This window comes from Zootoca vivipara, chromosome 9, assembly GCF_965207765.1.
Source record: "Zootoca vivipara chromosome 9, rZooViv2.hap1.1, whole genome shotgun sequence".
NCBI classification, from domain to species: Eukaryota; Metazoa; Chordata; class Lepidosauria; order Squamata; family Lacertidae; genus Zootoca; species Zootoca vivipara.
This window is the reverse complement of record NC_142592.1, coordinates 59,659,205-59,802,491: the sequence shown is the minus strand read 5'-3', so window position 1 is coordinate 59,802,491 and position 143,287 is coordinate 59,659,205. Positions and strand designations below refer to the sequence as shown.

The 143,287-nt window shown below is 44.6% G+C and overlaps 4 protein-coding genes across 15 annotated transcripts; 1 reads left to right on the top strand and 3 right to left on the bottom strand.

Moving 5' to 3' along the window:
* Window positions 1-38,988: 38,988 nt before the first annotated feature.
* Window positions 38,989-92,192, bottom strand: BCAT1 (branched chain amino acid transaminase 1). 3 transcript variants are annotated; one of them, XM_060279168.2, is made up of 12 exons: window positions 82,813-82,968; window positions 75,722-75,790; window positions 68,125-68,325; window positions 63,231-63,287; window positions 54,764-54,874; window positions 53,671-53,790; window positions 51,295-51,458; window positions 48,479-48,621; window positions 42,994-43,079; window positions 42,148-42,288; window positions 40,995-41,069; window positions 38,989-39,422 (listed from the first exon to the last, which is right to left on the bottom strand). In XM_060279168.2, exons 1-12 carry the CDS (start codon window positions 82,888-82,890, stop codon window positions 39,381-39,383), a joined length of 1,287 nt encoding a protein of 428 aa, XP_060135151.1. In that variant the 5' UTR covers window positions 82,891-82,968; the 3' UTR covers window positions 38,989-39,380. The 3 variants fall into 3 exon arrangements, with proteins under 3 accessions (XP_060135151.1, XP_088508595.1, XP_060135152.1); XM_088652469.1 differs by lacking the exons at window positions 63,231-63,287; window positions 82,813-82,968 and adding an exon at window positions 91,903-92,192; XM_060279169.2 differs by lacking the exon at window positions 63,231-63,287 and having other exon boundaries at window positions 82,813-82,964.
* Window positions 92,193-100,921: 8,729 nt separating this feature from the next.
* Window positions 100,922-113,904, bottom strand: GOLT1B (golgi transport 1B). Its single transcript, XM_035128163.3, has 5 exons — window positions 113,624-113,904; window positions 108,908-108,999; window positions 106,939-107,117; window positions 105,802-105,883; window positions 100,922-104,385 (listed from the first exon to the last, which is right to left on the bottom strand). Exons 1-5 carry the CDS (start codon window positions 113,646-113,648, stop codon window positions 104,347-104,349), a joined length of 417 nt encoding a protein of 138 aa, XP_034984054.1. The 5' UTR covers window positions 113,649-113,904; the 3' UTR covers window positions 100,922-104,346.
* Window positions 113,905-114,184: 280 nt separating this feature from the next.
* RECQL (RecQ like helicase) lies at window positions 114,185-128,396 on the top strand. 7 transcript variants are annotated; one of them, XM_088652465.1, is made up of 16 exons: window positions 114,185-114,235; window positions 116,115-116,316; window positions 117,054-117,139; window positions 117,608-117,802; window positions 118,440-118,619; window positions 119,023-119,129; window positions 120,517-120,715; window positions 121,375-121,541; window positions 122,352-122,433; window positions 122,602-122,750; window positions 122,836-122,953; window positions 123,052-123,190; window positions 124,437-124,528; window positions 125,411-125,627; window positions 126,053-126,182; window positions 127,760-128,396. In XM_088652465.1, the coding sequence occupies exons 3-16, from the start codon at window positions 117,121-117,123 to the stop codon at window positions 127,940-127,942; spliced, it is 1,977 nt and encodes a 658-aa protein (XP_088508591.1). In that variant the 5' UTR covers window positions 114,185-114,235; window positions 116,115-116,316; window positions 117,054-117,120; the 3' UTR covers window positions 127,943-128,396. The 7 variants fall into 7 exon arrangements, with proteins under 7 accessions (XP_088508591.1, XP_034983484.1, XP_088508589.1 ...); XM_035127593.3 differs by lacking the exon at window positions 116,115-116,316 and adding an exon at window positions 114,749-114,852; XM_088652463.1 differs by having other exon boundaries at window positions 114,185-114,239.
* A 933-nt stretch (window positions 128,397-129,329) lies between these two features.
* Window positions 129,330-141,689, bottom strand: PYROXD1 (pyridine nucleotide-disulphide oxidoreductase domain 1). Of its 4 annotated transcripts, none has more exons than XM_035127598.3 (12): window positions 141,512-141,689; window positions 140,866-140,946; window positions 139,980-140,099; window positions 138,674-138,802; window positions 137,881-137,954; window positions 136,695-136,867; window positions 136,062-136,162; window positions 134,862-135,000; window positions 134,028-134,140; window positions 132,827-132,949; window positions 131,700-131,837; window positions 129,330-130,562 (listed from the first exon to the last, which is right to left on the bottom strand). In XM_035127598.3, the coding sequence occupies exons 1-12, from the start codon at window positions 141,599-141,601 to the stop codon at window positions 130,314-130,316; spliced, it is 1,530 nt and encodes a 509-aa protein (XP_034983489.2). In that variant the 5' UTR covers window positions 141,602-141,689; the 3' UTR covers window positions 129,330-130,313. The 4 variants fall into 4 exon arrangements, with proteins under 4 accessions (XP_034983489.2, XP_034983490.2, XP_060135150.1 ...); XM_035127599.3 differs by having other exon boundaries at window positions 136,707-136,867; XM_060279167.2 differs by lacking the exon at window positions 138,674-138,802.
* Between the last annotated feature and the right edge of the window lie 1,598 nt (window positions 141,690-143,287).

Sequence of the window (143,287 nt, the reverse complement as noted above, 5' to 3'; positions counted from 1 at the left end):
GGCCTTCTCGGTGGTGGCGCCCACCCTGTGGAACACCCTCCCGTCAGATGTCAAGGAAATAAACAACTATCTGACTTTTAGAAGACATCTGAAGGCAGCCCTGTTTAGGGAAATTTTTAATGTTTGATGTTTTATTGTGCTTTTTAATATCCTGTTGGGAACCGGGCAGAGTGGCTGGGGAGGCCGAACCACATGGGTGGGGTATAAGTAATACATTTATTATTATTATTATTATTATTATTATTATTATTATTATTATTAGAATGTCAGGCCTAATGAGCAGAGCAGCTCATTCCCAGTGGTCTTCCTCCAGGAAAATCAGTTGCTGAGACAGAAAATCCCTGCCTCCTTACCAGGGTTTTTCCTAGCAATCAGAGACTGCGCCTGTGTGCAGCCAACCTCTCCCCCGTCGCTTTCATGCCTCTTCTGGTTCTGGGAGACAAGCAGGGAGAGGAACTTGTCGCAGCAGGAGGGGGCGACACCTGTGACTCTTCATCTGCCTAACTTACCTCTTCCTCTTGGGCTCCTGCTTCAGCTTCTGCCTCTGATTCTGCAGTCTTCTCTGCCACAGGCTCTTGTAGCTCACTAAGCCCCGTTACCCTGTTACCTACTGAACTGTCCCTATAGATCCACCATTTGCTTTGTAAAGGAGTTTTCAATGAAGGTGGGGGAGAAATTTGATTCAGTTTGCATTTACAGGTGAGCATACCTAATTCACACTTTCCAAAACAATATGTGAACCGAACATCAGCCTCCCTCGAAATTTGCAGTGCCCTGACTTTTGCAATGCAGTTCTGTAGTCAAGTGATGGACACAAGCATGGATATACTGGAGCCAAATGTCCAAAAAAATGCATATATTTCCAAAAAATGGTATACAAAAATGCATTATATTGCGGAAGATTGCTTTGAAGAAATGTGAATATTATGCAAAAATTGTTGAAAAATGCTGGTGAATATTCACTTTTTAATTTTTTTAAAATGTCTAATTGTTGTGGAAACATGGAGATCTGAATAAAAGACTGGGGGGGTGGCTGTGAAATGAAGAGAACCAAAATTGACATATTCCCTTCCTTAAAGCGGGGTTCACTTTCTCTGGATTGTGGGGGGGGGTGTGGCAAGCCTTTTCAAGTATTTCTATTTTACAAAAGCAGCTAATGTTCATCAAAAGTGAAGTGAAGTGAAAATGCACACATACACACACACATTTATGGAAGGCGTAAAGTGGACTGTGTCACCTACCCCGAAATTTACCCACATGTGTAAATATCAAGAGCCAGCTAATTCCTTCTTTTCCCTCTGGCACCTCTTTCTCCCACGCAGTTTAATCTGAGTCAGCTGCAATCACCAGCGCCAGCTTGTCAACTCACTGGCACCGTTTCCCTCCTGGCACTCCCAGGCAAGCGAAGCAGATGCATTGTTTATTGCCGGTGTGTTGTCCATTCCAGGAGAGGCTGCCCAGAGGCCTCCTCTCTTTCTGCAAACAGGACTTGTCACTGAAAAAGTCACACACCCCACACACCCCCACCTCTGCGGCACTGAGGCAAGTCCTGGAGGCTTTAATAGACTTTGTCATCTCCGATTCCCTCCCCCTACGCACACATCAGTGCATTGCTTTCGAGAGTTTCGTAATTAGGAATGACACTCCATACAGTGTGAAATCCGCATGCCCTTCTCTCCATCATATTTCTTGGACACAGCGGCAGTGTGGCCATCCGCGTGCGGTTGGGAGCAGCGTTGCAAGGTGTTGGCATTTCTCCATGAAAGTAGGAAAGGAAGAGAGAGGGTGCTGGAAGGTGCTAAGGAACAATTGGTGCCCGCGATTGAAAATAGGTGCTCCAATTGAAAAATAGATGCACAAGGATCTTGCAATGCTGTTTCCGTGATCACGAATACCGTAGCAAAGAGAAATCCATTTTGCATTTAGGGATTTTTATACTCCTCTCACGGGGACCCAGGTGGCGTTGTGGTTAAACCACTGAGCCTAGGGCTTGCTGATCAGAAGGTCGGCGGTTCGAATCCCTGTGACGGGGTGAGCTCCCGTTGCTTGGTCCCAGCTCCTGCCAACCTAGCAGTTCGAAGGCACGTCAAAATGCAAATAGATAAATAGGAACCGCTACAGCGGGAAGGTAAACGGCGTTTCCATGTGCTGCTCTGGTTCGCCAGAAACAGCTTTGTCATGCTGGCCACATGAGCTGGAAGCTATACGCCGGCTCCCTCGGCCAATAATGCGAGATGAGCGCGCAACCCCAGAGTCAGTCACGACTGGATCTAATGGTCAGGGGTCCCTTTACCCTTTACCTTTATACTCCTCTCACAAAGAAACCTGCTGTGCAATGGGATGCCCATCTCATGCCACTTTCAGCATAATGCTTTTTTATGACACTGGAGTCGATGATAAGTAGCAGATCTCAGCCACGACAATAGATGGGGATAAACTGAGAATGGTTTTATGTGGCGATCTTCCAGCGATCAGGGTTGAGGAATCAGGAAAAACAAATGGGAAGCCACCAGTCCCAGGGAAGAGATCTCCAGGTACACAGGAAAAACTTTTACCCCTCTTCAAAGGCATGTTTGAATGACATTTCTCACTAGGGAAATGTGTGGTGTTTTACTATGTTTTATATATGCTGTATACTGCCCAGAGTGGCTGGGAAAACTCAGCCAGATGGGTGGGGTATAATTATTATTATTATTATTATTATTATTATTATTATTATTATTATTGGGATGAGGAAGAAATCGAGCAGAGTTCTATCTGAAATATCCCTAGATTCTGTTATTTTGTTGTATATGGGTTTTCATAGGGATGGGGCCAAAATTTGATTCAGTTTGCATTTAATGGTGAGCCCACCTAATTTGCAATTTCCAAAACAATGCAGGAACCGAAATATAGCCGTCGTACAAATTTTCCACTTCTCTGAATTTTCCGATGCAGTTCTCTGGTTAACTAATGCCTCCGTAAATGTACATTGAGAGTCCCCATGGACTGCAAGAAGATCAAACCTCTCCATTCTGAAGGAAATCAGCCCTGAGTGCTCACTGGAAGGACAGATCGTGAAGCTGAGGCTCCAATACTTTGGCCACCTCATGAGAAGAGAAGACTCCCTGGAAAAGACCCTGGTGTTGGGAAAGATTGAGGGCACTAGGAGAAGGGGACGACAGAGGACGAGATGGTTGGACAGTGTTCTCGAAGCTACGAACATGAGTTTGACCAAACTGCGGGAGGCAGTGGAAGACAGGAGTGCCTGGTGTGCTCTGGTCCATGGGGTCACGAAGAGTCGGACACGACTAAATGACTAAACAAACAAAATGTATATGCATTGTTGTTACGTGTGCATGGAAATGCCTATATTAGTGAAGCTGATATACAAAACTGTTATAGTACGAAAAATTGCATTGTAAAATTGTGTATGTTGGGCAAAATTGCATGCAAATAAAAACATTGAAAGGCAAATGAAAGCAAACAAGAGGCCGTTGTTGTTTTATCAGAGGGAGATTCTGGAGCACTGGCTCTGGCTAACACATAGTTTACTAAGTTAACTAATATAGATAGCACATAGTTAAACTATTTGCTTCCACAAGGGGCAGTGACAGCCACCGGCTTGGGTGGTTTTAAAAGAGAACTAAACAAATACGGTACCTGGAGGAGAAGACTATCAGAGGCTACTGGTACTGTCTTCTACTCTATTGACCCTGCTGGCTCTGTTCTCCTGAGTTCTACTTCCACTGTCATAGGCATAAATGCTTCTGAATCCCAGTTGCTGGAAACCGAGAGAGGGAGCAATGTTCAGGTCCTACTTGTGGGTATTCCACAGGCATCTAGTTGGCCACTTTGAGAACAAAATTCTGGACTAGATATGCCACTGGCCTGATCCAGTAGGCTCTTCTTATGATCTAACCTTGGGGTTCAACTAACAACAAAGTAGTTTTTTTTAAGCCAGGAATCTCCCAGTCCCTGCATCATTTTCACATCCCACAATTGTGCCCCACAAAACAGGACATCCTGTTTTCCCCTGCAAGAGCACAGCGGCCCTTTTGGGAACCGTGCTTTCAGGTAATTTCCATATGTGATCTCGCCCTGACAAAAGTGCTTTTTCGGGGCCACGGCCATGCCTCCGAAAGGCCCCTTTTCAGGGCTGCGATCTCACATATTTCACGTGAGTTGAGCAGGGGGGTTGGCCCCAGAAGATGACATCCTGGTTTTCCCTCATGTCACATTGGAGGTTATGCGTTTTATATAACTTCTAAGTCCCCCCACCTCAAGAGTCCGACTTATTAAAGAGGCCCAAATGCTTTAGTCATCCTCACAGGGAAAGTACGGCCGTACTTTGGTTTTCAAACGGCTTAGTTCCCGAACGTTTTGGTTCCCAACATCGCAAACCTGGAAGTGACTGTTCCGGTTTGTGAACTATTTTTGGAAGCCATCCGACAGGGCGTCCACAGCTTCCAATTGGCAGCAGGAGCTTCCTGCAGCCAATCAAAAGCTGCAATTTGGTTTTTGAACGTTTTGGAAGTTGAACGGACTTCCGGAACGGATTCCATTCGCCTTCCAAGGTACGATTGTATACCATTGGAGACGATCTGCCCAAGTTCTTCCTGCATCACCCTTTGAAGGAAGAATATCTGAACCGCCTAGAACATCAGTTTGTCCCTTTTCTTCTTTATCCTCCACGGAGCCTTAAAACTACCCCCATTTTCAAAACTAAATTGGTTGATTTCTGATGGAATGTATTTGTTCCATAAGCTGTATATGCTTTAATATTCTGGACGTGATGTGTACATTTGAAGAAAGCTCACTGAGCTTGTCTCGCACTCCCCCCGTCCTTTAGAAGTGCTTTGGGATACAAAGAGCTACAGAAAACAGCCCAGTAGCTCTGAAAGGGTCCATTGTCTTCCATTTTGTTTGGATAGGAAATGGTTGCTTTTTAGGTCTCCAAGTGGGAATACAAAACTATGCTCACCTCATCAAAGGTGCCCATTCGCATGAAAAGATTCAGATTCCATAATTCACATGGGAGAGCTGAGGGAGAGAATTCTCCAACAAATGAATCATTTTAAAGACACCATAAATATTGTACCTTAGGCCAGTGTTCCCCAAACTTCAGACAGCTAAGGTATGCTTTCCCCCACCCCAACCCTTTCCAGAGTTAAAACTAGAGGTATGCTTCACCATTGGGTCCAAAAAAAAAGAGGTTTACTTGTAGAGCACATAAGAATATGTGTTGTACACCTTCGAGGGAGTACATCATCTGCATTCCTGTATGAATCCCTGATCTGCAAGGAGGCAAGGCCAGAATGGTAACTCATGGAGAGAAGCAGCAAGCTGCCTCTTCTGAATGGAGATGCTGTAACTCAGGCATCCCCAAACTGCGGCCCTCCAGATGTTTTGGCCTACAAATCCCATGATCCTTAGCTAACAGGACCAGTAGTCAGGAATGATGGGAATTGTAGTCCAAAACATCTGGAGGGCCGAAGTTTGGGGATGCCTGCTGTAACTTGTATGATTTGTTTTGTGTTATTTATTTCTTTAATAAATTTTATTAAGGTTTATAGAAAAAAAAATCAAAACTTAATATCTCCCTCCCCCCCTTTTTAATCCAAACTAAGACTTTGATTTACATACAATAAAAACATAAAAAGCGGGGATGGGGGGGAGGAGGAATAGAAATAGAAATAGAATAAGAATAAGAAATATAATAGTCCTTCAGATATTAAAAGCATAGCTGCCAAGTTCTCCCCTTTTTTAAGGGAAATTCCCTTATGCTGAATAGGCTTCCTCGTGAGAAAAGGGAAAACTTGGCAGCTATGATTAAAAGCTTCCCTAAACAGGGCTGCCTTCAAATGTCTCCTAAAAGTCTGGTAGTTTTTTTTCCTTTGACATCTGGTGGGAGGGTGTTCCACAAGGCATAGAAAAGAGGTTAAAAGAGAAAGATAGAAAAATAAAATTCAGAAAGTAAAGAACTTCAGATTCTTCATCTGTCCACCATGTAAAAACAATACTGACTTCATCCAATCCGATATAACACCCCAAAAAACACATTTTCTATAAACAAACATTACCAAAGGATTCTCAAAGTTGTCTGGTTGACCACTGTGAGTAACAGGACACTGGGCTAGACCGTTATCTGATTAAACAGCTCTTATGGTTTTGGGGATTTTTTTTTAGTGCTAACCCAAACATACCCTCTTCCTTTTCTCCACCTCTTTCTATATTTGTCTCCTGTCCTTGTATCTTAGGGTTGCCATACGTCCAGATTTTTCTCTACATGTCCTCTTTTTCAAAGGTAAAATCACAATCTGGACAGATTTTAAATATTTTGCAAAATGTCCAGTTTTGTATTTTTATTTTTTGTACCATTTGTACCGGGGCCGCTCTAGGACTCACAGCAGTGAGGCCTTCTGGGAGCCGACCTAAGCCTTGTGATGAATCTGGTGGCCACCAGGCCTGGCACAGACTCCTTGGGGCCGCTCTAGGCTTTCTGCTCTCTCCAGCAGCTGCCTGGCCTTCCCATCATCTGGAGATGCTGCGCCTCGTGAGTAGGAGGCCAAAGAAAGCAAAGGGAAGGGAGGGGAGGGAAGGAGGGGGCGAGCAGGCGGCTGAGGAAGGGGTCAGCAGTGCGAGCGACAGAGATGCAGGATGGTGGGGGAAGTGCCCCAAATTTTTCTCACAAAATGTTGAAGGGTATGTCATTTTCATTTTTAATTACCATTATTAATTTCAATACACCTTTTTATCTTTTACTGTACACACACTATTACTACTATTGCCCCCCCTCCCAGGCCTACCTACAAATGTGTCCTCTCTTTTGCTCCTTGGAATATGTCTATCTCCCCTGTCAGGGTTTGTTGTAACTACTCTTGAGTAACGACCGTCCCCATGCTTGTCTTTCAGACGTTTTTATTGGTGCACATTATTTACAGTGTAACAGATTGCTCATTTCATGTCTACCCGCTCGAGTCAGATTCCTGCACTAAATCCTTCCGCGTTCTCGACCAGCAGAAAAGCCTCGGAACTGAGAAGCGCCTCCCTTTCCTCCTTTTTCTCAGTTCCGGCGTCGGAGGGACGGGTCTTCTGTCTGCCCTATTCCTGTCCACTCTTTCCGCCTCCCTCTCTTCCTGCCTATGGAGCAGGGGCTCTTTAGTGTTGCCAGAGCCCTGGCACTCCCTCTCTGTTTCCTGACTCACCCCTTCAGACCCCTCGCTCTCATGACTGCTTGGAGACAGGCTGCTTCTGATGAGGGGGGGGGGTTCTCTGTAATCCCTCCCCCTTACATCCCCTGTATTACCTTTGTTAATAGCCTGGGTGATGAGCCATTAAAGGGGATGAAGGGGCTGGGTGTGAGATGGCAAATGGGTGGGAGCCCCTCTCCCAACAGATAAGGCCAGAATTTAGAGCAGAAAGTTTTGGGGGCAGTGATGTGACCAAGAAGCAAAGCAGCAATCAGAGAATACAACAACAACAACAACAACAACAACAACAACAACAACAATTTATTTATACCCCACCCATCTGGGCGGCTCCCAACAAAATATTTAAAATATGCTAAAACATCAAACATTAAAAGATTCTCCAAACCGGGCTGCCTTCAGATGTCTTTTAGAAGATAGTCAGATAGTTGTTTATTTCCTTGACATCTGATGGGAGGGTGTTCCACAGGGCGGGTGCCACTACTGAGAAGGCCCTCTGCCTGGTTCCCTGTAACCTCACTTCTCGCAATGAGAAAGACAGAGAGAGCCATGTCATATCTCTGCTTGAATCCAAGGCTGTGGCTATGGGAAAAACGAGACCCTTTTGGAGTGTTAATGCTATGAACCCCGCTACCGTAGGCTTAGGTTCCATATAACTGTAGATAAACCCTATATCCTAAAGACACCACAGTCTCCTCTGTGCCTCATTCCCAAAAGAAACTCGGAGCTTGGGCACATGCCTGGAACCCCTAGAATTTCACACCGCTTGGAGATTGAAGTGGCGTGCAACAAGGTCTTAACCAAGTTACCTTGAACAAGTTCAACTACCACTTGAGAACAAAAGAGCAAAAAATGAGTACAGTGGAAAAACAAGAATGCCTCCACTTGCCCCTTGAAAACGCGTCACAATGGTTCTTCAAAAGAAGGAGCAAAGGGAAACCTTTCTCCGTTTGACAACAATGGAAACAGAAGATAAATGTGGTTAGATTTATGCTTCCTGCTGGCTAGAACAATGAGTGTCCTTGCAACAGAACCAATTAGCAGAGTCACTTTCTTGAAGTCAGAGCCATCCAAGATAACAACTGGAGCAATATTATCATCATCGTTATTATTAAAATTTCTTATACTGCTCTATATCTGCAGGTCTCTGAATGGTTCACAATATAAAAGCAAAAAATAAAAACACAAAATACATAATAAAAACACAAAATAAAAACAAGAGCAACGCAATATTCCCCCCCCCCAACTCTTTTTAAAAGGGCCTAGCATGTCAGTCAGCCCAAGGCCTGGTTAAAGAGGAATATTTTTGCCTGGCGCCTAAAGGTGTATAATGAAGGAGCCAGCCAAACCTCCCTGAGGGGAGCATTTCACCAATGGGGAGCCACTGCAGGAAAGGCCCTTTCTCATGTTGCCACCCTCCGGACCTAGGGTTGCCAGACTCAATAGAGGACGGGACTTCTGTGCCTTTAATTGCCCTGCTCTCTTTTGAGTCTGGAAACCTTAAAGAGAAACCAGCAGACCCTTTGTTTAATTTCCAAGCAAAGGGTCTGCTGGTTTCTCTTTAGAAGATGATCTCAGGGTCTGGGTAGGTTCCTATGAGGTATTGAGGTCCTGAGTCGCTTAAGGCTTTATAAGTCATAACCAGCACTTTGAGCAAGCAACAAACTGTCTCTACATAGTTGTTATGTTGTTGTCATTGTCACCGCCAATGATGTCTGCCCACTTGCGCAACAAAAATTATCCTGTTCAATAGGGCCATTTTTCTTCTCTTCCTCCCAGTAGCTCCCCACATGCCCTACAGGAAGGTTTTCCAAGGCTCAGGAAGGTTTTCCAATCCTCAGGAGCAGATCTATGAGGAAAAGAAGGTTCCAGGGGGGAAGAGAAGACAGAGAAGCACTATTGCATCAACAGGTGCCTTTTTGCACTCTGATGGATCTGATCCACTAATCAGTATTGATATTCATAAGGTGCCCTGTAGCATCAAGCCCTCCAAAGCCCCATGCCAAAAATACATAATCCACAATAATAATAAAAAGAACCAGAAGAGTGCAATAATAAAATTTGGTTATTATAACTATGATAACTATTTTTGTTTTATTTTATCGAGGTTCCTGCATTACAGGGGGTTGGACTAGATGACCCACAGGGTCCCTTCCAACACTACGATTCTATGAGATGCCAGCCTTCCCCTTGAAGTAGCCCAGGGTGGAACACAAGATAAAATCTATGCTCAATAATTAAAACACCGAAAAATAACAACCCCAAAGAGCAGCCATGGCAAAGCAGCTTCGTAACAGAGCTGTTGAACCTCAGACCCAGTTAAAACAAACGCGTCTTTACTGATGTCTTAATAATAACAGTGGGGCACGGGGAGAGCACATGTCTGTGGAAAGTGAGCTTCACAGTCAGGGTGCCAGTGGGATCATCTCAGAGCATGAGATGGTAGGTATCGTGGGAGACATTCATTTAAGTACTTGGGTATTATTATTATTATTAATTATTATTATTATTATTATTATCCCGCCCATCTGGCTGGGTTTCTCCAGCCACTCTGCCCGGTTCCCAACAGAATATTAAAAACATGATAAAACATCAAACATTAAAACTTCCCTAAACAGGGCTGCCTTCAGATGTCTTCTAAAAGTCGGATCTTGTTTATTTCCTTGACATCTGATGGGAGGGTGTTCCACAGGGCACCACCACTGAGAAGGCCCTCTGCCCGGTTCCCTGTAACTTCGCTTCTCGCAAGGAGGGAACCGCCAGAAGGCCCTCGGAGCTGGACCTCAGCGTCCAGGCTGAACAATGGGGGTGGAGACGCTCCTTCAGGTATACCGAGCCAAGGCCGTTTAGGGCTTTAAAGGTCAGCACCAACACTTTGAACTGTGCATAAACCATTTAGTGCATCAGATGTCAATGGGATAAATAACTATACAACTTTTAGAAGACACCTGAAGGCAGCCCTGTATAGGGAAGTTTTATGTTTTTTTACGTTTTTATAATTTGCTGGAAGCAGCCCAGAGTGCCTGACTGGGCAACCCAGTCAGATGGGTAGGGTATAAATAATAAAATTATTATTATTTAATACTAAAGGATTCCATCTAAGTCTCTACGACATCTAGCTGCTGCAGATGTAACAGGGACAAGGCTTCTTTAAAGCATATGTTCGTACAATGTCTTACACTGGTAAATTTTTTGGCAGATGGTAATACAGACGATCAATGTAAATGTACGGAAAAATCATAAATTATATACCCAATATATGGAACTTAACAAAGGGACAATATGAATGGACTCTCTGCACCCGAACTACGCCAAAAGACAGGTATTGATGAACTGGAAAAATAAAAATGCAGTTCCCTTCAACAAATGGATAAGAGAAATGTATAAACTCACAAAACAGCCATGCAGAAAGATAGACTTGCAATGGACAAATTTAGCAATATTTGGAATTCATTTTTTTAAAAAACACTAAATTGTGCTAAGTTTAGATTAACTACAATAACAATAAAGTGTTTTTTAAACATGGATGTCCCGTCCCCCCCCCCATTTTACCTTGTCCATCAATACTTTTGATTTTTAATCATAGGAAAAAAGTAGTAGTAATAGTAGTAGTAGTAGTAATACTAGACCCAGGTGGCGCTGTGGGTTAAACCACTGAGCCTAGGGCTTGCTGATCAGAAGGTCGGCGGTCCGAATCCCTGTGACGGGGTGAGCTCCCATTGCTCAGTCCCAGCTCCTGCCAACCTAGCAGTTCGAAAGCACGTCAACATGCAAGTAGATAAATAGGAACCGCTACAGCGGGAAGGTAAACCAGAAAGAAAGAAAGAAAGAAAGAAAGAAAGAAAGAAAGAAAGAAAGAAAGAAAGAAAGAAAGAAAGAAAGAAAGAAAGAAAGAAAGAAAGAAAGAAAGAAAGAAATGTTGTTTAGATTGCAGAAATTGTTCATGTAAGAAACTTCCTTACATCAGTCCATCTCCATATATATATTCCAAATCCGGCACAAGGTAGCTCTGTGCATTAGCCCTGTGTACTCCTGAATTACGTCCTAGGGACGCGGGTGGCGCTGTGGGTTAAACCACAGAGCCTAGGGCTTGCCGATCAGAAGGTCGGCGGTTCGAATCCCTGCGATGGGGTGAGCTCCCGTTACTCAGTCCCAGCTCCTGCCAACCTAGCAGTTTGAAAGCACGTCAAAGTGCAAGTAGATAAATAGGTACCACTTTGGTGGGAAGGTAAACGGCATTTCCGTGTGCTGCTCTGGTTTGCCAGAAGCAGCTTTGTCATGCTGGCAACATGACCTGGAAGCTGTACGCCAGCTCCCTCGGCCAATAATGTGAGATGAGCGCGCAACCCCAGAGTCGGTCACGACTGGGCCTAATGGTCAGGGGTCCCTTTACCTTTACCTAGTAGTAGTTAGTAACCAGCAATAACACTGAAACAGCACAGTACTGTTGCTCTAGACTACTATGGAAGCTGCTACACATTTAAGCTAGAAATTTCAAGGTGAGTGTGGATGTCTTTGCTTAGATATAACATTTGAGGGGTCTTGAATAAAGTTTCCTATAACTGTGACATTTCTTAGCAGGGCAGTTGGAGGGTATGCAGTGTTACCTTTGATATTCTGTGTGATGCTGCTGCCGCTGCCGCAGCTTAACTCATCCTAGGACGGTTCAGTGACATTGGAAGTCTGAGGCCATGTCTGTGGGGAGATCTCAAGCACTTCAACTCCTATCAGCCCTAGCCAGAATGGCCAATGGTCAGGGATGATGGGGGTTGTAGTTCAGCAGCATCTAGAGGGCCCCCAATCACTCGCCCTGCCCCGAAGAATAATCCCGTGAAGGGCTGCCAAATGTTCACTCACAGAGAGTGACCATCTTGATCAGGCAATGGTGTTTTTTTGGGGGTGGGGAACACATTAGTATCCTGCTCAAACGCTTCAAGGTTAAACCTTGGCTTTGAAAACAAATTCCACAGCAGAATCTTGGCTCAAATTAAAGCCCTGAAAATGGCCCAAGGCCTCTCTCCAAACTGCACGATGCTTAAAAAAATAAAATACAGTCTAGGCCGTAGATGAAGCTTCTTTAATGGCTCCACTGTATACAATTATCTAGTCTCCAGCAGCATCCCTAAAGCAGATGTAATTAGGGATCTTCGGAGCCAAGCTGTGCATGGTCTTAATTACAGAACCAACATGGGATACTTATTTGTTCCAACAGTTTAAAAGAGAAGAGAAGAGAAGAGAAAATAATCTTTGGGGACACATCTAATTGAACAGAAAAGTTATTTTTACACGCGGCTTGACTCGAGAAGCGCGCAGCTGGTGGGGCTGCCTCGAAACGCAATGTTGGGCCTGCCGTTTGGGCGGGCAGCTTCAGGGTTTGTTTCCCAAAACAAAGAGGGAGGTCTGACGCGAACCGACCTGAGGGACGCGTAGGGACTTTTGGCAAAGAGTTGCGGCATCGAGTGCTCCTGCTCGCCAGGGCCAGTTCTGGGCTCCACATTTTAAGAAGGATGTTGACAAGGTGGGACGTTGGCAGAGGAGGGCAACCAAGATGACCAAGGGTCTGGAAACTAAGCCTTACGAGGAACAGTTGAAGGAGCTGGTATGTTTAGCCTGGAGAATAGGAGATGGAGAGGAGAGATGATAGGCATCTTCAAATATCTTCCGGGCTGTCACATGGAAGATGGAACAATCTTGTTTTTTCTCCTGTTCTGGAGGGTAGGACGCGAACCAATGGCTTCAAGTCACAAGAAAGGAGATCACAAGGAAGAACTTACTGGCACTTAAAGTTTGACTGTGGAGCGGTCTCCCTCGGGAGGTTGTGGACTCTCCTTCCTTGGGGGTTTTTAAGCAGAGGTTGGATGGCCATCTGTCATGGATGCTTTAGTTGAAATTCCTGCATTGCAAGGGGTTGGACTAGATGACCCTTGGGGTCCCTTCCAACTCTACGATACTATGGTTCTAATTTAACCAAAATACCTTTCGAATTCCCAAGTCATGTTACAATTTTTAAAGCACTCCCCATTTGGGGAATTTGAAAGTTGAAAAGTTCAACACAACGCGACAAGCAGTAATGCTTCTGGATATCAGTTGCTGGAAACCTCAAGAGGGGAGAATAGTCTGGAGCTCGAATCCTGCTTGCAGGCTTCCCATAGGCATCTGGTTGGCCAAAGGGGGATACAGAATGCTGGACTAGATGGGCCATTGGCCTGATCCAGCAAAACTCTTCTAATCTTCTTATATTCTTGACATGGTTATTTTGTATATCCGTCACAATAGCCATTGAGAGGTCCCTTCCCTCCATGAATTAAGGGGCCAGTTCACCGTTCATTCACTGTGCCCATATTCAGTCTGAGATACTAGGGCAGGCATCCCCAAACTGAGGCCCTCCAGATGTTTTGGCCTACAACTCCCATGATCCCTAGCTAACAGGACCAGTGGTCGGGGAAGGTGGGAATTGTAGTCCAAAACATCTGGAGGGCCGAAGTTTGGGGGTGCCTGTACTAGGGGCTGAAATACAGCTTGAAAGACCTTCGTGTGTGCACAGACCACAACCCTCGAAACTTAATTTGGTCAATTGGTTCCCTTGCTCCAGAAATTAAATGAAGGGCAGGATCCAAAGATTTGGGCATCCAAGCTCTCTTTGCACCCAGAGGAGCATTGGGCTAGTTCTCAAATAGCACGGCAACCTGCTTTTGAAACCCAGGATGCTTGCCAAACCATTTTGTGATATGGCATGGTGGAATATATAGTGTTACCCAAGTTGTGTGCCACCCCAACTCTCTGCAAGATCCCTGGAGGCTACAGGCACTCTCCCAGGGTCTGTGTTCCTTTGGAAAATTGAAACACACAGAGAGACTGTCGTAGCCTTAAGAAATATGGTTTATTCACCTATTTATACTTTCAGTCTGCATGGAGGGAGTCCAGATCTTACAGCATGGTCATTTCAAGAGGGGCTTGTACCCCACAGCAGTGCAGCCAGCCTTCAGCCAACCTGCCCAAGATGGACCCCAGACTTCTTCTCTCCCACTTCTTCTTCCCAGAACCCCTTGCTAAAAGAAAAATCTTTCTTTTCCTGTCAGTTCAAACACACACCCCATCACCTTGGCAACATCTGTCTCCCCAGGCCAAAGGATTCTTCTCAGATGACCCATCGACCCCCTTTGTTATGCTAACCAATTTGCTCTTTCCTAGGCCAGCCAGGCTGGTTTGCATAAGCCAGCCCAGGAATTCCTTGTTTGGCACAGTTTTGCAACTTGCACTTTCACCCATATCCCAATTAATCAAAACCCTACCATTTATTAATTTCTAGTCGTCCCAATCTACGACGACCACAACAAAACTTTTGGAGGGGGGAATTGCCCACAGTAGTTCAGCTTTTTTTGGGGGGGGGAGATTGCCTAGAGTTATTGAGCTTCTTTTGGGGGAGGCGCCAATCGCTCTACAGCCTGCACGCCAAGGCAAATCACACGCAATGCCACAGCCACCAATTGCCTGCAGGCTCACCACATAAGCCGCACCCGCACACTCAACGCAACCACAGCAGATTGCACGCACGGGCCTCGCCACTGCCGTAAATAGACAGCCCAATTGCCGCAGCCAATCCTCAGCAGGCCTGGTCACAGCAACCAATCACATGCCCAATCACCACTGCCAATCTTCTGCTGGCTGCTGCCAACAATCGCCCGCCTCCCCTCTGCTATCCATGTATAAGACGACCCACAATTTCCCCCTATTATTTCTAAGGAAAAAATATCATCATATACATGGAAAAATATGGAAGACAAAGTTTGAACACCCTAGTAGGTGTCCTCAAACCTTGAGACATGCTGAAAGGATCTGTCTACATACCAGCTTCTCTTTATCAATTTGTGTTCCCTGTCCCATAATAATAAAAAGGTAAAGGGACCCCTGACCATTAGGATCAGTCGTGACCAACTCTGGGGTTGCGGCGCTCATTTCGCGTTATTGGCCGAGGGAGCCGGTGCACAGCTTCCAGGTCATGTGGCCAGCATGACAAAGCCGCTTCTGATGAACCAGAGCAGCGCCGTTTACCTTCCCGCCAGAGCGGTACCTATTTATCTACTTGTACTTTGATGTGCTTTCAAACTGCTAGGTTGGCAGGAGCAGGGACCGAGCAACGGAAGCTCACCCCATCGTGGGGATTCGAACTGCCGACCTTCTGATCGGCAAGCCCTAGGCTCTGTGGTTTAGACCACAGCGCCATCCGCGTCCCTCCCATAATAATATTTATGTGTAATTAACTGAGATGATATTTGCAAAGTGCTTTGAATGCTTTCGAGTACTCTAGAAATTCTAAGCAGCATTGTTGTTTAGTGGCTTGGGTGTGATGGGCCTGCTGCATGAAATTCAATATTTTTTCTTGTTTGCTTGGGAGTGCAGATGTTTTAAGTCTTCCCTGAGTACAGAGATGGCTAGGTAGGGCCCTGCTGGCCAAGCCAAGAAGCCTTTGGTCAATTTGCAGTGTACATTATGGGAAATCTATTTACTGGTGCGGTCGTCTTCTGCGGACCTTTCCAAATGTATCCGGAGAAACGAGCCCCGTCGCAGAGCAACGCAGCTGCCGTCACCATTCCAGGAGTTCCCTTGGATCCCATCACGCTCCGAAGTTAAATAACAACAGCAATTACATAGCACTTTCCGTTCTCAAAGTCCTGTACAAACAGTAATTAAGCGCTGCAGCTGCATTTTAACAAGGCCTGGATAATTTCGTGACAGATAGCGGGGATTGGAAAGGCTGCGACGTGGGAGTTTCCTCACGCTGCTGGGTGAACCGCTGCAATGAGCTATTGAATCAGACTCCTCTTTCCCTTCAGAGAAACGGGGGCTTTTCCAGCAATAGGCCAGATCAGAAGCCACAGGGAAGTGAAGGAGCAATTTTCAACGGGAACCGAGAGCGTTTAGCTATGTGCCCAGACTGCTGTTGCTCACTTGCCCAGCTGTTTTGTACATGCCTATGTGCCCTCCCCTACTTCCCCAAGAGGAGGCGAGGAGCCTTCAGTTCAGTTCTCCACATTTCCGCACCACATTTTGTTTTAAAGTCCTTGTGAAAATTCATCTGCATTCTAGCAGACATTTCCCCTAGCAGATGTACATTTCCTACATGGTTTAGCAAAAAAAATTTCCCCATCTCTAATGTATAAGAAGAATCAACTGGATCATTCCGACGGCCCATCTAATCCAGCACCCTGTTCGTAGAAGTCTAACTCGGTCACATTAATAGAATTGTAGAGTCGGAAGGGACCGCAAGGGTCATCTATTCCAACCTCCCTTCTGCCAAACATGGGTCTCGAACCCAGGACCCTGTAATTAAGAGTCTCATGCTCTACTGACTGAGCTATCCTGAGTTCTCACAGATGTCTCTGGGCTTGAGCACAATAGCACTCTCCTTTCCTATGGATTCCAGCAGCTGGTACCGAGAAGCATTACTGACTTCGGCTATGGAGGCAGAACATAATATTCATGGCTGGTAGGTATTGATAGCCCTCTCCTCCATGAATTTGTCTGATCGTCTTTCTAAGCCGTCCAACCTGGTGGTCATCATTGCCTCCCGTGGGAGCGAGTTCCCTAGTTTATACCATGCACTGAAGAAGTCCTTCTAAAAAATCTGAACCGAAGCTTCCAAAGTGGTGCACGAAGCAATGTAGATGCACAAAGTTTTGCTCCCGAGTAAAACGTTGGCTTTGCTCCGCTCTCCTAGTCAGCACACAGAGCTGGAGGATCTGCTCTGAATTTCTGACAAAGAGTTCTTTATTGGCAAGGAATCCTCACAGGCCTACTGTGTACGAGGCTCTGAAGATTGGTGGTGGAAATATTTTGTGTTTACCTTTCGACAGCCTATATATGGAGCAAAAGGGCTTGACTAAAGGCCCTCTCTTCTCCCCCGTATAATGGCATTTTTTGTGCCTGCTGTTCTGAATGCCTAGTGTGTGTAAGATTTCATAGAGAGCCTATGCCCTACTGTATTCTCAGAGCATAAGGACGGCTGTCTTAGAGCAACACCTTCTGGAGGTGGAATGGTACTAAAAACAGATGCACCGAAGTACTTAGCAGGGGTAGCTCTATCTCAGAGAAAAAGAGGGGGGAACCTGGGGCCAAATTTACCCCACATTCCAGACTGCAACATGGTGTTGCAGATCCCATTTCATCAGACAGGATCTGCAAAATGGGTCCTTCGCTTCTTTCATCACTTCCCATTTCTCTCACTCTCTGTGTGTGCAAAGAACATTTGCATTTCAAGAGGTGCAAAGATCTGGAGTTTGATCCACCAGGAAGGCCACTTGAGGCGTTCCAAAAGCCACAGAAGGGCTCCTGACAGTTGCTCAGTTCAACGCTCAGGCACTTAACCACCCAGAGAAGAAGGTGGTAGGCCAGGCAAGAGCAGCCGTGGCCCACGAGTGTCATTTCTAGAGGAAACAAATTGTGGCTGAAAAGTTCATTTCCACGGTGTGAGCTTAAATCATGTAGCGATAAGTGAGTGGCCTTACATAGTGACATCCCTTTTCACAGCACCAAGAGGTATGGAGAGGGTATCTCTGAACATCTTTAGCCATAGTAATGGCCTTTCATAAACATATATGCGCATATGAAACTGCCACGTATATTGGAACTCCCATATGAGGAAAGGTTAGAACATTTGGGACTTCTTAGTTCCTAGAAACGGCTGTTCAGGGAGGGGTGGCATGACAAGCATATATAAAATCATACCTAGTAAGGGGAAAGCAGATCAAGGAAAACTTTTCTCCCCTTCTCGTAATACTCAAACAAGGGTCACCTAGTGGAATCGAGGTATGTGGCAGACAAAACAAAGCACTTAGGCACACAGTTCTTTCAGATTCATTCTCCTGTGAGGTGTAAAACCCTAATTAAATGTTAGCTCTGCCCCCCAATTGCTTTGGGGTTGGATTTGGGGCTGTGCATAGCTCTACCTATTACTGTCTCCAAGCACTGGGTCTCCATCATGACAATTTCATCTCAGTAGTGTTACTGCCCTAAGAAATTTAGGGTTAGGAACCAGGAGAGGGCACTCTTTGTGGTACCCCAAGATACACAATTCCCTCCCCAGAAAGGTGCGCCTGGCACCTTCATTTCACAGCTTTTGGCACATGCCAAAGGCGTGCCACCTTTCCCTGGCATATGCCACCTGACATGTAGGATTCCCAATTCTTAAAGTAGCTTAACAATCAGTCAGAGGCAGTTTTAGAGTAGTGTGACCAGTTTGACCTCACTGGGTGCCATGCTGCAGCGGGCACAAATGGCAAGAGAACCAAATATTAGTGCAGTAGTACCTTGGTTTACAACCATAATCCATTCCGGAGGTCCATTTGTAAACCAAAACAGGTTGTAACCCAAGGCGTAGTTTTGCCAATGGGGCCCTCCATTTTTTAAATTTGTAATCCAAAAAAAAGGGGGGGTTATAATCCAAAAAAAAGGTTGCAAATCAGGACACGCACTTCCAGGTTTGACATGTTTGTAATCCAAAACATATGCAAACCAAGACGTATGCAAACCAAGGTACCACTGTGTTTGGTTCTTGCTTTTTTCCTTCTTGTTTTGCTTGCCCAGAGACCATCTAAAGTTGCCACCGCAGCCGTTTTTGAACAACAGTTTGTAATACCCAGACTCCATTTTCCGGGGCTGGCTCTTGCTTTTAAAAGACTCACCGTGTGTTTGTACAGCAAACTCCTCCAGCTGGTTGAAATGACTTGCTTTTACTGAGGCTCTCCCTTGATCAGCCCTCCTCTATTGCTGGACCATCAAGAAACCCGTATTTATCGGCCCCCATGTAATAATAATAATAATAATCCCAGTGACCTGCTAGCAGTGGAAACGTGGGAGCTAAGCGCCATCTACTGTTTCGTTCCTGAAACAGCTGTCAGTGGTTTGTGATCATAATAGGGAGCTATCCACCCTCCCAGGCTAAGACTGGCCATGCAGATTGGGGCTGATGGGAGTCGTAGTTCAATGCGCCTCACTAACTGAATGGGACTTACTTCTGGATATATGCACATTTGTAACCTGAAACAAAAAGACTGTGTGTCAGTGGAAATTATCTGAGTAAGTCAGTGGAAATCAAGTGAGGCTTGCCTTGTGTTGACGGAAGACTAGGATTCGTTGTCACTGCAGTGCAATTAGTAGCTAAGACCCTCAACAACTTGGGATCGGTTTACCCACATTGAGCAAAAAATCCCTGCATTGCAGGGGGTTGGGCTAGAACAGTGTTTCTCAACCTTTTTTGGGCCACGGCACACTTGTTCCGTGAAAAAAATCACGAGGCACACCACCATTAAAAAAGTTTATAAATTTAACTCTGTGCCGCCCTATATTATAATTATGACTGTAAGAAACACTTGCCAAATATTGCTTTCCGGCGGGTCAGCGTTGTGTATTGGCGGCCGCCAGGCTCGTTTGCACTGAGCTTTGGGAAAGAGGAGGAGAAATATTGCTTTCTGGCGGGTCAGTGCTGTATATTGGCGGCCGCCAGGCACGTGACAATGCAAATCGCCCTTCTCGTCGCCGCACGTCGCGGCACACCAGCCAGCGTCTCAACAGCGGTTGAGAAACGCTGGGCTAGAAGATCCTCTTGGTCCTTTCCAACTCCACGATTCTATGATTCTACCTAAGAGATCGCCTGCCCCCGTACACACCAACTCAACCACTTCAAACTGCAGAACTGGTACTATGACAGGTGCCACACAATAGCTGTTCCACCTTTGTAAGAAGAACTCAGTCTTTTAGAATGGCAGCACTATGGAACTCCCTGCCTATTGATACCAGGCAGGCTCATTCACTGTACTCTTTTTGGCACCTGTTGTAAGCATCTTTGTTTAGACAAACCTGCTCAGATGTTTAGAACTCTAATGCAAGTTGTAATCTGTTTTTTTGGGGGGTGGCACTTGAGGGGTGGAACGAGGGCACGGGTCAGCTGCCCTGTGCTAAAACTATTGTTTTAACAGGGGATTGAGTTTTAACTTGTGTGGGTGTTGTTCCTGGGGGTGGGAGGTTGAGTTTGTTTAAAATTCCTTGTTATATGTTATATGCTAATTTGGATTTTTGTATTTGTATTTGTGGGCTGGGGGATTGGTTATGAGCTTTTGTTGGAGAGTGCATTTTTTATTAGTTCATATGCATTGGTACTGTTAATTGTTTTAACTATTTTTATTATGTATTTTGTGCTTTTATATTGTGTCTTTGTGCTGTGAACTGTCCTGAGACTTACGAGTATAGGACAGTATGCAAATTTAATTAATAATACTAATAGCTTAGTGTTGAATTTGATTTTTGTTGTTGAACATTTTAAATTACCACGGGGCAGGTAAGGGTAGGGACTTAAAAGAAGGGATCAGAAGCTTAAAGCTCCCATTGTTCCTTTCATTGAGCAAGGTACCTCTTCCCAGGGATATCTGGGAATTATAGTTCCATGAGTGGAATAGGGCTGTCAAGGGTCCAAAAGCATAAATCAAATATTTGACCTCAGCAAAAGACTCAAGTGCGAGCAATGCAGCTAAGAGCTCTTTTCTGCGAGCCGACATACAATGGTACCTCGGAAGTCGAACATAATCCGTCCCGGAAGGACGTTTGACTTCCGTAACATTCGATTTCCGCGGCACAGCTTCTGATTGGCTCTTGCAATTGGAATAGCCAATCAGAAGCCACTTGTCTGCCGCGCCAGACGTTCGGCTTCTGAAAAGCTTTCAAAAACTGGAACACTTACTTCTGGGTTTTCGACGTTCAGGAGCCAAAACGTTTGGCAACGGAGATGATAGAAAACCGAGGTTTGACTATATTCACACATTTGCAGTGTCAAAGTTTGGATTTGTGTAATTTGAGAACCAGGCCAATATGTCACTTGAAAGGGAAAGGGAAAATTTGCCAGGGTGAGTTTAAATCTGTGGTAAACAGCCACAAGTCATTGTGCCCACGGGTATCTGTGTGGCTGCCATCTGATTATTGTGGACAAGGCAGGTTTACAGTACAAGCAAGATGATTCAAGATCAGGAAGTTTGATATTTCTTCTGCAGCTCAAGCACAGGGAGTTAGATTAACCTACAGAAACTGGAGCAAGAACAGGCTACAGAGCTGAGTATAATGTGCCCTGACTGGACAAAGTTTTTGGGAGAAATCCCTTAGGAAGGGGCATTACAAAATGGGAATCTTCATTTTTTTGTAATGTAATCTTACATTACAGCTCTTAGTTCTTCTTTAATGGACACAACCCAGCAAATAGTTGCAACTAAGGGTGGAACGGAATGCAACGTGGAAACTCCATGATTTGCTAACAGGAACTGAGAGGTTTTAAGTCAGGGAAACAGAAAGGTGGATAGAGTTAAGGCCAGGTTTTAAACAAAGAAAAAGATAGCACCTGGCCCCCTCCAACTGAAACCAATGGAATGGGTCTTAATTCCATCCTTTTCAACAGCATGTGCAGCCCGTTCCTATGCATTTTTACCCGTAAGAAAATCCTGCTGTGCTCGGTGGTGCTCACTACCAAGCAGGTGAGCATAATCCTTGACTCGTGACTTCTTTTTTTAAAGCCGGCTTTGGAATTAACAGTGAGACCCCCATTTCCTATCAATTTACCCTTCCTCCCATCCAAAGATGAAGAGATTTCCAAGTGGAAACCTATTTAGCTAGGTACAATTAGTTCACAATATGTTGTTGGCACTACAACCCCCATCCTCCTTGTGTCCAGCAACATCTGGAGTGCCACAGGCTCCCCATCACTGATGCAAATCCTCAAGATAGCGGTCCACACCTTTTTAGTGCAAGCTGTCAGTTCCCTGGGACCTGTCCAAGGTACTGAAGGGTCTCTCTTGGGCTGCTCTCACTTTCCATACTTGGATACTTGTAAGAACCTAAGAAGAATCCTGCTTGTTCAGAGCAAAGGGCTGCCTAGTTAAGCATCCTGTTCTCACAGTGGCCGGCCAGATGATTATGAAAAGCCCACAAGGACACCCTTCCTTCTACGGTGGAGGTAGAACATAACCGTTGTTGCTGTCAACAATTGATAGCCTTATTGTCCATGAATGTATTTAATCCTCTTTTAAAGCCATTCAGGTTGGAGGCCATCGCTACCTTTTGTGGAATTCCATACCTTGATTTCATAGAATCATAGAATCATAGAGTTGGAAGAGACCACAAGGGCCATCCAGTCCAACCCCCTAACAAGCAGGAAACACCTGCTTGTTTCCTGTGTGAAGAGATACTTTCCTTTCTCCACCCTGAACCTTCCAACATTCAGCTTCGATAGATGAGGCTACATTCTACATTCTAGTATCATGAGAGAAGACTTTTCTCTAGCAATGTAACTTCCTCATCTTTTCTCTGAACTACTGCTTGGAGGAATTGAGGTAGTGTCGTTCTGAGGCCACATGGCGAATTAACACAGCAGCTCCAATTGGACATTTGGGAAGATTATAAATGGTGACTTGATAATTTAAAAATAATAATTATATTATTTATGCATCACCCATCTGGCTGGGCTGCCCCAGCCACTCAGGGCGGCTTCCATATAACTCCAGTCCTGAAACACCTACAATGGCTCCCAGTATGTTTCCGAGCACAATTCAAATTGTTGGTGCTGACCTTGAAAGCCCTAAACGGCCTCGGCCCAGTATACCTGAACAAGGGTCTCCACCCCATCATTCAGTCTGGACACTGAGGTCCAGCTCTGAGGGCCTTCTGGCGGTTCCCTCACTGTGAGATGTGAGGTTACAGGGAGAGGGCCTTCTCAGTGGTGGCACCCGCCCTCTCATCAGATGTCAAGGAAATAAACAACTATCTGATTTTTGGAAGACATCTGAAGGCAGCCCTGTTTAGGGAAGTTTTTAATGTTTGATGTTTATTGTGTTTTTAATATTCTGTTGGGAGCCACCCAGTGGCTGGGGAAACCCAGCTAGATGGACAGGGTATAAATATATTATTATTATTATTATTCCAACACAAAAGTGCCTGCTACTGGTACTCATGGGAGAGGGGGCACTTATATAGGACTAGTTCACTGGACATCCATCCCATTGCTGAGGGCTTCTCAACCCTGGAGCCACCTCTGCTAGCGCTTAATTCTCTTGCATAAATTGGGAACATAGGAAGCTGCCTTACATCACTGATCCATCTAGCTCTGTATTGTCTACACTGACTGGCAGTGGCTCTCCGGGGTCCCAGACAGGAGACATGCCCAGTTCTATCTGGAGATGCTGGGAATGGAACTTGGGATCTTCTGTATATGCAAAGCAGCTGATCTGCGGCCTTCCCCTTGCTGGACCTTGGTGTAGGGCAGGGGTGTCAAACTCAAATTCATCGGGGGCCGCATCAGCAGTTTGGTCACCCTCAAAGGGCCGGTTGTATCTGTAGGACTATGTGTCCACTCTTTATTATCATAAATTATTGTCACTGCATTCAATTATTACTGTTTTTTGTAATAATGTAAGTAATAACTAGCTCTGAAAGCAGAAACATAGTCAGAATAATGGCAAGTAGATATTCAAATGTACAATTATTGTACAATTTATTGAAAAATGATTTTTGGTAACTGCACTGGGTGGTGGAGGCTCGCTAGGGTTTCATGCAGGACCTTTGCAGAGCTACTAGTACCTGGAGATGCTGGGGTCTTTCTGCATGCAGGACAGATGTTCTGCCAGTGAGCCACCACCCTTCACCAAAGGGACTGGCTGAGGTTGACTCACTGCAGCTGCTCTCCTGGTTCCAGGGTTTAAGGGCCAGAAGTATAAAGCAGCATCCTATGTTTCTGAGGAGAGGGAGAGGGAGGGGAGGGGAGGCGAGGGAGGGAGGAAGAAAAGAGGGAGTGGGAGGGAGAGAGGAAGGAAGGAAAGAGGGGAGAGAAAGAAGAGTAGGAAATAAGGTAGGGAATAAAGAAGGAAAGAAAAAGAAAGAGGGAGAGAAGACAGAAAGGGAGAAATAAGGAAGGAAGTAGAGGGAAAGAAAGAATAAGAATGAGGGAGAGGAAGAAAGATGGGAAGGACAGAAGGGAGAAAGGAAGGAAGTAAGGAAGTAAGGAAGAAAGAAAGAAAGAAAGAAAGAAAGAAAGAAAAGAGGGAGCAGGAGGGAGAGAGGAAGGAAAGAGGTGAGAGAAAGAAGAGTAGGAAAGAAGGAATAAAGAAGGAAAGAAAAAGAAAGAGGGAGAGAAGACAGAGATAAAGAAGGAAGGAAGGAGAGGGAAAGAAAGAATAAGAACGAGAGAGAGGAAGGAAGAAAGGGAAGGGGGGGTCGCCGCCTTGATTCAGCGCCAGAAAAGAGCGCGAAGGGACCCAGGAGCAAAAAGCATTTCCCGTGCAGCGTGAGGCAGCGGGTGTCCGTTTTAGGAGAAGTGCGTAAAGCCTCAGAGTTGCACGTTCATGAGACTGAGCCGCGGCAGGAGGAGGAGGAGGTGAGGCAAGAGGAGGAGGAGGAGGAGGTGGCGGCTTGCCGGGTCGGTGCCCGGCAGCGCCGTGCGGAGAGTCCCGATGCTCTGGGTGTTTTGTCTGTGCTTCAGCAGCAGCAGAAGCCGTTTCCAGGCGCCGAGCCGTGGCAGGAGGAGGATTCAAAGTGCTACAGAGCACGGGACTCTCCGTGCGGCGCTGCTCTGGCCGCCTTTCTACCCCCCCGCCCCAGCTGTTTGTCGGCGCTTTGTCGGCGCGGCGCTTCAGCAGCAAGGTCCCGCTGCTGGGTCCAGCTGGCTGGGGCGCTCGGCGGGCCACATGACAAGGTCTGGCGCGCCGGATTTGGCCCCCGGGCCTTGTGTTTGACACCCATGGTGTAGGGTTTCATACGCTGAAAAGTGCTTTTAGAAAGTATTAGTATACTACAATAATACATCGTAAATAACAAGCACATATTCCGCAATATTAAGGTCACGCCAAGCCACAAAACAGGTGTCCATTAAACTGCTTTATTGGAGAGAGACAACACTGCATAATTACAGATATTATTTGGAAAGTGCAAGCAGCACTGTGTGTTTCTGTTGCCAGCGAAACACAATTATTACAGCTCTTTTAGACGTACAAATATAAAAGGGTTTCTCTCTGTGCCAGATGGTTTGTGCGCAACGACCCTGTTAGGAATATTTAATTTTACTTCTCCAAAACTTTTAAAAAGAAGAATGAGGTAGAGTTTCCTTTCCTTTACCCAACCATTTCTCTCAACCATCTGCTTCTTATAGGTTTCATTTCTTTGTAAAAAACACTTCGTTAACTTAAACATTTATAAAAGCAGGGACCTTTCGAGAGAGCTGTGTTCCTCTGCCGGCTTTTCTTCTTCCTCGGGATGCCAAGAATGTCTGTGCTGCACTGGCAAGCAGAAGGAACGAAATGAACACTTCTCAAAAACTTTGGGGGTTTGTGGCATTGGTAGTCCATTGTTTCATCTCCGATACAGCAGGAAACCTATCCATTCTTAAGGAAATCAGCCCTGAGTGCTCCCTGGAAGGACAGATCCCTGGAAGGATAGATCGTGAAGCTGAGGCTCCAATACTTTGGCCACCTCATGAGAAGAGAAGAATCCTTGGAAAAGACCCTGATGTTGGGAAAGATGGAGGGCACTAGGAGAAGGGGACGACAGAGGACAAGATGGTTGGACAGTGTTCTCGAAGCTACGAACATGAGTTTGACCAAACTGCGGGAGGCATTGCAAGACAGGAGTGCCTGGCGTGCTATGGTCCATGGGGTCACGAAGAGTCGGACACGACTAAACGACTAAACAACAACACAGCAGGAAATAAGGGCTGTGCGGTACCCAGATCACTAGATGAAGGTGGACAACCTGTGGCCTGAAGGGAAGGGCTGTATCTCAGTGGTAGAGCATCAATTCCTGGCATCTTCAGGTAGGTTCAGCCCCTGGCAGATCTACAGGTAGGGCTGGGAGAGACCATTGTCTGAAATCCTGGATGGCTGCTTCCCATCAGTGTAGACAATATTGACCCAGATGGATCAACGGCAAGTTCTGATTTTCCGAAGTTGACACAGGTGGCAAGGGGGGAAATGAAGGGAAGGAGGTAACAGAGCGAGGGAGAGCGAGAGAGTGTCCATCTGACCACTAGCTCTAGCCTTCACCCATCCCTGGCTGCAGCTGTGTACCACCAGGATGCGACCCTCAAAAGAAAAACACTTTTCCACTTTAAAACTGAATAGAATTCCTCATTATGTCCAAACTTGAGGGAACCATGGTTAGTTCAAGCAAGCCAATCAGAAAACATGGTTAACAACCCTGGCTTGTTCACTATCCAGCTTTTAAGATGAACCAGAATTTCCCCCATGTGGATGGAAGAAGGAACTCCTTTAAAGCGAAAGTAGATGCTTCTGATCACAAACACCCAGAGGAGATAGCAGGGGTCGTCCTAAGCTTGGGACTTCTGAATGTAGCATTAAAACAATGGTTTACAGGGCAGCTGCTAGGTGGAGATCACATGTATAAGATCCCAGGTTGGATCCCTGGCATCTCCAAGTAGGGCTGGCCAAGACCACACCTGAAACCTTGGAGATCGCAGGATTCAGGGCAGACAATATCAAGTCAACGTCCTACATTATATCTGGACGGGGCTAATGTGAACCAGCTATGTGCAGCTGCTGCCCTCAGGCATAATCTTAAGGTAGGGATAGCCAACAGGTAGGGATGTCATCCAGATGTTGTGGACTACAACTCCCGCCAGCCCCGTCAACATGGCCAATGGTCAGGGTTGATGGGCGTTGGTGGTCCACAACATCTGGAAAGCACCACATTGGGATACTCCTGTCTTCCTGATGCTGTTTTGTACTAATTTGTTGGACAAAAACCTGAAGAAGAAGAAGAAGAAGAAGAAGAAGAAGAAGAAGAAGAAGAAGAAGAAGAAGAAGAAGAAGAAGAAGAAGAAGAAGAAGAAGAAGAAGAAGAAGAAGAGAGCAGGGAGAAAGGACACACACAAACAAAACTGGAATTGATCATCATTGTTTAAATTCCCACCACTTGCAAATCACGCACACACGTGAGAGGGCTGAATCACATCTGATCAACCCAATTAAACATTAAATAATTGCAGCCAATTATGCAAATACCACACAACAATATTAATTTGTTGATTCCTTCTTTGAACAGCCCCAAACGTTTCTAATGTTAGCCTATCTTATGTGTTAAACGACCAATTAGCACAACCATAACTAAGCGATGAAGAATGGGTAATTGCCTAGTTATGATGTACCATCCCCCTTGCTATGTTAATCCACCACAATTAAACAAACAGTGCACAAGGGAAGAAAAGACGCACAGATGTTCTTTTACAATCCATTATTAGCTTGGGGAATTGTGTAGCTTCTGCCTAAGCAGGAAGACGGAGTAGCAACGTGGGACAATGGGGCCTAGTATCTCAATGTTGTCATTTATGTGGAAATAGATTTATTTGTGGAATTAGTATCTGGAAACCCAATGCACTTCAAGCTATAGAAGAGTACTGAGAAGAAGAAATGGGAAGGAGGGCAATGGCTCAGTAGTGGAGCATCTACTTTTCATGCAGAAGGTCCGAGGTTTAATCCCCATCACCGCCAGGTAGGACTAGGAGAGAACCCCTTTCCTGAAACCCTGGAGAGCTTCTGCCCATCTATGTAGACAACCTTGAGCTAAATAGAGCTGTCTGACATGCTACAGGGCCACTTTCTATGTTACTAATGGTCTCCAGCAATTTACCAGGTTACTTGTGGAGTATAACAATACTAATACAATGGTACCTCGGTTTATGAACATAATTGGTTCCGGAAGTCTGTTCATAAACTGTAGCGTTCATAAACTGAAGCGAACTTTCCCATTGAAAGTAATGGAAAGTGGATTAATCTGTTCCAGACGGTCCGCGGAGTACTTAAATTGAAGCGTTCATAAACTGAAGCGAACTTTCCCATTGAAAGTAATGGAAAGTGGATTAATCTGTTCCAGATGGGTCTGTGGAGTACTCAACCTGAAGCGTACTTAACCCGAAGCATGGGTGTCATTGGTTCCAGAAGTCTGTTCATAAACTGAAGCGAACTTTCCCATTGAAAGTGATGGAAAGTGAATCAATCCGTTCCAGATGGGTCCGCGGCGTTCATAAACTGAAAATTCGTAAACTGAGGTGTTCATAAACCGAGGTTCTACTGTAATACTAATGATTTATTATTTATACCCTGCCCATCTGGCTGGGTTTCCCCAGCCACCATCTGATGGGAGGGTGTTCCACAGGGCGGGTGCCACTACTAAGAAGGCCCTCTGCCTGGTTCCCTGTAACTTCACTTCTCGCAGTGAGGGAACCACCAGAAGGCCCTCAGCACTGGACCTCAGTGTCGGGGCTGAATGATGGGCGTGGAGACACTCCTTCGGGTATACTGGGCCGAGGCCGTTTAGGGCTTTCAAGGTCAGCATCAACACTTTGAATTGTGCTCAGAAACATACTGGGAGCCAATGTATGAAAACTGGGCAATAGCATTTTTCAAGAGTTCAGAAGAAGCTCAGAGATCAAAATACTATCAGAGAATCGTTTGCTGAGAAATGTCAGTCCACTGCAGGGTGAATGAAACCCTCCTCTCAGTTCATATTGGTGGATGAACGAAACCATGGAGGAAGACTAGGAGGAGGGGTGCAAGCCCACAGTTTCCTTCAGCAATATTAAAATAATACTAAACTTTCTTAGTATTGCATCTTCAGCTGCCATCCCCTTCCCCCCCCCCAAAAAAATGCAGGTGGTGACGTATTGCCAAATATCCACTAGCAAAGGAAGGCTTGAAATTCTGTGAACAGTTCGAGGAAAACTCAAAGGAGAGAACTGGCAAATATGTGTCAGAAAATTATTTCCTGAGAAATTTCAAATCAGCCCTGCTAATACATTTCCTCCCCATGAAAGGCCCATACCAGTGGCATGCAGTGTGGTAGTGCTCACCTGATCTCCTAACAACTGAGTCACTGCTGCTGACTGGGAGGTAGAGGGCAGAAGGTGGCAGAGAGGTTGGTGTGGTGCGAAGCCAATCCAGCTCTCCTGCTGATGCATTTGCACCATGCAGCCTTACCTGCCATTGGGTTTCCATCTCCTTCCCAGTAAAAACAGTGACTCACCTGTGTCAGGAGGTCACACGAGCACCATTGCCCCAACACACTATCCACTACTGACCATAACTCAGCAGTAGAACATACTCTCCATGCGGAATGCTTCCTGTTCATTCCTTGGCAATTCCAATTAAGAGGAGTGCAGGTTGCAAGATTGCGCGAGACCTCTGATTAAGACCGTGCAGAGCTGCTTCCAATCCGGGGAGATAGCACTCAGCTGGTCTGCCTGGATCCTTCTCAGCTTGCATGAAGGGGCAACTTGGATACCCAAAAGAATTGCAGGACCCTGCATTGATCCCTACACAAGTTGCAATACTGGAAGATCAGAGTTCTAAACCACAAAGGGATCTGACACATATGTTACTAGTGGAGAGTGAGTGGTGCTACCTGGGAATTTTTAGAAACCAAAAAGATGCATTTTTTAATGGATAGTGTGATTTGGTAAGTTTGGACCTGTCGCACCAAAAATCAGGTGAAGTCACACAAAAGCCACATTTGGGTCCACTATCTTGATTCAAAATGGCACCCGGCACCCAATAATCAGTGAAGGCTGCCACCCAATCCCAGGAACCCTTGTACCGAGTTTGGTGGCAGTATGTTAACAGGTGACCCAACCTATGCTGGAAAATGGGAATCTTGAATCAAAATGGCACCCGGTGTGCAAAGATTGACAAAGACTGCCACCTCTACCTTGGGAAACCTCATGATGAGTTTGGCAACAATATCCTGAGAGGTGAACAAACCTATGGCAAAAAATGGGAGTAGAGCCAGACTAGGACCGGACCCAAAATTCCAGGGTTCAAATCCCCACTAAGAAAAGAAGCTCGCAGGATGACATTGAGCCAGTCGCACACATTCAGCCTACCTTGAAGGGTTGGTGAGAGGATAAAGTGGAAGGATAGAACCAAGTATGAGACTCTGAGCTCCTTGGAGGAAAGGTAGCGCTAAATGGAATGAATGCATTATTATCCCTGGAAAATAGTTTGGTATAATTCAAGACAATGGGATTCCAGTTACAGTGGTACCTCGGTTTATGAACACAATTGGTTCCGGACGTCTGTTCATAAACTGAAGCGTTCATAAACTGAAGCGAACTTTCCCATTGAAAGTAATGGAAAGTGGATTAATCTGTTCCAGACGGTCCGCGGAGTAACCGTTCATAAACTGAAGCGAACTTTCCCATTGAAAGTAATGGAAAGTGGATTAATCCGTTCCAGCCGGGTCCGCGAAGTACTTACACTGAAGCGTTCATAAACTGAAACATGGGTGTAATTGGTTCCGGAAGTCTGTTCATAAACTGAAGCGTTCATAAACTGAAGCGAACTTTCCCATTAAAAGTAATGGAAAGTGAATTAATCCGTTCCAGATGGGTCCGTGGCGTTCATAAACCGAAAATTCATAAACCGAGGTGTTCATAAACCGAGGTTCCACTGTATACTAATCTCCTGCCTTAAAAAAAAAAATTGTGCATCTTTCTGCTGTGACTCATGTGACATATTTATTTTCTTTTATTGTTCATGCTTTCGTGAAAACACTGAAAATACAGACGAGAGAAGGTATAGCTTTTGTTTTATTTATTTTTTATAGGATTGTCACGCAATATCAAAATACTCTGCTGGTTTGAGTGTGATCTGATAACCTCTTTTACATTTAAGAAAAGACCATTTAAAAACCAGGACCCTTCATCAATCACAGTCTAGAAAAACAACAACGGAAAACCTCGTACAGATTTTTTTAAAAAAAACCCGATTAACACAGATGATTCCAAGATATTCTAAACTCTCCTGTAAGTAAAAGGCTAAGACACAGCAGTGCACTCTGGTTAGACGCTGTGGGCAGAGAGCAAAGAGGTCAGTATCGCACGTGTACGCACTTAAATCTTCAGGAGCGTGTTAGCAGTACGTCAACTGCTTGTTTTTAAGAGTAGCTTGGGAAAGCTGAAGAGGCAACAGGCGAGAGGCCTTGGGTGCATGCCTGAGAATCGTGTCTAATGTCCTGGTTATGTTCAATACAGAGCTGTTATACTAGACAAATAGCTGTGTTATCTTAGCCATAGCTGAGCAAAACTAGCTTTTATTGGGTATAAAGGCTGCGTCTGATGACAGACACAGGTTTCTCTTGAGAGCTTCTCTTGCAAAACTTCCCTGGGAGTTTATTAGTGTTGCCCCCAATGAAAATGCACATTATTATATATTTAATAACAATATAATGCAACAAACACATAACAGACTTTGATTCTTTAACAACCATGTTGTTAAACGGTCCCTATTAAAGATCTGGAACAAATATAAGAGGTTGCTGGAACCTAAAACCCCCAGATGGGCGTCCCCCACAGAAATAATTACAGTAAAAAATATTAAACGCTGAGGAAAATAGGGGAAAATATATGGATCTGATAGAACAAAAGGAAGGGATTTTCAAATTAAAGGATTGTGAGACAATAAAACACCATCTAAATGGATGGATTCAATATCATCAAATTTACAGTAAATTTAATGAACATAAACAAACACAAGGAATTTCGGAAGAACCTTCTTTATTGGAAAAAAAATTACAACCTGAAAACAAATTAATATCTAAAATGTACAATACATCACTTGAATGGGAAACCAAAGACAAGATGGTGAAAGAGACGATGACGAAATGGGCCATAGACACGGGGGAAAACATTCAAATGGACCAATGGGAACATCTATGGAAACAAACCTGGAAATTCGCAGCCTCGGAGGGAATTAGGGAGAATATGGTTAAAATGTTTTATAGATGGCATTTAACTCCAGTTAAGATCCACAAAATGTATAGAGCTAAGGACAACCTGTGTTGGAAATGCCAAAAGGAGATGGGGACATTTATGCATGCGTGGTGGCACTGTGGGGAAATAAAGAAATTTTGGAACCAGGTATTCGAGGAAATAAAAAAAAATATTCAAATATAATATAAAAAAAAACCCAGAGTCCTTTCTATTAGTGATAGTGGATAACTCAATTAAAAAACAAGATGAGACATTGTTCTTGTATGCTGTGGCAGCGGCAAGAACTCTGACCGCATCACATTGGAAGTGCAAAGAAGTACCCAGAATTTCAGACTGGCAAGAGAAAGTATTTGGATATTTGGACCTGGATAATTTGACCAATTCAATTAGAGGGCATTCCAATAAGAAATTTCAGCACAATTGGGAAAAATTAGGAGAATACATGAAAGCACAGTGCCCCACGATAAAATCCTGGGTTTATTTCTAAAGGTCTCGTATAGATCTGATTTGACTTGATTTAATCTATGTTATCAAATTTGAATGATGATGAATTTTTATTTTTTCTTCTTGTATAGTATGATTATTTTCGGGAATCATAGGACATAGATTTTTGGAATTGAGAGGAAGCAGTACTGGAATATAGTCTCTGAAAAATCTGAGAGAGAGATGAGTGGAAGTCGGACAGGAGAGGAGGAGGTGTAGGGGGATAAGCTGAATCTGAAGAACATGTATTTGAAAGACATTGTTTTGATTATTTCGATTAAGGATATGAATGAGTATCTGAATATATGCATTTGACTGTTGATTCTTTTTAGTTAAATCTGTATTTGTTTTATGTTTAGGAGCATTATGATTTCAGTTTGATTTTACCTTATTACTATTATTATTTTTGGATGATATGCCTTTATTAATATCATTTAAATATGATTTCGCATGACAATATTTTTAATATGATTTATATGATAGTTCTGTTTTGTTTCCTTTTTCCTTTTTTGAGTGTGTATGTGAAGGTGTTTATATGATTGTATTTTAATTTGAAATTTAATAAAGTTTATTTTAAAATTTTAAAAAACAAAACAAAACAAAACAGACTTTGATTCTTTTCTCCATATATTTTGATTTTCAAAAACCTGCATGCAGTGAAGATGCAGATTATTAAATGAATTGTTATACATATATTTCTTCAGTGTAGCTGGAACATTGACTGATAAGACATGCTTTTTAAAAAAAAATTTTAAAAATACTCCTTCCCCTCCTAGTGGATATCTATTTATGACAATATATTGTATTAATTTATAAGCTTGCAGGTTGGGGAGGAAAAAAGAGAGAAAATCCACATTATAGTTGCTACTATTATGGAGCTTTAGATTCAAATGTAGTTCTCAAGGAGTAGTTCTGGGCCGTTCAATGCTATAGCTCTGCTTTTCAGTAGTAAGAATTTTATCTGATTAGCTATAGGCCATAAGGCAGATAAAAAAGGTTGAGAGTTAAGCCACAAATTTGGCTCTCTATTTCTATTAAATACAGAACCACACATGGTAATGTGATTTTCCTTGTTTAACTGCGAAAAGCTCACAAACTCGTTTGATGTAACAACATTCTTCCTGTGGCTAAACTCAAGACAGATGTTTTTCCCCCCAAATAGATCTTTGTACAGAGGATCACTGGGTGACACAGTGAACAATGTCCTCTACAGCTATTCTACAAAATACACAGAAACGCTCTTCTAATGTTAATTTATTATTGGGGGCCATTCTGAAACGCAGAGGACATAACACTGAACCTGCAAGCCATCATCCAGGATAAGCCATTCTATTTCCCACCTCCCTCTGGCTTTCCATCCCCTTCCTCCCACATGTCAGTCAGTACTCCAGGGCCAACTGACCACCCTCAGTCCTAGCTGTGCTGTTTTGGGTACCCCCCTCCCCCAGGTTTTCCATCTTTCTGCAACCCTTGGCAATCTCTTAAGCCTGCTGATTCCTCCTCTCTTGAGCTCGGGTGGCGCCATTCTGGCAACATACGTTAAAGGCACTCGCCTCTGAACTCTGGAAATAAAGAGGTGATGGTGAAGCAAAATTCTGAAGCAACTAAGTGGGGGGGGGACTTCTGACAACAAGCACAACCCCACTATATGAAAGGGTGCAACAACAAAGTGTTACGGTAATTCAAGGCACTCCATAATTGTTTTAAAAGAAGTAGGAGCAGAAACCAAAGATGATGTATCATGAGATGACTTCATTGTGCTTGCTTCTAACGGCAGGTGCTGGGCAAAGCCCACTGGGGGATATTTAGACTGGGAGGCAGGAGGAAATGAAATGCAAGGCTCCTCTCTCCTCCTGCCACTTCTGCGGAATGTGTTAAGCGGCCCAAATCTGAGCCACATTTCCATCAAAAATCTAGTATAACAGGAGTGCACTGAAGGTGTCTTTCGCCTTCCTACCAAGTAACAGTTCATCCTCTTCATAAACTTCCCCTGTTTGGTACGCCTTTTATTTCTATTTCTTATTATTACAGCAGTTTACACTATTTCTTCAGTCACCCTCAGAGGAGAGCTGGATACAGAAACAATTGCATCTAACACACATTTCATCAACATCAGTGTGGTGCTCCACAACCATTGTGGCAAAAATCAATGGTTTCTGTCTCCCGTGAACCTGAGATTGGCTCGTTTTAAAAAAAATCTTTTCTGGACACAGATTCATACCACCGTAGCTCAACCACTGTCTCTCGGGATAAGAGCAGCACCCCTTTATCCTTCCCACCAAGTAGCCAACTTCCTTTGCCTTCCAAAGTATTTAAAGTGGGCATATCTCCTACATACCAGAAGCGGCTAATGGGGTGGGATGGAACTGCAACACTGGCTTCTCGGCAGAGGAGTTGCTGATACTTATCAGGAGAGAGGGGTGAGGTGGCTGGGAAGCCAGGCCTCACGAGACCGACCAGTAAATACATGTCTCCAAAATCCAACTGGGAGGAGACATTCGAAACACTCGCGGACCGGTAAGCGAGAATTCACTCGCGTAAATTCTTGTTCAAAAATTCAGAAGGGGGGGCTCCTCAACACTGGCAAAGTCCCAGGTTTGCACGTCCGGCTCGCCTCAGGTAAACAGCATTTCCTTCAGGGTCGCATCCCAAGTGGAGCATTTTGTAAGCGTGATGGATTTCTGTAAGAGAACGGATCTTGGACTGGAGCTACACATTCAGTGGTACACAGTGTGAGTGTGTGTCTCTGGGGGCATGAACCGCCACATTACCCTTGCAAAGCAGCGGAGAAGATGACCCAGAAGAGAACAATGGGCAATGACAGTTGCTTCCAGCCCCTTGCAATCCCCTCTCCTCTTCCCAGCTGCTTTTCCCCAGAAAAGCAGTCCAGGGAGAAGAGACTGCAGAGGAATCTTCTCTCCGCATCTTCTCCACTGTAAATTACTTCCTGTCCTGCCACTTTGCAGGGGAATATGCAGCATCAACCAGGTTTCTCAGATCCCACTTCTGCCCAATATGTGAAACGGCAGAGTTTTGGTCTTGGTTAGCGAGGCTGAACTCGGACATGCTTTTCTCTAGTCAAAAGGCACTCTACAGTTATGATAGCGGCCTTGTTCAAGTTATTCCTCTGCTCAACATCAAAATTCCTGGTGCGCCCCATCAAATGCTGCTGCCATTGGTCAAACGAGAGAGGAACTGGGGACTCTCCACCCCAGTGGCTAGGAATACTTGGAATAAAACCGAACAATGATCAGAGCACAATACACACTCAGGTGTCAAGAAGAAGAAATACACTGTGCTACATCTACCACAGATGGCACAAGAGCTTGTGCTTAACATGTGTATTTTAAAGAGAACACGGTCTGGCACTATCAACTTCAACTGGTCTTCAATAAAGTGGCTTTTAAAAAAACCTTGCTGATAGAAAAACAGATAGGAAAAAACCCTCTACAGAAATAGGTAGTCCTTTGCTCACCAACATAGAGCAAAGTCAAACAAAATATTTTGTTCTCCGTTTGAGTGGCCCTGGGCCTCCCTTGGTTTGCACTTTTGCAGGGAAAAGTTAATGTATGCAAACTTATCACCCCAGATACAACAGGGCATTTTTACTTTAATTGAGATGCCAGGGGGACAGAGAGTCCCACTGCAGTCATGGGAATAACAGCTCAGTTGTAACTAGCAGCTGAACAACCTAATCCACTTATGGGATTTTACTTACAAACTGATTTAAACTTCTTTTAGAAGCACTTGGTATAGCGCTGCTCGAAGCGTATCACTTCAGGCTGCAAGCCCTGAATCCTCCCAGGCATTTAAAAAAAGAACAAATCTTGGACATAAACTAGCATGTCACGGAGAAGTCTGTGCTAGAACTCTTCTCACTTTTGGGTGGTGCTGGCCTGTTCAGGTAACTGCTGACAGTGGTGGGATTTAAGCAAGCCGTCTCCCTGCCACCACCTGTATTCCAAAGTGGTAGGGTCCGGGGAATACTGTGTCCTGTGCTTTTGCTGAATATTTTAGGCGGTGATAAGACCAGAAAGGGGAGAGATGCAGGGCGTATTTCTAGGTATTTATCAAATCACCAGTTAGAGGTAGGCTCTGTTAAAAAAGTGGCAGAGTTTAAAAGTTTTCCAAAATTTCACCCTTACCCTTTATAGGAAAATATACATATACATATATATACTTATTAGGCTGCAGTCCTATGTACACTTAGCAGGTATAGGATTGCAGAATTTAGTTTCCAAAGCACTACATTAGTGCAATAGTTCTCTGTACTATTTTATTGGCTATCTTACCTGCACCATTCGATTGCTGCCCTGTGAAACTATGCTAACGTTAACTCAACAGATAACTGGATGGCATAATTTGAGCATCTCTAACACTGTAGTAAGTAACCGATTTGGCAAGAGATGTCTTAAAGCTAGCTCAGGGAGGGGTGAGAAAGGAGGTGAAAAATCTCATTTTTCAGATGGAAAATTCATTGTGGGGGGTGCGGGGGTGGAAGGGGAAAAAGCAACCAAAGCTATTAAGGGCACCTCTATAAGGCAGTTTGCCGCAGACTTGGTGCTACTAGCTACATGATTTCATCCTCACCAAGATGCTGTCCCTTACTGTTTTCCCATTTAATCCTCATTGAAAGTTTGCATGGGAAATCTGCATGGGAAAAGCCCAACAAAAATGGAAAATGTGGATTGCGTTTGGATTGGGGTGGGCGGTGAGATGGAAGGGCATTTTAAGGAGGATGTCATTGTGTGGAGCTTGCACAAAGCTTGCATCACTGAGCAGCGCTGAGTCCGCCATGCACATTCCACATTTAGGTGGAAGCATCTGAATTTCAGAGCCATGAACATACGGACAGTACTGGAGAGATGCAGAAGGAGGAGAAGCAGAGAGGGGTGTAAAATGAGAGGAAGGGGTGGTGCAAAAGCAGAAGGTGAACCGCATCTCTTCCAGTCTCCTGCATTTCCCATCTCTAAAAGGCCTGTTAGATGTTAGAGATGAGGGCAGCATGGTCTCGATCAGGATGGTCAGAAAGCAGACTGGGATCTACAAGTGTTTCTGTCTCCCAATTCTTTTAAGAGAGGCAGGAACCAAATGGCTTTGCATCCCAAACTAGAATCCCTGACCTGTGGTAGATCAGACTTGGCTCACGGGGTACAGAAGATAGTGACCTGCTGAGCCCCCATTGTGCATCTGCCCCTACGTTGCAGTGACCTCTGGTCGGTGGACCTTGGGGTTCAAGTTTGGAGACTTTCCAACATCTCAGGATGCTTGAGACATCGCCTTGTTGTCTTTTCCAGTTGACTAAGGCTGTAGTCAGATGAGCAGCTTCGACCTTCAACTTGTCTGGCCTTGGCAGTGTTACAGGTGAGGAGGGGAGCCAGACGGTGGAACAAATTGTGGGACTCCGCAGCCACTTGCTTCCAAGGACAAGCTGCTGCAGAAGCTACACAGAACTGGAACGCCCAAAGGGATTTTAAAGTTTGTTGGGCTGTGTGATAGCCACATTATCTGGTAACTGGCTCAAAATGTAATGGATAGGGAAGCCATTGTGCAATGGAAACGCCCCCCCCCCCGCTCCACCCAACAGTTTAGTTCCGCACAATACTTCACAGAGCTGGCCCAAGAGATTTTGCTGCCTGAGGTGAAGGGCAAGATCCTACCCCCTTCCCTTGCAGACAAACAGCTGAATGTGACGTCCCTACTAGTAAGGAAACTGCACACAAAAACCATAGCTGCCAAGTCTCCCGTATTCCCCGGGAAACTCCCGTTTTTCCAGCTGTTCCCAGCCGAAAAAATGGATTTTTTTGGTTTTTCCCGGTTTATTCTGGCACAGCGGCCATTTTGGAACTGGGCGGAGCATGCTCAGAAGCGACTTTTGATGTTGCTTTGCCCAGTTCCAAAATGGCTGCAGCGCGACTTCTGGTGCGGTGGCCATTTTGGAACAGGGCAGAGCAGCATCAAAAGTAGCTTCTGAGCATGCTCCGCCCAGTTCCAAAATGGCGGCAGCGCTACTTCCGGTCCAGTCCCTTATTTCTCAGGCCGGAACTTGGCAGCTATGCAAAAACAACAGGCTAGCTTAGCATGCACAGCTCTGCCCTCTAACACTTTGCCAGCATCTGCAGCCTAATGGTAGGGCCGGTGACAATGACTGCGTAAATCTCTTTCAGTGAGGGAGAAAAAAAGAGGTCATCTGAACCCACTCAAGGGATTGGTATCATTGGGCACCGCAGGGAAATCTGATCCTATCCTTTCTTAGAAGGTTCCACAGCTATGAGACATGGCTTTGGTGACCAATACAAAGAAGTAAGAAACATACTAAAGGAGATCCCACTGAGTCCAGGAGAAATGTTTCACAACATCCCACCCCCCAAAATGAAGGCAAGATACATCTCTATCTTGAAGATCAATGCTGTGATCTTCCAAGGCTGGAAACAAAGAGAAGACTCCAGAGACAGCAAAGGGTTTCTCTGAGTAATTTGGCAATTGGGTTGCATGGAACAGCCTAGTCTGTGCTTTAGAAGTTAAGTAAAGTCGTATTTGGCTTGCACTGAAGAGCAGTTGAAGAACATTTTTGCTTGAAAACACACCTGTCGACTGTACCAGGGACACAAGCGAAACATAGCAAACCCTTCGGGTGGGAAAGTGTCTATTGCTTACACTAGCACCTCTACCAGAAGACAGGTTTCTACTCTAGAGCAAAAAATCACAGTAGAAAAATCAAAAAACGGTTTGTGTTCACACTCCCTGTCACGTGGAAATAATCACCCTCCCAGCCCAGGGACCAAGTGATAAACACACAGACTACTCTACACGGAGCTACGGTAAAACTGGTCATCGCTCAGGTGGTACTTCAGCCTGCCTTGTGGTGTGGACCGAAGGTCTGGGCCTTCACCGCTCTTCTCCGCTCACGACACGACGACCGCCCACTCGCTGTCTTCCCTTCCGTACTGAAACAGAAGCAAGGAGAGTTATGAGGATCAGCATGGCCCACAAGGGTTAAGTAGAGAGGGTCTCCAAACAGCAGGAAAACCACAGCCAGTGGGACATATCAATAGTGTTAACAGGCAACGAAGGTAATTAATACAACATGATGGAACAATGGCATGTAAGGACACGTGAAATAGACTCATGCTATTAAGCTCGCAGAACAGACTCACAGTGTGGCCAAGCTCCTAACCACCACCACCACGACTAAATAGACTGAAAATGCAAAATAAAATAAAATTTGTGGAACTGAATAGAAGAATAACGTATGGTGGAGTTGTTGAGGAGATCTCTGGATTGTATCTCGTTTCGTTTCTTCATGGGATAAACAACAACGTGGAAATGATGGTTGGTTGTTGATCGTAACCCTCTGGGCTGCTTACGTGCCTCTTTTAAAAAACAACAACAACACACATATGTTGTGTGATGCAAATGGTCAAGAGGAACTTAACCAGCAGGACTTGTCCAAATGGAGTTTGTTCTTCCACAGAAGCTCTTGACATAGAAGTCAAAGTTAAGACGCAGAATGGGGATGCTGCTCGTATAGCCCGGTTCAAATACCCACCAGTGCATGGCTTGTATCCTGGAAACTGGCATTAGGGGCTCTTAAAACTCTAGGCACTGGTGGGTGTTGAAGGCGTATGGGGTGACAGCGATTGTAGAAGCTCTCTGCCAGCCAGCTTGTTGCCTGGTTGAGCTCAGGGACGAAAACACCACCCCTCCAAAGAAAAAAATTGTGTTGGCAAGCACCAGGCGCTTAGAACACTGTTTGGGTTTTTGCTTGCGTGTTCACTATCACGTTTAAATATGGCCCTAATCTTGAAGCAGAGACAAGGAACCTGTCGCCTCCCCAGAGGTTGTTAAGACTCCAGCTCTGAACAGCCCCAGCGAACATGGATAGTGATCGCAGCAGGAAGTGACCTCTCCAGAACACGGAGCGACTCTTCTTTTCTTATCTATTTTTCGGCTGTGATCTCCTGGGTGATGCAGATGCCATTAGGCAGTTGAATGTGCATGCGTTCTCAGTCTGTTTCCCTCCCAGCGACCCACCCCTTCTGCACAGCCCCGGGCACTGACAACCCACGCTACGTCACTGACCTCAAAAGACCATACTCTTTCAGAAAGGGGGTGTGTGTGTGTGTGTGTGTGTGGAGGAGGGAGAGGAGAGAACGCTTTGTTTGAAGGAATATTTATATCAAAATCTTTCTGCACATGGAGAACTGTCACTCCCCGTGCAAGGAAAGCGATCACGTCAGGAAAGAGACCTCCTGCCATGCCATCTCTCTCACACGTTAGTTTTCCACGTGCAGATGATGAATGAGCCCTTAAAATGAAGAATCTTCCCGATACACATTCTGAGATGGTGTATTTCTGCAAGAAGACTGCACCACGTTGCAAATAGCATAGCTGAATCTGCTCCATGGATATTGCCGCACCTAACGTCCGCATTTTGCGACTGGGATGTTAGACATGAAAGGAACTACTCAGCCATCCCTCCTTGCATTGTTAATGTAGAATATAAACAGGACTCTTACTTGGATATCACTCAGCTGGTTCAAGAAACGCGAAGCTAGTTGAGGTCCGTTTTCCATGGTTGGAATGTGCAAATTCTACGGGGGAAAGAGAGACTTGTGAGTAGACGCTGGCCGACGTATGCACGTGATCTGTCCTCTCCTGCTGATATAGGGGGGAGGGTGCAGCTAGGGGAGGCAGAGAGAGGCTCAACGTATGACTGACAGCAGTTGACTTTGAAGGCAGGAGGACTCAGCAGGAGTGTACCAAACACACAAACCATCCCTGAAGAGGGAACTGATTGCAAGGCACGTGGGGAATTTATTGGCAAGAGGCGGGAAGTTAATTCCATAAACAAGAGGAAGGTGACTTGAAGGTGCATTTCCTACCTTTGGACACCAGGTGGAACCACAGCCCACGCAAAGGGCCATACTCCAGGGAGAATTTTTCGGATAGCAAGAGACTTATTTATTTATACGTCTATCGCATTTATATGCCACCTTTCTCCCAAGGTGCCCAAGGAGGTTTGTGTTAGGAGTCGTCCTACACACGAGTAGGACCTTGGCAAAGACACATGCCCGACTGGCATGTTCTCTCCCTCCTGGTCGATCATTCGGGAGCTTCAAAAGCTGTCTTTAGCTCAAACATCACAGCGACTGACACCAAGAAACATCAGCACACTCAGGGATCTGCAGAGTTTTCACAGTTGCATAACAGAACTCAGTAGCACAGCATTTTGGCTAACCTATGTTTATTTACATATAATACACTCGGAGCACTCCAACATGGCTCCCTCTCTCTCTAGCATCAAACAGCAAAAAAACACAAGAACAAAGGACAATAGTCCCACTTCACGGAACACAGTAATACAAACATCCTGTCTCCGTCACTCTGTGGAATATAAACATATACAGTGGACACTCAGGTTGCGAACGTGATCCGTGTGGGAGGCACGTTCGCAACTTGCAGTGTTCGCAACCCGCAGCGCTGCGTCTGCACAGGCGCGGGTCGCGATTCAGCACTTATGCGCAAAGCATGATTTTAGTGTTCCTCTGCATGCGCGAGCTGCTGAAACCCAGAAGTAACGTGTTCCTTTACAGATCTCCTTGGGAAATCTCTGACGCATGGTTAACAATCCCGCTTTGCGAACTGGAAAAAGAGAACGCTCGCCCTCACCTCGCCAAGGTATAATATTGTAGAAATGGGGCACACCACGCAAGCCGTCCCAGCACCAAACATCTCCTTCACTCGATTTTCCTTCAAAGCAGCTATCAGATCGCTCATGGTGACGTATCGCTCTGACACCTTGAATTCTCCCTGTGGCAAGGTAGAAAGGGGAGGAGCCAAAGAAAGCATTATTAAATTATGAAGATCCATTTCCTTTGCTTAAAAAGCGAATAGCTTACGTTTAGAAACACAGCACAGTGCTTCCAAATGGAAGCTTAATAAGGGTTATTTATAGAGAAGGGCTCCAAGATGCACCTGTTGGAAATTCCACAGGTACCCCTAATTAATTCCTTATCAAGGTGAGAAAACGCCCATGAAATCTTACAGGCCAGCTTGATAGGGATTGTGCTGTTGTAGTGTTTGGTTGCTCACTGGAGGCAAGAGTGTGATGCAGTCTCCCTTCTGCTCACCAAACGGATCACAGCTTATAGCTTGAGCAGCAGCTCTGAAGATGTTCCCTGAGTTTGCAGAATGGCTCAGAAGAGAGGTCACCACATTTGCAAACTGGGAAAAAGTGTTGTAGGTACCATGGACACACTGAAATTGCACACACATGCACACACACTGATTCCCCTCCTTCCCTCTGGCATCCAGACTTTGGGGGGGGGGTCTTTTTTGCTCCCACCCACCCACCCGCCTAATGCAAGGGGTGATCTTCTTGGAAATCATAGCTGGGGAGGCAGGATTCCCAAGCGTGATTTCAGCTTGGGGGAATGGGACCCTGGCTTAAGAGACTGAAAGCTACTACTAGATAGATGTCAAAACCTGGAAGCAAAAGACACAGCAGACACCTACCCACTTGCTCGCCAAGTCCAAAATGCTCTGTCTTGTCACGCCAGGAAGAATTATGCCGTCTAGGGGTGGGGTCGCCAGCTCCTCTTCTGCCAATACAAAACATGGTAGATCAGCACTGAAACAAAAAAAAAGACTGCCCAAACATGACTGGATAGCTGAGTTAGTCAGAGCGTGGTGCTAATAATGGCAAGGTTGCAGGTTTGATCCCTGTCGTCCTGCGTTGCAGAGGGCTGGACTAGATGATCCTCAGGGTCCCTTCCAACTCTATGCTGAGGGGTGTGTGTGGTGTTGTTTTAAAGACAATGGGAAAAGACATTGGGAAGGGGAAAACATTTTGACTTCTGGTATGGATGAGTGATACCATGAGATGACTCCAAACCAGTTCAGATCCATCGGCTGATTCCTTACAGCTAAACATAAATGACCATCTTACATACACTTGGCTCAGTCCCCTTTAAGCCCACCCCCCTTTGCCCAAGAGAGCATGTAGCAGCGGGGGAGAACCTCAGGCCCAGGGCCCAAATATGCCCCCCCCCCGCTTCTCTGTCCGGCCCTTGAGACTCTCTGTCCGGCCCTTGAGACTCTCCCCAGGCCTCGCCCCTCAGTGGCCTGGCTTCACTTAACTTCTTTGGCGTTTTCACCTGGCTGGAATTGTTCCCTGGACTGTGATGTTATCTGCTTGTCTGGATGGAGTACAGAGGGAGGTCATATGCATATGTGTAGAAACGAAGGACTCAGCTACATTAGTAAAGAAACAGAGATTTGAATGTGCTATAAACATGCAACACCAGACAGCGCCAGAGAGCAGGAAATTTGAAAATGTGATTTCCCAGAGATGTTTTTTCGTTTGTAATAACAATCTGATTTTTGACATATATAGCGTCCGTCCCCCCGTGTTTAGATCCACCCCAGAATGCTGTACAGAGATAGCATTCTCACCCATTGCTTAGCCCAATTCTGCCTAAGGCCCTGCTTGTTAGGATCTCTTACTCGCAAGTAGGACCCTGGCAGAGACACATGCCCAACTGGCATGTTCTCTCCCTCCTGGTCGATCGTTCGGGAGCTTCAAAAGCTTTCTCCAACTCGAACATCACAGCGACTGATGCCTTGGAGACATCAGCACACTTAGGGATCCGCAGTTTGCATGACAGACCTGAGCAACTCAGCATTTTGGCTAATCTACGTTTATTTACATATAATACACTCGGAGCACTGCAACATGGCTCCCTCTCCCTCTAGCATCAGACAGAAAAGAGAATGAACAAAGGACAATAGTCCCACTCCAGGAAACACAGTAACACAAACATCCTGTTTCCGTCACGTCCCACTCTGTGGAATGAAAAACATATACAGTCATGTGATAAACAACAATCCCATGAATGCAAACACGGGGAATGAATCTCCAACACTGCTGACCACTGCTACGTGGCCCCCAGAAGGCTGCCTCGAAGGCAATGCGGTCCTCTGTCTGAAAGAGGTGAACAAGTTGGAACCATGTGGTTGAGGGTGGTCACGAGGTCACTGAAATGAGTGAAGACACCGATTCCTTAGCTGCTGCGACGGACTAATACAAATGCCAGTTTCTGTCAGTGGTGCCTTCAAGTCACAAGCCCCTGAGTGCTCCCGCAGCCTGGAGGGGTGAGAAGCTTCTCACGTTGATGACTCTAGCAATTTTGCCAACCCCAAGAGAGGTTGGGAGATTGTTGTCGTTGGCATCCGTCTGTCTCGGGAGACAATGGAGGAGTGTGCCTTTGGGGGTGAAGTCAAACTGTTGGAAGGTTACAGCACCTGCTCTGGCTGTAGAGATCGATACGGGAGAGACATGTTTTGTTGCAGCTGGGGCAGCGGAAGGTGTCTGGGTGTGCTGCTGCAGATGCACCATGGCGTTACTTCTCTCTGCACTCCTCCCAGCGGCCATTCCTCCTCTGCTCACTGCTATGGATACAGGACCTGTCTGTCTGTCTCCAGGCACTGTGGTCATCTGAAAGGGATTCCTTGATGTTGCTGGCCTTCATGTCACTTTTCCAGACATCTTTGAAACGCAGAGTTGGTCTGCCAACGGGCCGGGTGCCTGAAGCCAGCTCCCCATAGAGCATGTCCTTGGGGATCTTGCCACCTTCCATTCTGTCGACATGACCAAGCCAGCGTAGATGCCGCTATTAAGTTAAGTTTGATAAGACTTGTTCCACCTCTTTTCTTGGCCAAGGAAGATTTGCTAGGTAGGGACCTTGTTTCCACCCTGTGATTCCCAGATCAAAAGCTTCCACGAACTTCCTTTATCATGCAATTTGTTCAGACAATCATGCGGAGAATCAAGACAACGAAGTGACTTGAAAGCCTTGGCTAAATAAGAAGCTCACTTATCTTTCATTAAAGGAGAGATCACTGGTGTCAGATTAAAGAGGAATAACATTAAAGTGCAGAGTCTTATTTTATCGCTTACGAAGTTGAAAACGTCTTTCTTTTTCCTTGTAAGCGAAGCTGTGGGCTGCGTTTTCACCTTGTCCTGATTAAAATTCATCATTGCGCAGATAAGCACTGCTCTGGAGGGGACAGTGCAGAAATCAGGTGGCCTAAAACAGCGGTGGAAAATATACATTTTCTGCAAGAGGGACGCATTCGCTTTATGAACAACTTGGGGGAGGGGGGCGCAAGCCAGCAGGTGGGGCCAGGTGTATAAATGGGCAGAGCAATGGATGTGACTCTTGCTTCTGTTGTTGTTTAGTCATTTTGTCGTGTCCGACTCTTCATGACCCCATGGACCAGAGCACGCCAGGCACTCCTGTCTTCCACTGCCTCCCGCAGTTTGGTCAAACTCATGTTCGTAGCTTCGAGAACACTGTCCAACCATCTCGTCCTCTGTCATTCCCTTCTCCTTGTGCCCTCCATCTTTCCCAGCATCAGGGTCTTTTCCAGGGAGTCTTCTCTTCTCATGAGGTGGCCAAAGTATTGGAGCCTCAACTTCAGGATCTGTCCTTCCAGTGAGCCCGCAGGGCTGATTTCCTTAAGAATTAGGTTTAGGTTAGGTTTGAACTTTTTGCAGTCCATGGGACTCTGAAGAGTCTTGCTACACCTGTGCAAAAGGCAGGTTTCTGCATAACAACATAATAAAAGCCTGCTGGATCAGGCAATGGAGTGTGAGCACAAGAGGCCTCTCTCCCAGAGGTGTCACAAGGTGGGTGCAGTCTCCCCTGGGTGCCACCTCCAAGGGGAGTGACAAAATGCTGTGATATATATGTGAGAGATATCACCTTGATTCTCAAACTTAATTCATTCCGGGAATCCGCTCGACTCCCGAAGCCGTTCGAAAACCAAGGGGCAGCTTCTGATTGACTGCAGGACCTTCCTGCACTCAGGCGGAAGCCATGGACGTTCGGCTTCTGAAAAATGTTTGCAAACCAGAACACTCACTTCCGGGTTTGCGGCATTCGGGAGCCGATTTGTTCAAGAGCCAAGCCGTTTGAGTACCAAGGTACTACTGTATATCATTTGAATCACCTCCACAATAGCTTTGTGGTTATAAATTATATTTTGTATTTCTTTTCCACACTTTTGATATCTTCCTTCTGTTTACTGCCATTGCTATCCTCGGGCTTGAAAACAATTTTTTTAAATGCACATGCATCTCTCCATACTCTATCCAAACAAGCAATCTTAAGATTTTTTTTTACTTGTCCATCACCAGCAAGTCCCAGGGAAGGTTACAGCAATTTAAAATTGAGAATAAAGGTAAAGGTACCCCTGACCGTTAGGTCCAGTCACGGACGACTTTGGGGTTGCGGCGCTCATCTCGCTCTATAGGCTGAGGGAGCCGTCGTTTGTCCGCAGACAGCTTCCGGATTATGTGGCCAGCATGACAAAGCTGCTTCTGGCGAACCAGAGCAGCGCACGGAAATTGAGAATAAAAATGGTTAAAAACACACTACAATCAAATGAATAGGGTGGGTCCTGAAAAGACAGACATCACACGTCAAAATCCAGGTTAAATTATCACCCTAAATCCTGACCTTAACCCTCAGGACATACTCCAGTTGAGGATGGAATGGAGCAGAGATATGGAGGGGTGTGTCCTGGGGAAATGAGTGTGGCCAGGGAAGGGGTGTGGCCTAGGAAGAATTCCAATAGCCAGGCAGAGAGGTCTGGAAAGCCCCATTGGGTCCTGGTCCTTCAGTTCCCAAACTGTTGCCTATGCGCTGTGAAAGTGATCTAGAAAGGGTGTGCGATGGAAATGGAAACACCTTGCAGAAAGTACTTAAAATCTCATAATAACATTTCTACAACAGATGCAGCCGCCGCCTGCGGAACACACACAGGGAGTCTCAAGCTCATTTGCTGCTTCCTTCCCCTCTCCTCCTCTGGTGTGGCTGCTTTCGCTTCCGATTTCCATTAACCGCTTTTAAGTGCTGCCCGAGCCTCAAACCAAATATCAACTATGGGTTGTTTGAAGAAGCACAAACCATAGTTAAGGTCAGGCGCTGCAATTAATGGAACTTAGGCACACGGAAAGTAATTCCTCACCGTGCTATGGTTTAGTGCTATGTCCAAACCGGGCCTTAGTGTACTCCAGGGGTAGGAAACTGTGGCCTTCCAGGTGATGCTGGACTCCCAGCTCCCATCAGCCCCAGCCAGCATGGCCAATGGTCATGAACGTTGGGAGTTGTAGTCCAAGAATACCTCAAAGACTATAGGTTTCCAATCTGTGGTGCATCCTCTCTCTTGAGAAAAAGAGGGCCTGGTTATCTTGCCTCCGTTGCTTGATGCCCACACCGAGATCCCCTGCTTTGCCATGCAGCCAAAGCTGCAAACGAGCTTTCAAGGGGCTTGTGCTATTTCGATGCCTCGCCAGGCCAGCTGCCAGAAAGCGGGGAGCCCGTGAACCGTTTAAAACCCCCTATGATAGGCAAATTCTCACTGACTGAGCAAACTATGCCCACCAGCCTAGCTCTGACTGGAGCAACATCTGCTTCCTTTGGTGCGTTGGCTGGTGAGCCAAATAGCACTCAGTTTCCCTGTGATCTGCAGCCAAGCCCTTCCCCATATGGCTTCGTTTGCTTGTTGCTGCTAAAATGTGGGCAGCAGCCCTTCACACCCCACATGTGCTTTGGGGAGCCAAAGGCGTTTGGTTCCACTTTTGCCAGTACAAACAACTCTGCACGGAAGCCCCCGGAAACCTATACAAAGAAAAGTGGCACAGGAGAGAATTCAGAATTTTTAACTTATTGTGCTTGCTGCGGCTGGTGAGCACTAATAGTTCAAAGTGTCAGGAGGCCAACAGGATAGGGAAGGCTGACCTATACTAAAACTGCTGCCCTCCTAAAACATTCGTGAAACTGCTCTGCTTTAGAGGAAACTTCATGGACCAAACAGGCAGATGACACGGCACTTGAGGCTCAAGCACCAGGCGGCCATTTTATTTGCCACAACTATGCCTGTCAGGGCTGAGGGAAAACATATGGTGTTGGTTAAACATGGCTGGCCACTGTACCTCCATCTTCATTTCGCCAGTACAGGAAGAGATTCATGGTCCCGACTTCCGTAATCTGATGGTCGTCTCCGTACAGCCAGAGAACCTGCTGGCAGCCTAATTCCATGGCTTCCCGCTGGGCATAGATAGAGGAGCCGTAGTTCCTTTTGGAAACAAGAGGGAAACGGGCAGGATAGGGTCAGGGTCTGAGGTGGGCACCAGTGCCATTATAAGAGAAAAGGAGAGGCCTTCATGCCTCAGCAGTTAAGATTAGGTTTGTTAAAGTTGCATATCGCTTCCCACTAAAAAGTTCCGAAGTGATTTGCAAGTAAAGAAATACAGAATTACAAAAACTGGTTTGACAATTTAATATACGGTAATCCTACAATTTACGAGGGGGTTACGGTCCGGGAATAGCAGCCAAAATAACGTATACTCAAAAGCCACTGGGTTCAACGACAGGTGTGACTGCTCAAGTCATTTTACCCAGGACCCCATCCCCTTTTAAATTTTAAACATTTTTTTTTGGCCATGTTCATAAAGCTGAATGTGCACAAGTTAAATGTGCTTACTGTACTATCATTGCTGCTGCCCCAAATCCCAACAAAATAAACATGTCTTTGCCAGTGCTGAAACAATGACTAGGTTGAGGTCCTTGGTCCCAGAGTAAAAAGGTAAAGGGTAAAGGGACCCCTGACCATTAGGTCCAGTCACGGATGACTCTGGGGTTTCACGCTCACCTCGCTCTATAGGCTGTGGGAGCCAGCGTTTGTCCGCAGACAGCTTCCGGGTCATGTGGCCAGCATGACTAAGCCGCTTCTGGCGAACCAGAGCAGCGCAGTTTACCTTCCCGCCGGAGTGGTACCTATTTATCTGCTTGCACTTTGACATGCTTTCGAACTGCTAGGAGCTGGGACCGAGCAACGGGGGCTCACTCCGTCGCAGGGAATCGAACTGCTGACCTTCTGATTGGCAAGCCCTAGGCTCTGTGGATTAACCCACAGCGCCACTCGTGTTCCAGAGTAGTTTAAGATTAAATCCGTCTTCCCATACTCAGCCCAGATATTGACAACCTTGTAACTGGAGAGGAACCTGGGACCTCTTGCATGCAATGATATGCTCTGCTATTGTCCCTCTTCTCCCACCCAAACTTAAGAAAATGGAATCTAGGACTTGCATGAATCACTTCCTCGTATCAGATTCACCGTCGCGAATTTCAGGAATGGCCAAGCCACCTTTCCCAGGACAAAAACTTCCTGTGTGCTCTAACAAGCAAGCTGTGCTGGCTAAATCAACAGCTGTGCCATCCTATAGCCCAGTTCTTCTGGCTGGAGCAACAGGCCGCTGTCAGGCATACTGCCAGCCGTGCCTCTGAAGCTATAAAACGCATTCCCGAAATGCCTGCATTTTGCTAGACGGCCACAGATGCCTTTGCCCTGAGCCAAGGAAGAGAGAGAGAGAGAGAGCATTTGCAGCCAGGCTTGTCCCCTCAACTTGGCAGCAGCTTGCCCATTCCGATGAAAGCAAAGTGTGTCGTTCCAGGGATGTCGCCAGCTTCCGGGGAACAATGCCGCCAAGCCATTACATGGCTGCTTCTCAGAGTCCCCGTACCCTGGGACGGGCCACACAAAGGACGCCTGCCAGAACCAGCTGCAAGATCAGCTTGTGATTAAATGTTAACTGAGAAAATAGGCGGCCCGCTTTGAGCCTAGGTCCTACCTGACAAGGACAGAGTTCCCAATTATGGCCCGGCACACAAACAGACCCTGAACAAACCAGTCCCATTGTGACATGACACAGATTTGGAGACTCTGTCCTGAATCCCCACCCAACTTTGACTCATAGGTTCAGGCTGGCTAGAACAGGTGTTGGGGGAGCCACACTAATGAGCTCATTGTGAAATTAATAATAAAAATGCACTTATGTTTTCATTTAGCGTGTGCAAAACACTTCACTTCCCAGTAATTCTTACAATGAAAGACGATGTTGTGGTCCTTTTGTTTATAGTTAGGAAATCTTTTATCTGCCAAAAGAAATGGCCAATATAGGGGATACTAGTGGGATCTTTGTTGTGGGGGTGTGTGGAAGATTAATACATAAGCCAAGGTGTGACTTGTCTCATAAGTAGGGAGAAGCCTGTGAACTGCTGTCAAATGCAATGTTTTCAGAGCAGTTAGGGAAGCCTGCAAGACACAATGACTATGGAAGAAGAAGCCATAGTTCACCGGTATAACCCATGTTTTGCATGCAAAAGGTGCTCGCTTATCTCTAGGGGATCAGATAGCAACTGATGCGGAGGAGCTCTTCCCAAGCCCTAGGAGAGCCACTGCCCATCAGAGCTAGCCACTGCCCATCAGACACTTCAGAGCTAGATGGATGGAACAATAATCTATTCCTTGGAAAATGCATGCAGCTTGGAGATCAAAAACTGGTTTTGGCCAACGGCAGTATACTGTGTCCCAGAGGATTCTGGGACATGTGTTTGATGCACTCTCAGATAAACAGCATGCTCATCACGTGATTTCCAGCCTAGTTCGCAATGTCCTCCTAGTCTAGCAATGTCCTCCTAGACTAGCAATGTCCTCCTAGTCCCAACGCTAACATCTCCTCCAACTGTCTGGTGACGACAGCTGGGAAATATCCCTGCCCAAGAAATGCAGAGAGCTGCAACCAGCCAGAATGGACAATGCAGGGCTAGGTGGACCAATGGCATGAACCCAAATGATCCACCCGCCATTTTGAAAATGAGAATCCAATGCTCTCATCCCTACAAGGAAGAAGTCAGGAATGCTAAGCATTAACGTCACATGAGTGTTACTACATCAGGATGATCTTACCCTCCCAGCTTGCAGTCCCCGGTTCCTCCTTTCCAGGCTCGGACATATTTTGGATCTGCCCATAAGGCTATGGGGTTGAAGCTGCCGCTCGAAAAGTACGGGCCTACAGGACTCAGTATGACATAGAGGAGGGCTTTCGACGGCTTCTTGACTCCAAGGGATGGCTGAATAGTGGAAAGAAAGGCAACGTTAAGAGCAGAAGATCAGACCAGAAGCCTTGTCTCTTCTCAGCAGTGAAACAGAGGATTATGGGAAACCCGCCAGCAAAGAGCAACAGGATTCTCCTGCATGGGATTCCTGAAACCGTTTTTCAGAGGCAAATACTGGAGGTAATACTGTACAACCGTCACGACTATAGCAGCCACTGATACCCTTTACTTTCATGAATGTCTCCAACTCCCTTTTTAAAATGACCCCCGTGCAAAATTTGGTTCTTTGGTGCCAACTTGGTTCAAAAGTGGGTTCATTTCTAGTTCATGCCATAATTTTTTTTAAAAAAAACAAAAGGTTCTGAGATAGCTCCGTTGGCAGAGCATGAGACTCTCAATTTCAGGGTAGGGGGTTTGAGCCCCACGTAGGGCAAAATATTCCTGCATTGCAGGGGGTTGGACTAGATGGCACTTGGGGTCCCTTCCAACTCTATGATTCTAGAGAGCCTGATAGGAATGAAAAGACTCGACGGGGCCAAAAACAAAGTAGGATGAGACCGAAACAATCCCAGATTGAATAATCTCAGGGGTCCTGGATGGCAGGCATGGCTCCCTTAGCTTAAGGTTCTGGACGGTGAAGGTTCCTTGCAGCCGACTTCCAAAGCCATCCATTTCCAATAGCAGTTTGATCTGCAGCAATGAGCAAATGACAATCTAAACTTAGCTCTTTGTCACTGAAGAGGAAGCCACTATTAAAGGAGGAAGAAGCAGGTCAGGCTTGGGGAAGGGGGAGCACCAGTTTATAATTGCCTCTGGTTTACATACTACTGTTACATGTTCCATATATTGATATAAAATCGGCTCACCTTCCATACTGATATAAAATCATATTGATCGTGGAAGGAGGGGATTTATTGGTTTGCTTTTGTTCTTATTTTTATTAAGCATTTTGCATTTTTTATAGTGAAATTGTATGTTGCAAACCACCCCGAGATCTGCAGATGCAAGGCGATATACGAATGTAGTAATATAAACAAACAAACAAACAAACAAATAAAAGAGCACTTCCTTTGCAACACAAGGGGGCATATATTCTCCGATGCCACACCTGAGCATGCACAACCAAACAGAAGGGAACCTGTGGCTCCTTCTGGAGAATATGCATGTTCAAATGAAAAAGAATGGACAAGTTGAAGCTATGCAATGAAATGAGAAAACACTTCCACTAGGTGGCACTATGGTTAAGGCTGCAACTTTACAAAAGAGAACATCACACTTGGTCTCTCCTCCTCTGAGCCGCACACAATGATTTTCCTACAAGAGTGCCATTTCGGCTACAGGAAAGAGTATGCATAGCTGCCAAGTTTTCGCTTTTCTCGCGAGGAAGCCTATTCAGCATAAGGGAAAATCCCTGTAAAAAAGGGATAACTTGGCAGCTATGAAGAGTATGTACGCTTCATTCTGTTTTTAGTGTTCTGTTGGGAGCCGCCCAGAGTGGCTAGGGGTTTTACTAGCGCCTCTTCCTTTTGGAGAGATCCATGAAAGCGCTTTTGCATGAAGTAGGACGTCTTCATTCACATAGTTAGGATTTCTCTGCCGGCAACTGAAAGTTGCAAGGTTAAAAGCAGAACCCTGCTCTTGCACAGAAATCCTCTGTGCTCAAGGAAAGTGCAGACATTACGCCTTCCCGGGACAAAAGAAAACACCAGCGCATGTCGGATGCTCTTTAGGCCATACAAAGGATCTGTGCATGTGAGCTTGGAGCTGTTAACTTCCGTTCGAACACACAACACCTAGGTGCATCAAGTGAGGACTGGGCTACAAATGCAACAGCAACGAGGAGGCAGAATTCTGGAGGTGACGAAATACACTGTCTCAGAATGCAGGAGGGGGTAGGAATAAATGAATCTTTGCAGGGTTTTCCTTTTTTTTTAATGACACAGCAAAAAATAGGCTGGATTGAATATTTCTCTTTGATGTGCTCCCCCCCTTTTTAAAAAAAACCCCCGCACAGAGTTATTTTCACAAGAGGGGAAATTCTGAAAACCACTCCCCAACCCTGCAGTTTTAATGTGGTACAACTCATTCTGCCGCCTCTAGATTATAATAATATAATAACAATAATTTATTATGTATACCCTGCCATGCTCAGATCAGGCCTCAGTTAGCATCCTGCCCAGTGCAAAAATGAAGAAAAACAAAGAACAAGGTTAGCTTTTCCCCATACCTCTGTCCCTATTAAAGTAGGGCGAATATACAAGCTAGCGGAGGTCGAGTACGGCACCCACTCCTTTTCGACTTCCACGAGTTTCCGGATGCACTCCAAAAGCTCTTCTTTGTCAAATCCCTGAAAGCAAAAGCAGAAGGCGGCAACACTTAAGAGTAACCTTAACTTGGTTGTGAGCACACTTCAGTGGTAATGTTTAATTAGCCTATTAAGCCAGAGGCCGTGACGTTCCAACTGCCGTTAGTGAATGAGATGCCAGGGGAAGTCATATGATTCTAAACACCCAACAAACAAAACAGTTTAATTGATTTCATAGCAATTGTGCAACACATTTCTAAAGCACGAGTTTAGGCTGGACATTTTAAATGCCTGCAGGGTTTTTTGGGAGGCGGGGGTATGGGGAAGGTTCTTTGATTCTCATATTTCTCCTTTTTCACGGATTTCCCCCTTCCCAACCAAGAGATGTATTAAAGCAGGCATCCCCAAACTCCAGCTGTTTTGGGACTACAACTCCTATCATCCCTAGCTAACAGGACAAGTGGTCCTGAAGTGTTGCCATTTTAGAGCCCCAGACTCTTAATCTCAGGTTTGTGGGTTTGAGCCCCGCACTGGGCAAAAGATTCCTGAATTGAATGGGGTTGGACTAGATCAGGCATGTCCAAAGTCCGTTTTGGGGGCCTAAATCCGGCCCCCCGGCTGGTCTAATCCGGTCCCTGTGGCAGTTTATTTCTTGGGATCAAATCCTAAAAAAAACCCTCAACAACTTGGGTCGGCCTTCACATATGTTCACTTCATCAAATCTGGCCCTCTTTGAAAAAAGTTTGGGCACCCCTGGACTAGATGATTCTCATAGTCCCTTCCAGCTCTACAATTATATGGTATTATAATGGTCACGTAGGAGCTCGTTCGACATTTTGTGAATACGGATAAACAGCTCCGTGTAACACAGGATCTTCCATCTCTGAGGAATCTCCTTGGCAGAAACGCTGCTTTTGATCTTGGAAAGGGTTTACCCATCGGCATGAAAACACTGTCCGAAGTCACAGCGGGGGAAAGAACAGGGGGAAGAAAAGTAAACGCTTGTATTACACACTGGCAAAGTCGCCCGCAGAGCTGACCGTAGCATCCTGTCCATGTTGAGTCCCGGACGGAACAAGCGGATTTTGCCATCCACCCCTCGGTACGCCTTCATGCCTTCGAAGAGCTAAAGGAACCAAGAAGGGAGGAATCGGAGAAGTTGAGCGGAAACGGCAGTCAGAGGTGACTATCGCACACACACGAACATGCACACACACAGGTAAAATAAAATACTGTAATAATAAACGCATGTACATTCAAAATGAGATTATTGATAGCTTTACACGTTCAGAATGTTAACATTAAATAATAACTGAGCAACTTCTGCATCATTCCACACATGAGGTTTGCTGCCTCTTATACCCACCTCTCACATTAGAAAAGAATTATCTAACGCATTATTAAAGGGCTGCAAAAATGTACCCAACTTTGGGGGGGGGGCAGACTTTCCAGTACTGGCACCCTGATTGGTATTCTGTTCCCTCTAGGGCTGTGAGCTTCAACTGGTTGATCAGTTACGGCAGTCACATGGTTAACCTGCCAATTTTCAATCAGTGCCTGCCGATTTTTAAACAGCGGGGCTGCTAAGTTTTCTCTTTTTTTAAAAAAAAGCCTTGTCCTGCACCCTCCTCAAGTGCTTTTGCCTTGCTGGAATTTGCCTAGCTGAATTGTGACAGTACCTCCTGCCTTGCTGGAAGGAGAGAGGAGGGAATGTGTAAGAACCTCTGCTTTTTTGAGAAGCTGGAATGTAGTCCAAGGTAAAATTCACATCCACTGCTCCCCTCAGTTTTGCCTTTGTCCACCCCTACGTTTGCTCCTGCAACCTCTCTGGAGTGTCACCCTCAAGGGAATGTGTGCCCCCACCCCGCTGTTGAAAAGGTTTCCCTGCCTCATGCCACCTCAAAATTAAATCGGGATTTCAAACTATGGATAGTGCAAGCAGTTTTGCCATGGGAAAAGTAAGCCAGGAAAGAAAATGGGAGAATGCGAGGGCAGGAGAGGGGCTGCTGTTTGTACACACATTTATGTTATGACCGAACTAAATATTGTGGTTTTATCCTGTGAACCGCCCTGAGGCCTGCGGGTATAGGGTGGCATTCAAATTTTAATAATAATAATAATAATAATAATAATAATAATAATAATAATAATAATTCTAGTTTGGTTCTGGTATGTTTGTGATATGGGAATAAAACAGCAAATATAGACTCATTTTTAGCAGCGAATGGCAGGTTTTCAGAGCGATCCTAGGTGCGTTTACTGAGAAGTAAGTCCCCACTGTGTTACAGGGACTTAACGCCTAATGTATTATATGTTTAGAAGTGCAGCTTTTGCTTATTGGAGTAGCAAATTCTCGTAATCCTTTTCATATCTCAGCTTCAAAACGCCAACGTATCTTCGCCCTTTTTTAAAACCTCCAGAGTTTCATATCTATCCTCGCAATCTACAGGGAGATAAGCTAAACTTTCAAGTGGAGAGCAGTCTGTACTACCCTGTTTCTCCGAAAATAAGATGTAGCCATAAAATAAGACCATAGCTGCCAAGTTATCCCTTTTTTTTAAGGGATTTTCCCTTATGCTGAATAGGCTTCCTCGCAAGAAAAGGGAAAACTTGGCAGCTATGAATAAGACGTAGCAGGATTTTTAAGCATTCAAGGAATATAAGCCATACCCCCAAAATAAGACATAGTGATTGGCACAGCAGCAATGCCGGCCGCGGCAGGAGGAGGAGGAGGAAAAAATAAGACATCCCCTGAAAATAAGCCATAGTGTGTTTTTTGGAGGAAAAATAAATATAAGACGGTGTCTTATTTTCGGAGAAACATGGTAGGACTGCTTTGGTGTCCCTGGTCTGAAACACTGCCTGCCTAGATTCTCACACAGACCCATAGAGCAGAACAGCTATTTTATTTTATTTTTTACCCTAGATGCACTGTTATGGAAGATGCCCCAGACTGCCCATTATTATTCTTAGTAGTAGTAGCTTTTGCTAAAATATTTCGCAGAGTTTGGAGGCAAACCAAGAATGAAATCATTGCACAAGGACAAAAAGGCCTTGCCAATGCCTTTTTTTGTCTGATCCTGGAAGGGCGGCAAACATCTCGAAAATCCTGCAGCGCCAAAGTCAGCCTTTTCAGTAGCTAAGGGGGAAAACCAGTGGGGAGTTCCGGGCAGAATGACTAAACTGGAAACAGCTGAGAGGGTTTTTTTTCCACCGCAACAAAATCAGAGCTGGGCATGGGAGCTGGTGTAGTGTCCTGGCCAGGTCATAGAAGTCCCACAGACAAATCAGAGAGGAACAGCTTGAACCTTTCCCTAGATTACGAGTTGTACATGTGAAAAGGATCTAGGGGTCTTAGTGGACCACATGCTCAACATGAGTCCACAGTGCGATGCGGTAGCGGAAAACCCCAGCTAATGCTATTCTAAGCTGCATCAACGGAAGTATATTGCCCAGGTCAAGGGAAGTAATAGAACCACTCTGTTCTGCCTTGGTCAGAACACACCTGTAGTACTGTGTCCGGTTCCGGCCACCACAATTTAAGAAGGATGCTGACAAGCTGCAATGTGTGCAGATGAGGGCAACCGAGATGATTAAGGCTTTGGAAACCAAGCTTTTTGAGGAACAGTTGAGTGGGGTATGTTTAGCCTGGAAAAGAGGAGACTGAGAGGAGATATGATAACCATCTTCAGAGATCTAAAGGGCTGTCACATGGGGGGGGGGGGATGGAGCAAACTCCTTTTCTCCTGCTCCAGGGGCTAGGACTTCCATTTGAAGGCACCTTCTATTGAAGGGCTGCCTGGTCCACCTCCAGTTTAAGGCAAAGAACTATAAGATGGAACACCAGCATGGGCCCTTGAGGTTGTCCATCAACAAGTAATAATAATAATAATTACAATAAGAGTTATTGGCCAGCTGATTGAGGAGCCACACAGTCAGCTGAGCACAGCTTTCCACAACTATGGTAAAATGTACTGTGTTTCTGGTTTGGTTTTGTTTTTCTCTAGGAGACTGAGAGGAGATATAGCTGAAGGACTGTCACATGGAAGATGGAGAAAGCTTTCTTCCTGTTGCTGCAGAGCAGGCACCCCCAAACTGCGGCCCTCCAGATGTTTTGGCCTACAATTCCCATGATCCCTAGCTAACAGGACCAGTGGTCAGGGATGATGGGAATTGTAGTCCAAAACATCTGGAGGGCCGAAGTTTGGGGGTGCCTGCTCCAGAGCGTAGGACCCAAACCAATGGTTTCAAGTTACAAGAAAGGAGATTCCCACTAAACATCAGGAAGAACTTTCTGACAGTAAGAGCTGTTCGACAGTGGAACAGACTCCCTTGGAAGGTGGTGGACTCTACCTTCATTGGAGATTTTAAGGAGAGGTAGGATGACCACCTGCCAGGGATTCCTGTATTATTATTATTATTATTATTATTATTATTATTATTATTATTATTATTATTATTATTAACATTTTTATACAGCCCTTCTTCATCTGGGGATTACAGGGTGGTTTATAGTACACAAACACAACAATACATAACATAGTAATGAACAAAAACACCCCCCCCAAAAAAAATGTTTAGAAGGGCACAGATTGTTTAATTAGTCAAAGGCTTGGGAGAAATGTTTTTGTCTGGCACATAAGCAAGGAAGGCATCAGGTGAGTCTCCCGGGGGAAAGCATTCCACCAATGAGGAGCTGCTCTCATGTTGCCACCCTCTGGGCCTCTCATTTGGAGGAGGGATGTGAAGAAGGGCCTCAGGTGATGATTACAAGGCCCAGGTCAGTTCACATGGGTGGAGGCCTTGCAGGGGTTGGGCTAGATGACCCCCCGGGGCATCTTCTGACTCTACAATTCTATGCATCTATTTCAAGCAGAGTAACTATTTCTAAATTATCATCATTATTAGATTTCTCCACCACAAAAGTCCCAGGCTGGATTACAACTTGCATTGTGAAAATTCTTAACAAAATCTTTTCTTAAAAGGGAGGGGTTACAACAATTTAAAAAATACAATATAAGTTAAAATGGGTTAGCATCAAAATAATAAGATGCATCCTCAAAATCTCTCTCTCTCTCTCTCTCTCTCTCTCTGAGGTGTCAAAGGCCAGGTTACAGAAGGGCGTCCCTGATCTTGATACCTGAGAGGGTCCGCAAGTGCAGATTCTCTTTTCCTCCATTTTGGAAATCTGCAAGCACCCTGCCTACCTGCAAGCAACCCATTCCATCTTTTTTTGGGGGGAGATTACAAAAAGAAATCCCCAAGGAAAGCTGTAGTTTTGTTATCAGACAAACCAGTTTGTGCAGACCCTGCTCCTGTGTAAACTAAGCAAGTGACCTTCTTAGCATACCTGCCAAGTTCCGGCCTGAGAAATAAGGGACTGGACCGGAAGTAGCAGACCGGAAGTAGCGCTGCCGCCATTTTGGAACTGGGCGGAGCATGCTCAGAAGTGGCTTTTGATGCTGCTCTGCCCTGTTCCAAAATGGCCGCCACACCAGGAGTCGCGCTACAGCCATTTTGGAACTGGGCAAAGCAGCATCAAAAGTCGCTTCTGAGAATGCTCCGCCCAGTTCCAATATGGCCACCGTGCCAGAATAAACCGGGGGGAAACAAAACAAAAAACGTTTTTTCGGCTGGAAAAACGGGGGTTTCCCGGGGAATACGGGAGACTTGGCAGCTATGCCTTCTTAGCTATGAAACCTGAATCAGGCCAGCCCTGCTATTGGGCAGAGTGAGGGGCAGCCCCAAGCAACTGATTTGGGTATCATTAAAAGGGAGCAACTTGCTATTCAATATACAGTGGTACCTTGGTTTACAAACTTAATCCGTTCCGGAAGTCCATTCTTAAACCGAAACCGTTCTTAAACTGAGGTGCGCTTTCCCTAATGAGGCCTCCCGCCGCCAGTGCCCTTCCACCCTTTGGATTCTGTTCTTAGACCGAGGTAAAGTTCGCACACTGGGACACTACTTCCGGTTTTGCAGAGTTCGTAAACCGAAACGTTCTCAAACTGGACTGTTCTTAAACCGAGGTACCACTGTACAGTGATACCTCCGCAAACGTCCGCCTTGTCTAGCGTCCATTCTGGTGAAAGTCTGCGGCAAACCCGGAAGTAACAGAACGGGTTACTTCCTGGTTTGTCGCTCGCGCAGGCGCAGAAGCGCTATATCACGCTTCACGCATGTGCAGAAGCGCAAACCACTCTGTGCACGTGCGCAGACTCGGCGCTTTGCCCTGCGTCCTTTTCGGCTAGCGGCAGGGGCTCCGGAATGGATCCCAGCTGCAAAACGAGGTACGACTGTATAATGTTCCTACTGTCTGGGAAGGGCAGAGTCTCCTGTGGGATTTCTGCTTCTGCTTATTGGCAGGCCTCGGGTATTATGTACTGGTATCTTGATTTATTTGTGGGTGGGTTTTTTTTGGAGGTGGTACAATTTAGTGCTATGTCTCAGGTAGCAATATGTCTCGGGCCAGCACTGACCCCAGTTGTGGAATCATCTCTCTAGGAACACCCATCTTGCTCCTACGGTAGAGCAGTCCTCACGTTACACTGGACCTGGGGACAAGCTGCCCCCTACACATCTCGAGTGTAGCATTTGTGTGTACCCTGTTCGCACAGCTCAGCTATTGTTTTCACAGGTACACCGGATGCACAGCTACAAATACACATGATAGTATTTGTGTACAGCTCAACTATTTGTGTACACAGATACATCAGTAATGTGCGACCAACCCTACTGTTTGCTTTTAGGTTCCCAGTGAAGACCATCCTATTCTCCAGGTTTTTCATATTCTTTCGTACTGTTTATTCACTTTGTTTTTACTAGGCTAGAAACGCTTTTAAAATAAAAATACCATTAAGGAGGTAACCCTGGTGTATCTCTCAAAAGACCCCGATGGGGAGGTGTTAGTCTTTAAAGCGTTATGTTAGGCCAAAGCCTGTTACGATCCTAGCTTATAAACAGCTACTTGCATAGTTGCCTAGGCAACAGGCCAGAAAAGCTCGGAGTTATTACTTTGATTTTACACAGGGCATGCATGTTTACTGGGAAGTCCCCCACTCAGGTCCTATTCAGGCATTCGCTCCTAAGTCTGTGGACTAAAAGTGGGGAGGGGGTATGTCCCACCTCAGCATCCATGGGCATGCCATCCCCATGTTCTAAGCAAGGTTCTAATACAGTCATACCTCGGTTTAAGTACGCTTCGGTTTGAGTACTTTCAGTTTAAGTACTCCGCGGACCCGTCTGGAACGGATTAATCCACTTTCCATTACCGTACATTCCATGGGAAAGTTCGCTTCAGGTTAAGTACGGACATCCGGAAGCAATTACACTAATACTTCCGGTTAAGTACGCTTCAGGTTGAGTACTCTGCGGACCGTCTGAAACGGATTCATCCACTTTCCATTACTTTCAATGGGAAAGTTCGCTTCAGGTTAAGTATGGACATCCGGAAGCACTTACACTCATACTTCAGGTTAAGTACGCTTCAGGTTGAGTACTCTGCAGACCCGTCTGGAACGGATTAATCCACTTTCCATTAGTTTCAATGGGAAAGTTCGCTTCAGGTTAAGTACGCTTCAGGATAAGTACTCCACGGACCGTCTGGAACGGATTAATCCACTTTCCATTACTTTCAATGGGAAAGTTCGCTTCGGGTTAAGTTCGCTTCAGTTTAAGTACTCCGTGGACCGTCTGGAATGGATTCATCCACTTTCCATTACTTTCAATAGGAAAGTTCACTTCAGGTTAAGTACAGACTTCCGGAACCAATTGTGTACTTAAACCGAAGTACCACTGTACACAGAAACTGCCTTCAGACCTTTGCTTTCAATTTCTAGCCTCCCATCCCCCATTCCTTAATTTTTAGTTAGGGGGAAAAAGTGAATCAGTGGGGCATGATAAAGGTGCAATAAAAGTATGTTGTGAAGAAAGTGGATAGAGATAAGGTTTACCCCCCTCCCTCCCTCCCAATCCTTCTTGCATAATACTAGAGCCTGTGGCCACCCAATGAAGGAAAGACAGAATGAAGTATGTCTTCATGAAGTCTACAGTTAAAGCGCATGGAGTTTACACCCGCGAGGTGCAGAGACGCCCACCAACTTGGACGGCTTTAAAAAGGGATAGGACAAATTCATGGAGGCTACTAGCCATGGCCGGCTATGCTCTTGTCTCCACGGTCGGAGGCATAAATGCTTCTGAATTTCAGCCGCTGGAAGCCACAGGAGAGGAGATCTCAGATCCTGCTTGCAGGTTTGACGCTAGACCAGGCACCCCCAAACTACGGCCCTCCAGCTGTTTTGGGAGTACAACTCCCATCCTCCCAAACTAACAGGACCAGTGGTCAGGGATGATGGGAATTGTAGTCCCAAAACAACTGGAGGGCCGAGTTTGGGAATGCCTGCGCTAGACCTTTAGCCTCAGGCAGCAGGGGTCTTTTTATGGGGCACCAGCACTGTTGGGGGGGGGTTGTGTCCATGCCCCAGCCCCACTTTGGGCTCATGTGCTTATAGGCAAATGCCTGAATAGGACTTTACTCATCGCATATGAGAAGCAGTCTAGTTGGGCCTGCTGGATGCTCCAAACACCTCATAAAAAATTAGCGCCTCAGCCCTTGCTTCCCCCCCCCCCAGGACTAATTGCAGTCATCAGCAGTCGTTAACAGCCATCTACAGGTTTACCACTCCCATCAGCCCATCACCCATTCCCACCCACCCCCACCAACCACCCTCTGTATATATATAAGGGTCTGACACTTCTGTTTCAAGTGCATCTGAAGAAGTGTGCATGCACACGAAAGCTCATACCAAAATAAAAACTTAGTTGGTCTTTAAGGTGCTACTGAAGGAATTTTTTTATTTTGCTAAAAAAATCAGTTGTTCACCAAGGTCTAAGTGGATGGTTGTGTGGCTTATCCTGTTCAGTTGCTGACTTTCCTTTAATACATGATGGGATTTTTTTTTTTACAGCATACTGATTTTATTCTGATCTTTATTTCTATCATCTTATTGTACTGCATTGGTTTGAATAAAGGCCATCGCTAAAATGGACCCCTAAAATGCGATCTCTTAAATTATGGCTTCTTCCATCTAAAACAGCACCATTATAGGCTGCTCTCAGGTCGCCAGACGTAGGGATACAGAGTTTACTGGATTTTGATTTTAAATGCTTAAGTGTTTTTGCCTCCCCCCCCCCAGTACCTCTTAAGCGGTACATCCATTTTTTAAATGAAGACAGTATTGGAAAGACTAGTTTAGGCTCATTCTTGATGGCCGCATCCATCCATACATTCATTCACACACACAAACAGTAATAATCTGACATCTGCTGTGCGTCTGCAACACATGAGCTAGACCACGTAGCCTGCAGAGCCAGGATTATCATGGGGGGGGGTTTCACGGATCACAAGAAATGCAGAGACGTGGGGGGGGGGTGAGATGGGGGGGAATGCTAAAAGCATCATTGTCATGTCATGTTATACCCACTGTATATTCATTGAGCCATAGCATTTGGAGCAGTTTCGCCTCTGTCAGTCCTCTTGGCTAGAGGAAACGTGGAGCAAGAAAGGTAAAAGGGGGGGGGGTAAATAAAAATAAAAATAAAAAATAGGGGGGAAATATGTATATATTAAAAAGTGCATATTGATTATTAGCAATGACTATTTAAGAGACAGCGTATTACAGCAATAACGCTACGGCGAGCCAGACAAACATCCAAGATCCCACCGTGGCTCCTTGCTAAAAACAGGGGAGCCATTATCGACCTGGTGACCTCCAGAACTTTTGGGTTCCAACTTCCAACAGCTCCAACTGCATGGCCGACAATCAGAGGTGATGGGAGCTTTAATCCAAAACATTTCGAGGACACCAGGTTGGGGGGAAACTGCCTTACTGCATCCAGATCTCCTCAGCTTAAAAAAATTCTTCCCACCCCACTCCAAAAAACCCCCCAAAAATAACCCCCACGGAGTTCTTCTTAGGGAGGCAAGAGGTTGAAAATTTTCAATTCAAAACAAAAAATGGATTTTAAAAATAGAGAGAGCCCAGTACTGTCTTCCTGAGAGCTTAGAGGTTTTTCAGGGGGAAGGGTTTGGGGCCAGATTCTCTTCCCCACCTAAATCATGAAGAAATGTACATTTTTAAACGTGTCCAAGAGGGAGAGGACTTTGCGGCCACATTTTCTCCACATGCTCCTTGGCAGCGGAAATTTGCACTTACTGAGGCTCTGACACCAATGGTGGTGGCATAACATGTTCCGTCTCGGCGGTCATAGAAATGGCAGCTTTTGGCGCCTCAACCGTTAACCACCCTGGCTTTTGGTAGTTAACAGTTCATTTTGCTGCGGGAAGCTTCAAGTTCTACAACTGTGCTACAACACTATAAGTTACTTAATTGTCCAGCAGAACGGCTGGCGTAGCTTGTTTTGCTTGCGAAGTCGAGGGGCTGATTAACAAATGCAATCAGCTGCCTTTTGCAGTATCGTATGATGAGTTGTGTGTGCAAATGAATCAGCATGGGCCAGACATCACAGCCAATACTTCCATAGTGTTTGAATATCACAAATAAACCACAGTTTATCATGATGCAAATGAGCCTATGCGAGCCTTCCATGCGGATGATACCCAGCTCTACCTCTCTTTCAAATCAGAACCAGTGAAGGAGGTGAAGGTCCCGTGTGAGTGTCTGGAGGCGGTTGGAGGATGGATGGTGGCTAACAGATTTGGTTGAATCCTGACAAGACAGAACTACTGTTTGTGGGAGACAGGAGGCGGGCAGGTGTGGAGGACTCCCTGGTCCTGAATGGGGTAACTGTGTCCCTGAAGAACCAGGTGCGCCGCCTGGGAGTCATTTTGGACTCACAGCTGTCCATGAAGGCGCAGGTCAATTCAGCTCCATTTGGTACACAGGCTGAGACCCTACCTGCCTGCAGACTGTCTTGCCAGAGTAGTGCATGCTCTAGTTATCTCCCGCTTGGACTACTGCAATGCGCTCTATGTGGGGCTACCTTTGAAGGTGACCTGGAAACTACAACTAATCCAGAATGCAGCAGCTAGACTGGTGACTGGGAGCGGCTGCCAAGACCATATAACACCGGCCCTGAAAGACCTACATTGGCTCCCAGTACGTTTCCGAGCACAATTCAAAGTGTTGGTGCTGACTTGTAAAGCCCTAAATGGCCTTGGTCCAGTATACCTGAAGGAGCGTCTCCACCCCCATTGTTCTGCCCGGACACTGAGGTCCAGCGCCAAGGGCCTTCTGGCAGTTCCCTTACTGTGAAAAGCCAAGTTACAAGGAACCAGGCTGAGGGCCTTCTTGGTAGTGGCACCCACCCTGTGGAATGCCCTCCCACCAGAGATCAAAGAGAACAACAATTACCAGACCTTTAGAAGGCATCTCAAGGCAGACCTGTTCAGGGAAACTTTTAATGTTTGATGGATTTCTGTATTTTAAAATTTTGTTGGAAGCCACCCAGAGTGGTTGGGGGAACCCAGCCAGATGGGCGGGGTATAAATTATTATTATTATTATTATTATTATTATTATTATTATTATTATTATTATTACATGTTCCCCCTTCTCACCTGGTATGGCTCACGAGGAGACTGGAAACTTCGCTTCTGTTTCATTATTATTATTATTATTATTATTATTATTATTATTATTATTACCTAAACTGTGGATATAATCTTAATTCGGAGTAACTGAAGTTGGCCAACTTCACAAACTATGGCTTGAAGTTGGCTTGTTTCTAACAAACCATAGTTAAGCTAACCACAGATTGTTGAGTTCAGGCAACACAGCAAGCCACCGTTAATCAATCTTCTAAATTTATCATGCCCATGCTGGGGAGAAGTCTGGTGATTTGGCAATCTCATCCCCATCATAATAAACCATGGCTTATTGTGATATCAAAATGTGCAGTCATAATCTAAAGTGCACTACTTTTCGCGGCAGTCAGTTCATTCATTCAGCAGCAAGTCATTCATTTTTTAATAACTGAGTGTTGTACATACAGGTCTAGATCTCCCTTAATATGTTTGCTTATTTATTTCACAGCATGCATTCTTAAAACCCCAACGTGCAGCACGGCTAGGAATGTAACCTGGTGCATCATGTGTCTGGGAGGCACTCACCATTTTGAGTATATCTCCAGAATAAATCTTATTTTTTTGCCTGCTTTATTAAAAAACACAACTTAGCTCAACTGCAGGAACAGTGGGCAGGGATGATGGGAAACGCGGGCAAGGCATGGCATGGCATGGGGTGGCTATTGCTACCAAATTAGAGAAGACAAGAGCTAAACCTAGAAATGTGGGTTTGTTCCACTGCCTTACGGATGAGAAGTGTTCTCATCTGCCTGGCTATTCTTGACATGACGTCTTTTCAGCGGCAAAGAACTGGCGGCTCCCAATCCCACCAAGAAAAATGGAGGGTGGGGGGCTTGGTACTTCACAACAGCTGCTCTCCACCTGTCCCCCCCTCCCAACTTTCACTGTGGCACTACACAAATGTTTAAAAATGGCAGAGGTAAGCTGCTAAGGTCTTAAAGAGTCCTCACAAATAAATGAATGGTGCCAGTGACACATCCCCAGGCTTCTGACAGAGTAAACATGATTGTCTGAAATCCTACTGAGTCGGTTCTCAGTGCCCTATGGTGAGATCATTGGTCTTCAACGGGAGGGTTGGGACTCACCGCAAGGTCATACCTCAATTGAGTCAGAACAGTAGAACTGCTACCATAAATATATGGAAAGATGAGGAAGTGGGTCCTCAAATGTATGTTTGGAACAAAAGGTGAGTCCCAGGTCAGTAAAGGTTGAAAGTTATTGAGCTAAAACTACATGTTCTGCGGAAGGGTACGGGTGCCTCCCCATAAGAGAATTCCTGTCAAGATATGACAGAGGCCCACTATCTACACTTTCTTCTTCTTCATTATTTCATTTATGATTTTCAATTTTATAGATTTCAATAATTTTACAATCATTTCAACATTTCAAAACTTGACTTCCTTCCCTCTCTTTCTGCGGTTCCTTAACTTTATTTTTAATATTTTCTGCATATCCAAATTAACTTAATTTACTCATTTATTCATCTACTTTAAATATAGCCTCTTATAAAACTGCAGGTCATTACAATAATCCTGCCAGTGTTCTTATCCATTTACAGTGTATTTGTAAATATTCAATAAACCATTTCCATTCTTTTATAAAAAGTTTGTTGTCTTGATTCCACCCCACCCCACCCCACCCCGGTAAGTTTTACCATTTCTGCATATTTCATAAGTTTTTGTATACATTCTTCTTCTTCTTCTTTCCATTTTTTGGGCAAGTAACATACCACTGTAGTCACATACATGAATAAATTTCTATACAGTTTAGGTAGTTCTGTCCCTTAATTCCCCAAAGGAAGGCTTCTGGGTTTTTTTGTTTGTTTTTTACAAACGTTATTTTAAACAACTTTTTCAATTCATTATATATCATTTCCCATCATTTCCTATCTACACTTTCCTGAAACAGTCGAATATATTTTTGTTCCAACAGTGGATATTTATCATGAGTGTCTACTTGTTAGTGTTTTAATCTTGTTTTAAATATATCTGTTTTGCATTTTTAACTGTTTCTAATTATTTTACATGTAAATCACTTTGGGTGATAAATAAATCAATTGTAATAATAATAATAATAATAATAATAATAATAATAATAATAATAATATCAGTGGCCAATGTTAAAGCATTAGAAAACTAGCGAAATGATGTAATCCTGTGGACATGTCCCTGTCTTGACTAAAATGGCAGCCAATGAAATGGGCTATATGTTGCTGGAAAAATGGGGTCAGCAATGTTGCCATCTCTCCCTCTTTGCATTCCTCTCCCTCTGTATCCGATTATTCTAGAGCTACCCTCAGTAATAAGAACAGGGTAGATTTTGGGCAGCTTGCGTTTTATCACTGAAAATATTTTATAAAGCACAAGAAGAAATATTTCGTTTCAAAACAAACCCACCCTCAAAACCAAAACCCATAGGGTGTGTGATACGTTTATTAGACCGAATATCACAAAATAGTGAGCAAAGAGTGGTTTTGGTTTTTTTAAGTTTTCCAAAAGTGTTCATCGAGCTGGATGTTAAGCAAAGCAGGGGATAGATATGAGGGAAGGAGAGAGAGAGAGAGAGAGAGAGAGAGAGAGAGAGGCAAGCTTGGTGTTAAAAAACCCCACCTGCATTATACATGTAAAGCAGTAGTCCTGCATGTAAACCGTCACGGCTTCCTGCAAATAATTTTAGCACACTAACACTTCCCGGGACTCTTTGCGGGAAGCCATGATGGGTTAAAGTGGTATTATACTGTTCTGCTGCTTCTCATACTGTCGCTGTACTCACTTCGACGGCATAGTGAAGAGCAGAGATGGCTGGGTGCAGCGAGAGGTTTTCCAGAGGTTTGATGTGAGGCTTCTCCCACCCGGAAGCCAGCGACCATTCGACAAAGAGCATGTTGTCGGTGAAGACAGTCCCAAACACCAGGCCATTTGGGTCTGGCTTCTCTTTGAAAGTTGCAGACGGGGTGATGATTAGATCAGCAGCCTGGGCAGACGAAAACAACAGCAGAACATGAAAACACATGTAAAGCTTTATTGAGGATGTCCAGCTGAAACTATCCTGAGACTAGATTTCAAAGATGGCGCCGCAAGAAACTAAATGCACTATGGTTTGGGGGCTCGCCCACACGGCCTGTTTATTTAGCATTTAGACAGATCTGCTTGTACAAAAATTCTTCTTCTTCTTTGGCGATCACTCATAGCAATTTTAAAACAGGAGTTCACAGCCTCTCGCCATGTGAAGCCCTAAAGGGCCTTGGTCCTGTATACCCTCATTGTTCAACCCGGACACTGAAGTCCAGCGCCAAGGGCCTTCTGGCGGTTCCCTCATTGCGAGAAGTGAAATTACAGGGAACCAGGCAGAGAGCCTTCTTGGTAGTGGCGCCTGCCCTGTGGAACGCCCTCCCATCAGATGTCAAGGAAATAAGCAGCTATCCTATTTTTAAAAGACATCTGAAGGCAGCCCTGTTTAGGGAAGTTTTTAATATTTAATGCTGTATTGTTTTTAACACTCAATTGGAAGACGCCCAGAGTGGCTGGGGAAACTCAGTCAGATGGGCGGGGTATAAATAATAAATTATCATCATCATCATCATCATTACCAGGGATTTTGATTTTTGGAAAACAAGATAACGGCACTGCAATCACATGGCACACACTGCCCTAAGTAAATGCAGGACTGCAAGCTGAAAAAAAGAATTAGCACTCATCCTGCACCAAGATACGTGCACGAAAAAACCCCCACGAGAGAACAGGATGAAAAACTGCAGGTTCATTTCCTCGATGCAAAACATCTGCATTGAGGAAACATTAACGCTGACTTGTCAGAATGTAAAATTGGCACCAAGGTCTTCTATGCAGGCAGCCGGGGAAAGCATTGCATGAAATGTTGTCCTTACAGAACTAGCAGTGGCTGCAAAAGGACAAAAGCAGCTGTGTGATTGTGCTGGCATTCAGAGCCACCCTGTGGGGACCCTGGTCTTTGTGGGGAGCCTCGGCAGGTGGCAACTTGGGAGGCTCAGAAAGCAAACACGATGGGACAATAAGTACATATGCAACAGCTATTTTAGTTTGTCGGTGCCTGTATCTAATCTGCAGGGGGCGGGGGAGGGACTGGGGAAAGGCGGTAGCTCAGTGGGAGAGAATCTGCCTTGTATGGAGAGGGTTCCAGGTTCAATCCCCAGCATTTCTAGATTTGGTGGGGAGAAGCCGCTGTCTTAAATTGTGGAGAGCTACTTAAAATCATGGGGTGGTAATCAGCGCTAAGCACAGGAATGCACTTTCCAGGTCTGTGCCCAAGTGCAATTTGTTGTTGTTGTTGTTGTTGTTGTTGTTGTTGTTGTTGTTGTTGTTGTTGTTGTTATTTTACACTAGTAGACAAAATTGTGGAAACCTTTTGGAAAAAGTGTATTTGAGGTTTGATGGCTCATGACACCACATTTTTTTTTAGTAATACCATAAAATTATACATCAATGGAAACATAATTTCATGAAGAATGTAATGCAACAAAGTTTGTTCAATTATCTGCATTCTATCAAAAGTTATAGCCAAATAACCAGAAAAAAGAAGTACAACTTGCTTAGGTTGATATGCAATAGCTTTCCTTCATTTGAATATAGCCAGTAAGCATGATTGCTTAGAGAGCCAATCAGGTGTTATGAGCCATCAAACCTCGGAAATACACTTTCCCCAAAAGGTTTCCACAATTTTGGCTACTAGTGTATTTACCCGATCTTTACTGCTGAATCGGAGCAAACAGCAATTCAGATTTTCTACAGGAGGCTACGATTCAGTGGTGAAGAGTTTGTTTCCACGGGGAAAGCAGGGGGTGGAGGGAGAGAAAAAGTGCTCGGACCTGTGCCTAGAAATGTGGAAGAAAGAAGAATGGATGAGCCCTCAGACCCATTGAAAATAATGGGCATGACCAACTTGGGCCAATTAATTTCAGTGGGAGGTGTTCAACGCCCTTTTTCTGGCCCTGTGCTCTCTCTTAAATCTACTCTGGGGGTTGTTCCCCTGGGGGCAGTTTTGGGAGGGCACAGGGACAGGGGCAGGGAGTTCCATTGCACAAGCGGAAATCCTTGTGCAAACTAAACAAGTGCGTTGGCTAATGCCATCTGGGGTTTACATATCCTCGGTATGTCAAATTTCTGTGCCCAGCATAAAATTCTGCGGGTTGCATTCCACTAACATTTACTCAGAATAGTCCTACACTGAAACCAATACACATGGCTAACTAAGACATTTTAATTTCTGTGGGTCTACTCTTGAGTAAAAGCTAAGCTGAATGTAGCCCCACCTGCACACAGTACTATCCCAGTAGCCCGCATGCACTAATAAAGAAAGTAAATTAATGGCGCGCGCACAAAACGTTCTCCTGATGTTAGTCATTTGGTAACATGAGCAGGCACAGCAAAACTGAAGTACAAGGGAGCCCCTTGAGGATGACCACAAACACCTGCGGAGGCTATAATTTGTGGTTTTCCGTTTAATCCGGAACTGTAACCATTTTCTTATTCGGTACTGGCCGTCGGAAGCCGCTGCCACAATTCAGGCAATTTTCCTCTGACTGCCAGAGGAAAGAGAAGAAAGCATTGGAGGCCAGTCCGTTAGGGCATATGGAGAACAACCCCCCACCCCCGCCTTACTGACTAAGTGATTTAAATCGTGATTTAAATCGATTTGATGTAAATCAAATCCACCCTGCCGTTCCTGCTTCTTCAAGCCCCTCCTGGTCCCTGGCCACAGGGGGAAGGGGATGCAGGGGAACAGACTCCCCCTCCTCTTGCGACGCATCCTGCACCTCCTGTCTCTGTCTGCTCCATTCCTGGCTCCTGCTTCGCAGGTGGCACAAAACCCCATAGATCGCTGACTGTTTCCCCTCTGCCCCCTTCCTGCCTCTGCTGCACACTCATCACAGCCCTGCCAGTCCCTGACAATCAGGATACGTTCCCCCCAAATGACCATGCGCCTTAAGTAAAAAAAAATATATTTTTTATAGGAAGCATGCAATCGTTGTTCTGTATTTTTAACTGCAGATACGTTTTCAGAGCTTAGTAGGGCATTGGTGAGTGGCGGAGTGATTGGGGGAAGAGCAGCAGTCATTCCCAGACTTGGCTCTAAGCTGCGAGGAATCTTTATGCTACAACATCGCTTGGAACGACAAGCTCTCGAAGGCAGCCGCTGCACGATGAGCCAAAATGCGTCTGTAGCCGGAGTCTGCGCTCCGTCCAAGTTAAGTAACAGAACCATAAGGCATGGCACTGTTTACTGCTAAGACTTTAGTGTGACCTGGGTTGTTTTTTCTTTTCTTTTTAGGGCTTGTTCCTGCAGGGCCATCTGCTCCATCTATTGGCATGCTTATCTCTCCCTCCGCCTCCCCCCCCACCCTCTAGCTCCCTTTCATTCAGGCAGATGGAAGACAGAGAGATGGGCCTTTTGAGGAACAGCTGAAGGAGTCGGATATGTTGAGCAGGAAGAAGAGAGGACTGAGCAGCGGTCATATACTGGATATCTCCAAACATCTAAGGAGTCTGAAGATGGAGCAAGCTTGTTTTCTGCTGCTCCAGAGGGTAGGAACTGAAATATCCAATTCCAATTACAAGGAAGGAGATTCCATCTTGATAGAATCGTGGAATTGCAGAGTTGAAAGGGACTAAGACTTAGGAAGAATTTTTTTCTGCTGGTAAGAGCTGTTCCACAGTGGAAGGGACTACCTTGGAAGGTGGTTCACTCTCCTTCATTGGAGGAGGTTGGACGGGTTATCTGTCGGGGATTTTTTAGCTGTGGTTCCTGCATTGCAGGGGGTCGGACTAGATTACCCTTGAAGATTACCCTTCCAACTCTACAATTCTATGATTCTATGTCCAGCAAAGAAACAGGGATTCTGGCTCCTGTAGACTACTGGCCTCGGTCCAGTATACCTGAAGGAGCGTCTCCACCTCCATCATTCTGCCCGGACACTGAGGTCCAGCACCGACGGCCTTCTGGCGGTTCCCTCGTTGCGAGAAGCCAAGTTGCAGGGAACTAGGCAGAGGGCCTTCTCGGTGGTGGCGCCTACCCTGTGGAACGCCCTCCCAACAGATGTCAAAAAGGAAAACAACTACCAGACTTTTAGAAGACATCTGAAGGCAGCCCTGTTCAGGGAGGCTTTTAATGTTTAATAGAGTATTGTGTTTTATTCTTCTGTTGGAAGCCGCCCAGAGTGGCTGGGGAGACCCGGCCAGATGGGCGGGGTATAAATAAAAATTATTATTATTATTATTATTATTATTATTATTATTATTATTATTATTATAGAGCATTTTAGAATGGCAATGCTCAACTTCATGGACTCAGTAGGCATAAATGAAACTATCGATATTCCACTTAAACACAGGCTTTGGTTCCAAAGAAATGCAGCCTTCCTCCATACACAACACTCCTTTATGTAAATGGTTCCAGAGTACCCTCCACATAGGGGTTTTTTTTGGGGGGGGGAGATGCAGAGGAACATCACTAACCCTCACTTATTATGGTTTGGGTCTTTGGAGCCAAGCTACAACAAATGAATAAAACAGGTAAAGAGTACGAGACTCTTAATCACAGGGTTGTGGTTTGAGCCCCACGCTGGGCGAACGATACCCGCATTGCAGGGGGTTGCACGAGATGACCCTCTTGGTCCCTTTCTATGATTGTAGCATAGGCTACAGGGAGGTGGAACTTTGGGTCCAGAGGCCGGATGTGGCCCTCCAGGTCTCCCTGTCTGGCCCTTAGACATTTGCTGGCACTGTGTGGCACTCAACTGCTTTTGCCTGGAATGTGTCCTGGATTTCTGATAACACCTCTTCCATATTTGGATGGGGGAGAGAAATGGGTGTGTGACAGTGTGTAGACACTAGCCTACTGGAGAAAGGTAACATTTGCATCTGTTGCTCCACCCACTTTTGCCTTTGACCCCGCCCACCCTAGAAGGCTATGTAACCCTTGTCTCTCTACCCACAACCCCCCAGCAAAACTGATTAAGAGTCATCTGTGCTACTTGATCCTGGCTCTATTTTTCCATTTCATGTTTGTTCCTGGACGAATCTAATAGGAAACAGACCACACACAGACACACAACGACCATGTGCACCGCAGTGACCTTGGATCCCTATCAAGTCCGATTCCAAGAAAACGTAAGCAGTTTCAGCAGAAACACAGTGCCCATCAAGACAACAGGAAGGGAGATTACTGTGGAAAAAACCAAGCTGCCTGTTCATATCTCTTGTGTGTCTGCGAAAACCAGCTCATTCATGGTTTTTAGAGCGAGCTTTCATAAGAACATATTAACTTGTGCCAGGGTAATTTTCCTTTCCCACCTAAGGCACTCTGAAAAGCACACATCCTTCTTCACAGTAGTATTCCTGCCATAAACATACTCCCAATTACGGTAGGGTTTTATTCCTTTCTTGCACATTTAGACCATTCGACAGCCACACTGGCTCCCCAAGCCTCTTACGACAAAATTATAACCCGTGCCTTCAGAGAAACAATTTAAAATCTGAAACAGAGCCACCAAAGCTTTTTTAAAAATCCACAGTAAGCAAGAGCGTAGATAAAATCTGCAGGGTTTAGACAAGGTTCACTGCAAGTATTAGAAAGCAGATGCTAACATGAGCCATATTCAGACTGTAGTCAGAGACTGTCCACTTTCAGACTTTTGATGAAGGCCTTTAAAAAAAATCCAGCTTTTTTATTTTTTTATTTGGGATGCTGGGTGCTTCCAGACTAAACTTTATTATGGGATTGGGCGCATGTGAGATTTTTTTGTGGCATCCACACTATGTCGTTATCGTGAGAATACCAGTCTGCATTTCCTCCCCATTTAATCCAGATTTACCCTTTCACCAGGGCAGGAGGTGGAGGAAATAAGCAACAAAGCAAAACTGAAAAAGCCCTGGTACTAAACAACCTGTTTGCGATATCTCAATAATGCATTTGCAAGTAAAGTCACCATCTGGGAGCTCCTTCTCTATTTTGTACTTAAAATTAAATTGAGGTTTGAGGAGGATGGCGGGCTTGATGCCTCTTGTCGACGGTCTGTTGTCAAAGATAATTATGTGGTGCTTAATGATAGCCAGGCCATAAGTCTTGGCTATCACATTCTCTTCTGGAAAACAGAGAGAACAGGGGTTTAACCTCCGATGCCTGGAAAAGGCTGCTTTTCACGCTGGGAGACCAATAAGTTTCGAGGGACCCAACCGGAAGATGAGTGACATAGAGCGGAGGAACCAAAATCGTGCCCAAACACCACATAATAGTCCTGACGGTCAGTCCTTAGGGCATAAGGTCAGCAAAACCACCCTGTTTAAAATTACTTTTCAGGCTGTTATTAATTACGACTGAGATGACCCATCTGTCAATTGAAATTTATATCTGGAATGTGAGCTGGCTGCCGGCTTAAGAGGAGGAGATCATTAAAAGGCTGAAAGCAAAACAAAATTTGCCAAAAGGAAATCAAAAATTGAAGCCATACACATCACAGCCTGGAAGGATACAAAGACACAGTTCAAAGGGATAATAAAGTGCAGTTTAGGACTCCTGTTTAAGGTTCCACGTCCCGTTCCAGGATCCTCCATTATAGTGGTACCTTGGTTCTCAAACTTAATCTGTTCCAGAAGTCCACTCCAAAACCAAAGCGCTCCAAAACCAAGGCACGCTTTTCCATAGAAAGTAATGCAAAATGGATTAATCCATTCCAGACTTTTAAAAACAACCCCTAAAACAGCCATTTAACATGAATTTTACTATCTAACGAGACCACTGATCCATAAAATGAAAGCAATAAACAATGTACTGCAGTCGCACAATCTATCAATCAATCAATCAGTAGCTGAACTGGGTTCCACACGGTCACACAAAAAAGAGAGCCACAAAAACACAAAACAAATAGCAAAAACAGACAGACCTAAGCGTAACACTCAAAACGGAAGTGTGGAACTCAAAACGGAAGTGTGGCACTCAAATTGGAAGCGCAACACTCAAAACAGAGCACGTTTCGACTTCCGAAAAAAGTTCGCAAACCGGAACACTTACTTCCGGGTTTGTGCAGTGTTTGGGTTCCAAGTTGTTTGAGTACCAAGGTACCACTGTATACCCGCTTCTGAGTTTTCGCTCACCAGCCCCACAACAATCTGTCAGGATTCTGAGGAAGGAACTGAAGCTGTTTTCTTCACCCCTGAAAGCTCTGAAGTTTAATTGCTCCAGGAGAAGAATTATTCACGTCACCCCCACCAAAACTGCAGTGTTCACACATGTCCACAGCGCTACAGGCTGACTCCATCTGCGTGCATCTTAAGGACAAGGCTTTGCACAGAGCAGAGAACTGCCACAGGCACTCCTGCTTCAGCAAGCGACATACCTTGAAAGATTCGATCGCATGCTTTGTGGCTGCCTCCATACATCCAGTGGCACAGTCATTTTGACAACCCTGCAAGAAACAAAAAGACAACATGGTTTTGAAGAATTTTAAGCATATGCTCTAGGGACTCAAAAATGGGGAAATGAAGTCAATTACCGCTTGGGGCAAGACTACCTGAGGGCTACAGTTTTTGCAGCTTGCCAGCGTACAAGACATCTTGGTCTGTGCCTTCGACTCTTTCTGGCTCACAAGAGGATTGGCTAAATCCTGCTTTGTGACCAGTGCTAGGGACCCTGAGACCCCGAGGAACAACAGCACAATTGTTTCAAAATTAAAACCTGAACTCGGACTTGGCAGCAGCCTGCAATTCTATCTGTTCAATCAATCATCCAAATATTTATTTATTTATCGACATTTTTTTAATGGCCCCAGCCCTCTCTCTAGGATGAAAATTCAAAACCAAATGCTAGTTGCCTTCCAAAGTGCAGCCCTGCACTCCTGGCAGCAGCCTAGAACAGCAACTCGCAACTGGGGACAGGAAAGACATTTGAGTCAGCTCGCATTTAAAGGAGAACCGACCTATTCCACACTTTCCAAAGCAATCTGCACATTTAAAACACAGCGCTTGCCTCTGAAATTCGCACTTGTGTGCAATTTTGCAATGCAGCTCTGCAGGGAAGCAGTGTACACATAAACTAGGGGAAGGTGTGCAGAAGAACACATATATTAATGGGGAGGAGATTGAACTGGACAGAAATGGCAAAGCTGACAGCAAAATTAAGAGATCCAAACGATGAAGAACGGAGGCCTTCCGTGGACTTTACATTTTTTAAAAAAATTACAGTCAAATGAAATCACGGGCAGGATTTGAGATCAAAGCGGCAGAAGAAGGAGGATAACATAATTGCAATAGAAAAAACTTTGTGCAATAGATAAAGATATAATGTCGTAGAAAATGTTTTGAGTAAACGGGGAAATGGGGGTGGGAAGTCAATTCATGAAATAATGTAACTATCTGATTCAAAGACCGTTGTGAAAATGTTTGAAAAAACTAATAAAAAAATTATACGGCAAAAGAATAAATGAATGAATCGCAAACGGATGTGTAAATCTGGAGAACTGAAGGTAAGACTGGGAAAATGAGAAACCAAGAGAGAAAAAATGGTCAGATTTACCCATTCCTACCTGCAAGAAAACTAGTGACTCTTTCTTTTCCTAAGGATGGAGTGAATGTTAATAGAACTGGCCTAGTCTCTGCATGTGTTACTAAAATCCTGTGTGCATTTACTGGCACTAACAGGATTGTCACGATTTGCATATTGCCTTTCAGGTCAACTTGAGGTCAGGATGATTCAGAGGTGAGCAACTCAGCTGAAGGATCCAGCAGTCCATCAATCTTCCTTTGATATTGCATCTATGCCATTCCTGGGTGACAACCAACCTTTCAAATGCAGCAGGAGATTAGGCAGGTTGGCAAAATGCCTGCAAGCAGAGTCCTCTGCAATGCAACAGATAGTACAGCTCTTACCCCTCTTTAAGCCCCAAAGGAAAGACAGCATCAGGGTGTGCCTGGGAATCCCACCTACCCACCCCCCTCCTTGTTTGTGCAGAAAGCAAAAAAGAAAAAGCTTCACTCAGGAGTCTTAAATATGGTTGGTGTGCTGTATCTTCTTTGGCGATCACTCGTAGCCAAGTAAGATTGTCTTCCATAAACACGATTTTAACAATGAGTCCGCAAGTGACTGTGGAGGCTAATTCTGGATCCACACGTCCTTCCACAGTGGGGACATAGGTTTCCGGGCGGGAGTTGATCACGGTCTGGATTTGCCAAGTGTGCCTTCCTCTTAGCACCTCCCTTGCGTCCTGAGATCGAATTTCTTCAAAGCCCATGACACCTTTGGTAAAGGATGTTCTCCAAGTGGAGCGCTCGCAGGCCAGTGTTTCCCAGTTGTCAGTGTTTATACTACATTTTTAAAGATTTGCCTTGAGACAGTCTTTAAACCTCTTTTGTTGACCACCAGCATTACGCTTTCCATATTTAAGTTCAGAATACAGTAGTTGCTTTGGAAGACGATCATCAGGCATCCGCACAACATGACCAGTCCAACAAAGTTGATGCTGAAGAATCATTGCTTCAACACTGGTGATCTTTGCTTCTTCCAGTACACTGGTATTAGTTTGCCTGTCTTCCCAAGTGATGTGTAAAATTTTTCGGAGACACCATTGATGGAATCTTTCGAGGAGTTGGAGATGGCGTTTATAAGTGGTCCATGTTTCACAAGCATATAGTAAGGTTGGTAGTACAATAGCTTTGTAAACAAGCATTTTGGTTTCCCTGCGAATGTCCCGGTCCTCAAACACGCTGCACTTCAATCGAGAGAAAGCCGCACTCGCAGAGCTCGGGCAATGCTGGATTTCGGCATCAGTGTTGACCCTTTTGGAAAGATAACTGCCTAGGTAGGAGAAGTGATCAACATTTTCCAACGTTACACCATTGAGTTGGATTTGTGGCGCTGCAGAGGGATTATTTTGTACTTGTTGGTGCAGCACTTTGGTTTTTCGGATGTTGAGCGACAGGCCAAGCTTTTCGTAAGCTTCTGCAAAGATATTTAGGATGGTTTAAAGCTGCCTAGGCTTGTTTCAGCCTTAGGTTTCTGGTGAAAGACCTTTGCCAGACAGCATGGCAGAATGTGCCCCATCGTGCAGGTGTGAGTTGGACACTGGTCTTTCAAAGCTCAAAGTGTTGGTGTTGACCTTTAAAGCCCTAAACACCCTTAGCCCAGTATACCTGAAGGAGCGTCTCCACCCACATCATTCTGCCCGGACACTGAAGTCCAGCGGCGAGTGCCTTCTGGCAGTTCCCTCACTGCTAGAAGCAAGGTTACAGGGAACCAGGCAGAGGGCCTTCCTGTTGGAAGCTGCACAGAGTGGCTGGGGAAACCCAGCCAGATGGACGGGGCATAAATAAATTTCTTTTTCTTCTGTGCAACAGAGAACTTTCCAACTTCCATCCATTGCTTCTAAAGCTAGAAGGCTCAGACGATGGGCAGTTCCTTTGCCAGTGAACCTAGATCACCGCTGCTAGCTAGACTAGACAAAACTGGTGTAGACCAGAGCTTGCCAGCCTTCCTGGGCCAATGAGCCCCCTTGCAGACCAGCGAAATTGTTGTGGGCACCACACACATGCACTGCAACCAAGCACACACTACAATATATTCTATTGGCTACAACAGAATGCCATGAAGCCTAATTGCAGCAAGGAGAGTGGCAGAAAAAGAACATCCAATCAGAACCAGGGAAAGTCTCCCGAGAGTGCTTGTGAGCCTATGGGTGCCATGTTGGAGAACCCTCCTATAGGTAGACAAACAATCTGACCGGGTATAAGGCACCACCAATAAAACTGCTAGCACATTTGCAAAGCTAAGCAGGGTCTGGTATGGTTTCAAATTGGATGGGGAACTGCATGTTGGATACCTGCATTGCAGGGGGTTGCAAGGGTCAGCAAAGTTTTTTCAGCAGGGGGCCGGTCCACTGTCCCTCAGACCTTATGGGGGGGCCGGGCTATATTTTTTTTCTGGGGGTGTGTGTGAAAGAATTCCTATGCCCCACAAATAACCCAGAGATGCAATTTAAATAAAAGGACACATTCTACTCATGTAAAAACACGCTGATCCCCGGACTGTCCGCAGGCCGGATTTAGAAGGCGATTGGGCCGGATCCGGCCCCCGGACCTTAGTTTGCCTACCCATAGACTAGAGGACCCTGGGGGGGGGTCTATGATTCATATGTCTGCATTGCAAAATGGGAGCTCCTGGGTCAATGGCCACAGCTCAGCTATTTCTTCCCCACACAAATCAAGCACCCCACAAGCAATCCAGAAGCCCATCACCTGTGCAAACAAATGCTAATTGTGTGGACAGCACATTTAATTAAAATGCAAAATAAAAGGAAGGAGAGCTCCCATCACAATGCTTTTGCAATGTTGCCTTCAAAGCTGGAGATTTTCAAAGCAGCATTCATGCTGCCATTTGCAATGCAACATCCTTTTAAAAATTACTGCAAACAGCAAGCTGTAGGAGAGCCATTTAAATATATATATATGAAATAAAATGAATAGCTAAGGTGCTACTTCAGCCAGGAAGCGATGAAGATTACTTGAAAAGCTATAATGATACCCACTGGGGAGTTTGTGTTTTTTCTTTTCTTTTCTTAAAGAAATAAATAATCCGCTGCTATTTCATCAAGCAGAGAAAGTGATGTCGCTGAACGGCTGAGTCACTCAACTCTATTTTTAACACCAGCTGAAAAGGCTTGCAACTCCTCGTGACCTTTCTGAAAAGGGATCTGAAGAAGCCAGGACTACATCCAGGTTATTGCAAAACTAGACACAGATGAATACCCCCCCCCAAAAAAAATCCATTTGACGTTGAATGAGCGCAAAAAGAAATATTCGGGGGGGGGATCCCAAACTGTGCAGTAAACTGATGGTGTTTGCTGTGAGATGCTGATTCAAGAGGTCCATTTCCCCCTCATCTCACCCCAGGGCTTGGCTCTTGGCTGGAAAATGTCACTTTGGCTCAAACGCCTACCTCGCAGGGTTGGCGTGAGGATGATATGAGGAGGGAGGAAACTGGGTATGCCATCTTGAATAAACACAGCAAAGGTGCTTTGAAGTTGAGAGAAAAGGTGAGGAGGAGGTGACGTGATAGATGTTTATGGCAAGGGGAAAGTGGAGAGAGAGAAAAGCTTGTCTCCCTTTCTCATAATATCAGAATTTGAGGATATTCAAAGAAGCTGAATGCTGGAAGATTTGGGAAGATAAAAGAAAATCCTTCCTCATGCAGAGCAGTTAAACTATGGAACTCCCTCCCACAGGAGGCAATGATGGCCAACAACCTAGATGGCTTTAAAAGAGGATTAGGCAGATTCACAGAAGAGAGAGAGCTATCAATGGCTACCATATTAGGTGCTGGAAACCTAGTGGAGCAGCAATAAAACTGGAGTGCCTTTGCAAAGCTAAGCAGGAGCCAGTATGGTTTCAAATTGGATGAGAGACCGCTTTTAGGCTAGATGTCCCTTGCAAGCTAAAACAGTCTACGATTCTGACACAATTTCTTCCATCTCTTCCCCCCTACCTCAGCCCATTTAATTAATAACGTCAAGAATGGCTTACAGAATTATGCAAGTCCTAAATCTTTACAAGCAGTCTCAGCAGTTATTCAGCATAGCAATTAAGTTAAGCAGACGAGGTCAGCCAAGAAAGTGTTGCCTTAGAGGAAATTAATATTGTTGTGACTTGAGGGTTGTTTTTTTAGGGGCGGGTGGGCGGCGTTTATGCTGTAAGGTTCCTGAGCCCCTTTAAATCCACTGGACTCGGCAAGGATTAAAATCGAATGGGGGGATTCCATTGTCGCATGGCCATTGGTCTGACTAAGGAAGCTGCTCTGTGCTGGAGAGTCTCTCACCTGGCTGGGGCTAAGGAAGACAAAAGCCAGAGGGATGGGTGGGTGAGCTAGGCTAGAGGCAGGCAGAAGCCAGAGAGGGAGAGCAATGCTTGATTTCTGCTAGAATCCAAGGCTGGGGTGCTAATGCTTGTCAGCCCCTCCAGCATAGGCTCAGGTTTTTATGAATGTGCAAATAAACCATATACAGTGGTGCCTCGCAAGACGAATTTAATTCGTTCCACGAGTCAATTCGTTTTGCGAAAAATTCTTATTGCGAATCGCAGTTTCCCATAGGAATGCATTGAAATTTCTTTTTTTGCCCATAGGAACGCATTAATTAAATTTCAATGCATTCCTATGGGAAACCGCAATTCGCAAGACAAATTTTTCACAAAATGCATTCGCCTTGTGAGTCACCATCAGATCGCAAGACGCATTCGTCCTGGAGGACCCAGGAACTTAGGTCAGGGATGTTGCCTTGGCACAGAGGGACAGATGCAAAGCAGTTGCTGTTTTTACTTGGAATTCCAGCACCGTGTGGCAAAGATGTCTCCTGCTGAACGTCTCCTGCTGAAATATACCTTTTAACACTTGGGTCATGGGGCCTGTTTTCCGAAAACTTGTGCATTAGTTGTCCTCCTTTGGCATCAGCATCATTTGCTTTGGAATTGCTGGGGATAAGTCGGTGGCGGCAGCGGCAGAGAGAACGAAGTGGCCAAATGAGACATTTCCACTCTTCTGAACCGGAGAACAGAGCCTCTAAGTGTCTCTTTTGTTGACCTGCCTGTCAGACCTGGCATTAATCCATTTGCTTAACGATTGCATTGTTTGCCAGTGTGACAACAGAGGCAAAAACAGCAACTATATTAACGCTGCTCACTGCATCCTGTTGGCCTATAAATCTCACTTCCTATATGCAGATAATCCTCTCTTTGTACCACTGAGTGACAAACAAGACACGCTCCTCCTCTCTTAACAATTCAGAACAAGAAACAAAAAGGCAATAAGGACCAGGAGTCTTTTGTTTACACCAAGACTGAACTCAGGTACAGTATAAGCTGCCTCTAAACATGCACAAGCGTTTGTGCAAAAGGATGCACACTTGTTGACTTGTGAAGCTCAAGCACACAGACAGCACACTTGTTGAAACAACAACAGCCCATAGGAACATAAGGAGGTTGGGGAGAGGAAGGGAGAAGAGAGGAAACAGGATTGATGCAGAGAGGAGATGGCTGTGGATGGCTACTAGCCATGCTCTGCATCCATGGCTGGAGACAGAAATGCTTCTCAGTACCAACTGCTGGAAAGGACGCGGGTGGCGCTGTGGGTTAAACCAGAGCCTAGGGCTTGCCAATCAGAAGGTCGGCGGTTTGAATCCCCGTGACGGGGTGAGCTCCTGTTGCTCGTTCCCTGCTCCTGCCAACCTAGCAGTTCGAAAGCACGTCAAAGTGCAAGTAAATAGGTACTGCTCTGGCGGGAAGGTAAACGGCATTTCCGTGCACTGCTCTGGTTCGCCAGAAGCGGCTTAGTCATGCTGGCCACATGACCCGGAAGCTGTACGCCGGCTCCCTCGGCCAGTAAAGCGAGATGAGCGCTGCAACCCCAGAATCGTCCGCGACTGGACCTAATGGTCAGGGGTCCCATTACCTTTACCAACTGCTGGAAGTCACAGGAGGGAAGAGTGCTCTTGCGATCAGATCCTGCTTGTGGGCTTCCATCAGCCATTGGCTAGCCGCTGTGTGAACAGGATGCTAGACTGGATGAGCAGCTGGCCTAATCCAGTGGATTTTTCTTACGTTCTTATGACTCCACCAGAACTGGTAGGGAGGAACTACTTATGCTGTGTACTTCTGCCTCCGAGCATGTTGACATGACCCTATTCGTCAGTTGCCCTGTTTGGCCAACAATTATGCCGTCACTTAATCGGCTGAGTTTGCTATTAGAAGGAAAGATACGATCGTCAATAACAACAAACGCAATGTTCGGAGCAGCTATCAGGGCAGATCTCCACCTTTCCTCCGTAAAGATTTGGATTTATATTTAAAGATAATAAAACTGTCGAAGTTGCAGGCACAGCCCTACCACCATTAAAATTCCAGGGCAGCAAAATGTCTTGTACCCTTGAGTATTGTTTGCAATACACCTGTCAGAAGCAGGTGAGGGACGGATTTATGATCATTCCAGGCTGGGCAGCTCATGCAACCAGCCAAGCACACTAATCCATGGAGCGTGAAGTCAAATAAGAATGGCTATGCAGAGATGCCGAGAGTCTGTCTGTATTTATTCTGCTAGAATGACCCTTCCAAAAAGAGTTAAAAATTTTATTGCTGTGGGAGAGGAGGCCATAAACGAAGTGGATTGGCTGGATTTATGTCTGCAATAGCCCAACAGGAAGTTTGACTGGGTAGCTACCCCCTGCTCTGCCTAAGCACTAAAAGGGCCCCTGTTTGCAAAGGCATCTCTGCTCACAGAGGGAGCAAGTGTGTTTTGAAATAGGATAGGGCTAACTTCAGTCTCTCAAATGAACAAACCTAGAATCGTGGCGCACCAATGTGTTTTAGGAAGGCAATAAGTCCTATGCATGTTTCCTTGGGAGTTGTGTTCGGTGGGGCTTAGCTGCAGGTGAAAGCAGTGTTTGAAATTCGCCAGGCACATTTGGCACCTGACTTTCGGCTATTTGCAACCAAGTGAAGGTGCCCGGGTGCCAGGATGGTGCCTGACATCTCCACCGTCTGGAGGTGCATGCCTGGGGACCCTTGGATCTTGACTGCTTTCACACGCAAGCAACTCATCCTGCAAAATGCTAACCGCAATATTTTATCTGCACAATCAGAATGAATTTCCGGAACCAAAACGTCGTACTGAAAAATACAGCTTTCGAGCTGTCTGGCCCCAAAATGGCAACTAGACACTCCGTTTTGGCGACTGTAACCCTGGTTTTAGGAGCCATTTGGCGCCTAGCTTATATGTCTGAGTTTCTAACACTGGTTCAGTGGGGCTTAGTTGCAGGTGACATTTCCTAAGCAACCATGTTTGCCCCATTTCCCTTTCGTAGTTAAGGGACAATTTGGTCTGTAATGCTCAGGGCCTTGGTGGATCAGACTTGAGTTCAGCAAACAAGAACAGGAGGAACCAATGGAAATTCCTTCAGCAATTTCCCCACCCCTCCACTGCCTCGCTAAGCATGACTCAGTGCTCAAGTCTGGGTGAGTTTTCTACAAGCCGCATCTATGGGGTTCACTGGAAAAATTATTCCTATGCACCTGGCTCACGTGGCGAAATGTACCCTGGGCACCAATGGAGAAGTGTACTGAATCAGGGGTGGGCAATCTGAGGCCTGTGATCCCATTTCATTTGACCTTTGACCCCATGTGGGTGGCAAGGAGGAAGAGAGTAAAGTGGAGGGAATCACACCCGCCTCTAGCTCTGCCCCTACCCAGTTTCAGCTCCAGACCCACCTGCCATGCGGCCCTTGACAGATCATTCCAAGGCGATGTGGCCCTCGCAGAAAAAGGTCACCCTGAATCATCAGGTGCTTACTGGGTTCCCCCCCCCCTCAAATATCACACACAGCAGAAAAAGACTCAGCCCTGGCAGACCAGGCAACCATCTTATACCCAAAGCACTATTTGATCTTACATTTAAATTCTGTGTACGAACAGTAAGCATCAAAGGAAGGCAACTCTGAGATTCTAGAACATAGGGCATCAAATGCAGAAAGACTCGGATGTGCTAAGATTTTTTAAATGAGGTAAGGCAAGCTAGTGGAAACCTTGTGATTATCCCCAAAATCTGTTTTCGCTGGATTGATGTGGGAAAGGAGAGGGAGAAGCATTTATATTTCAGATAAGCAAAGCCGGTTTTCATTTTCAGCTGCATGCGGCAATATTTGACAAAGTCCTTCTAATGGAGGAAAGTCAATTTAACCTCTAATAAAAATAATGGCGCCCTGCATTTTACTCCATCGCCTTGTTTCTTAATGGATACTTTTGCGAGACAAAACAATTAATTCCAAGCAAACTGAGACTCGCTGGTCCTTGTATAACTGAGACAGGATTCTTGGATTTGCAAGGGCAGAAACTCAGCTGGGGTAGTCACGTAAATAAGACAACTGCGATCATTTCTGAGTAAGCAGTCATAATAAGAGAGAGAAACTTGACTGCCATTTGACAGGCATGCTTTTAGCTTGTCATTTTTCATAATTGTGTTGTTGTTTTACATTGTCAGGAGGGTTCCAAATTTATTTCGTCAGCACCTCTGAATTTCTGGATGAGTGCAACGATGCTTAGCATTCATACAGCAGTTCTCCGATGGCTCGGAGCCCTTTGATATACACTGGATGCTTTCAGACGAAACACTAAACCATGGTTTAGTGCTATGTCAACAATTCTAGCCTCCAGCCAGATTTTCAGGCTCCTCCTCCTCCTCTTCTTAAGTGCCAAGCAAGACTTCAGAAGTTGTTGCGGTACTTTTTGCTGATGGACTAACAACAGCTAACACAGAACGACCTTCCGCATCTTGATGCTCTCCAAACGTTCTGGAGTACAACTCCCACGAATTCTAGTTGCCAACCAAAGCATCTGTGCCTCGTGTATGCAGAGGCAGCCGTGGTTTTGAGACTCACATGTCCAATGGTGGACTTTAAGGTTCAAGAACACACACGAAATGAAGTACAGTACATTCCCACAATCCTAAAATCTCCCCTTGCGTTTGTGTCCCTTGCATTTCCTTCAACCCTGCATTCATAAGGCGAAACAAGTGAAGCACAGCAATTGAGCTTGTGGACACGGATCAGGGCTGGGGGAGCCTGTGGTTCTCTAAATAGAATACTAGAATGGTAGAGTTGGAAGGGACCCTGAGCAGGAATCTTTTGCCCACTGTGGGGCTCGAACCCACAACCCTGAGATTAAGAGTCCCATGCTCTACCGACTGAACGATACCAAATGTTGTTGGACTCCAGCTCCCATCAGCCCCTATCAGCATGGTTAACGGTCAAGGGTGATGGGAGCTGGAGTCCCAACAACACAGCCTCTCCGTCCCTGATAGCTGGTAGCAGTTGGTGCCAGGGAATTAAGGTCTAGAACCCAGCATGCAGCAATACATTAAAAGCAAACTTCTCTTGGTATGATGTTCTCCCCAAAACATTCAGAGGGAGGGCATTCTACATGGGTGCTTCAAATAGCAACGGCAAAACGGGAGGTTGTTGTTGTTTAGTCGTTTAGTTGTGTCCAACTCTTCGTGACCCCATGGACCATGGCACACCAGGCACTCCTGTCTTGCACTGCCTCCCGCAGTTTGGTCAAACTCATGTTCGTAGCTTCGAGAACACTGTCCAACCATCTCGTCCTCTGTCGTCCCCTTCTCCTAGTGCCCTCAATCTGTCCCAACATCAGGGTCTTTCCCAAGGATTCTTCTCTTCTCATGAGGTGGCCAAAGTATTGGAGCCTCAGCTTCACGATCTGTCTTTCCAGTGAGCACTCAGGGCTGATTTCCTGAAGAACGGATAGGTTTGATCTTCTTGCAGTCCATGGGACTCTCGAGAGTCTCTTCCAGCAGCATAATTCAAAAGCATCAATTCTTCGGCGATCAGCCTTCTTTATGGTCCATAAACGGGAGGTACTTTGCAGCAAAAAATTTGGCAATTTCTCTCCCAAACACTTCCACACAGCTTTGCTATGCTTCTTATCCTGTTATCTTGTTAGCAGGACATTCCATCACAGGTAACCCAAAGTGACTTCTGTGTCGCTTAAAACTATTTCCTGGTACTGTTGGCACTGCACCCTGTTGTGACCGTACCAAAGTTGGTATTGCCACTACAAACACTAACTAATGATTCTCGCTTTCGATGACTTGCAGAGATTAAAACCTGAGCCTGTGAAGACCAGCTAGTACTGGGCATATACCTACAGCCATTGGGTTGCCGACAAGAATGATTGCACCTTGTTAACTTCCATTGTTTTCATTCAGAGCGGAATCGCAGATTATGCGCAGCCCCACGATTCTTTCGGGATAATTTTTTAAAATGTAAAAAATTTAAAAACGCAATGCAGATGCAATTTTAAGTGGAAGGATGGCGGGCCATGTCTAAAGAAGCTGTGGCTCGCAAGGAATAACTCCCCACCCCCGGCACAGAACTTCCCATCTCTCCAAATATGTTCTAGGGGTTCTTGGGAGGGGGATGAGGAAAGCACACTGGGTGCAGACAAGGAGAAGAAGCTGCAATGCACAGCCAGAAGTCCTTTTGCTCGCACAACAACCCTGTGAGGGGAATCAATCCAACCGAGAGGAGGCGGCTAGGGGGAAACAGTTTCTTCCATCCTTCCCCTCTCGTGCTGTTTTACTGCAGAATATCTGTATGCTCCCCCCCCCATCCTCAATCAGTTTACTAAACAATATTTCTGTCATAGCGCCTTTAATTTTTTTTTTAAAAAAAATCCAAGGCACTGTGTACAATATTAACAAAAAACCCAGAGAATAATAACTGGTCTGCAGAAAGGACTTTATGGTCTGAAAACAGAGGTGCTGTGTGTACTTTAGTAACACAAGAAAATATTTAATAAAAACTTTTTTAAAAAATAATACAAGAGAGGAAAAAAACAGCATGCAGTACAACTCCTGAGATCAATGCAAAATGTGGGTGGTGGGTGGGAATAATTGTTTAAAAGTGAGACCAACGAAAAGCTGCTTTTTGTCTCCACTAGGGAAAAGATACTGGGACTAGAATCTTTTCCTCGGGTAAATGCAATAGGAGATGGTACTGCTCGGTGGAGAAATTCAATGCAAGAGGAAAGAGTTTAGAAGCCTCCCTCTCTGTGCGAATCTTCCAAAGTGAAAAGGAATGAGGGGAGTCCTGGTGGAGCATATCAGAAAGGCTCGTGTAGCCCAGCATCCTGTTCTCACAATGGAGAACGAGATGGTTAGGGGAAGCCTGCAAGCAGGATCAGAGCACAAGATCTCCAGGGATTTCCAGCAGCTGGTTTGCAGAGGCATGCTGCCTCCCTCAACCTCCATGAATTATAGCAAAAAAAAAACACAAAGAATCGCATAACATGCACTTCTGCCCTCATGGGTGGATGTGGAACCTCTGCCTTCTGAGCAGATGCTGATTAATGCTAACTTTTAAGCTCACTTTGCAAATCGATTTATTCACAAAAATGTCCCCTGCAAGGCCCAGCCACCTGCTTCACAATCTCATTTCACGCAACTGACAAAGTTGAGCTTTAGTCCACACACTGATATTTCCTCTGCAAACTGAATGATTTGTGCTTATGATAATACTTTTATTTCTCCTGCTGGTTTGCGCTGCTTTCAATGGCGCTCTTTTACTTCCTTTAGAAATGTTTAAGATCATTTTGCTGTGCTAAATCTGCATTCTGTAGTTGTGACCTCTGACATGTTTTATTTTGATAATATTTTGGTTTCCAGTTAACTATATTGCTTTGAATGCATACTTCATATTTGACTTTCAGTTGCTTTATTCTGGATTGTTTTATTCGATGTTTTAATGTAGGTGGAAAACAGGCTTTGAGATTCGTTTCCCTAAAAAAAAATAAAGCGGTATAGAAACGAAATAAATAAAATAGAATACATTTATGCCAAGGGGTTCCCTATTCCTTTGACTGGTAGAGATTGATAGAACTATTCTTTGCGAACAATTTCTTCCACGCCCCATTTGCAGTGGATGAGGATCCTTTTAAAATATTGGAAGACTTTTGACTTTCAGATAACAAGTTCTCATAAACGGCAAATGAGGGAGTTAAGCCTGATCTGGTCTGGACCGCTTCAGATCCAATCACATCATGACCGAATGCTCTTCAAAGCAAACAACTATTTCCAGTGCTTGTTTTTGGTAAAAAATAAAAGGATGTGCCAGCAGCGTTCATATCTTGATAAAAAGTGCCGCGGGTGCCAGCACAAAATGGATGCCAAGGGCAGCAAAAAAGAGATGTGATACTCCCCGCAAAAAAAACTCCCTGCCTTTCCCCCCTGTATTTCCATGCATCTAGAAAACTATCAGTTATGCAGCCACCTCTCTGATGCACGTAGTTTTCTATGTGTATGGATATTATTGGGCTCCCCACCCACCCACACCCCATTCCAATAAATGGCACATTCCATCATGCAAGCACCTACGGCAATCTGTAATGGTACGAGTCCAGTCTTTTGGTTAGATAGAATCATAGAGTTGGAAGAGACCACAAGGGCCATCCAGTCCAACCCCCTGCCAAGCAGGAAACACCATCAAAGCATTATTGACAGATGGCTGTCAAGCCTCTGCTTAAAGACCTCCAAAGAAGGAGACTCCACCACACTCCTTGGCAACAAATTCTACTGCCGAACAGCTCTTACTGTCAGGAAGTTCTTCCTAATGTTTAGGTGGAATCTTCTTTCTTGTAGTTTGAATCCATTGCTCCGTGTCCACTTCTCTGCAGCAGCAGAAAACAACCTTTCTCCCTCCTCTATATGACATCCTTTTATATATTTGAACATGGCTATCATATCACCCCTTAACCTTCTCTTCTCCAGGCTAAGCACCCTTGACGCATCACCTGAGCCTGATGGAAGACTGCAGGCCAGCTGAGCAGTGCCCAGAAATAGGCAACACGGTGCCCTCCAGGTGTTGCCAGGCTCCAAAGACAGCCTGGTCAATGCATAAGAGAAACCAGGGTCCAATATTTGACAGCACCAAGCTTGGTAGCAACTCCCAAGTCTCCGGGGAGCCAAGAACACTATCCAACCACCAAGGGGTGGGGGCACTGTGTTAGCAGGCCTAGGGAGCTCCTAAGCTCTGCAGAAATGGAAGCAAATTAAAGGAAGCTAAAAGAAAGGGAGACCCAAGCAACTGAAGGGATAGTCATAGCTCAGAGCCAGAACGTTTGCTTTGCATGCAGAAGGTCCCGGGTTCAATCTCCGGCGTGGCCAAATAAACCCAGGAGAGAGAGACATCTGTCTGAAACCCCAGAGGGCTGCTGCCAGTCAGTGCAGGCCACTGTTCTACCGATCAATGCAGCCTGATCCAAGTTGTGCTGCAACAGGAGGACTACCGCTGTGCAAATATATGGGGAAAGAGTAAGAAATGGGTCCCCAAACACACATTTGGGTTAAAAGGTTGACGATACCTGGCGCAGACAGTACTGAGCCAGGTGGGCCCATGGCCTGACTCTGTATAGGACAGGTTGCTAAGTCCTACGAACGAGGACTGAGAATGCAGCGTGGGCACAGAATGCTAACCAACTGTGGAAGGAGTGCCAGGGTGTGTGGGTGTGTGGAATGGAATAGTCTGGAATAGGGCATGGCTGGCTGGAGCCCTGAACAGGAGTACAGTACTCCACACGGCAACATTCTGCTGCAGCTCCGATTGGTTACTTCTGCATTCCGTACTTTGCATATGTGACACTGCATGGTTGCCAGCTTTGCCCTAGCCTTTGGCAGCAGCCTGGCAGGCTGAAATTCAACAGGCGAAGCCTTTTTTTCTGGATCTGAGAAGTTTGGGAGGAAAAGCTTCAGCGACTTATTAATGCCTCTCAACCAGCTGTTAACGGCCCTTCAGAACAAGAAGGTCGCAACCCTGATTTTCTACCTTCTGTGACTGCAATAAGGATCCCAGAGTGAGTCTGGCACAGGAGCTAGCTTTCTGGATGCAAGTCCCATCTTGCCAGGGGCATGACGCGCAGCTCAAAGTTGCAGTGACGTGACACTTATGTGAATACAGACGCTTTCTCTGGTCTCTTACTTGCAGGCTCCCCCCCCCCCTCAAACAAAAATCAAATGCTTCCTGCGGTTCAGCTGCTCACCAGGGTATAAAGTTACTGCCTCCTCTCCCCCCACCCCAAATACCCACAAGCCACCCTGGAAGATAAGAATTTCTTCCCCTTCCCTTCAACGGAGCAGAGGAAATGTGTGAAAGGAAACAGGATCTGGAGCACATGCAGAAGAAGATTGAGTTGGGGGAGGCGGGAGAAGAGGGAAATAACTTGCAGGGCCTCACGTCTCTGGGGGTAAACAGGACAGCTCACATCTTCCCATTTACACGGAGGGTGCCCGTCAACAACCAGTGCCTCTCCCGTTCCCCGATGACCTGATTCGGAGCATGCAAATTGACTGCAGAGCTAAGATCTATAAATAAACTCCGGGGCCCTCCAAATCGCAGCATCCAACACACAAATGCATATCTATCACACACAGAGAGACTAAATCACACATATATACAATATAGCTCTTTCCAGAATAAGCCACAAAAAATAAACCCTGGAAACTTCCAGTCCGAATAAGTCATTGCATTGCCTGTTGTTTTTCTGCTGCTGTATTTGGGGGGGAAGACACTGAACGTGCAAGATGTCCGGGGGGGGGGATGAATAAATGCAATTGGGGTTTTAACCCTTAAAGTCCCGCCACTTTTTAAAAGGAACCTTCAAAATCTTACCGAACTACATAATGAAAAAAAAGCATTCCTATAAATAAATTGCTGGTGGCTCCCCCGTTCCCCCCCCCCGATCCTATACATTTTCAGCACTGGCCCATATGGATACGACTGGGGAGCAAAGAAGCACAATTGGAACCAGATCATCGGCCCAGAAGCTGCAATCTTTCTCTGCCTCCGGGACCCGAAACGTGTGCTCCCGTGTGTGTGTGTGTGTTTGCAAACGTGGCCGGGGCTCCTTGACGCGCATCTCCCACCCTCCCGCGATGCAAAACCAGCTGCTGCTGCTGCGCACGATCGCTTCCTCCAGATCTTACCTTCATTGCGCTGGATAAATACACCCCAATCCCCAAAATTTAAAGGTGGCCAGAGGAAAAGGCGGTCGGCTTGCAGAGACGTCGGGGGGGGGATGCTTCTTTCCCTCCGGCGTCTCCAAAAGATGCCGCTCCCGAAGCAGAGCTTTGCAAAAAAAAAAAAAAAAGAGCCCAGGAGAGGCGAAGCGAGCGCCGGCGGGACACGTTGCAGCTCAGGGCTTGCAAGCGAGTTTCTCCAGCAGCGGGCGGCGACGGCGGCTTTTTTTTTACCCGCGCCGATTGCATCACAGGCAGGAAACGGCGCTCCCCGCCGCCGCCGCCAGGGGGCAGAGGAAGGTGAGGAAGAGCGGCAAATCCCCGCGGCGCCGTCATCCCGGTTCTCCATCCATCCTTGGAGGAGGCGCAAGTCCAGCGCTTGCAAGGGACCAGGAGGACGTCCGTCCTCGCGACCGCTTGCGCTTTCTTCTCCTCTAGGCCCTATCTATGCATCTATGCCCTAGGCAGCCTGTGGGATGTGGCAGGTTTGCTCTTGATTAAGCAAAGGGGTGCAATTGCAAATCGAAGAGGATTCTTGGTGGTGGCTCCCGCCATGATCCGTCAGGGATGCTTTAGTGGAGATTCCTGTAGTGCAGGGGGCGGGGGTTGGACTAGATGACCCTCGAGGCCCTTCCAGCTCTACAATTCTATGATTCCATAATTCTAGCATTCTATGACTATGTGTAACTCTCCTCAATTTTTTTTTTACCATTTAGGTTCCCTTAATGTAAAAATTATTTTGGGTCATCCCTTTTCTGAACCTTTTCCCAGCTGTGCAACATCCTTTTCTGGGGCGAGGCGACACAAATATTCCCCAGGGCTGTTGCACCATCGATTTGTACAATGGCATTATTATCGATAGATTTATCTTCCGTTCCTTTCCTAATGACCCCTAACGCATAGGAATTAAATTTGCCTTAATCACAGCTGCTACACACTGAGCCAAGATCTACAGATAGACTGCCTCTAAACCTGGAGGTTATATTTAGCCAACATGGCTAACAGCCATTAACAGGGCTATCTTCCACCATCCCCTTTCTTTCTGATTCAAGTCTTCCTGTGCACAGGAGAAAAGTACCAGCAGACTCGGGGTAACCCCAAGATTTTCAGATGCAAAAAAATTAATAAACGTAATAAACTTTAGGGCAATAGTAAGGAAGCTTTGACCATCCGGTTATTGCTCCTGTCCAGCCCAGCGCCAGGGATGATGGGAATTATAGTTCATGCAACATCCAGAGGGCCAAAGGTTTCCCTCCCTAGTTTTTGGGGGGGTATAAAAATGCAGCAACCAAACCACTAGCACATTTGCAAAGCTAAGCAGGGTCTGGCATGGTTTCAAATGGGATGGGAGAACCATGTGTTGAGATTCCTACATTACAGGGGGTAATATACTTTCTACCTCTACAAAGTCTCATTCCTGGTCAGTCACTACCAGTTCAGAACCATGGGCATGTATATGAAATTTAGACACCCCTTCAACATGCATCCAATTACACTTCTTACATTGAATTCCATTTGCCAGTTTAGCACCCATTTGCTGAGTTTGGAGAGATCCTTTTGGAGTTCTTCACAGATCAGTTTTAATAATTCTGAACATTCAGCAAACTCACCTACCACACGGCTCCCCTTCTAAGCAGTAGTAATTTATGAATACCGGTAAGTTAAAAAACCCAGGTCCCTATACCAATCTTTTGGGGGAACTCCACTTTCTACAACCCTCCATTGGGATAACAAAGAATTTATTCCTACTCGCTACTTTGTGTTTCTTAAGAAGATGTAAATCCACAAAAAGCATCCCTCCTCTCATTCTGTGACAGCTAAGCTTACTCAGGAGTCTTAGGCATTGTACAGGTGAAACTCGAAAAAAATAAGAATATCATCGAAAAGTGCATTTATTTCAGTAATACAACTTTTTATTTTTTATTTTTACAAATGCTTTCTTTTGGAAATTCCACAATAATAAAACAAATAGTTACAATAATACAGAAATAAACAAAAATAAACATCACTATTACATTTCATTAATTACATTCCATTTATAATTGACCCGCCTAATGACAAATAATTACAATTACAACAAATAAAGGCTCAACATATCTTGCTTTGCATGTCATGAATCTATCTCATATATTGGTTTCACCTTTTAAGTTGCGTTACTGAAATAAATGCACTTTTCGACGATATTCTAATTTTCCGAGTTTCACCTGTACTTTGTCAAAAGCTTTTTGAACACCAAGGCATCATAATGCCTCCTCCTTATTTCACAGTGGTGCCATTTGGGTTCTGTTGCTGTTGGTCCTCACCACCTGAGTTTGCTTTTAGAGACAGACATTTATGTATGCATGTATTATACTTTTTATTGCATTAGTATAACTTTTATTTTCCCAGACGTTTTCCTTTTGTTTTCAGCTGGAAATCGTTTCAATGTTTTACCCTGATACACCTCCAGTTGCTTTTATCCTTTTTATTTTTATTGAAATTACACCGCTTCTTAAAATGATTGCACTTCTTGCTTTTTAATGCTTTGTGTATACCACTTCCAAGAGATCAGGTGAGCTGGAAGAGAGGGTTGTAGCTTTTTAAAATAAAAATGAATCCAAAACCAGGCACAGCTCCAGAATGTCTCATCTGAATTCTGGACCGCTGCTGCATTTGAACTGGTGAAAAATGCCATTTTGGCTGATCTGCGCAACAGCTGCTTGCAGCTTTGAACTCATCTTCATAGCAATTCTCTCTCTCTCTCTCTCTCTCTCTCTCTCTCTCTCTCTCTCTCTCTCTCTCTCTCTCTCTCTCTCTCTGAAAGGGAGGGGTGAATAGGCTGTAGCCCTTAGAGCACAGAAAGCCAACATGCAAGTTAAGTCTTTGCAAGATCAGAAGGTAGTGTGTGAGGGTTGCTATGGAAATGCTCAAATCATAACCCAGCAGTGAATGATGATGCTAGAATCCATTTGCCAACCAGATTTCACAAGGCTTTAAATAAAAAAACAATCAACTTGCTAGGGACATTTGATGGGGGCTCAGTTCACACCCATGTCCAGATTCCCCCCCCCCCCCCGTGCTAGTTCCAGGGCATCCTTTCAGGTTTTTGAGGAATACAGGTTAAATTCATTGCAAAGTTCAAAAGGTTTACCCCGAGGCACATTCAAGTTTAGATGGCAAAACATCCATATATTTTAACAGAGCTTGTGGGGGTTTGTTTCTCTTGACCAAAGTAATGCCTTTGGGGAACATAAAGCTCTGTGGGATATCAGGTGCTCCATTCTAATGCAACATTTGCCAGCCAGATGCCTCCAAGAAGCCCACAAGCAAGGCTTGAAGGTAATGGTTTTTAGACAGAGATAGACTACCTCTGAACCTGGAGGTTCTATTTAGTCAACATGGTTAACAGCTGTTAAGAGGGCTATATTCCATCACCCCCTTTCTTTCTGATTCAAGTCTTCCCAGGCACAAAAGGAAAGTATCCGCAGGATAACCCCAGGACTTAATGAACATAAGAACATTTAGAGCCGCGGTGAAGAAACTATAGCCCTCCAGATATTGCTGAACTACAACTCCTGTCCACCCCAGCATCAGGGATGAGCTCATGTAGCAGCCAGAGGGACAAAGGTTCCTTGTCCCTGTCATTAGAGGGTAAAAAAATACCAAAGTAGGAAGCTCTCTCTCTCTCTCTCTCTCTCTCTCCCCCCCCCCCAGAATGGAGCAAGGGATGCACACAGATACAAAAAGGGTGCAGACAAGTATCCAGTTGTCTGGATAGGCCATTTCCAGGTTCATACTGAGGAGGAGACATATTTAGATATCCCCAGAGACAGAAGTGAGAGCTGTCCACAGAAAGCAAAGAAATCCAGGATTTTAATGTAGCTGGGAATAGATACAAGTACATCCACACACACACACACCCTAAATTGGAGAAGGCACCCCACTACAAGCAGGTCATGCTCAGTGAGCACAAAATGCTAACTGTTGGGAGGAAATGGGGAGATAGATAGACTGGAGTGGCTGGAAGCCTGAACAGCAGCCCATCACTGCAACCTTTTGCTTCAGGACCCACTTATTTGTCTCAAAATCCCTCTAAAAGCTACCTAAGCCTGCAAGTAGTCACCCACCAGAGCTGGCGGCAGCAAATCGCATAAACCAGGGCTCAGCAAACTTTTTCAGCAGGGGGCTGGTCCACTGTCCCTCAGACCTTGTGGGGGGCCGGGCTGTATTTTGGAAGAAAAAAAAATGAACGAATTCCTATGCCCCACAAATAACCCAGAGATGCATTTTAAATAAAAGGACACATCTACTCATGTAAAAACATGCTGATTCCTGGCCAGATTTAGAAGGCAATTGGGCCACATCCGGCTCCCGGGCCTTAGTTTGGGGACCCCGGCATAAACATTTGTGTGTTACTTCTTACATTTACATACCACATTTTTCTTCCAAAGAGCTTGAGGTGGTGCACATAGTTCTCCTCCGTTTCATCCTCACAACAACCCTGTGAGGTAGGTTAGGCTGAGACAGGGTGACTGGCCCAAGGTGAGCTTCATGGCTGGGTGGGGATTCGAACTCTGGCCTCCCAGGTCCTAGTCCAGCACTCTAACCATGCCAGAGGTCCTTCCTTTTTATATGTCCTGGGTAACCCCCAAGAAGAAATGCCCACCCATCTGTAACATGTATGTAATTTGGTGTTAAAAGACTCTTATCACGTTCCCCCTCCCACACACAAACTCACCTGTTTGCTGTTGCAGGTTAGGAAGGATTCAACTCTCTCTGCATTAAGGTACAATACATTTTGGTATGTATGATTACAGCATAGTTCTCTTTGATGTTTGTGCACGCTATTGACCTCTGCACCTATTCTCAAAGGGGTCTCACCACAAAACTTAGTAGGTATGTTTACAGCCGGGCTTCAAAATAACGAGACCCCCAGACAACCGATTCTTAAGGCAGCTGCATGCGTGCAAAAACTCTCTTTTGTCAGATACTTCAGGGATGGCCCGAAAGTCAATACGAAATGAAAAGGTACTTGGGGTTTGATTTGTTGCGCAGCAAATGCTTCCTGTCAGCCTTGCCCACCGCCAGCAAATTTGCATCATTAGGAAACCTAATAAATTATCCTGAGGCAGCTGCCACAGTAGCAGGAGGGTGTCTTGCAGAGGGGACCCCCCCGAAAGCTTTACTATTAGGAAAGATAAATGGAAGAGTATGTCTGGCTGCTTTTAGATATGCTCTTTGCAGGATCATTGACCAGATAAATCCTGGTTACAGGTAGGTAGCCGTGTTGGTCTGGGTCGAAGTAAAATAAAAAAAAATCCTTCAGTAGCACCTTAAAGACCAACTAAGTTTTTATTTTGGTATGAGCTTTCATGTGCATGCACACTTCAGATACAGTGAAATAGGAGCCCCCAGGCACTTATGTAGAGAAGGGGTGGGGAGGGGGTGGGGATGGGGAGGGGAGGGGGGATCACTCAGAAGGGTGGTGGAAGTGGGTGATTGACTGACTGATAGCTGTTGATGACCGAAAACGACTGCAAATGGTTTTGCATGAAAAAGCAAGGGTTGAGATGGCTGAAGATCGCTTATCATGTATAATGAGATAAGAATCCGATATCTCTGTTCAAACCAGGTCCCTCCATGGTTTTGAGCTTGGTGATAAGTTGTAATTCAGCAACTTCTCTTTCCAGTTTATTTCTGAAATTCTTTTGTAGTAAGACAGCTACTTTGAGATCTTGTATAGAATGTCCTGGGAGATTGAAGTGTTCTCCTACTGGTTTTTCTGTCTTCTGGTTCCTGATGTCAGATTTATGTCCATTTATCCTTTGGCGTAGGGTTTGGCCTGTTTGTCCAATATAGAGAGCTGAAGGGCACTGTTGGCATTTGATGGCATACACAATGTTAGAAGATGAGCAATTAAATAGTCCTGAGATGGTATGTTGGTTGTTGTTGGGGCCAGTAATGATGTTGTCCGGGTGTATGTGGCAGCAAAGTTGGCATCTGGGTTTATTGCAGGCTCTGGTACCAGTGTCCATGTTAAGTCTGGTGGTTGTATTATTGTGGGTGAGGAGTTGTTTAAGATTGGGTGGCTGTCTGTAGGCAATGAAAGGTCTTCCTCCCAGAGCTTGAGAAAGGGAGCTGTCATTGTCCAGGAGAGGCTGTAGATCTCTGATGATGCGTTGTACTGTTTTAACTTGGGAGCTGTATGTGATGACTAGTGGTGTTCTGTTATTTTCAGATAAATCCTGCCAATTCTAAAAACCACACCTTATTTCTAGGGCACAAGTGCCAAAATTGCTCTAGACAAACAAGTCAAAAATTGAACCTTGAAAATTTAGTGAAATGTGCTTGTGTGGTTTCTTAAATGCAGAATGTTTTTGTTTTAAGGGGGAAAGGTGTTAATGAAGCAAGCTTGCCAGGTCCTTTTGGAGACACTCCTAGAAACATATGCAACTTCCAATCCTGTCCACTCATGCACCACAGCAATGATTATTTTTCTTAGCTTCTTAAAAACTTTAGGCTTCCCTCAAAATTTCAGGATGAAATGCTAGCCTTAAGCTAGCCTTAAGCTAAGAGAGTGACTAGCCCAATGTTAATCAGCCAGTGAGATTTGTGGCTTTGTGTGGATTTCAATCTGAGCCTGCCTGGTCCAATCCTGTAACACTAACCACTATATGGCACTGCCTCTCAGCTGACTAACAGGCAGCAATCAGGAGGAGACACTTCCCCATGAGTTGTCTCCATGCTGGGATATACTTCATCCAGTGCTTTTTCTCTGGGAGTATGTCCTCATTGAGGGGCATTATTTCAATATGAGTAGGAAAATGAGAGTACCCCTAAACATTTTTTTTAGAAAAAAACAATGACTTTATCTAAGAGATGGGAAACCTGTGTCCTTTCAGATGCTCTATTTTAAAAAAAACATTTCAGATATATATACTGCTTAATATTCAGAATTTCTAAGCAGTGTGCATAACGTATTATATAATCATGCAAAGAACAATTAAAATGAAACATAGGAACAAAATGCCTTTGCTCCATCTAATCTCAGTTGGGAGTGAGTTCCCATCTACCATCAGCCCCAGCTGTCATGGGAGATGTTGGGAGCTGCAGTCCAATAAGAGTATTAAAAGAACTGGCAGAGGTGATTTCAGAACCACTGGCAGTAATCTTTGAGAATTCCTGGAGAACAGGCGAAGTCCCAGCAGACTGGAGGAGGGCAAATGTTGTCCCTATTTTCAAAAAGGGGAAAAGAGACGACCCAAACAATTACCGCCCAGTCAGCCTGACATCAATACCAGGAAAGATTCTAGAGCAGATCATTAAGCAAACGGTCTGTGAGCACCTAGAAAGAAACTCTGTGATCACTAAAAAGTCAGCATGGGTTTCTGAAAAATAAGTCATGTCAGACTAATCTGATCTCATTTTTTTGACAGAATTACAAGCCTGGTAGATGAAGGGAACGCTGTGGATGTAGCCTATCTTGATTTCAGCAAGGCCTTTGACAAGGTGCCCCATGATATTCTTGTAAAGAAGCTGGTAAAGTGCGGGTAGACAATGCTACCATTCAGTGGATTTGTAATTGGCTGACTGACCGTACCCAAAGGGTGCTCATCAATGGCTCCTCTTCATCCTGGAGAGAAGTGACTAGTGGGGTGCCACAGGGTTCTGTCTTGGGCCCAGTCTTATTCAACATCTTTATCAATGACTTGGATGATGGGCTTGAGAGCATCCTGAGCAAGTTTGCAGATGACACCAAATTGGGAGGGGTGGCTAATACCCCCGAGAACAGGATCACACTTCAAAATGACCTTAACAGATTAGACAACTGGGCAAAAGCAAACAAGATGAATTTTAACAGGGAGAAATGTAAAGTACTACACTTGGGCAAAAAAAATGAAAGGCACAAGAACAGGATGGGTGACACCTGGCTTGAGAGCAGTACATGTGAAAAGGATCTAGGAGTCTTGGTAGACCACAAACTTGACATAAGTCAAGTGTGATGCAGCAGCTAAAAATGCCAATGCAATTCTGGGCTGCATCAATAAGAGTATAGCATCTAGATCAAGGGAAGTAATAGTACCACTGTATTCTACTCTGGTCAGACCTCACCTGGAATACTGTGTCCAGTTCTGGGCACCACAGTTCAAGGAGGATACTGACAAGCTGGAACGTGTCCAGAGGAGGGCAACCAAAATGGTCAAAGGCCTGGAAACAATGCCTTATGAGGAACGGCTTAGGGAGCTGGGTATGTTTAGCCTGGAGAAGAGAAGGTTAAGGGCTGATATGATAGCCATGTTCAAATATATAAAAGGATGTCATATAGAGGAGGGAGAAAGGTTGTTTTTTGCTGCTCCAGAGAAGTGGACATGGAACAATGGATTCAAACTACAAGAAAGAAGATTCCACCTAAACATTAGGAAGAACTTCCTGAAGGTAAGAGTTGTTCGACAGTGGAATCTGCTGCCAATGAGTGTGGTGGACTCTCCTTCTTTGGAGTCTTTAAGCAGAGGCTTGACAGCCATATGTCAGGGATGCTTTGATGGCGTTTCCTGCTTGGCAGGGGGTTGGACTGGATGGCCCTTGTGGTCTCTTCCAACTCTATGATTCTATGATAATCCCTTGAGGGGCAAAGGTTAGCCACCTGTGCTTTATTCTGTTTAACTTCTGAAACTTGACCCAAGAAATTCACAGCCTAACCAAAGTGACAAGAGATGTGCAACATCAGCACCTGTGATTGGCAAGCAGCACAGTGGCTCGGTAGACACATTCTTCAAGTTGTTTCTCAAAGTATCCAGGTAGCAGTGCTAATCCCACAAATTTCTCATTAATGTGATTAAAAATGGGTTATAATTTTCAATCTCAACAGAAAAACCCCCACATACCTTGGAGAAATAGAGAAACAAAACTGCTCAGATAGGTAAAGTCTTTTTTATAACAACAAACAACAACAACAAAACAACATTTACCGTAAGTAGTAAGATTTAAAAGAGGACACCATTGCCGATTAATAGAAAAAGTACCCATTTATTCAAGGTATGACAAGTGTATTTACAGTATTTTTTCCCCCAGGACAAGATTCTCATGTGATTCTTACAGCAGCAATAAAGAATTACATTTAAATGCGATAAAATGTATTTTGTTGTTACAGATTTTTTTTCTGCGAAAGAATACAACACATGCAGCCCAATCCTATGCATGTCATACTTGAAAGTAAGCCCCACACAGTTCAGTGTGCTTACTCCCAAGTAAAAGACATAGGATAGTGGCCTTAAGGCTAAGAAGTTGTTCTGACCTCTATCATAATACCAACTTTGCACAAATTAATTTTGACCTCTATCATAATACCAACATCACAAAATATATATATTTTGTATTTGCCAAGGCGCATTACCTTAAAAATTGCAGGTCTTATGCTCTGCTCATAGCCCATCTCTGCTACCAATTACAAGTCAAAGCCTTGAGAAGCTTCAGGATGTTGCTCCAACATAGATCTTTGGAATCCCCTGAACTCAGCATATTAGTCAGAAGGGAGCCTACTTTTGAAAAACTTTCCATTTTGCCAAAGGGCAGTGAGAGAGGTACTGCCCACTCTTAAAGTCCTGCAACAATTTTTGTGTGCAGAAGTAATCTGCATGCCTTTCTAATCACACAGGGCTGTGGGAAGTCAAAACAAGAATTGTACTGGGTGGTTTGTGTGTCTTGACCACTTTTGCCCATGCTGTCTTTTTAAAGAGGCGCTTAAAGATTAACGCAATGCTTGCCACAAAATGGCAGGACTTCTATCAAATTGGGCCATTTTAAGAATTCAATTGTCTTCGCTTTTACTTTCTAGAGGACTACAGTGGTACCACCATTCACTATTTAACAACATAGGTCCGTCCAACTTGCAAGGAAACCAGAAACCAGAGCCATGAGAACATGACATGGGCATGATTAATCTAAGGGTGCATTTAGACAGTATTTCTCTATGAGATTGTACCCAGCAGGAGCAGTTTCCTCCTGTTCCCCTAACTGCAGGAAGAGAGGAGGAAAATTTGGCATTTATCTGAACATAGGAGCTCCCTAACTTGGTAATACCTGGCTGAATCAGGAGCATAGATGGTTCTCCATTTAGTTCCTACTCCTCATAAGTGAGGGGCAAGGAAGAGAACACCGAAATCTGAGACCTGCTCCAGAACTCTTCCTAGGTAGAATCCCAAAGTCAAAGCAACACCTGAACAGGCCCCTATTACAGCTCAAGGAATGATGTATGAATTCTCAGTTGCTCCAAAGCTTAAGCGTATCCCTTGTAGCCCCAAATATGGGTTATTTGATTTCAGATACAGGAATGACTCACGAATGCACTCCTGTGCAGTTAAACCTGCATGTGAGGATTATCAAGCATATGCCAGAGGTGTTCTGCTTAAACAGTAGTGCATACACAGCACCAGGAAAAAAGTTTGAGCTGCAAAACCTTATTTCATAAGCGTGTCCCATTTGATTCAACAGGATCTGCATTCTAATATTTTTTCAGAATTGCAGCTGGAACCCCAGAACCATTTTTTTTTACAGGCAGCAACATCTGTCACAGTGAGATTGATATGGAGGTACACAAATGGCTTCAGGACTGAAGAAAACCAATTTCAGCGCTTTTTGGCAAACCCCCCCCCAAAAAATCTATTGCATTTCCTAAGAGACAGTTTTCTTTCTTCAAGAGGAAACGAGCAAAATGGGGAAGCTCATGCAAAGATTGCTCTTTCAACCAGAAGCATCAATTATTTTTTCAAAGTATTTTTTTAAAAAACTGGCTTACCACAACTAAAAATGTTTATTTAAATAATCACTCATTCGATTAAAATGGCTACTTCTGTCATTAGCAGACAAGAGTGGTTTATACCAGTGTTTCAAAATCAGTCACGCAAGTCAGTTGATAGATGTTCATCCTCATGGGGGCTTATATGCAGCTTTGCCCACAAACACCAGTTTGATCTAGATATTTGTACAAGAGCCACAATCAGACATTCCACAGACATGGTGGGAAGCAGAAATAGCTGCGCTTCCTTTCCATTATATATCTGCATCTTCTTCGGGGCAATGGGGACAAAGCAAGTTCTGTCCCAGTATAAGTCAATTCACACTTCCCACTTCAGTGGAATGTCTGAAGTGGCCCAGAAACTCTTCAGGTGCTGAAATATGCATCCTTCCTAAATGCTGGGATAGGAAAAAAATTAATCCACAGCAATTTTAAAAAAACGGCCTTGAGATGTGGCACTTGATCAATGCTGCTATAATACAATTCTCCAAGACTTCCTCCCAGCATACTTAATGTTTTTGTACTTAGTTTTCAGAAAAAGTTATTTACATAATAAATTAGCTTTGTAACATGCTCTCCTAAAACAAGGATAGGATGCCCAAATCTTAGTGCCTTTGCGACATAACCAGGTGCTTTGCCAGTGTACAAAACAGGATGTTACATTAGCTGCAGACAAGAGAGCAGGAATATTCAGGAATGAAGTGTCTTTTCAGAGGTTCGGCTAGCTGAGGAGGTCTGAGTTCATAAAATGTGTTGAGCCTTAAAACTTAAACTTTCAGAAGCTAAACATGATGCACACAAAACGTATTAAGTAAGAAAGGGTTCTATCCTTTTTGTGATAAATAGATGTAACATGTATCAAGGAGAACCAGTCAAAAAGGAGTGTAAAATTGGTTCCCTGCCAAACTAAATGGATATTAAAACCATGAGTAGTTTAAGACTGAAGTTTAGTACAAAAAATAATTAGTTTTTGCATATTCCAAAAGGTAAATACACACCCAATCTGAATTTACCTTTGGCTTTAAACATTTTCCTACAAAGCAGTATTTCAGCCACACATTTACATGGTTTATATGGCATGTTCGTGCAGTGGAATCCTCTGCTATCGCACACAGTAAAGACGGCAATCCATCTTAAAACACACTGCGCATCATGCTTACGGGAACTCTTGCTTTCAGCAGAATAAAAAATGTAGGAGGGGTGATTTACCTTCTTTCGAGAAAGGGGAGGAAGTTTGGCAGGAAGAAAGAGAGAAGGGTGACTCCTATTTGCTCTGCTACACCTTCAAAAGTAGGAGGTAAAAGTTACAGGCACTGTTAGTTCCATGGGGGAAGTTGCTGCATTTAGCTCATATCCCAAAAGCATTAAGTAGTCTTGAACAGTTTTAATACCATGGGTTTCCCCATGACTTTTTCTTCAGTTCAATTCACAGAATTCCTGGTGCTGAAAGTCCTGGCTGCACACTTGCTCTTTGCTAAAAATGTATTTTGCAGACTATGGTGTAAATTAAAAACTTACGTCAGGACCGTTACAAACTTTGCCTCTGTACACAAGAGAATCTTTGTGCTGATCTTTTCTTCAGAAGGACCTTATAAATAATATTTTAAGTTTAGAACCAGTCTTCGTCACACTTGCCATTATACCATGCTGTTGCTTTCTCCAACTTTATCTACAAGCTGCCAGGAAAAGAGAGAAAGGGGGTGGGAGCAGAGGAGAGAGAGTAATTAAGGTGCAAACAACTTCAAACAACATGTAGGCATTGCTGAGCTTTCAAGTAGATGGCTGGGTGTGATCAGATTCAAATAGTACTCACCAAGGTCTCACGGGAGACCTTGTAATGCAATTTGCACTGCAACAGTGTTTAGGCATGGTATGTTTTTATGTTGACACAGAGCAACATGAAGATGTAACAGAATGGGGAAAAAAACCAGAAAGAAATGCAAATATAAAAAACTGTTAGCTCAATAACCCAAAGAAAAAATATAAACATCAGCCATTCATGCATTAATAGACTGAATATGATATTTTCAACTAACCATTACTGGGGACTGTCTCCTGAGCCTACGCAGGCTTTGAAGAAAACATCAACAATTAACTTTTCAATAAGGATTTAACTCCATGAAAACCGATTTATAAATGATATTCGTAAAGACCGAGAATGAGAAAGATGTAAAGCCAGATTATCAAGGGACTGAACACAACAATGGTTAAATAGATGTAACATGAGAAAAAAATTCCATCTATATTGATAAGGCTTTTGGATCAACCCTACAAATTATGGCATTGGCAAGGAAGTGTTTAGGGTGGGGATGCTGCGACTACAGCGTCAGCATAAGCTAGATGCACAAGCTGTGAAAGGGTATACTACCAGGCAGAAAAGGGACATCATGGAGCAGAGATAGAATTGCTTCTACCCCACCCTAAAACCATTGTGGCCACAATGAATTCAGAAGTCACTGTGCAATCACATACACCTAATGTTTAGCACTGTCAGTTTATAGCGAGACTGAGTTGCCTATGATCAAATTCCAGCCACTGTGCTTATGATACCACATATGTTCAAGCATGCATAATGCAAAAAAAAAAGCTGGCCATTACAGGCACAAACAAATACGGCAGCACCCACAAGGAGGACACCATGTTTGTTTACATGAATGGGCCTTTTAAAAAAGTATGTGCTATAACATAATGAACAGCATGGCAAAAACAGGGGCTGAGTGGCTTGTAGGAGCAGTCAGTGAGCCACAGAGTCACATATGCTGCACATTCAGGAATGTGATAGCTCATATGTTGAATACATGTCTTTGCACAAAAGAACAAGAAGGCAATGCACCTCCCACTGCCCCAGATTCTTTTAAAGAGTGTGTGCAACTTTATTTTTTTTAAAAAAAATCAAAGATGCTCTTCAGTACATAAGTTAAAATATTTTAAGATATTAGCACACTCAAAATACTAAAAAGTCAATTATTGTATCTGTGCTGCATTTCACTTCCTACAGTCTACAGATGAAGTGGGCTGGCAAACAGGACAAACAACTTAGGAACTTCAGAGCAGGGATCCCAAAGCTTATGTGAATTAGTTTTAATACTTACTGAGCTAATGCCAGGTAAATTCAAGAGATATCCAAGGACCGGCACTCTTCTAATAAAACCAACCACCACAGGGAAAAAGCCCCTTTAAATAAAGAAAGTGTCACAGGTTAGATATGGCAGCATTACAACCCAAACTGCTCATGTTTTGTACCCAAAAATGCACACTCTCTCTTACGGCATTTGCTCCCCCACCCCCTTTCAGGGTAAGTAATATACTCTTAACAAAATCCTTATACATTTCAGGCAACTTCAAATGTCAATAGACTTCCTACATGGAAACAGCTTCTTATAGGAAAATGCATGAAAGCCATATATAGATGGCATAAATCTAATTTTGCAGCAAGTATACCTGCATATACTGTACACAAAGCAGCATGGTTATGTGAGAAATAAGTTATGTGCAAGAATCCAATCCAAGGGTAACTTTCTAGGTTCTTTTCCTCTATATGGAAAAGCAATTGCTGTGTAAAGAGCATGAGAAGTAAAATATCAAATCAAGTGGAGTAAGATTAATAACCGCAGTCCTAAGGCAAACCTATGCATCTGCCATTGATACATCTCTTACAAAGAAGGATTAAGGGATTCATATGAATGCTTTTGTTCTGGTTAACCTCTGCTGGGATTCCCATACATGCTCATCATTTGATGTCTGCAGCATCAAGTGTCAGCTTGTGTGAATGAGCCATCACAGATGCAATCAAAATGCAACAACACTGATTCATATGCTTCTGTCCCTGTGTTGAGAATCCCCCCTTGCTGACCTGAGCCATACATACTACCTCTAACTAACAGTAGTTGGCATTTACCAGGCTCCTGGTTAACAAACCAGTTTCAAACCCTGTTTTGAATTCCTGCTGAAGAGGTATGGTAATTCTTGGTAGCATTTGCACTGGTGTCAATGCAAAACTGTTAAGACTGGATGGTGAATTTTGAATGATGGAATAATTTCCTCAAGTGTTCTGCTTGATGCATCTCTCTCTCTCTCTCTCTCTCTCTCTCTCTCTCACACACACACACACACACACACACAACCTGTCATGTACAAAACTATTTTTTCATTGGCTGTCAAAAGCACTCCACATTAGAAAAAATCATTACTGCCCAAAACAAAAGCAAAGACCAGCAAAGAAATCTTACCTGAATAAGAGGAAGAAGCCATAAATTTCAAGGACCATTCCTATCAAGGGCCAGCCAATAAGAACTATAAGTACACCACCCAGAAAGAAGCCTGTGGCTTTCACTTTGTGTTTCTGGAAGAAGAATCTGAATGTCCTTTCTAAACCAATCACAAAAGCCAGGCCAGCCACGAATAAAACCTACAAAAAAAAAAATCATAATGAATACAGAAGTGTTTGAGCACACCTTCAGAAATTTTAAAGATGGCAATAAACTATATTTTACTAAAAGTAGATCTGTTGAAATTAATGACCCTGACTTACTCATATTCATTTCAATTTTTCAATGGGTTTATGTTGAGTAAGACTTAGCTGAATTCCACCCTGGGTATTCATAGAACATTAAAAACAAAACAAAAAACAGATGTCCAAAACCAGAATGCAGTCTCTTGTTACCACTATGACACTAATTAACTCTGGAAGGAAGCGTCAATGTGTCAAAGGGATTTTTCACAATGCTGGCACAATACAAAAGCAGACTTCATTGCAGCAAATAAATTAATTTGTAAGCACTTAATGTGAGTGGTAGTAGCATGACTTTAAGAACAATTTGTGCTGGAAAACGGACATTACATTGAAAAAAAGTTTGTGATTTAATCAAGCAGGGGAAAAAACTGATGCACCTGGACTTCATCAAAGCGTTCAGCCTAGTTCCAAACAATGGTACTGTAAGCTTACAAAACAACTACAGGGTGGTAATTAACTATGTTAAAACATGGTGGAAAGAAGTGTAACAATAAAGTACAGTGGTGCCTCGACTTACGAATTTAATCCGTTCCGAAGGCACCTTCATAGGTCGAAAAATTCGTAAGTCAAAAAGCGCCATTGGAAACGGAAAAATTCGTAAGTCGAAAAATCCCTATCTAAAACCGCCGCGGTTTCCTTTCGGATGTCGAGACATTCGTAAGCGCGGGGCCATTTGCCCCATTTGTAAGTCAAAAAATTCGGTCATCTAGTCGTTCGTAAGTCGAGGTACCACTGTAATGATAGTCTAACTGGACCAAAGGATCTACTGCCATTCTGCAGGGTCAGCCCTGTTACCATTTTTTGAAACCCAAATTACTGGCGAGGTTCTGAAATCCGTATTGAATAGGGAGTTCTAATCAGTTTGATCAATCCTATATTTATCACAACAAAATACACACTTTTATTGTGAGTGCATCCTCGTGATAAAGAAAAGCTAGAAATCAAAGATTTATCTAGAAAGGAGTTTCTGGCATATGGAAGCTGCACCAACTGCCATGTGGAAATAAGCCTTTTAACTATAGAGACTTTTAATTCACTACCTTTAGCTATTTGTAGAAATTAAATATTTACAATACTAATTAATGTGGCTAACTCATTAGGCGGCAGGCTGGTGCTTAAGGCTCCATAACCTAATGTTCTACTCAATTAAATGAGATAAATGAAGCCTTCTTGGTGCTGCTCCTCCTGAGTGCTGATCTGTGACAGGGCCTTCTTTATAACAGTAACCTGCTTGTAGAATGCCCTTCTTTGTGAAGTGTGTCTGTCCCTCTCATTCATTTTTAGGCAGCAGTTTAAAATGTTATTGTTCATCAAAGTGTTTGGTGGTTGAAAGTAATTTTTTTCTATAGACTTAGACAATATTAGTTCTGAGGATGTTTGGTTTGTTTTCAGATGTTTTAAACATTTAGAATTGCTAGGTACCACCCAGGGTACAAAGCTGTTGACTGTTCAACGTTTTTCACAGAACACTTTGCTGTAGAAAGGAAAGCTTCAACCAAGCTACAACACCTTCCTCAACTATACATCGTCAAGGTGATCTTATGATTCCCTAGTGCACTGTAGACTAGGTGTTCCTCAAGATTTAACTTCCCCGACTCAAGGTTATCCATCCCACTACACTGTATATTCAGAGAGAAGCACATTCACAATTCATGTAAATATCACTCATGCAAAATATCACTTACATTCCCAATAGCCAAAAGTGCTTTGTCAAAAAATAAGATCATTCCAAAGAAAAGGAAAAACACTCCAAAACCTGTGAGACCCATTCCAATTTCTGCAATAAAAAAGAGAGTTAGTATTATGTAGCCAAAAGCACATAATAATAAAATACACAGAACTTTCTTTTGCAACCTACGGTCACAACATTCGCCAATGTGTATTTAAAACGAGCTCTCCCCCACAACTGCACACGACATTTGCCCTCTTTCAGGCAGGAAACATGCAATGATCCAGGGAGCTGCTTCATAACATAAGAGTTTTCTTGCTGGATCTAAGGGTCCATCAAGTATTTTACTCTGGGCTCATCCAGACTTCCTTTCATGCACTGTATCTAGGCATAACTCTGTGTTTTAAAGCTCTGCGTCTGAGTGCTTTTGCTTTTTTAGCCCTGGAGCTTTCCTCACGAAAATCCACTCTTTACCGCTGAATCCGTGAAAGGAAAAGTACTTGGACACTGAGCTTCAAAATAAGAACTTGTGCCTAGAAAGCGCAGGGCAAAAGGTACCGGTAAGTGTAGATGAGCAAACACATTGGGTTAGAGCTTCAGCAGTAATCATACTTTTTCCTTATGTTTTCTGCTTCAAACCCACAACACAATTAATTTATTATGTTTGGTAACTGTATTATGATCTCTTCAGGAGAGTAACCAGGATGCAGTTTATACAGGATCGAAGTAAAAACAGATCATCCAGTGGATTCTCTTTCAAAACAGAATTGGCAATATCTTGTTTAAAGAAAAAGTGTCATGTCTTCTCTCCTCTTTCAAAGCCCTCCTAAATGCACAATACAGTAAGCATGCCTTGGAAAAAGGACTGAACACCTGCTAGCCACAGGACTGTATATGTATGTACACAATTAACAGATATAATTTATCCACTTTACCTACTTGTATGACTTTCACACAAACCTATCTGATTAAAGAGGAGATAAGTAAAGTGGTGAAGTTTGAAACATTAATTTGAGAAGCTTGTTTCAAACTGCTGCTTTTTCTGGAAACAAAAAGGCTGCACTATTAGGGACATCGGCAACAAGTAGAAGGGATTTCCCCCCCAGAGGATTAGTGTCAAGTGTATTTATGTACAGTACCTGCCCGCAGCAAAATGGAAATAGTCTTTACTGAATAAGCTGAATAACTTATAAGTATCAGTTTCACCAGAAAGCTAAATCTCCGTTTAAAAGAAATGGGATTTCATTTTCAGCCAGAGATTATTTTTGCAAGTTTTATTCAGTCCAAATATTCTACAGGATAAATTCAAAGCCTCTGCAGTCACTATCTCATCTAAAAAGCTGTACAATGGCAGTCAAGAACTAGGTTTTTTAAAATTACTAATGAATTGCTTTATGAATCACAACAAAAATGAGATGGATCATGTATTTGGTCTTGGAAAAGTTATGAACAGCTCTTAACAGAGGGTCTGGACCAATACTCTAAGAAAAAAAATTAAACTATTTTGATTTTTCCAATCAAAAAATCTAAATGGGGTGGAGAGCAGCCGGGGGCATGGGTGGCGGTACTCAAATCATGGAAGAAAGGTAAGCAAGCCCCTGACGGAACCTGCAAGTCCCAACCCAAAATACCCATTTTTTTTTGTCAAATCACGGTTCTGCTGAAAGCTAAAAACAGTGATTAAGGGGGTAAGGGATGCAAACCTTCTCTGACCTATGTATTGGAGCAATGCAGAAATATATGTTTTTGAGGTGTAGCCCTCTGAAACACCAACATTTACATTAAAAAAAACCCCACTGTGATCACATGATGCCAAAAGGTTTTCTTTCCGCTGCCCCCATGCCTTACTTTTTTAAAAAAGCATTGTTTACTGACAGCAGCCATAAGGTCTCCTGTTCCTAAACTCTTAATGCCAAAAGTGTTTGCGTCCCTCAAATTGTGTTCATTCTAAAAATAAATAAATGACCACCCCCACTTTTACACTTCAGCTTGAGGATTAGCTGTGGGTCAGTATGGCCACTGGCACAAAAAAGGTCAGCCATCCCTGAGCTAGGCAGTGCTTTGAGGATATTATTTTTCTATGCAGCAATAGTACACACACTATTCCAACATTCTTTGCCATCCACAAATAACCAACTACAATTAAAATTAAGCTTCATCACTTTCCTCTTTGAGGACCACCCCATCCTTAGTGGCATCAACCAACTAGTGTTCTACAATAAACCTAAATTACTGCTGTACCACAAAAAGCAATCCAACGCTTATGATCTCCCCTCAGGGAAAAAGCCAACATTTAAATATAAGGAACATGGTCATGTTTTAGTGCATGACTAAATAAGAATATACAAATGCTTCTGAACACTCCTTTAGTTCTCACATGACTATGCAAGATATTTGTGCAGAAATGAAGCATACAAAGATGCCTCTATGGCAATTGTGCATAATTTTAAATCTTGGCTTTAACTGGCATAACAAAGCAGATGCTAGCTTGGGCTTTCATATTTATGAAATCGCTTCTTTCAACATGCCTCAACTGTGTCATTGCATCACAAATCTCACTTTCACATTAATAGTGCACGCCTCCTAATTATGCAACATCTATGAGTAATAATGGGATAGATTTATTTTAGAATAAAGCATCAACCAATGCAGTACTAGTTTGTTCAACTGAGAGAATCACACACTGCATAGAAAAGGTTGCTCCTCTGAAGTTTTTTAAACTGCAGGCAGTGTAAAATATATGTGTACTCAGAAACACACCCCTTTTAGTTCAGGAGGGGTTACTTCCGAGTCAGGGTGTACTGAACTACAGCCAGATAAACCTACACCAATAATTCTACTTGGGAATGGCCTTGGAGAAAATTCAGAAGTATGGTGAACAGGTGACTACAGCAGTTTCTCTGGAAACTATAATGAAATCTTCTAAAAATCTATTCCCTAGTATGTGCCAGAGAATGTAGTGTTGGAAAGGACCCCAAGGTTCAAAACAATTAAAAACTGTATCAGGAATATGTATATACCATTCTGAGCTGTTAGTATTTTTATAGCTTTGATGTTTTTGATTATAACACACCTGAACCTCTGCTGTCACTATACTAAAGCTTGATCACTAATTTGGGAAGACCAGGGTTATTACTGTCCTCTGGGCAAATGAATTTCCACAAACTTCACACATGAGAAATTGCCCATTCTGTTAATCTTGGCAATCCATACTGCAGTACAACTCCCAAACTGCATTTCATTTGTCAGAGTAGACTTCCAAACCACAACTATGCTCCAGGCAGACATTACTGAAACTCCCAACTTCTTACACTCCTCTGCCCCATCATTCTACCTTCCCCAAAGCATTCTATGCCAGATCCCCGACCTAATGATTTTTCTCCAAAGGCATTTAACTTCTAAATGAATGTAGCATTTGCCCACATTCTTATCATCTTAACTTTCTTTTCTCACATGGTTCAATTTTTAATTTAACATTTTCCAGCTACCTGAACATGTACAATATATTGAGATGTTGATTGTTCCAAAAATACAGCAAGAAGTTACTTTCTCAAGCTTTCTTTTTTTTAAAAAAACGTTGCTGCCATTTTTGTAGGGACATCTATTGGCACCCTGTATTTAAGCACTAGCTTGGCAGTCACAGGTGACAAGGAGAACGAGAAGGCTGGCAGAGAATGGTCAGAGGACTCCGTCCATCCCAAGTGCTCAGTTTAAAAACTAAGCAGGCTGGAAACAGGAGAGAAGTATGGGCATTTCTCCCATCATGGAACCCAAGCTGGCATACATACGGCTCCCAGGCAGCCTAAGCACCGAGCAGACCCAGATCTGCTTAGCTTCAGGTCATCCCCTCAGCTTAGGGAACTTCATGACAAGTGTGGTGCAGCGGTTGCAGAGTGCTGACTAGGACCTGGGAGACCAGTGTTCAAATCCCCCACTCAGCCATGAAGATCACAGTATGTGATACTGGGCCAGTTACTCACTCTCAACCTAACCTACCAGTACCTCACAGGGCTCTTGTGAGGCTAAGGTGGGCTGAGGAACTACATGGGCTACCTTGAGCTCCTTATAGGAAAGGTGGGATATAAATGCAATTAATAACTACGGAATCCTATGATTGTAGAGTTGAAAGGGACCCCCAAGGATCTTCTAGTCTTTGCAATGCAGGTAGGCAGGTGGCCCATTTGGGTGACAGGCAACTAATAAATCTAGAAATAAAAATAATAAACAGCACGTGTATCAAACCCACGACCTCGGCGTTATCAGCACCACACTCTAACCATCTGAGCTAACTGGTGTGACCTACTATATAATAGCAGAGCAATTCAAGGCTGCTTTATTCCACAAACCCAAACACATTCCTATTGCTATCTTTAAACAGCATCCCAACTTGCAAGGCTGCTGCTCTATTCCCCAAACCTGAAAATATTAAGTTATATTTCTCTCTCTCTCGGGAACAGCAGCAATGTTTGCTCAAAGCGTGTGCTTTGGGTTTGTCGAGGAGAGAGGGGCGTCCCCCCACCCCCACCCCTGAACTCCCCCTACCAAAGTGGCCCTAATAATAGTACTGTAATGACACTAATGGTGGGCGACTCATTGGCTGAAGGGTTCCCCCAGCCCCTTCCTCCCCGGTCCGTGACATAACTCTGCCCCCGTCCCCCTCCCCTCAAAGACAACCGTAACTCTTCCTTCCCCTCCCCTCCCCTCACGCCCCTCCACACACCCCTTCACCCACTCTGAGTGTCCGTGAGGGAAATCATGGCGACGGCAGGAGCAGCGCGGAGTGCGCGCTGACAGGACTCTTAGGGGGAAAGGCGGGAGCCGGCGGCGGAAGAGCGACCAGACGAACGAAGCCGCCTCAGTAGCGAGCAGCGGTAGCAGCAGCCGCCACGTCTTCCGGAAACACGCAGCCCCTCCTCTCCTTGCCTCGCTTCCCTCAGCTCAGGCTGCCGGATCCTCCCGGCTGCCGCTCCTGCCGCCGCCGCCGCCGCCGCCAACGAACCAAAGCGCCGTCCCATTGGGCAGGGCGCGCTGAGCCAATCAGCGCCCGGCTTATTCCAATCTCCCCGCCCTCCACCTCAGAGCCACCGAGATGAGGATGACGACGACGACGGAGGAGGAGGAGTACTGAGAGCGCGCGCGTGGCAGCGGCTAGGGGCGGAAAGGGGCGGAGCGGGCCGGCCTCGGGCCAATCCGGAGAGAGTGCGGCTCGCCGGCGATTGGGTTGGCTGCGCCGGAAGTGGGAGTTCGAGAAGGGAGGGAGTGGGCGGAGCGAAGGGGGGAAAGGAGAGCCCGCAGTGTCTTCAGGAGAAGGAGAGACGGAGGAGTGAGGGATGTTCGCTCGTGGGTAGGTAGGTGCCGGCGGAGGGAGTCGCTGGGAAGAGCCTCGTCCTTATGGGTGGAGTGGTCTGAGGGAAGGGCGGAACGCCTGCTCTCCCTGTGGAAGGTACAGTCCCTGAGCCTGGGAATTGTCCCCCGTCTTAAACCCCGGGGAGCCCGAAGGTCCGCTTCAGAGTAAGGCAGCTTCCTGTGTTTCTAGCCTGGTGTTGTTTCTCTTCCCTTTCCATCCCGTTTCGCTTTCCATAGAACTGCAGCGTTAGAAGGGACCCCAAGGGCCATCTAGTCCAGGGATTTATTTATTTCCTAATGCGGTACTTGAACTCACGACCCTGAGATTAAGAGTCTCATGCTCTAACAACTGACTGAGCTAACAGTGTGCCTCCAGCCTCTTCTATTGTGTTTTTTAAAAAACAATAATTTTTATTAGTTTTCAGTTACATACCAAGAATAGCCTCATTACAACAATACCAATTTAATCACAGTAACAATACCAAATTATTGTGTCTCTTCTGTTGTTAAGCATGAGTTAGCGAAGACTGATCCAGCAGGACAATTGATTCACAACTGCCTGTGGGGATATGCTGGAAAAGCTGGTGCTGGGAAGACTTTTTGGTTTTATGAGGGGTGAGTTCTTATTAGGAAATTGCGGCCCTCCAGATGTTTTGGCCTACAACTCCCATGATCCCTAGCTAACAGGACCAGTGGTCAGGGATGATGGGAATTGTAATCCAAAACATCTGGAGGGCCGAAGTTTGGGGTTGTCTGTTATATACTATATCCAATTGCTGACACAGCTTAATTGACACATACTTAACAGTACCTGCTGTACTGCCCCACAGCTGCAAAATTAGGTCATGCCATTTACTTCTGGCTTTTAAAGAGATACACTTCTTGTGAAACAATAATGAACCTTAAACCATTCAACACTCCCATCATCCCTAACATATTCATGTTCGGTGGGTGTGGTGGCCCCCTTAACAGTTGCCTGATGTTACCTGTCAATCGTGACATCTCTGCCCCTGCAAACTCTGCTTTTTTTTTTGCCCAGGCAGCTTGTAATCAAAACACATTGAGGAGTAACAAATTTATACGGGATAAGTTTCTCTATATAAAAATAAATAATTTATAAAATAAACAGTTCAACAGTAAGTTTTCTTATGCAGTCGAGGTTGTAGTAAAATAAATAGCAGTGTAACATGAATAATGTACTAAATAACAAATTTATCAGTCTCTAAGATGTACAAAACACTCCTGTACTTTTGTGTAAGAGGACGAGTCATACATAAAACATGTCAGTTTCAGAAAAATCTCTGTGTACAGTGGAACCTCGGTTTACGAACACAATTGGTTCCGGAAGTCTGTTCATAAACCGAAGTGTTCATAAACCGAAGCAAACTTTCCCATTGAAAGTCATGGAAAGTGGATTAATCCGTTCCTGACAATGGGAAACGCTGCGCTGTGCTCATTTAAGGAGGCTGAAAACCGGAGGGGGGGGTTTCCCTTCGGAAGCGCTCCGGTCTTACCTCACGGGTAGAAAAGGTCTCCCAGCAGCAGCAGCAACAGCGGCTGCGGAGGAGGAGGCAGGTGGAGACTCCCGAGCCGCTTCATGGTGGAGACCCCTGCTGCAGCTCCCGCAGCCCCTGCATGACACAGCCTCTCCCCTGCTTGGCAAGCGGCGAGAGGCTTGTTGAGTTGTTTCATTGCGCCGCGGCGGCGGCCGCGGCTCTCCGTCCCTCTCGCTCCGCGGTGCCAGCGGGCGACCTTCCTCCTTCTCAGAGCAGCCGCCGCCACCACCAGGTGCCAGGAGTGGCCGGGGTGGCTCGCGGTGTGGCTCGTCGTCGGCTGCTTCTCTTGACCCTGTGCCGACGTCTCTCTCCACCCCGCAGGGGCGCAACGGTGAAGGTCCGGCTTCTCTCGACTCCTCCGCGAGGCTGGGCCTTCGCCAAGCAGGGGAGAGGCTGTGTCATGCAGGGGCTGCGGGAGCTGCAGCAGGGGTCTCCACCATGAAGCGGCTCGGGAGTCTCCACCTGCCTCCTCCTCCGCAGCCGCTGTTGCTGCTGCTGCTGGGAGACCTTTTCTACCCGTGAGGTAAGACCGGAGCGCTTCCGTGGCCTCGGAAACCTCGGGTTACTTACTTCCGGGTTTCGATCGTTCGTAAACCGAAAGTTCGTAACCCGAGGTGTTCGTAAACCGAGGTACCACTGTATATTTGTGATGCCCTCTAGTGGCTAAAATATATTCCATAACGATAAGACAATTTTATATCTGTGGGCTAAGCAAATCCAAGTATAAATGGGCAAAAATAGTCGAAAGCAAAAATCTGCAAAAGGCACCTTGAAGGCTTTTTGTCCCTGAGATCAGGGCAGTATGAATTTTGCTCGTAATAAATTATGAGTGACTGGCCCTAGATCATGAGCAATACAATCCGATGCATGTTGATACTCTGAGTTTAATGGGGCTGAACTCCAACATAAGCATACATGGCATTGCAGACTCAGTGGGTGAGTGGAAATTTGAACATGAGCCTATCCTATACCTACATAAGAAAAAAAATGTGACTAGAGTCTATAGAAATGGGAGGTGGACAATAATGGCATAATGAGTGTGGTTCCATATTGGAGTGGGATCTTAGCTTTGCTCTTTCTCGTACCGATGGAAGTGTTTTGTTCTCTGTTTAAAGGCTGCATTTTCTGTTGCATGGCTGCTGTTACATCCCAAAGAGATTTATATGGTGCTAACCCGCAGAGTTTCTGCAATAGAAGCTATTCTGCTTGCCTGCAGGCTTTCATAAAATTAATAATATGCTTTCAAAATTACCTTTACAGAAAGAAATTATTAGAAAATTGCTTTGGTCAATATTTTACCAGGTGAGGTGCCTTTCTAACCTTGAAGATGACAACAACACTGTCAGGTAACCAGATCTTTGGCTACAGTTTATTTGTTCCATTAACAATAAACCTATGTTGTTCCTCTGATTTCCTCCCCCATCTATTTTCTGGATAAAACTTGTGTGCATGGGCCATTTTGCTTGTTGTTCTGGCTATATAACAAATTGCTTGAATAGAAAAGGGAGTGCTTGGGAGACCTGGTAGTTTGGGATAAAGAGCTGGGCATGGAAGTTTCATAAGAGCTCAGGAGTTCAGCCCCATGAAGCAGTATTCTCTTCAAACGGAACCAGCAGGAAGAAGGGATGGGTGAGAGGGCCCACCAGCCAAAGAAGATGCCCTCTCCTGATTTAGAGTAAGGTTTAAAGAAGAGTTCCTAATAGGAAGAGTAAAAAGACTCTGCTAAACTCCTTTTGAGTCCTGGGGTGGGTTAATGTAGCCTAACACAAGGGAACAAACATATGTTAGAATGCATGACAATCTTTCTACCTTAGTGCTGGAAGAGGAATTGGCATCTGTTGACAGTGAACTGCAGGCTCTGGAGATCCAGGTACAAGAACTTCTTGAACATCAGCAGGAGCTAATTCAGAAAAAGACAGTGCTAAAGAAGAAAATAAAACAGTTTTCTGACACAGAGAGCGGGAGCAGCAAAGATATTGAATCAGCAGCGGAAGACTGGAACAAGGAAGGTCAGCACTTACTATTTTTAAATCCTTGGGCTGTCACGAAAACTGTTGTTGAACAGTTCAAGACATTACTGTTGCTTGCTGTTAAAAAAGCATGAGATGTTACTTTGCAGCAAGGTAGTTTCTTGTAGCTTATATTCCTACACACATTTACCTGGGAGTAAGTCACATTAAACTAAGTGGGACTAACTTCTGAGTAGACATACCCTGTTTCTCATATTTTAAGACATACCCATAAAATAAGCCATAGCAGGATTTTTAAGCATTCAAGGAATATAAGCCATACCCCGAAAATAAGACATAGTGATAGGCGCAGCAGCAATGCCGGCCGCGGCAGGAGGAGGAGGAGGAAAAAATAAGACATCCCTTGAAAATAAGCCATAGTGTGTGTTTTTTAGGAAAAAATAAATATAAGACGTGTCTTATAATATGAGAAACACGGTAGGCTCTTTTGTTGTTTACCACAGACCTATGTACACTCATGCAGGCAATGCTTGCAATTTAGGGGATTAAAGTTAACTTGGAAGACAATGTTCACTGTTACACCTTGGTGGTAGTGGGGCAATCCCTTAACACTTTCTGTGTTCAAATGAACTCCAGTGTTGTTTTTAAATGTACAGCTGCTATTTCATTTTCACAGATTTTCCATGGTCTGCAAAAGTCAGAGATGCGTTACAAAATAACTTTAAGCTTCGAAAATTTAGGCCTTTGCAATTGGAAACAATCAATGTTACAATGGGCGGAAGGGATGTATTCCTTGTCATGCCTACTGGAGGGGGAAAGAGTCTGTGTTACCAGCTGCCAGCAGTATGTTCTGACGGTATGTACTTGTACTTATAAGCAAAATGACATTAGTTAAAGTTGTTCAACTTGGGCCATAACTTGTTAGTTATATGGGGCTACAGGAGGAGGGGTGAATTTGCAAGAGCAAACCATGGTTAAGGCAGTTTTCCTACCTCTTTTGTCGTATCTGCTTGCCAAGGTGACTAGTCCTGCAAATGACGTCCTTTGAGGCTGAGAGCTTAGCCTTTCAAGTCAAGTTGTGGTTTTACTGTATATTTGTAACCGATAACAGATCGTCTTTAGCACTAATCGTGGCCTCAATGTGACTGAAGCTAGACATATCTGCCATTAGAGGTGTGTGTGGAGAATCCTGCTATTTGACATGTGCTGAAACAGAACTTTTCTGGTGACTTGAGACGAGGGGTTATTTTTCATTTCAGGCTTCACACTTGTGATTTGTCCTCTGATCTCACTAATGGAAGACCAGCTAATGATGTTGGAGCAGCTGGGAGTTTCTGCGACTTTACTAAACGCCTCAAGCAGCAAGGTATGGCTGGCTCCCCAGCAAAGTGGCTGGCTGCCAAACATGGGCATCAGTCTTTGGCATTTGAGAGAAATGTTGACATGCTTACCTCATATATTAAAAAGCTGCGGCCACAAGTGACTGATGTCCTTCTGTTTATTCATATGACTTGTACAAGTTGCATGTGAGAGGGCAAAAATTCTCCGAAAAAGAATATTCATGAAAACCCTCTCTAGAATGTTGATATTGAAGGGGTTCAGCTCACCTGTTCTTTTGTACACAGTCTCAGTGGGGTTGGGTTCTGTGCTTAAATTCTAGAATGGGATTTGCTGTCCTGGAAAGGTTAACTTTTGACTTAGAAGGCTACTTGCTGCCCCCAGTATGCCAGGTATATGGAGCCATGTGATAGGAACTCATTGAGATAAGAAGGGTTTTCCTATCCTTAGCAGAGGTTGTCTGTTGAGATGGGATTCTAGATTTACATATTTGTAGAATTTGTATCCCACCCTTCATTTCCAAGTGATCTCGGGGTGGGTTGCAACAATAAAGACACACCATAAAATGCACCAGTAAGCTTTAAAACCAAATAAGCAGCGTATCTCTGTACAATTCGCATTGTCTGTTCTTCCTTGGTGCAAACCAAGTGCAGGACTGATACAAGTCTTTGAGTTGCCAAGAGAAGTTATCTTATCACTTTGCAAGGAGTACTTAAGAAAGGAAACTGCTGTTTTCACTTTTCTTAAGGTCTTGTTTAAATGGAATGAGGATTTGCCATGACTGTCACTCAGTCCAATACAATGCAAGCAGCACGCAAGGGCACAAGATTCAATCAAGTTTCAATCGAGTATTATTAGTACAAAAAGAAAACAATAAGAGAACCATATACAAACGCTGACACAGAAGCCAAAACCAAACGTCAAGCAGATATCTTGACGTTTCTGTGTCAGCGTTTATATCTTATTGTTTTCTTTTTGTACTAATAATACTCGATTGAAACTTGATTTAATCTTGTGCCCTTGCGTGCTGCTTGCATTGTATTGGACTTTTGAAGAAATTGGCAGCATTAGCCCATTATTTCAGTTTTTGTTTTACCTATGGCTGTCACTCAGGCTGATTTGACCCATAAATAGCAGAGTTGTTAGGTGACCCTAAAGCTTTGTGATGAAATAATAATTTCTTTACTGCCTTTCATCCAAGGCTAACAGGGCAGTTTACAATATAAAAACACAAAAATGCATAATATAGTAACAAACAGAAACAATACCCCCACAGTTTAAATGGCCACAGATTTTTATAACTAGGCAAAGGCTTGGGAGATGAGAATAGCGGTTTGTTGGTTATTAACGCTGTGCTGTCATTTTGATGCCCCCTGGCATGTGTGCCAAGCACCCTTTTTTTTCTTCCCAAATAGGAACACGTGAAGTGGGTTCATGCTGAAATGCTGTCTCGCAGTTCGCAACTGAAACTCATTTACGTGACCCCAGAGAAGATTGCGAAAAGCAAGATGTTTATGTCAAAGCTGGAAAAAGCTTACCAAGCAGGAAGGCTTACGCGCATTGCAGTGGATGAGGTTCACTGTTGTAGCCAGTGGGGACACGACTTCAGGCCTGGTATGTCTGTCTAGAAGGAATTTCATGTTACCAGGGAGAACGTTGCCTCTTCTCCACTAGAAACTGTTAAGCCTCTTTGCTCTTCTCACTTCATTTTTTTTAGTTGCATTTATCAGTTCCCTGTGGCCCAAGTTTCTTTCTCCCTCCCTGGACCACATCTATCACTCTGCTGCAGTATCCTGTCACATGGAAATATTGGTGGTGGTGGGGAAACTGCTTTTCAGAGAAACATACAGTGGAACCTCGGTTTATGAAAACCTCGGTTTATGAATTTTCGGTTTATGAACACCGCGGACCCATCTGGAACAGATTAATTCACTTTCCATTACTTTCAATGGGAAAGTTTGCTTCAGTTTATGAACGCTTCAGTTTATGAACAGACTTCCGGAACCAATTGTGTTCATAAACCGAGGTACCACTGTATCTGCCATTACCGTTTGTTGTTTTTAAAAGGGATTTTTTAAAAAAGTGTTCTTTTTTTTTTAAAAAAAGGTGATCAATTTCTGCAGTGTCGAGATTTGCCTAGTTCATAACTGCAAAATGATTTTGTCACTTACAAGTAGCTTAAGCAGAGCTAGACAGAATATAGTGGCAGCAAATATTAGGGGTTTTATTTATATATCTTTAAAATATTCCTGCTTTTTTGTCTTCCACTTCAGATTACAAGCTGCTTGGTATCTTAAAGCGGCAATTTCCTAATGCTCCATTGATTGGGTTGACAGCAACTGCAACAAGCCACGTTCTGCAGGACGCTCAGAAAATTCTTTGCGTTCAGAAGTGCATCACTTTCACGGCATCATTTAATCGGCCCAACCTATATTATGAGGTATCCCTGTTGAGTCTGTTCTTGCCTTTGGGAAGATAGCTTTTTCTAGGAATATTTGAGAAGCTCGCTAAGAAACCAAACATGGATGTGTAGGATTTAAGCTGGTTTCATCATATTCATAGAGAGTTTTAGTTTAACTCCACCATTCTTGTACTGGAGGGAGTCATGAATTCTGGACAATTTCACACCTAATGCACTAAACTGTCTCATTTATAAACTTTCATTGTCACAGTTGCTTTTGTTGTAAGTCATGTTGGGCACATGCATGCTTTTCTACAAAACTTACCAATTCAATTTCTTAAATACTACTGTAATGTTGGGAATTAAAAGGCAGAGTCTGGAATGATTTGTTGCTTTTCAGAAGTGCATATAAATATGGATCTGGCTCCATTGTAGCAAACTAACTCAGTCCCTCCCCAAATACATGCAAATAAGCAGATTTGCTCAGATCACTTCTTTGCTTCCAGGACCAGATGAGCTTGGACTTCCGAGTTGTGACCTTCTTTCAAAAAGAAAACAAGGGGTTTGGGGCGAGATGCACTGTAGAGCATTGGTGGGGAGATGTAGCTGCCCAGATTTTGCTCCCATCATCCCAGGCCATTGGTCATGCTGGCAAGGGCTGTTGGGAGATGGGATTTGATGTTTGCAGAACACTGAGTTAAGGTGGCCTCAACCAATCATAGCAGGGAGTGTTTCTGTTCCAAGATGTACACAAGGCTAAAATCACTTGGCAGCTTTCTGAAGAGATGAAAATTTTAATTTGTATATGTGTGCTATTGAATGCCTGTTTCTCTAAAATATGCATTTAAGGTTCGACAAAAGCCACCAGCTGCTCAGAATTTCATTGAGGACATAGTTAAACTCATCAACGGAAGATACAAAGGCCTTTCAGGTGAACTTTGCAATGAAAATGAGTGCTGACTTCTTAAAGCATGGTAGCATCTGTAGGAGACCACCTCTTGTAAGGTAGCGCTCCCAAGTCTTCCCAAGCCCTGCTTAAGGACTGCATAGCTTGGAGCCCATTTGTTGATTTCAATGGTATAAAATTCTTTTGATACAGGAATTATCTACTGCTTTTCCCAGAAGGATGCCGAACAGGTTACTATGAATTTACAGAAGCTGGGGATTAAAGCAGGTGCCTACCATGCCAACATGGAACCCAAAGATAAAAGCAGAGTTCACAAGCGATGGTCTGCCAACGACATTCAGGTGAGCTGTGCGAGAACTCCATAACTTCCTTCATTCAACTTGCGTCCCTCATGTCCTGATGATCCTAATTGCCTTTGTGTTTCAGGTGGTAGTGGCCACTGTTGCCTTTGGCATGGGAATCGACAAACCAGATGTGAGGTTTGTAATACACCATTCAATGAGCAAATCCATGGAGAACTATTACCAAGAGAGCGGGCGTGCAGGTATGCTCAACAGAGATGAGATTCTAGGTAGATGTATGTTCTCTCATACATATGCTTCTGACGGGAAGAAAAATCTGCTTCTTAATATTTCCTTCTAGGTCGGGATGACCAGAAAGCTGACTGCATCTTATATTACGGTTTTGGGGACATATTCAGAATCAGCACAATGGTGGTGATGGAAAACGTCGGGCAACAAAAATTGTATGACATGGTTTCATATTGCCACAACATGAGCAGGCAAGTGATTTTGTCTGAGGTTGTCCCCTTTTTTTGTTTTAAGCTACTTTTTTCTCTTCAGTTTACTGTAAAATACGGTGTTGGCCAGGGTGTTGAAGTTAGTATCCGAAAATACCAAGCCTCCAAATATATTATTTACTGTGAATTTTTTTAAGGAAAGCAGGGTTGTGCAGTTGGTCTTGGGGTCTCCTTTTGCCCTGTGAGGCATCCTATGCTCTTTTGCTGTCTGCCAATATATTGACATTTTTGATATATATTTTTAACTCAGCAGTCCAACAGAGTCTTAAGTGGTTGCAGAAATAACTTTTGCTATTGAATGTTTTGTGCCTCTAGACTATGCTTCTCTGGATAGGAAGAGCAGGGTATAAATTTAATAAATGTTAATCTCATCTCTGTTTTGTTTTTGTTTTAAAAAACCCAAAAGTTAAATGCCAAGCACCATGTTTTCCCAGGTCAACAAGGTCAAGCCTAGACCTATAGATACCTACTGATGAGACTGGCTCCTTATTTGCAAAAACATGGTATTCAGAGTGCCAATGCTACATTTGCATCAGAACTGCCAGTATTTTGAGAAAATCCAAACTCGATAGCAAGGAAACCTAATTTTTCCAGGGTAACAGGTTTCTTCAATTCAGAAAATATCCATCATGTTCACTTTTCATATTTTAGTAGCTGCAGAAATATCTCAGACATTTAAAAGTAACAACTACAGGCTTGTATGGGCTGTATCCATGTGTCCGTTTACACTGTTGTTTCTCTCTGTAACTCCATATTAAGGGCTGCGCGCAGAAAATTGGAATCTACCTCTCATGTGTCAAACAGTCCATCTCCTCCTCAGAAATCTATATCGGGCACCCCCAAACTGCGGCCCTCCAGATGCTTTGGCCTACAACTCCCATGATCCTTAGCTAGCAGGACCAGTGGTCGGGGATGATGGGAATTGTAGTCCAAAACATCTGGAGGGCCGCAGTTTGGGGGTGCCTGATCTATATATTTCAAGTGCACACTAAATGTCTGTAGTGAATTTAAATTGCTGAAAGGCAGTGAGTTCCAGAGAAATTAAGCTGCTATTCAAATTAATAGACTTATTTCAGTGAGACTTGTTTATCCCACATTCTTCCATCAATTCGGTTATTGAATACAGCACGTCTTACTTGCAACGTCTACTCTGCCCGTTGTCTTATAGGCTTCCAATAGGAGCACATGCATTGGGTTGCTTCCTGACCCCAGGTATTTGTATTTGCAGGTGTCGCCGAGTTCTCATAGCACATCACTTTGACGAGGCCTGGGACTCCGCCAACTGCAACAAAATGTGTGATAACTGCTGCCGAGAGGAGTGTAAGTGAAAAAGATTTCAAACCTGGAAGGGTTGAAATAAACCAGACTGGCTCCCTCTTAGTGCAGCTCACTCCCAAGTGCATTGCAAAGGATTTGTGTTCTCCTGCGCCAGCTGTGCTGAGGAAGGCAATCGCTCTCTTGAGCATAAGCTACCCATGACTGGCTGTTGTTGCAGAACAGCAAGTGCCCCTTTCTTCAGCCGCACTGGCTTGCGTCAGGCCACACCCACACGGGTGGGACTTGGTGCTCACACCAAGGAACAACTTGTACAGCTCAGTTATTACAGTTCAGTTACAACTTACCTTTAACATGCATGCCAACAATTTTTCCGAAAGGTTGGTTGGCCCAAGGAAGGCGAGTGTACCATGCTGAAGAGAGCCACATTCTTGGTACAGTCGTACCTTGGTTCTCGAATGCCTTGGTACTTGCACGTTTTGGTTCCCGAAAGCTGCAAACTTGGAAGTATGTGTTCCAGTTTGCGAACATTTTTCAGAAGCCAAACTTCAGACGCGGCTTCCGCTTGACTGCAGGAAGCTCCTGCAGCCAATTGGAAGCCGCACCTTAGTTTTCGAACTGTTTCCGGAGTCGAATGGACTCCCGGAATGGATTAAGTTCGAGAACCAAGGTACCACTGTAATGCCCACGCTTTTCGTTTCCTTTAGCTTGGCTTCACCATTCACTGAGAAAGCTTTGCTAATGGCAGTAGGTACCCGCATCCTCCAGCTATGGGTTGAGAGGTTCAAAGCTAGAGGTTTTTCATATGTGGAAGCCTGCTTGGGGTAGGTTGAATTTGATGCCTGTTTTGGTCCCTCCAATTCCTGCAGCTAACAATTTGTGTTTTTGTGTTTTTTTCCATCTCTCCTCCCACCTGGTGACGCTTAGCATTTGAGAAGATGGATGTGACAGGGCACTGCCGGGATCTTGTCAATATTTTAAAGCAAGTGGACCAAATGAGAGAAAAATTCACTCCTCTGAAGCTGATTGATGCCTGGTTAGGGAAGGGTTTGTCAAAACTGGGAGTAGATGTTGTTTCTCCCAAGCTTCCCCGTGATGCACTGGAGAGAATTGTTGCCCATTTGATACTGCAGCAGTACCTGAAGTAAGTATTGAAACAAGAAGCCCATTTACATACCTCCATGTCTTGTATAACCCCACCAGGAATTTTTTTACAGCTAACCTGTGGCCCTATAGATTTCATTGGTCTCCAACACCCACTGGTCCTAACCAACATAGCCGATTGCTAGGAATGGCAGGATTTGTAGTTCCAGCAACATCTGGTGGGGCTAGCCTGCTCTGTTCTGTTAGCTCAGTGTTAACTGTGCAAATTAAAGGAAACTATTTTATGGGGCACTAGGCTTAGCAATAGACCCCAAAATACAGTGGATGTTGCCCCATCCCATTTCCAAAGCCAAAGATCCATAAAACATGATCCTCATTTCTGCTGTGTTTCAGTCAAGTCCTTCCCCCCTTTTTAAACTGCTCTACCTCTCCGCTTCTCATACGCAAAGGCTTAATTTCTTTCAGGGAAGACTTCAGCTTCACAGCATTTGCTACAATATCCTACGTGAAGATAGGGCCCAGAGCTGATCTTCTGAGAAACAAGACTCATGTTATCACGATGCCAGTGGTAATGAGCAAAAACAGTATTGCTAAGGTATTTGTTGTTGTTGTTGTTGTTGTTGTTGTTGTTGTTGTTGTTGTTGTTCCCTTTATTTTTCTAGGTTTAATCATGTGTTAGGCATCTAATACCCTGTTTCTCATATTTTAAGACATACCCATAAAATAAGCCATAGCTGGATTTTTAAGCATTCAAGGAATATAAGCCATACCCCGAAAATAAGACATAGTGATAGGCGCAGCAGCTATGCCAGGAGGAGGAGGAAAAAAATAAGACATCCCTTGAAAATAAGCCATAGTGTGTTTTTTTGAGGAAAAAATGAATATAAGATGTGTCTTATAATATGAGAAACACAGTAACAGTAGCTTTGTCTTTACATGCTCATCCCCTTTTCTAATTTTCATGGGAACTTGTTTTGTGTGTGTTAGCAAGTGACACAAATCACAGAGAGACAATTTAGAGCTTTAAAAGCTTTCTGTCCAAAATAATTCTGAGCAGGGAGCAGAGTGTTTTTGTTGATGCTGATCCCCCTCCATGCAAGAGGGGTCAAACTATAGTTGAATGTTCCACGATAACAAAAAAAATAGGGTTTGTTGCTATGGCTGAAATTTTTCTTTCGGCAGTGACATTATGGATTATACATGGCCTGTTTTGTTGTTGTTCTTCGTTGTTGTTTTTTAATACCCACCTAGATCACTGTACTCTTTCCACTCACCCTTTGTTGGGTTTACTTGTGTGTGATTGTGTGTGGGCTCCGTGCAGATAACTTTGAGTGCACTACATGAATGAGCAGTATAGTTGCTGCGAAATTATGTGGTGTCCACACCCCGTCGTGGCACTGCTTGCAGAGCCCTGTTCTATCAAAGCTGAGCCATCAGGAGAAATAGGAGCAGCATCAGGAGACGATAGGTGGAAAACAGACTGGTAGAGCTTCATCAGTGCTAGGATGCCTGAAGACAAGATTAATAGCAGGGCTCTCAGGACCCTGGATAGGCCCCAGCAGAGCCGACAACCAAAGAGCCTGATGTAATAATAATGATGATGATAATAATAATAATAATAATAATAATAACTTACTATTTGTACCCCGCCCATCCGGCTGGGTTTCCCCAGCCACTCTGGGCGGCTTCCAACAAAGATTAAAATACATTAAAATGTCACGCATTAAAAACATCCCTAAACAGGGCTGCCTTAAGATGCTTTCTATATGCCAGGTAGTTGTTTATCTCTTTGACATCTGGTGGGAGGGTGTTCCACAGGGCAGGCGCCACTACTGAGAAGGCCCTCTGCCTGGTTCCCTGTAGCTTTGCTTCTCGCAGTGAGGGAACCGCTTGCCCCTTCCTCAGTTGTTCAACATTGATGAGTGGGGAGGGGCAAGAACCTGTGGCTGCTGCTGCTGCTGTGTACATCCTGTGTGGGCAAGCGTGTAAACTTGGCAACACCCACTTTTGTGCAGGCCCCCGATGTCCAAGGACATATGACCTTGCCGACCCCACCCCAAATTAGCCACTCCTGCATTTTTGCAAGTGATAATGGGGGAAAGAAGTAAAATTTCAACATCTAGTTTGAAGTCAGAGAGCATGTGTGCTAACAAAAATTGCTTTGATTGTCAGGTCAAATCTCCATTATCCAGCCTAGGAAGCTCATCCGGAAAGAAAAAGGATGTTGCACGTAAAAAAAGGGGAAGTGAACATAAACCGCCTCATTCAGAGAAACACATCCAAGCAAAAAAGTTTAAAATGGAAGAGGAAGAGGATGATGATGATGACGACTTGCTGTTCATCGATGATTCCTGAGTATTTGTATGTTGGTTTTCAACTCCCAAAATAATTTGGGACCTGCAGGAAATGCCAAGCAAGCAACAGGGCTGGAGAAGGGCAGAATTGCCCCCCCCCCAGGCTGCTAGGCCCTCACTCATCACATCGCCAGGCTTCTGGCATTGTACTGTTTTTCTAGGTCTCCCTTATCCTAGCCCTTGTTTTGGATTATAACGCAAGCGTGATGGCTGGCTGGGCAGGGAGGTGATGGGTAGGACTCTCGTTTTCCACCAGAAATATAAGGCAATATGACTTTGTTCTTAAAATCCATTATGTAACCTCCTTATACTGCCTTGAATATCTTGTTGTGAGTCGGGGTGTAAATAATACACAATTCATGGTATTTGTAAGGACTACTAAGATATTGCACGACTTTGCATACTCAAAAATGTTGTATATATGCTATGTATTAAAATGTTTCTTGTCCCACGAAGTTAGTCCTACCTCTCCTGCTGTGATATGTGTGGACCAGCTTGATGACTGGAGTGCCTACCTTAAAATAGTGGTTTTATAATTCACTGCCACGATGGGTGGAGAGACAAGAGAAGACTTGCCTGCATATGACATACGGTGTTTGTAAACAAAATAAAAAAATTCCTTCAGTAGCACCTTAAAGACCAACTAAGTTTTTATTTTGGTATGAGCTTTCGTGTGCATGCACACTTCGTCAGATACACTGAAACAGAATCCACCAGACCCTTATGTATATGCACACGAAATCTCATACCAAAATAAAAACTTAGTTGGTCTTTAAGGTGCTACTGAAGGAATTTTTTTATTTTGTTTCGACTCAGACCAACACGGCTACTTGTAAAGTTATGGAACCCCTCAAGCTTCACTGCACTGTTCAGCGCCAGCTAAAAACATTCTTGTTCAGGCAAGGGTACCATGATACTTAGAAAACTGAGGTAATTAGAATTGTCTTAGTATTTTAACTTTTGTATGTTTTAAAGTATGGTTGTGATTTTATTATATTTTTTTATATAATTTTTCTGAAAGGAAAATGAAGAGAGTGTGAACAAGTCCATCAGCAGCTGGAGCATGATAGTTAAATAGAAGTACATAGTAATTCAAAAGCAGGGTACTGGTACCTGCAGGGGCATAAAATGTCTCTGCCCTGCCCCGTTTGTCAATTCTAGTGCTATGTTTACGGCCACAGTGAACTGAATGGACCTTGGGCTGTTTCCAAAGGCAGCTATATTGTAAAACCTGGTGACATACTGTAACAGAGGCAAAATGCATAGTAGGAACCTAACTACTTCCAATGAAGTAGAACAGTTACTTTTTAAAGTGACCTTCATTGAGTAGCTTATTCTCCCAAGCAGTTACTTGATAAACCCAGAACACTAAACTCTAGACAGCGCAATTCAAGTTGTGGGATGTTTTTAATTTTTTCAAAATGAAAATACATTTTAAATTGTCATCCAGCATTACCTAAGTCCTGAAATTTTATTTTGAAAGCTGACGAATCAACAGGTTCTCTCACTTACCATTTACATGTCCTGGGACTCTACTGAGCAGACCCTGAGGAACCCTCCCCACAGACCCACGTTTAGTTCTGTATCATTGGCTGCAGTATTTATGCCTGCCCAGGGGGTGGGGATAAAACCCATCTGTGTGTAAGTGAAAGTGGCCTGCATCAACTCCAGCGTAGTTAGAAAAATAATTTTAAGAAAATCATGTTTGGGAGATAGTCACAATCTATCCAGAGTTTCAGCACTTCCCAAACCTTTTTTTTTGGGGGGGGGAGCACAGCTGTTAAAGAAAAAGGCATTTCAAAATGCTTAAACTTTGGCTAAATTATGCCTATAATTTTTAAACTGCAAATAATTGAATCTTTTATTTTACATCTGTTTATGTAAGCTGCTTTGCATGATGCAAGAAAAATACAAATTATTCAATATGTAAGCCCCGCTGAACCTTATATATTACACAAGAGGTGGCTTAACCTTATCAGGTTGAACTTTACGGTGCCTCCTCTTAAGTCTGTACTAGATAATGCCAGAATACACTTCCCCACAGTTCAGTGCGCTTTACAGTGCTTGAATGTTGGTAGACCATGTTTAGCAGCAGAGCCTGACAGCACCCACAACCATGGTTTATTAGGTAATTGCAACCATCTATCCTTATGTGTGTAGTCGGCCTAGGCTGCAGGCACCCCCAAACTTTGGCCCTCCAGATGTTTTGGACTACAATTCCCATCATCCCTGACCACTGGTCCTGTTAGCTAGGGATCATGGGAGTTGTAGGCCAAAACACCTGGAGGGCCGCAATTTGGGGATGCCTGGCCTAGGGGAACCTTATCTCTTATTCTATTTTTAAAAAAGTAGTCACAGACACTTTTTTATGTTCAGTCAAAGTAATCCTCTATGTCTATCCTTGGATCCAAAAGATCTTCCCCATAGCGTGACAGATCCATTTGGTTGAGAATCAGGTTTTCAAAGGTTTCTTCTAGGTCTGTTTCTCCAATCAATACTGCTCCCAGCATGCGCCCATTCTGCATCACGACTTTGACGAACTCCTGGCCTTTAGTGCACCTCAGCATCAGTTCATGGTCTGAGCCCAACCCTTGCGCGTTGTACTTTCCCAGCAACACCACCTGGGGGAATGGGAAAATAAGGTGTAGTCTTGAGAGTGCAAGTAGTGCAGAAAAGAGCCCTCTGTCTTAATCTAGTTACTCTAGTACTGATTTGCTTTGGGTCTGCCTTAAGAATAGCCTCTGCATCTTTTACAAAGGAAGCTCCGTGTGGTGAAATTAGATTTAGCTGCATAAATGTACTCTCGAGATTTGCTATCGCGAGGAATTGAGCTGTGCATATTTCCCAAGTGAGACAGTGATATAGCACTCACAAATCATGGCCTACCTATGGAAATCTAAACCTACTGCTATTGAAGATTAGGCAATATTAGTAGGGCAATATACAATCATACCTGCAGTAATTAATTGCAATTACAGGTGAAACTTGGAAAATTAGAATATCGGCGAAAAGTGCATTTATTTCAGTAACGCAACTTAAAAGGTGAAACCAATATGTGGGATAGATGGATGACATGCAAAGCAAGATATATCAAGCCTTTATTTATTGTAATTGTAATTATTTGTCATTAGGTGGGTCAATTATAAATGGAATGTAATTAATGAAATGTAATAGCGATGTTTATTTTTGTTTATTTTTGTATTATTGTAACTTTCTTTTAATACTGTGGAATTTCCAAAAGAAAGCATTTGTAAAAATAAAAATAAAAATAAAAAATAAGTTGCATTACTGAAATAAATGCACTTTTCGACGATATTCTAATTTTCCGAGTTTCACCTGTATTTCGGAAATAGAAGAATCTGGATTACAGCATTTTGAGGCAAGCTATATGAAGACACTTCAAGGGTAATAACTGGTAGAGAGTACTCTGCATTTATGAATTCCTAAACATGGCAAGTTCAGTGCTAACCAGACACTGCTGCTTATGGATGGATTTCCTTGAGCTAAGTTGCTCATTTTGTAGGACCATATACTGTACTGACAGAAAGCAGTCTCTGGACATCTTGCAGTCCAGTATTTTACTCTGAAACAGTGTGTGCTACATGCTAGGAAAAAATGGAAGCCAGTTAGTGTGCTGCTCATCAGTGCAGAGAGAAAGCTAGGTGTGGTAGCTTTCTGCAGAATTAAAACGGAATCCCTTGCAATCAAGCCATTCCAAAAGAGTGAATCATTGCAGTCGTTTATACACAGTTCATTACCTTGTAATTGAAAAACTTTGTCACATGAGCAAAGAGTTCAAAGCAAAAGTCCATGTCTGTAGGTTCCCCTAAAGTATCAGCAGCCATACATTTTGCAGCATACCACCCCATCTGCCTAGCCTGGGTCCAAAGCCTCATCTGAAAAAAGAAGGATATGGGAATCAATGCACCAAGATTGCAAGCAAGTGTTTTAGAACAATCAGCATGTTTTCCTAGAGCCCAATCTCAAGTGCTCAGCTTATCAGAGAGCTACTATAAAAGTATGGCCCTTGCTAAAAATATGGGAAGCATTGATAGTTACCCTTATATGTGGGATCCACACAAAAAAAACATCACTGGCTGAAGTGATCCTGTTCGTCATGCCTTTCCCGGGATATTCAAATAAATAAAAATCCTATTCCTCTTCACTTCTCATTTTCCAGCCCCAAGGATACATGGAAGATGAATGAAGCTTGTAGATTGGCAGACAACAGGCGGCTGGAATAGGAGTTTCTGCAGGCGGCTGTAGAAGTCGCCTCAACAAATCGCTGCTACAGTCACCTGGAGACTTCTGGCTACTTTATTTAGGGTCCCTCTGCAAACTGGGGCAAAGTCCTTTGGCCAGCTGTGGATTTGGCCAACAATTCCACCCCCAAGTTTGATACTTAAGGCAGGTGTGCATTCCCTTCTGTTCTGTTAACTGAACTGTCACATGTACAATGTGTTTAGGACAACGTGAACAAGAAAAAAGCCCAGGCTAATTATATCCCACTGATGGGATTAAATTACCACGAAGAATTCTCATTAAACCCACACAGGGATCACCATCTACATTTTCCTTAAAGGTAAAGGGACCCCTGACCGTTAGGTCCAGCCACGGACGACTCGGGTTGCGGCGCTCATCTCGCTCTATAGGGCGAGGGAGCCGCCGTTTGTCCGCAGACAGCTTCCAGGTCATATGGCCAGCATGACTAAGCCGCTTCTGGCGAACCAGAGCAGCACACGGAAATGGCATTTACCTTCCCGCCAGAGTGGTACCTATTTATCTACTTGCACTTAGCATGCTTTTGAACTGCTAGGTGGACAGGAGCTGGGACCGAGCAACGCGAGCTCACCCTGTCGCAGGGATTCAAACCACCGAGCCTTACCTGCTGCCAAACTGGACTAGGCTCCCATGACGTAGTGCAGATATCTCCTGCCGCATAGATATCTGGTAGAGAAGTGTGCATGTATTTGTCCACTGACAGACCCCCATCTTTACCTAGAACAAACTAAACATTTAAGAGGTAAATGCAGATTTCTGCAAAAAGGTGGGTGGGTGGAAGACATAACTTTGCTGGTCTTAATAAGATCTGAGGTCGGGGGCTTGTATGTGTCTTTCAAGGGTATTGTGATGAAGCCACCCCCTTTGGCCCATCCCAATTTAGCTACCACTATCCCAGTCCTTAGAGCTGCCACGCTTGGAAAGATCTCAAGTCCCTGGCCACACATCCTCTCCCATCAAGGACTCTTGACTGCCCCAAATATTCAGACCGCAGTTTGACAAACAAGAGGCAGAGCTTACTAGCGGCCACACTGCAGGAAGGACACAGAACATCGAGTCTACAGGTGGTGCTACGAGCAAAGATTTCCCAAATGCAGACTCCCAGAATGAGGGGGTTTGTTAAGTTCCACATGCTGCCCTCTGGGTCTCATGAGACTCTTAATCTCAGGGTTGTGGCTTCAAGGTCTACATTAGGCAAAAGAGTCCTGCATTGCAGGGGGTTGGACAAGATGACCATTGGTCCCTTCCAACTCTACAAGTCTATGATCCCATGGGACTCTACTCAAGCTAGAGCCCTCACCATCCTTATTTCTTAAGAACACTTCTTGAGTGTTCTGGCCTGGCTGGAATGTGTTCTTCAACTCTGATAATGCCTCTAGCTTACCAGAATGGAGCCTACAAATGGGGGGGTGGTGCAAGTGTGTAGAGAATCTAACCTATGATACAGAGGTAAAAAGTTATATCTGTTGCTCAACCTACTTCTGGCATGTGGCCCTCGAATGACTGTCCAGAAGGGAATGTGGCCCTTGAGTATGGAAAGTTTCCCCCCCTCTGTTACACTGATGTTATGTACTAGGAAATGGGTGCTATTGATGGAGCAAAAATGAACAGACAGCAAGTCAAATAATACAAGATATGGGGACCCTCTTATGTTGCATAACATTTTGTTCATTCGGTTCAAATTAAGGTACCCATAAACGGCATACTGCACAGCTCAATCCCTCAAGGGACTTACGCACCCCAAATTTCATATTAGTAGTACTTTAAAAAGCTAGCCAATTCATATTCTCAATGTTAATCCTTACATTATTACCGTCAAGGAATGGCTGGACATTTGGAATGACTCCGGTTGCACTGACAATGAAGTCGCAGCCATATATCTTCCCACTGGTCAACTCAACATACACCGGCCACCTCTCTGGAAGAATGAAAGTTCAGGCATGTGAATACTCAGTTTCCAGGTTATGTGGATTAGGCACAGAATCAGAAGTTTCCAGGTGTTAAGACTCATTTGCTCCTCCACTAGGATTGCCCTGGAGTACCGGGGGGGGGGGGGGGAGCCTAAACCACTCAGTCTCTTGGACTTGCGGATCAGAAGGTCGGCGGTTCAAATCCCCGCAACGGGGTGAGCTCTTGTTGCTCTGTCCCACCTCCTGCCAACCTGGCAGTTCAAAAGCACAGCAGTGCAAGTAGATAAACAGGTAGGAAGGTAAACGGCGTTTCCGTGCGCTCTGGTTTCTGTCGCGGTGTTCCATTGCGCCAGAAGTGGTTTAGTCATGTTGGCCACACGACCTAGAAAGCTGTCTGTGGACAAAGGCCAGCTCCCTTGGCCTAAAAGCAAGATGAGCGCTGCAACCCCATAGTCGCCTCTGACTGGACTTAACAGCCCAGGGGTCTTTTGCCTTTTTTTTTTTTTAAAAAAAAAAACCCTTCAAAGTTAATACACATGGGAGAGCAACAGATGGACACCAGGGATGAGGAACCTCTTTCACCCTGAGGGCAACACTCTATTCTGTGCAACCTTCTGGGGCCCACCTGCCAGGTGGGGTCAGGCACAAATGGGAGAGGAGTTTGTAAGCCATGCTTTTATCTGCAAATAAGACCCTGAGGTGCCCTGCACTCTTCTTGACAGACTTTACCTTCATCCATTTCTGCATTCCTCTCGTCCAGCTGAACTCTGGGGAAAGCCAGAGACACCTTCTCTGACTGCTGGAACTCTTCCTGGAGATAGATCTTCTTCACCTCGCACAGGCTTTCAATGTGAACTTTGTGGGACAGCTGAAAGATAACAAATAATTGCATTTGATAACGCCTTTCCTACTTAGTTATGTGCAACCCCTACAGTGTGAGCCTTAAACTCATTTGTTTCGTGCCAAATTTTATTAACGTTCCTGATGCTGTGCTTTCCGGTCAATTTAGCTGTGCTTTCCAGTCAATTTCAATTGATTTTTTATGGTGTGATCTGGTACGGTATTAGCTACATGCTGCTATTCTGAAAACTTTCTTGGCATATTGGATTTAAAAGTTGTATTCTTAATGTTGGTTATTAACCACTATGTAGGAAAACTGCCTCATGAGGGCTATGCCCTAAAAGTAACTCTGAAAATCCCTAAGTAAGTACTAAATAAGTAAGGTCTAGATAAACTCTGCGGCTCCTGTCCAAAAATGTATCTCCATTGAGTCATGGCTGATCATGCCTCTAAATCTGGCACCCTCAAACTCAGCCCTCCAGATGTTTTGGGACTACAACTCCCATCATCCCTAGCTAACAGGTCCAGTGGTCAGGGATGATGGGAGCTGTAGTCCCAAAACATCTGGAGGGCCAAGTTTGGGGGTGCCTGTTCTAAATCAAGGAGGGAGCCTAGGGATGTAGAGCAGACTCCCCTCTTCAGACAGTATTGCCCAAGGTATAGAAAGGTATAGAAAGGCAGCAGGGATGCAGTGGTAGGGCCAGGGTCTCACTACCCCCCAGTCACGATTGTTTTTTTAAAAAAATATAGTTTTATTAATTTCCAATATATAACAATTACAAAAAAGAGAGAGAGAGAAAATACAAAAACAAAATCTCGTTAAGCTTGCCAAAGTCCAATCTGTGATTTCGGTAGTTGTCATTCTTCAGAGTTATCAGTAAAGTATTTTATTTCGTCTTTATAACAAAGGTCAGATTGCCCTTCTTTAAAAACGGTTAAGAAGCCCATACTTGGGGTACATTCTGCATGTTGACTTGTAATGTAGCTTATTTCTGTAAACACCCTCTGCCAGAAGGGCTTTATATAAAGCTCCTGATTGTTAATGGGGCACAGGGGAACACCCAAAGGGTTTAGGATAAGCAGCCATACCTCTTTTGCTCCCTTAAAACATAAGCCTTCGTGCCAGTCAGGGCCTAAGGCGCTGCCGATTTCCCCTGGGTTTGCTGCAGCACTTTGTTCTATCTTACTTCCTGGGGGACAAGGAGGAGAGAGATAAGAACATATGCTATAGAGCAAGTACGGGCAGCCTATATATTTTCTGGGTTCAAAGACAATACAGGCTCTCTTCAGCCGGGCAGGGTTGATGATGATGATGATGATAATTTTATGTATATGCCACCCATCTGCCTGGGTTGCCCCTGATGAGGTCTTTACAAGGTCCTTCTGTACTTCTTATTTAGTCATGCTGGCCACATGATCCGGAAAGCTGTCTGTGGACAAACCCGGCTCCCTTGGCCTGAAAGCGAGATGAGTGCTGCAACCCCATAGTTGCCTCTGACTGGACTTAACCGTCCAGGGGTCCTTTACCTTCACTTATTACGAGTGCAACCCAACTTCCCACCCTGGGTCTTGTAGCAGCTATTCCCACTCCACAAACTCAGCCACAACGCTACCTCATCTCTTACAGTTTGCAAATATTTGAAGTGTGCAACGGCTTTCATACAATATAAGCCAATATACATGCAAGATCGACTTTATAATGCCCAAGATGCTCTACAGTACCGGGTACTCCACCTGCCGCCGTATATTTTGTTCTTTTACAAGCGATCCGAGGCTCCGGTTTCACGGCACTCAGCTTTGGGATTAGGAATTCAGCTGCTCCTGCATCAAAGAAGGTATTCCCAATCGCTTTGTCTTTGATGGCCCAGATGACTTCGCAACCTTCGATTTCGTACCTGAAAAGAGTTTTGTTATTATTTTTAAGCTATTTTGTTTCTGATGTGTTACTGTAATTAAGGCATTTGAGGGTTTTTTTTTAAGAAAAGAAAAAAGATTAAAAAACAACCAGGTTTACACGTCACTATTTTTAACATGAGCAAGCAGTGGCTAGTGCTTGCTTCTGAAATCACAAGGTACTTTGCTCCTCCTCCACTGCTGGGAATCATGGCCTGACTTGGTGTGTCATTCAAAGCTGGCCTCCAAGTTTGTTTCTCTCCAAACAAACTATAAAATTCTAAGCCAAGTTAGAAACCCTGGCTTCCACTCGTGGTTTGTTTTGGAGAGGGACAAGCTATGAAGCCTGTGTTTGGACAATTTAAAAAACCACCCCAAAGACCATGGTTTGTTTCCTTGCAGGAACAGGGATGGAGCAAAGTGGCCATGATTTCAGCACGGCTACTTCACATTAAATCATAGTTCATTTTAACTACAGTTTCATGTGACGTGCAAACCTGGCAAATTTTTTTAAAAAAATTGTTAAGTTCTCACACTGCATTCAGTGTTCCAAAAAGGCACGGATGTACAATAGCAGCACAAATTAGATCTATAGCTGAGATAGTAGCAGTAATAGTAGTAATAGGAATCATCATCATCATCTATTATTTATACCCTGCCCATCTGGCTCTGTTTCCCCAGCCACTCTGGGTGGCTCCCAGAATAATAATAATAATAATAATAATAATAATAATAATAATAATAATAATAATACAGTGGTACCTCTACTTACAAATTTAATGCGTTCCGAACGCACATTCGTAAGTCGAAAAAAATTGTAAGTCGAATCCCATAGGAATGCATTGAGAGAAAAAATTCGTAAGTAGAAAAAATCCTATCTAAACTGCATCCAAGATGGCGGACGGAGCTCCATTCGTAAGTAGAAACATTCGTAAGTAGAGTTATTCGTAAGTAGAGGTACCACTGTAAAGCTCTTAGCTTCACTTATTTTTCAAAAGAAGGAAGATTTACATACACTAATTCCAGGGCAATGCCGCCATTTCCCACAATGGTTATTCTTTTCGCTCTTGCCAGATGTTTCTGAAATTCCTGCACTTGACACAGAGACAGACAGATAGATCATTATAGAAACCTAAGAAGCTGTCTTCTAATGAGTGATGCAATAGGCCCGTCAAGCTTAGGATCATCAGCCTTGACTGGCAGTGACTCTCCAGGGTTATGAACAACAGTCTCTCCCGGTCCCACTGGAGTCGCCAGGATTTGAACCCAGGACATACTATGTACAAAGTAGATGCTCTACCATTGAACTGCGGCCCTTCCTCTGTTATCGCAACAGAGCTGACCCCATTTGACCCCCAAACAAACCAAATTTAATCACCAGCTAAAACAAAGAGGGAGGGGGACTACTCGGCTCCCTATTTGGGGGCAATAAAACTCTCTGCTGTTAAAGCCTGAGCTCCCTTCCGCTCCCGTGCAAGACTATATAGCTGAATAAAAGCAGTGCTATCTATCTGGGCTACAAGTATGTGCAAAATCCTCTTTTCTCTCTCTTGTGGTTGTCTTTCTTTCCACATTTTACATTTCTTTCCAATATTTCTGTTCCATTAAGCCATGCTGCAGAACTCTCCTGCTTAGAAACACTCCCTTTTGACTTTAAGCTAGTAAAAACCCTCTCTCTTTTTCTGTGTTCTGGGAGAATGACCATGGCACACTCTTTGTGTTGCATGGTTATTTCTGGCTTAGACCTCACCAAATTTATACATCTATGTCTGTGTCAGAGACTGCTGAAAACACACAAACAGCATTACCGCTGCGCTGTCTGTATCGCGGATTCCCAACACGAAGGGGTTTCCTTCAGTAATCAGCTTTGGCCTTGCTCCAGCACACAGACAAAGTTTTTCGTAGATGTACTCCTGACCGGCTTCTGTGATTATTTTCTGCAACCACATTATAAAATGGAAAAGAAAGAAGAGAAGGATATCTTTGAAGGGTCCAGAACAGCACATCACTGATATGGCTAGAAATCCTTTTTTAAAAAAAACCATAGACTCATAGAATTGTACAGTTGGAAGGACCCAAGTTTCCCCATCCTCACTCTACATTAATCTCAGAGTCATGGGTTCAAGCCCCACGTTGAGCAAAAGATTCCCACATTGCAGGAGGTTGGAATAGAGGACCCTTGTGCTCCCTTCCAACTCTACAGTTCTATGATGGGGTGGTTTCACATTGAAACAAGGAAGAATTGCCATTGTCCTGTGCAGATCGGCTTCAATGCTTTTTGAGCTTAAGCAACAGAAGCATTTGTGCACAGGAGAATGGAACGAGAGAAGCTAGGAAAAAAGAACCCGAAGCAAATTTTCCACATGTTCTCCAAAGAGCTCCAGAAAGAACAGCAAGAACTTCCTGCCTGCGATACCTTGCACCATTCCCCCTCTTGAAGTTCACCAACAATCCCTCCAAAGCTACTTCTTCAGTAGCAAGTCTGCAAGCTAGCCAGCTTCCAATGCAGCTGGATGAGCAAACACTTAAGATCCAGGCTGTCAATTCATCACAGAGGAACACAAATAGGAAAACCTTTCCTCTGGGTGGCAGTGTGGGACGTTCTGCAAATGTTCTCCAAAGCACTCGACTATGCTCCTGGCTCGTAAGAGCTGGTTTGATGCAATAAAATGGATCTCCTTGGGTATTGAAATTCAACAACCGCTGTCTGGCGTATCAACTGCTTCGCCAATATCTGCTCCCAACGACAGCAGCTTCTCACACCGCATCAAAGACCTACTCTGGAAACCCCAACCTCAACTTCCTGGTCTAGCCGGGGGGGGGGTGCCCCTGTGTGCATGTATCAGTTTCTGCCACAACCTGCTTAATGTCTGCATGAAAGTCAGCTCCCGTCTCATCTTTATCCACTGTAAACCAGTTCACATGTGTAAGTCCCACTGACAGGGCTATATCCTAATAGATCTGACTCCACTGGTGCAGGAATATCTGGAGGTGACAGAGTCTACAACATGAGACTTGATTTGTCATATCAAGACATCTCCGCTCTCATCCTGGAAAGGGAAAGCCATTTCTCATTCCAGATAAAAAAGACAAAAGGATGAAGGGTCCTCTTACATGTTCTTCACTCTTCAGCTGTTTTACTCCAGACTGAATAACCTTAATGTTAGGGTAGCGTTTTTCTAAGATGTTGCTTGCTTGTTCTTCAACGTCAAATTCTTCTAAAGTCCTGGAAACCTGTCAAATACAAAAACAAAACAAAACAATTTGTCAGCTGCAAGTCAACCTCCTAACCAAAATATACTGATGCACAAATGCACCAAAGAACCTCTCGGGTTCTTGTCAACCCTGAAGGCAACCTTCATAGATGCCACTCCCTTAGGTCTGGTTCGAAAACACACACCCCTACCCAATAGCTGGACCGACAGCTGCAACTGCAGTGGGATGCTGCTACTGATTACATGTTAACTGGTGAAATTCAGGCTTTCCCAGTCCTAGATATTTGCAGGGACCTGCAAACAGCAACAATGGCTGCAATGGAGAACACACACAAAAAAACCCCATCCTTAAGGCCAATTTCATCCAGCACCCTGTTATCCCAGGGACAAACTAGCTCTAAATTGGAAGTATGCAAGCAGGACAAAGTGCAACAATGCTCTCCTCACGTGTTGTTCCCAACAACCGTTATTCAGAAGCATATTGCCTCCAACAATGGAAAGAGAACATTGCCATCATGGCTAGTGGTCAATGTTCTCTGTGGATTTGCCTTTGAAAGTTGCCCAAGTTGGTGGCCACTGGAACATCCAATGGGAGCAAATTTCCTACAGCTCATCTATGTGCCATGCAAAGAAGTACTTTCTTTGAATGGCCCTAAGTTCTAGTATTAAAAGTGGGCACTACTACAGGAAAACTGGGCCTGCAGTGGCCCTTGAAACAGGGTTACAACAGATTACTTCACCTGATCCCCAAATCCCCAAGAAGCAGTTATTAGTTCTGTTCTCACCTGCTTGAAGTTCGTTACTGCTTTTATAAGAGGAGATGATGTGACTAATAAAATATCATCAGAAGGAAACTCTGTAGCCAGCTGTTCAAAAGGGTAGAAAATATTAGAAGTTATTTTTAAAACGAGCAACTCACACCTACATTTTTCCAAACAGACAATTATTTAAATTAATCTACCCCTTCCTACCTCTGAAACAAGTGATCCTATTTAGACACAGTGGAAAGTTTTTAGCTTTCTTACTGTTCTAGGAAAAAGCCTATGTTAAATCATGCTGTGTCATTAACTGGAACATGACAGATCTTGTCCGAGGGACGAGGAATGGGTAGACTGCTGCTTAATCAAAGTTACACTAAAATGCTTGATTTCTGCGTTGTTGCTTTTAATGGGGAACCCGAAACATGCCGTGGAAAGCACCTTCTCATTATCTGAAGAAGGAATTTTTTTTATTTTGTTCCCTCTTCTCATTATACATCTATGAAACAAGCAGGAAGTGTCCGTAGGAAAAGGGCGTTGAAGGGAAACGGCCAGAGGGCGCATGCGCAAAGACGCAAGGACGGTACTTCAGCCGCTCAGCAAACGTCACGCCAGAGGCCGCATGCGCAGAGACCGCGTATGTGATTTCTGAGGCGCAGGGAGAGTACTTTACCCGCTCGGCGCACGTCACTCCGGCGATCCCACCTCCCACCACAACGAAGCGGCTCCGCGGGGCAGCGAGCTGGGGCGACTGAGCTGCCATAGCCGCGTCTCGGGCCTGCGAGGCTCCGGCCTCCTCCTTGTCTGGGCAGGTCTTCACCCGCTGCTTTGGTGTTGCTGGGAATCAGCCTGGCTACGAGTCGCCGCGAGGCTCTTAAAACTTCCGTTTGGCGTTTCCCACTTGAGGAGGCGTGACGCGAAGAACAGATACGAGTCTCTGCTGCCCCCAATGGTCATGCGTTTATATTACAACTAAAAGAGCGCAGAAGATTTATGGCTTTAAAGCAAAGGGAGATTAAAGCACTGGATTTATATTCATTGACTTTGGAAGCCGAGCTTTGCATTGGATAGATGATACGAAAATTGTCGCCAAGGGGAAGGGTGATTCTGAGCATAGGCTGAGTGCTGCAGATTTTATTTTTATTTTGCAATATACAGTATTTCTCACCTTTTTTCCTTCCAAGGAGCTCAAAGTGGTGCTGGTGGTTCTCATTTAACCCCCCCCCAACCCCTGGGTTAGGCTGAGAGGCAGTGATTGTCCCAATGTCACTCAATGAGTTTCATGGCTGAATGGGGATGGGAACCCTGGTCTCCCAAGGTCCTAGTCCGGCACTTTTAACCACTACGCTACGCTGGCATAGATGGCTTTGAAGGGGTGTCAGATGAATTCAGGGGTCGTCAGTTGCATGATGGCAAAATGTGCTAGAATCCTAAAGTGCGGGATGTGTTTGCATTCCCTTCTGCTGATCAGGCATCTGATTAGATAAACCTTAGCAAATGCAGCCCAGAGTTCCTACCCCCACATTGCAGAGAAATGGATGTTGGAAAGGCAGTGGCTTACTCCAACCCTGCATTGTACAGTATATCAGTTTGTTTTTTATCTTCTCGTTGCAGTTTCAGGGGGTAGATGGTCACATCCTATACTGTATTCATGATTTCCACATATCAAGAGGCAGGTTGAGATGGACAGCACTGCTTGCCTTGCATTCTCTCGCAAGTGGGAAAGCAGTACAAATTATCAGGATTCAAAGGTGACTCTTCCTAAATCAGATACTGCTAACCTGACACTCTAACCCAGGCATCCCCAAACTTCGGCCCTCCAGATGTTTTGGACTACAATTCCCATCTTCCCCAACCACTGGTCCTGTTAGCTAGGAATCATGGGAGTTGTAGGCCAAAACATCTGGAGGGCCGCAGTTTGGGGATGCCTGCTCTAACCATTATGCAATTGGGCCAAAAGCTGCATGGAAGGCAGAAGTTTGTCAGGGACAGCGTCTCTCCATTTCAGTTGACAGGAGAAGCTGCACTTTGATGAACAGTCCCATTCACGTATCTTTTGGCAAGAAGACGCCTCTGAGCAGTGGCAAAGCTGCATGCTCCACTACTGGGGGTGGAGAGCAGAAGGGGGCATGGCTGGCGCCCCTGGGGACCTGGCACGCCACCCCTGGGGGCCTGGCACACGTCCCGGGGCGTGGCGCGCTACCCGCAGGGGCATGGCGCGCGTTCTGTGGGGGGCACTGCGATGGCACCCTACCGGAATAGTGGTGCCATTGGTGGTCTGCTCCCTCTGCTCTCCCGTTCCTCCTTCAGTGCCTCTGAGTAAAATATTTAGATATGTACAATGGCGTTTATTGTTGGTTGGGAAAGAAAAATAGGTAAGTAAAAAAGATAATTCCCTGGATACCAAGATCCAGGATTGGCACAAATACTGCTTGGTGAGAGAACCCCC

Coding starts and splice junctions, on each gene's coding strand:
- BCAT1 (XM_060279168.2), bottom strand. CDS start 82,890: ATGGCTGATGGAAGCCCACAAGCAGGATCTGATCGCAAGAGCACTCTT. Junction 68,326..75,721: donor ATGCGATCGAATCTTTCAAG/GTATGTCGCTTG, acceptor TCGTCTGCCCAG/GCTGCTGATCTAATCATCAC. Junction 53,791..54,763: donor CTCTGCGGGCGACTTTGCCA/GTGTGTAATACA, acceptor TTTTGCTTTCAG/GGATTTGACAAAGAAGAGCT.
- GOLT1B (XM_035128163.3), bottom strand. CDS start 113,648: ATGATTTCCCTCACGGACACTCAGA. Junction 107,118..108,907: donor CACTTTTGGCTATTGGGAAT/GTAAGTGATATT, acceptor TTTTTTTTGTAG/GTTTTATTCGTGGCTGGCCT. Junction 105,884..106,938: donor GGCTTCTTCCTCTTATTCAG/GTAAGATTTCTT, acceptor CTTTATTTAAAG/GGGCTTTTTCCCTGTGGTGG.
- RECQL (XM_035127595.3), top strand. Junction 122,954..123,051: donor CCAAGAGAGCGGGCGTGCAG/GTATGCTCAACA, acceptor ATTTCCTTCTAG/GTCGGGATGACCAGAAAGCT. Junction 124,529..125,410: donor TAACTGCTGCCGAGAGGAGT/GTAAGTGAAAAA, acceptor GGTGACGCTTAG/CATTTGAGAAGATGGATGTG.
- PYROXD1 (XM_035127598.3), bottom strand. CDS start 141,601: ATGGCAGCTCAGTCGCCCCAGCTCGCTGCCCCGCGGAGCCGCTTCGTT. Junction 138,803..139,979: donor AGCTGAAGAGTGAAGAACAT/GTAAGAGGACCC, acceptor ATGTGGTTGCAG/AAAATAATCACAGAAGCCGG. Junction 130,563..131,699: donor CAAAGTTTTTCAATTACAAG/GTAATGAACTGT, acceptor CCATTCCCCCAG/GTGGTGTTGCTGGGAAAGTA.